This window comes from Galendromus occidentalis, unplaced genomic scaffold (genome assembly GCF_000255335.2).
Source record: "Galendromus occidentalis unplaced genomic scaffold, Mocc_1.1 scf7180000077442, whole genome shotgun sequence".
NCBI lineage: Eukaryota > Metazoa > Arthropoda > Arachnida > Mesostigmata > Phytoseiidae > Galendromus > Galendromus occidentalis.
Window position 1 is genome coordinate 534876 of NW_003805430.1, and position 107842 is coordinate 642717.

Here is a 107842-nt window from a genome sequence, read left to right on the forward strand (position 1 = left end):
TTAATTACTCGGATCCTATGTTACCACCACCACTGGCGACGGCGGCGGCGGCAGCAGCAGCGACGACGACGACGACGGCAGTGGTAGGAGCAGAAGTAGCAGCAGCATTCCGTCCCCATTCGCCCCTCCTTCGTAGGCTGGTGGGTTGGCTCGTTCGTTCGTCCGTCCGTATCCCCTCCGCACGAAACCTTTGAAAGGCTCCCGGCCGACTCCCTTGATTCCACCCCGTGAGGGAAGAGATGGTCTGCCAGCCGGCTTGCTCGCTTGCCGTCAGACAGCCAGCCGCTCGGTCGGTGGGCCTGCTTGCTTGGTTGCCCGCCAACTATCCGAGCTTTGCAGCGGTCCCTTGGCCCCTCGGCTAACCCGGGGGTAAAGTTCTTATTCGGTGCGCGAATCCCTTACCCAATTTGGCGGGCGGGCGGGCAGGCTGGAGACCGACGGCAGGGGCCCCCTTAAGGGACCATATTGATGGAGGGCATTCATCGCCATAGAAACCGCCCCTTCGCGAAGAAGGGACCTGACCCGCAGCGGGGGACCGAGGGCTTCGGAAAGGGTGCAGCGACCGTTCCGACGTGGGGACCTTATGCTCGACTCTCATCGGGTGTGGCTGTTGCCGGACGGGTGCTCGCTCGGCTTCCCTCGGCTCTCTAGCCTTGCTCGGTCGGCTGGTTTGTCCATCGCTCGTTTGGCTCGTTGGCGAGCTGACGTCGACGCAGCGACCATTTCGAAAAACTTGCAGAAACTCGGAACGCGAATCACGGGATTCCGTCTGCTCGCGCTAGTATGTAGCGTCAAGGCTGGCGCTACCTTCGCCGCAGGCGGAGGAAATACATATGTTTACGAAAAAAAAACGCTAGCAGTGTCGCTCAAAGACAAATATAAGCCGTCGAGTCGTTCGTTCCAAGCAGGCGTCCGCTGGTCAGCGAGCAAACGGACCCTTCCATTGGCGTTGCTGGCCGGACGACGACGCTTTGCGACGGTGTTGGCGGCAGCCGCGACGGCAAACTATTTGCTGGCCAGTTCGTCTGTCCGTCCTCTTGTCCATCCGCAGGCTCGGTTGCTCGTCGTTCGTGTTTGTTTGCTCGACTGGCTGCTTGGCTGACTGGCGGTTGGCGCATTGTGGGTCAACACAGCTGAATACGTTGCCGCTGCTGAATCCGCTGCCGCACTCTTCGATCTCCCTCGCGGAATCGATGTCACCGATCGACGGAAACAGCACCTATTATGATTACCGACACCAACACCTCCATCGCCGCGGCGACTATCGATGGTTTTTTCTGCTTTTGCAACGGCGGCTGTCAATGTCGTTTCTGCTGCTGCTGCTGCCGCCGTCGTTGTTGTTGCTGACGGCATTGTCGTTGGCCTAAAGTGAGTTCTTTGTCGTAACCTCGCATCTTTTTGTACCGAACAGTCCGGCGACTCGTCCGTCGGACGGAACGTCTAGTAAACTCGATGAACGAGGAAGTGTCCGTACAAGGATGTTTGCGTGCAGGACGCTCTCCGATATGGAGCATGCTCTGTCAGAAGTGGCATGAATGCTCTCAGTCAGAGCGATCGAACTCGGAGAACTCTTTGCCTTAGCCTCTGCATTATCAGACTCGGGTCGCTCCAGCTCCGTCGACCTCGGCGATGGGCTCAGCTAAGCAACAGAAGCAGCGACAGCCATGGAAGAAGAGAGAATCAGAGTATGCACTTCAATCACATGTGTGGAAGGATTTCTTTCAGGGCCCAATGATTAGATGAGAGCTCTCTTGACGTCGATGATATGGCGAGGTATCGACCGCGGCCTCTCAACTCCCTCTCACTAAATATATTCGATTCTGAAATCGGACCGCTTGATATTATAGGGTAAAATTAGGGATATAGTCATAGAATTTAACATTGTCTTCTTCCGTGTCACAAAAGTGGTCGTAGGGCGCCACCCTCCATCGACCCTCCAGTAAACGTCCCATGGGTGGTCAACATTTTTCCGTGGCCCACAATGAAAATTTCTCCACGTGTCCCAGAACTGGCACTCTAATATCGAGGACTGCAAGCCAAGGGGCGATATTCAACCCGACGACAGATCAGAAATTCTGGAGCTCGACCGGAGGCAAAAAAAAATGGTGCCTACAAGAAAGAATGAGGCCTGATCGGAAATCCGTAGCACATGGATGAGGTACTTAAACGTTCCAACATACGTAAGAATCTGCAAGGTACCTAAACCTTTCTTTTCTTTCCGGAAGTCTCGATACAGAGCAACGTGGCGAACGGAATTGGCGGTTTTTCCCTCCATCCTTGGAAAGCTCCCTCGCAGGGATGTCCCTCGATGCGAGCTACCGAGTTCATTGGATCCGGGTCAAAACACTCATTTTCGCTTGCAAGTTTCCATTTGAATGGAGGGGGCGAGATAAAAACCGTCCAGAGATAGTCAACGACAGTAGACCACCGCCGGCACACTCTTGGGGCTGTCATATCCATGATGCTCAAGCTTTGAACGGAACCATTGGAGCCGGCGAGAGCTCTGATGATTGAACTCTACGAGTGTCACGGCCACTTGCCACAAAGTCGAATAGGGTAAAAAATCTCGACTTGCGCATGCTTCGTCCTTCCCTCCGAATCGCCGGCACAAAAGATCACCCGCGGGCATCCCCGATTCCCCCCTCCTCCCGATTCCTTTCCCGGTTGTCCGATCGGGGGCTCCGATACGTCGCCCAGCAGGACGAGCCCGATGTGATTCGCACTTTCCTTGACCATCGACTCGAATGGAGCCGATGACCGGATCGTTCCGGATGGACCGAATTTCCAGGGCCCTCCTACTCTTGCGGATGCTCATGAGAGTCGTACTTCCACCTCTCGACCGAGCGGCCGGCGTACCTCACAAGAAGGTATCTGAGCTGCGGAAGTACTAGGAGAAATCTCCTCGGCCTCTATTCCGTAAGCGTCGGGAGCTTCGGCAACGCGCAGGGGCTCAGCGTTTCGGAAAACAAGAGCCTTGTTCGGAGGTGTGGATGCGTGAGAGCCTTCCGTGAGCAGAAAAGCGAACGATGCGTGTTCATAGAGCTCGCAAGAAATATACGAAGCTGCAGTGGCCACGCTGACGGCAAGAGCAGTCTTGAGGAATTTTTAATTTTTCGCGCCTTCGCCCACCAGGAATTTAATATATTTTAATGCTCTTAATAAAGATGCCAAGCTGCGGTTAGAGCGCACGACCCTGCGGATGTGCGCGTGCGCGTCTGTTTTCGTCGTGTGGATGAGCGGGAGCGGGCCTTGGCAATAGACCGAGGCACATATTCTAATGTCAATTGTGGGGTCGGAGGCTCTCATTCTGAGTCGAGGAAAATAGCGGTTCATGGAGGTGAGAAGAGAGGAAAGAAAAACTCTTCTTCGGAATTCGCACATCGCAGTACAATTATTATTCGAGCCCGACTTGTACCTTTCCTCCATCTCGATGCGCTATCACATGATCCCCTGGGAGGAAGGAGCATACGGCGGACTCATTGACTTATTATAGAGCTGAGGATTCGTCGGAGTCGATGGGTCGGATACTATTCCGAGAATCGAATCGCTGAATGGCGCGGAAAATCTTCGGCTGACCGATGAGGACGTTCCGACCGTAGAATCTTCTTACACTCAGTGAGAGCCTAGCGTACGCTTTTCTAGTAAGCGGAAGTGTCTCAGGAGTCAATGTAGCCATTAGCTCGAGGAATTTATGCATTTCTGAAGAATTCGATTTTCTGAAGGAGACAACTGAAGGAAGACTCAGAGGGAGAGTGCGAGACGAACGACTGCATGCCCCTACTAGAGAAGATCTTTATGGCCGAGATGGCAACGAGCCACAATGGACGATGACACACGCGCGCACACTCGCAGCACATCCACACATCATATGTCAACGAACATCTCCGCTTCATATACTACTGCAACAACAGCACAGTGGACACCGAACGACAAGACTATATCCTTTCCCAGAAGTCATAAGGTTGGCTCACTCGTCTGTTTGTCCCGTCTTCTCTCGACCGACCGCTACCTGAACCGCCGGCAGTTTGCTCCGAATTGGCGTACCGCGCGCTGGTCGAGAATGGCCTAGTATGTTTACGACGGAACTCCACTCCGACTTTGACTCCGACGGCTGCTGCGGAACACGTGTACTTCAAGGAACCGGATCCGAGCTCGCCTGTTGAGCTGACGAAAAAATGCATTCGTCCAAGCTCGAGGAGGATATTCAGAGCGGTCCGAGATCGAGGTGTGGCTTCCAGCTGCGCCGAGAATGCGCACTTCAACGTTAGCCGCCTTTCTATGCGTTTCTCGAGTCCGGGCTCTGAGTCCTGACGTTGAGGTCAATTTTATGCTCTCGATCCGCAATCAGATGTCGATGAATTTGAATCGAGCTGAGCGGAGAAACTCAGCAGAATCACTTCACACCCAGCTATTGGAGGCGTTTCCACTCAAGTGTAGTGGCATTATCACGGGAACAAATTGTTCCATCGACTGTTTGCGGAGCTTTCTCTTTTGAAATCCCGTGTGTTGTTCGGCTGCTGCGGTGTGTGATCGAGTCACGATTCACTTGAAGTTCGGAACGGTATGAAATTCCACACTGATCTTTCCGCGATGGAGTATGCAGCTCCGCATACTGCCAGAACCTTGTCCATCGGACCGCATTCGGCTGTGTTGCGAGGCAGAGACTCCATATCCCCGTTTATACTGATAAAGCTCCGGAGTCTTATGGCGTACGACAAAAAAGAACTCGGCTCCGCCGACCGTGTCACGATAAGAAACTTGGGCCAAGCCAGGTATGATATGCGCCATACCAGAATGTTTCGAACCCACGGCATTTCGCGAGACCCAAGATGTCAATTTTCCATCTCCCTTAGGAAGTCGAAACAGAATCAAGCAGAATCTATGCCCGAACTGGTGAGAGAGATCGCGTGCTTGGAAAAAAAATCGAATATTTACCCATTTCCAAGCAGCAAGGCTATGTGACTTTCGAGGGCAATACAGAGACATCGAGCTAAACACGCTCGGAAATGATTGGCAGGAGTCGCGCTGTAGCCTGTTTGGCAGCGACTTTACGTGGGAGTAGTTTTAGTCGATGTCGTTGTCGCCGGTGTCCGGCCTCGACGTCCAATTGTGAACTGGAACCTGCGTGATTGTGGAGGAAGTTCGCTTGGCTGATCGCGCGCACCACAAACACAATCGGGACTACTGGTCATCTATGCGGTCTATCGCTCGCTCGCTTGTCTGTCCGCTCGCCGACCATCGGTCTCGTTCCATGACTATGCCCTAGTCAGTCACATGACTCTCTTCGGCCGTCTGAGATCGATTCGCGGAATCACAGACCCAGTCTAGGGATCATCCTCGCAAATCACGGAATCGGTGATTTTTTCGCGCCGAGGGGACGTTTCTCGGTTGGATGATTCGGGAGGAGCAGTCGGACACTCCTTTCTGGATGTCCGTCCGAAGCTCGCTTGGATGGCTTCCAACCACTCTTTATAAGTTATTCGGGACGTCAGTGCAAGAAGGATCTCCGCGAGGCAAGATAAGCATCCATAACGATAAGCCGAGCGAAGAGTCGTTGGCGGCGAGCATGATTAACGTTCAACGCTCGGCCCAAACGGTCGGCTCCGGTCGTCGTGATTCGTCGGAGTGTCATCAAGGTTCTGACTGCTCCACCATTAGTGGATAAGAGCGACGGCGAGCCTACGCCCTAACAATTCGGGAAAGGTGGAGACATTCACGCCAAACGTGTACTCGCCCGGCCATAATTCACCTTCACCCGGTCAGGTACATACATACGAACGAACATATATGCACCATGGGTCGCAAGAAACCGACGGCATGTTCGAGTACGGCGTTTGATCCTTCTGGCGAAGCGTGACGTGACGATGTCTCGTTCTGAAAAGGATATGCTGCAACTATCGTTCCCTAAATGACTCTTCATTTCTCTTAACGATCGACTGCCGGAGTGACCCCCTCCCTGTGTCGTCCCTCTCGCTGACGTTTGCGATGTCGTCTCCGTGATCCGATGTCTTAACATTCAGGCAAAGGCGTAGAGACATTGCTCGACCACAAACGAACGGATGGACGAACGGTGACGACCGGTCAACACAGATAAACAGATAGACCTCCGGATCGACCGAAGCCAGACAGAAATCACAAAAACTCCGGATTCTGCAACGAAGTGTCGTTATGACCGTCGACCGTAAAACTTTAGCCTGGCTTGCGGGTAGTCGTAGTAGTGGGAGGAAAAGGGGACATTTGGGCAAAATTGTTTTTCTTTTTTTTTGTTCGTCTTTTATGATTATTCTTTTCTTCTCGTCGACGAAAAACTTTGCGGTCCAAAGTAAAGAGAAAGAAAATGACGTTTTCCGTGCCGTCTTCTTGTGTGGGGTTGACTGGCGTCCTGGCTGGTCGGGGTTTCTGCTTATTTGCCTGTTCGTCCGCCCGGCCGCTCTATCGCTCGTCCGCTTGTTCGTTCGTTCGTTCGTCCGTCGCTGCCGCCGCGGCCGCTGGCTAGAAAAATTGTGACCGAAGACCTCTCAGTAAGTCGTGGAATGGACCGAAGTTCTCGAGAGGATTCCGTTCATTCGAACTCTTCTCCGACTCGTTCGAATCTTCAGACAATGTTTATGATTCTTGCGATGCATGCAACGATCATCTGTAACCGTCGATTGAGAAAAACATTCCTGCCCCCCCCCCGCGCTTGCGGAGCTGGCGACGCGCTCCACGTGAACGACAGGCATTATTATTCTCTTAAAAGCAGAATCTCGTCGATCATTGAGAAACATTACCAGATCTCACGAATACGGCGCAAGCGGCACGCTAGGGGTCGACTCGAGTGGTGTCACGCTCGCATCGGCAGAAAAACTCTGAGGAAATCCGAGAGCGGACGCTTAGCCTGGTGGAGTTCCTCCGCTCCACGACGGAGGAGACAGAACCTTCCCAATGGCCGTGGCCGATCTTCAACGGCCATTCCAGGGCTCGGGAATCTCTATCGAATATCCATCGAATCTCAGGTCGCATTTGACCGCTCATCAGGTCCCGACGGTCGTGTGAATAAAATAAATTGCCGAGAGTAGATCCACGAGGCCATGGGGTATTCCAAGAATGTAATCTGGTTGGGGGAAGTATACACGTTCATGCTGTCGAACTTTGGATACTCGCGCATCGCGGAAGCAATACTCCGAGTCGCATCGTGCATTCTCCCGAGCCTTCTACAAAAGAATCCGACGTCAAAAACGAGATCTGGTCCCAATTCCCGTCTGGGGAATAAGCCTCTCTGGAAAAGACATCATGATACAGAGTATTAATCCGTCTAGATTCGGGAAACGCGACACAAAACTTGAACCCGATTCCCACGCGTCTCCACCCTCTAGCGTGAAACACGCTCGAGTGGAGCGGTGTCGTCACCCACCATCCCAGAACCCCTTTCGCGATTCGAATACGTGCGTATGAATCTCTCCCGAATATTCCTAGATAAGTGCATTGTGTGCGCAGATTGGTATATGTGTAACATTCGGTAGTGGGCGGCAGCGTCGGGGGCGATGGTCGGCTTGAACTTGTTCACGGTCCAGCGCAACTTATAATTGTGTGTCCACTGTCCTTTGTCCCTTTGTCCCCGTGCTGTTCCTCGGCTCCACCTGTGCTGCTGTGGTAATTGGTAGCTAGCTAGCTCGCTCTCCGTCCGTCGGCCCAGTCACTCACTCACTAACCGTCCGTCCGTCCGAGCGACCGACCGACCAACCAGCCGTCCAGGCACTCAAGGCACGGCGCCGGCTAGCGCTTCTCTGGATGCAGGAGGATAGCGAGCAACAACAACATGTTGGTCATCACCGGAATTCACCGCACGCTGTTCCGTCGTGACCAAAACGGTCAGATGACTTCGTTATCATCATCGTCGTCGACCCCGTAGCGGCTGTTGCCGTCGTCGGTGCCATCCGGCGACACAAGCGACGCTCGCTCGCTATCCTGGGGTTGCATTCCAGTGTTGAGAAACGTCATCCATAGTATTCTCTATCCTGTTCCCGTATCCGCCGGCCGACTCGCTTAGTTAGCCATGTTGCCGCCCCATCGAATCACGGACTTGACAGCTCCTCGGTTTCTGGTTGCGATGCGTTTCCAGGCGGCCGGCGCTCACGGCAGCCCACGGTTGCGGCAACACCATAGGAATCAACAAACAAGTCAGCGGCTAACGATCTCTTGTTCAAGGAACTCGCCGAGCATCTCGAGTTGGCGGCACGCAAACACGCGTGTCCAAGTCGCGTGGCACGCGCATTTTTAATAGAAGAACAGAAAGCAGGGAACGGATGACCGGATAAGTCGACGGTCGGACGGACAAACGGTCGGAAAGACGCCCGTCCGACCGCCCGCCCGCACTCGATGGAAATACTCGTGGTGCTCATTTGGGCGTTCGGTTCTTCGATCCCTGTTTTCTGGGCAGATATTCCTCCATTTCGCCGAAGTTTCTCATGATGGTTGGTGGCTGTGATGATGATGATGGCGACTACGACGGCTGATGGCTCTGACTGGCCGCTCGGTGTCGGTGGAATGGCTGACCGTGACCGGAGCACGGAGCGGCATCGATGACCATCAGTCCGTCATTCCGTCAGCTTTCTAGATATCCGTCAGTCGGGCACCGAGAGAGTCGATGTCCATGTCGGTCCGGTACGGACGCCGATCTAGGCACGCCGCCGTCACCGCCACCTAGTCCAGGGCCGGATTCCGAAGCTTCTTTCAAGTAGTGACCCCAAGAAACAGAACGCCATCGGTGGAGAAGCTGACGCCGCCGCCGTTGTCATTACAAATCTGTCTGACGTCAAACGCTGTTCAGCTTGCGCCCGCCTTCGGTAACTGCCAGCTTATTCAGCTCGAACAACGTTGGCGATGCAACTTGCCACTCTTGTCAAATATGTAGTTCCTGAATGGTGTTCCCTTCAAACTCCTAGTTCCTCTGTCATTCAAAGTTAGTGTATCATCCCCGTTCAGAATCTTCAGATCACCTCAGACACCGATCGAGCTAGGAAATTCCGCTCACGTCGAATTAAAGGTACGAGCGGATTTTTCCGTGCTGTTCGTGAAAACTCTGGCCCATCTGTCCGTCCGAGCGATGAATTGAGTCCGATCGTAGTGGACGATGCAGAGAGGGTCTTCGGGCGAAACGGCCAACTAGATTGTGAGGCCGCCTAATACCTTCCGGAGCAATACGCCCACGCCACGGTCGCGTGCCGCACACGTCTTCTGAATTTATCTGAAACGGCTCGAATGTTTTCTGGGCAGAGATCTGAAAGAAGTGAAGCGACGCCAATGATGGCTCACTGATATATCTTCTGTGACTATTGGCTCGGGCACGGCGGACACGCGGCCGGCACGCTCCGTTGATATCTTGGCGTGGCTGCGAGAACTCACTCGCCAGGTAGCTGCTTGCTTGCTCGCCTGCCTGCCCGGCTGGCTCGAATCGGAACTCGAATGCGGCGGCTTTAGCGACTACGGCGAATCCTGCGGAACGTAAGTCGTGTGCCGTCGCTGGTGCCGTTCTAACAGTGTTGGGTGTGGTCCGCGCGCTATAATTTGCGGATCGTCGGTCCGCTACGGCTTCGGTAACTCTCGGTTGGTTTGCTCGCCGAGATGCTTGTCGGCTAGCGAACTGACCCCCGGATTTGCCAGGGAACAACGAGGCACGACCAGAACGCGCAACAAAATCCACTCACAGAGCGGCGGAGCAACTTTTCTGAGCATGGACGAGGAGAGGATCAGGCGTTGAAAAAATGAGATCGATGGCTAGGTTTGATATCGGGATTCCAAAAGTAGTCGGGGGAGTCGCTTCGAGTTTCGAAGTCGCTCTGGGAAGACCTTCGTGATTGTTATACGGCAAAGTTTCGTTCGTTACCAATTATTGATTTTTTTCCGCGTTCGTCCCGCCCGGAATCCCCAAATTATCACTAAAAGTTCTTCCTGGGTTCCGCGACGAAGATCGCCGCCGAAAAAGATTTTTGAGCGGAGGGGTCAAGTTGTAGCTCTCGCCACTTTCAAAATTCGACTACGCGGGGTCTGTCCGCGATCGGGAGTGCATTGACTGGTCCTGAAGCGAGTTGACGAGTCGATCCGGAGACGAGAATTCGGTAATCGCCCGCTTCCCTACTCAACATGTGGTAGCCAGCGAGTGACTTTTTTATTCGCTGTAGGTTCTTTTTTGTCTACAAGAACTCCTTCGACGTGCCTTGCTAAATGTTCTCGTGACCGTCGACCAGATGGCTCCTTGCAGCAGATGAGAGTCCACTCTTTTTCTCCGGTATCGATGCCGCGAGGAAGGACGCAATGGAAGGGTCGAGTTCCGCAAAGACTTCCGTCAGAACTCCGCGATCCCCGCTACTTGCCGTCTTCAGAGCGGGGAAGCTCACCATCGGGTCGAATAGCCTCATCGTCCGCGGTCACTAGGAGCCGCAAACGTACCGAGTCGTTTCACGTTTGTCGTCGAAGTTGTTCTAAGTTGGACGGCCCTCACTCAGCCAGTGACCGGGCAGCAAACCAAGTGGCCGTTTGAAGGGGGTTAATCGAGGATGGACGTCCATTTCCTCCGGAATTGTTATCCTCCCCATCATACAGGAATAAATTATTCTCTTTTTCCTTTCTCGGTCTTCTGCAGCACTCAATCCGGTCAGGCTCGCTGCCGTCAACGTCTTGTCGCTGTCATTAAAGCAGTGGAGTTTCGATCGTCGCCAGCGCTGCCCATACGACGAACAACACAAAAAAAAGAACGAAACGCAGAAGCGACTGCGATCGCGTAAAGTTCTCATCTCACTTAAATAGTTGCATCAACTCCACCCTTCCATTCTTCCTGTTGCTGTGGACCCGATTCGGAAAATCGATTTGAACTCCGTCATCGAGGTCACGGCGGCGGAATACGACACTGCCGTTTTCCACGTGCCACGATCTTAGCTCGGTGAAGTATATCAAGCTACTCCATCAGATTAGGGAAACTCGTCTACATACGCATTCAAGCTAACAATACGAATTCTGTGTTTCGAAGGGGAAAATCCCACAGAATGTCGAGCTCCTGTCGAATCGAGTCAGTGGTTCCGGTTCTACGGTCGGTACAGAGTCAAAGAGAAAGAGAGAAAGATGCTCCGCTGAAAGTCTACGACGACGACGAACAGCGAAGAGGCGTTTCTAAGACAAAGACAAGCTCCTCCCCGAATGTGAAGGGACATCATCACAAGAAGTTTTCATTTCATTCCGTTTTGTTTGCTTTTTTTTTCCTTCATGGACTTCGTTCTCCGCTCCATTTCTTTCAATGAGCTCTCGATAATTGAGAAAACTTGATGCATATCAACCAAGCAATCGGAACGGAGAAATAGCAATGAACGCCGCGCCGCTCGGAGACACCGCTCTTGCGTTACAGGTCATCTGTCGCGATTCGAGCTTACTCCGACGAAGCTCCGATATCAGTGGATGTACTCGCGAGCAGGCTCGCCCCGTACATACGACGGCTCCGAGGTTAGGCTTCCGCGCGAATCCTTGAATTTCTGGGCTATACTTTTTTTATCCCTTGTCAGTGGAGGGTGGCGGCAGCACCGACCTCACCAACAAGTGCTTCACCGGAAACGACGGGAACTATTTAATTGCGACAAAATGCCGCTGGAATCTTCACTGGAGCGTGCCGATAGAATTTTGAAAGGCCGCACTGACGACGCCACCAACTTGGCTGATTTCAAGGTAGCATTGTAGGCTGGACATGAATGACGACGCTCAGTGGTGAAGCTCGACGAATCTGTGATGTCCGCTCGCGTTCACCTGCGCTTCTGACGGCTTTCCCACGGATCCGTCGCCCCCGCTCCTGGAAGCCGCCCTGGACCGGACACCTGCCTCGAACGCACTGAAACGTCATGCACCGATCGCTTTCGAGGGTCGTCCACCGACTATTGCCTATCACCGGCGACAAACGGAGCGGGTGAGCACGTCCGCATCGAGACAACGGTCATGGGAACAGGGACGATTATCCTCCATTCAGCTGACCTCGGAGTTTTATGTATGTGATCCAGATCGGGACAAGTTTGCTACTTTTTTCTGGGCCTCCGATGACTTCACAGTCATGGAAAACATTTCCTCGGCTTCAAATTCGTTATAGCAACGTTCATGACGTTATGTGCCGAACAGGACAATACCAGCGACGACGACGACGTCGTCGCCGCCACCGTAGTACTGATGCCGTGGGGGAGCGCCAATTAATGGTGGTCTTTGATGCGTTGAATTCGGGACATTCTCATGTAGATTGTTCAACACAGAGGGGACGGGAGCGTTGAGCATTGGCTACGAGGACTGCGCATTTTCTTACCACTTGCTTCAGCCACTGCAATCTATTCTCTGGTGCCTCGTTAGAGTTGGCCAGCTGAACTGATCGCGTATTCTGAATAAATTGAATTGATCCGATGTTGTTTTTCTCTCCACGAGGACGTCGTGAGCGACCGGGGGTGTCTTGCTGTCACCACCCAGAATCGACGGCTCGGTGTCCGATGTGTAAGGGCCGAGTAGATAGTGAGACCATTCCGATTCATAAGAGGTGCCCGAAAAGTTGCATGCACGGAATTATCGATCATTTCGGCGCACCGACGCCGACGTCCAGGAGTTCTCTGCTCGTTCGAATGAGGTGAGTCAGGCTCTTTGTTTCTCCTGAATCGCTCTCGCCACTCCAGTGATGGTCGTGAATGAACTCATGCTGAACTTCCACCGATGAGATAAAGATCTTTTTCAGCTTCCCAAAAAAGTCTCCCTCTCTTTCTTTCACATGTTTCTCTCGCTCGTGGACGAAGTTAGTTTGAGGGGAAGCTATTGGTCAGTCAGGCTAATCACCTCTGAAGCGATATCCATCGTCGCTTCGTTATCAGTGTTTATCGGAGTGGCTCCATTGAATTCGTACGGATCGGGCAAGAGAAAGGCTTTCAGGATTGCGATTAGTCTCTTGTCGGCTCTCCGCTGCTTCATAAAAATCATCAAGGGATTCAATGAATGGAAGAGGGGTTCGAAGTGCTCCCCCGGAGCACGATGATGCTAGGAAAGAAGGACGGCGACGACGACTCGCTTCCGAGAGTGAGCTACCAGAGGACCGCCGCCGACTCGGAGCACAACGACCGCCATCAGCAGCACGCGAGGAAAAGCCGCGAGAGGAGCACGAGGGGTCGATCGAGGGACGGGAAAGTGATAGTGAGTAATTTGTACCATTTAACATCCATCCAGAAGAATTCGTGGGGGCTTCGGCATAGAAACCGCCATTATCGAACAAAGGACTCAAGGGAAGTGAAATGGGGTGGCGACATCTCTCAAAAGCTTGCCTCTACCGCAACCATCCACCCAGCAGCAGTGTCAATGGGAGAGCTCCATTCAGAACCATTCAGTGGTTTAAGCAGCGGCCGCAAGCGCCAATGAGTTTCGACTGCAGGAAAATGCCTTTCCAAAAAAAGTGTGAAATTGCATACCCTTTCATTCCGCTGTCTTCCTCGTATCTGCGCAGCAGGATTTGAATTCATCCTCGTAGAGATCGCCGAGATAATTGCCGCTCCCTGGGACCTCGAGCGCATGCGATCTCGCCCCAGCCCGACTGCCTGCGACAACTCTGGATTCGGGAGAAACGTCTCCACGCGAGGAATAAAATCATTTTGATGTCACAGGGTCTCCGAGACGCCCAAGAGGGGCCAACGGAGCGCCAGACCAAGTTCTCGATCTTCTATCATTAATGAGCCGCAGTTTCTGCTTTCGGAATCGTCGTCGACGTCAAGGAATCAGCCATCCATGACGTAGATACGGGGGTCGAATCAGTCGCTGTGGCATGGCATCGGCCGGGAACCGAGGACCTCGGTATTCGTTCCCGATCGCCTCTCGAGAGATCGTCGAAATCGGAATCAAGTTTGGCGTCGGCGGAATTATTCCCGGCTAGGCGTCGGTGAATGGCATAATTGTGATCTATTTCCATCGGTAGCTTTTTCACGTCGATTCTTATCAGCTTCTGAAATGTTGCAGCGTCACCGCCTCCCGACGGACGCGTCCTGCACTTTTTCCAGATTTAACGATTTTCTTCTTCGGGCCAAATTCCAACGGAGCACAATGAGGGAAACCGCGCGCTCTTGTGAGCGTTATCTGGGAGAGCGTCGCTGGAAGTTGGTGCATTGCCGGTGCGAGTTCGCAAAACATTAAACTCGAATGGCCGAAAGGGATCTACCGCTACCCCCGAAAATGCTCCGGCAATTGGGCATTGTCTTTGTGAATGCGGGAGCACAGTCGAGCTCGTGAGCGGCGATAGAAACGCTTTCAAAAGCGGATCGATGTTGCCGTCGCGCTGGCCGACGACGGAAAAAAAAGTCCGACTCCACGTGACCTCAGCATTGTTTTCGCTGGTTGACGCTAAATGTACGCGGTCCTTCGTGCTCCGAAGGAGGGGGTAGGAGGAGGAACCACAGGAAGAGGAAACAGGATCGATGCCACGGTGCGAATAAGAATGGTTTAGACGACGACAGTGGGACCGACAGCGGTCCCCGCTTCCCGCCGCTGTCCAAGCTCGGTCCCGATCCCCTCGTCGTCCGACCCCGGCGCTTGTTAGAAAGCTGGATTCCATGCGAGATCCTTCCGGGACGCTACGAGGCTAATCCAATAATATTTTTCGCGTCATTTCGCAACTACAATTCCAGCGCGCAGGAATCGGCTGGCTTAACCACAAAAGAAAAGTTGGGAAGCGTCCCGACATCTCCCATTCTTCAGAGCCGGCCTAATGGCGCTGAGAATCACCCATGACATCGCAGAGAATGCCACGCCATCAGAGTCGACGGCCAGCGCAAGAAACGGAGCACGCATTTCTGGATGCGCGTTCTTTAGTCGGATCGTCGGATAAAACAGCTGATCACCGTATCCGGCTCTATCACGGCGCGCGTCTCTCCGAAAGCGAGCTTGAGCCACTCACACGAGCCGTATCGTTAGAGAGTCTTGAGATCCTTCCTCGGATCCGACATAAGCCTCTGTTAAGAGACCTCGCTCTCCCCAAGACCTTCGAGTGAGACGATTCAATGGCGAACAAAGACCTAGAAATTCCTTCCTGGGTTCTAGGCCGAGGCGCGTTTCCTCATGCTCCGGTCGCATCGTCGGGATTTCCTGAAGATTGGATCCATTTCCTGCTGACTTGTGCAATGGTCGTCAACAATTACGTGCAGGAATTGAAAGCACATTCGTGGACATAACTTTGCATTGTAGAAACATCATAACAGCCATAACACGCGTTCGTAAGCCGAACTGCCAACAAAGGCTCTAGTTGCCCGCTCGTCTCCAGGCTCGCGTTCTGGTTCACTTACTCAAGACTAGAGCAGGCGACAGGTAACCCCGCTCAGACGATTACCTTGCATCAGAGTTGAATTGTTATCTTTATTTGAGCGTCTTACCGCACCCCAACCATCATACTGATTGAGCCGAAGACCACGTAATCTCTGCGTATAATTGTCTGTCCTTCCTTCTGTGCCCCGGATCCTCCGTTCAACTATGGGTGTAAATTATCGTTTCGAGGAAAGTCTCGCTCCTTGTCGCTGTCACCTCTATCAGTTTGGCTAGAGGATTGGAGCTGCATATGGCCGAGGAGCGGACTGACATAACGAGCGACCGAGCGAGCGCGCTGGCGACCCACCGATGTTGTCTGTTCGTCATCATATCGTTTTCTTTGGAAATGCTCTTCCCGTGTTTTTGGATTTCGGTTTTAGTGTCTGTGAGGAAAGCTAGTAAACGATTGCGCCACGAATTTTGGTGTGTCATCACAGCAAGGGTTGGCTCGCGCGGTTACAGCCCAGAGGGAGAACAGAAGAGGGTCGCTGGTTCCACAAGCTTGTTAGAACTAATTGGAATCAGTGACTGACTGAGTTGTAAAAAAAAGCAGGTCGCTGAAGTTGCTCGCATTCGTCTTTGAAACGCTCTCCGGCCAGCTGGATGATGACCTCGGAGCCGAAGGGATCGGACAATATCACTCGTCGGAATACGAGAAAACGCGGACATTTGTCTTCGAGCTCTTGAGAAGTCACACGGGCTCAGCCGCGACTGCTCCTCGGAGACGGAATCCTCAAGAGTCGTCGTCGGGATGCAAAAGCTATTCCAGTAGGTACTTGCGAACTGCGCATCCACAGTAGTCGCTGAGGTGGTGGACCGGTGCAGGGGAGGAAGAAGTCTCAGCAGCTTCGGGGAACTCTGCATTCGCACGACGACGACGCTTTCGCTCCACTGACAGGGGACCGGAAAGTAAGGGCAAAGATGAGGTCTTTCAAATTCAAATGCATCTCTTTGTTCAGAACACCCCCCACAGAATCTCTCTTGGAGCTAGAGGTTGCTGTCGCTCGGTCGGCGAGGCTGCTCGCCTGTTTTCCCGCTTGCCTCCCTCCTTGCCATTTTATGTATATCCAGGCCAGTCTGTCCGACTGGATCCATCCACGCGCCGATGGAGGCACCGCAGATTGATTCCGAATACATTGGGGATGGGACGGGAATCAGATTGTATGGCTCGATGGAGCTTTTCGCGGAAAATATCGAGGTGTTACGGCATCCTCCTAATTGCACACCTCACAATAATTGTGTCGATAGGTTGGATACCTTAGGGAAGGCGTAAGCAGAGTATATTCCAGACTCTCAGACCGCAAGAGGTCTGGATATGAGGTGGGCTCTCGCTGATTACGGAATACTTTGGATGCTGATGAGATGTTACGAAAGGAAAATACGCCGCCAGCAACAAAGCTCGCAAGAGAGAAAACAAGTCTTACATGGGATTCCGCGATAGGGTTAGAAGCTCAGGTTCCGCGCAGTAGACCTCGCAGAAGTTATGGAGGAACTGGGAGACCTAAAATCGAAAACCCTGTGCGTCCCCAAGACAATGGCAGCGGAATTATTCTTCTTCCCGAGCGAGTCACTCATCGAGAATATGGGTAGATGGGTTGTATTATAGTTTTCTGGATGGCGGACCGATGTTCGCGCAGCATTCCGATTCTTCAGCTCGAGCCGCGTCCTGTCAAGCTAACGCGAAAGTACGCGATGACTGAACCGCTTGTGATCTTCTAAGTTTCGAGCTCGAACGAACAAACGCCTGAATTGTACGTGAGCGATATCTCAGCCTATCGCAGCAGCCGTCAACGACAAACAGCTAAGATTCAGAACTGTGATTCATTCTCGGCTTTTACGGCGACCAGCGAACAGCCGTCCACTGCTCGTTTGACATCCGACGGGCTGTTCTGCAATGTTTGCTCGTCTACGGTTTGCTTGTCACTTGTTCAGTCGCTGGACCGCGTGAACGTCAGCAGTCAGCTCGACCGCCCACTACTAGGTCATTGTGAATTTCGTCCCCGTGTGGACTTGTTGAAATTCAACGACTGTTTTTGCAACGACTATTCGCTTCTCAGCGATTCGTTCGCGGGAGAAACGATCGACACTCGCTCCAGGGATACCAAACTTGCCTTGATACCTCGTCCGGAGGTACTACGTATTCGAATTCGCTCCTCTCGACCTCTGTATTTCGAGATAGGTCCAGAGGGCGTCCACCCCACTCGAGCCGGGAGCGGCGTTTCTACGGTGTGCAATCGGCATCCGGAGCAAAAATCTCCCGATATTTCCTTCTACGGTCTCTAATCACCCGTTTATCGAAGTCCCCGAAATACCCTCGATGTACGAATCGATGTACGACGGTGGACGTTCGACTATTGGAAGAATGGGGAATAGGAACCCGAAGGATCTGCCGCGTGAGATATTGTTTCAGAAACCCGGCCTTAGGTCCATGTATGGCAGTACAGCCCATGTAAAATTTAATAGGTATATACGATTACCAAAGCTCATCGGAGAAATGGCACGTGAGTTTGAGACCCTTTGTGGGGATACCCGACTCACGTGCCCCTCTGAGGTCCTCGACTGTACTCGAAACGCAGTCAGGGTGTCATTCGATGAGTATCGATCAGTGGCCTCGCCAGACAGGAAATATTTTCCATTTGACCATTGAACAAGCTTCCTCAGCGACGCAAGAGATTCTGACGTCTTAGGGTTGGTCGATATTCTCGCAAACGGAGTCGAGTATGTTTTTCCGAAGGAATATGACATGAGCCATTATCACCGACCGTCGGGGCCCTCGAGGAGGCCAGCCGGGACCTCGTTTCGGGATCCCCGGGTCCACAAGTTTGTTCGCCAGATAAGCTGCGTTTCGAGTCATGGTAATTATCGCTCTCGTGAGGTGAGCTCCCGGTGTCGCTTTGACCAATAGCTGCGTCCGGTTGGAAAAAGTTTAATGGACACTTTGTATTACGGTCGACTCCATTAAAGGAGACATTATGCTCGCTAAGTAAGGCGTGTTGCGTCCAGACCTTATCAAACCACGCTACGTCAATGATGGTCGCCCGTGATCCGTCGGGTAATTTGCTCAAAGTAGCTCCTAGCCCTCAACAATAAGTGGCAGATGAAAGAAGAGCGTCAACATGAATAGCGGCTGGATTTTTGTCTTAATCGTATCTACGAATGACGTCTCGGTAACCCCCTTGCATTGTCGCCGAGATTACGCTCACCTCGATGTGCGCTGAAGCGGTTCTTCGCGAAGCCGGTGCGCGCGGTAGTCTCTGACCACCGAGGGGCTGCTTCCGGGCCAGACGTCTGTCCCCGAAAATGTTTCGCAGTCCCCTCTGCGTAACTGCGTTCGAGTCTCGTTCGAACGGGGGCACGCAAAGATCACGGGAACCTTTCTCTCCTCGACGCAGACAAGCCCGAAGGTTTTTCGCACGGAGAGTGGTATTAAGAACCGAAATCCTGCACTCTGCTCCGGACATCAGGCCCGATTCCGCATCTTTGCAGGTTGAGCAAGCCGCTCCTGCGGGAGCTGGCACCGGGAATTCCTCTGCTAGCACTTCATGCTGAATATGCGCACGTGCCGCCCAACTCCGCGGCGAGGGAAGCCCATGCTCTCGGAGTTCGAACTCGGAGAACTCTCTTTTCGTGATTTACGTCTCTGGCACCTGCCCTGTTCTGGGCCATCTTTGTTCCCTCGGCGACAAAGCCACTTCCGGGCCATTGTGCTTCCCATAATGGACTGTGAGTCTACGAGACGCTTCTTCGTCAAAGCATACTGACAGCCTGCCTGCCGTCGGTTTCTGCGTCCGTCCGTCGGTCGCTCGGCAAACGGAGAGCGAACATTCTTACCTGCTCATGGTGAAGGTTACCTCCGTAAAAGCCCAGTTTCTCATTTCTGAAAACCTGTGGGAACCTCCGGCGGGATTGGCAAACTCGCTCATTACTGTCTCAATGAGTTCAACGCTCGGCGATATTAAACAGCGATACCCCGACGCTCGACGGAAGGATTCGGGAGTCGCCAACAGATCACAACTAACATACTGTTGATCGATTAGGCGACGCCGAGAAGCAGATTGCTCATCTCGACTTTGCAATCTCGAAATTCGGGGGAAATCCTCCGCTTCGGTTTGCGGTGCGGGAGCTCGGGTGCCGAGTATTCAACCGTGATACATTCCTACTAGAAGCATATCATGCCAGCGGACCCAAAAGCGCAAACTGTGCCAAAGGACCATTGGCGTATCCAGGGTTGGCGTTCCACGCTTAAGTCCCCTGCGAGGGACATTTCTGGCTATCGATCCGCTCCTCGCGATACGAGCGAGCGATTTATACCATCGAACGAGCCGCCCTGCACATCCCGGAACGGGCCGGGCAACAATCGTGGAAGCTACGTTCTGACAGGTTCCGCAGGCAGGGGTTTCGGATGGTCCAAGATCCTGCGCGAAGTTTTCTTGCACATCGTCTCGGGGAATCCCACGCGTTGTCGGGTAGCGACGTAGCGACTTGGCGTATTGATATAATTCACCAAATCGCAACCTCTTTCAAGCGTAGGAATATCCCCTGATCGGGGCCCAGCCACGGACGGAGAGATCTTGGCCATCCCTCTTCGATTCCCAGGGGCAAGCTTCAGAGATTCTTCCCAGAGCGTCATCCAGCATCGCAACGCCGGAAATCCGGATTAGGCAAGCCTAGTTCCCGCTTGGCAGGTTAGCCCAATCGTTTTCCCAGACCTGGGCAAGCCGGCTCCCGGTGAAAGGGCGAGCACGACCTATCCTCCGAGGAGGGGAAAGAAGAAAATGAGTGCGTGGTGTTCCCTCAATGGTTGGGCCGGCTAGCTGGATAGCTAGCTAGCTGGTTGGCCGATGGTTGGCTGGCGGGCCGGCCGCGCGTTTGGTTGGACAGCCGCCAGGGCGCGATAGCATCGTCGTGCGCCGTCGCCGGCTCGACCAATAGCGTTCGTGAGAGAGCTAGGACGACGTCGGGATTGGCGCACAGCGAGCGAGTGTCAGCCCTTCGTTGGGTCTTCGGCCGCTGTGAAAGGCTGGCAGCCGCGCCTTTTCAAAAGACCTATTCAGATTCTCGCTATTCATCGGTATGAATGGTTCGCGCCGCTAAGGGGAGCGCCTAAGTGTTTTCCAACGAAGATAACGGTTTTCCCTAGGCTCCTCCGGCCACAGGAAACTGTTTGCCGATTTCTGCATCGGCTCTGTTACAACTCATCGACAAACTCAACCTGGAAGCAGCAGAAACAAACACGCACGTGCAGGAGCACGAATCCCCCGACAGAAATCAGAGGAAACTAGACTACAATCCCTCGAATAGCGCCGGATCCAGCAGTGAGCGCCAACGGAGACGAAGAAAACAAGCCCGTGACATCGGCGGCAGCAGCAGCAGCACAAGGACGCGTTAGAGTGCCAGTCGAAGGGAAATCAGAGTTTCGTTGCGACGATCGCCGAGCTTGACGTCTTGGTCATCGCCCCCGTTGACGTCGTGTTATCTGGCGAGAGATCTCGGCTGTGTTCGTGTTGAAACTTCCAGCGGTGGTGGTAAACAGTTCGAACATCTCGTGTGATTGTGACTGTGCAGTGATTTCGCCTTGAGTCGATCGGTATTTTTGTTCCGCGCCCCTTGTGTTCGGAAGTGACCCGGACAGAAAGAATCGGCATACGTTGCGATAGCAGCTGTAGGAAGTGGATTTCGGACGACCGGTGATCTCGAAGAAATTCCCGGTGGGAGGGACTATAGAGAAGAAGAAAAACTCCGGCATCAGCAAGAGCAGCTACAATCGTTGAAGTGCTTCACGACAGTGTCATCACGACCAATCTTCCTAGCTTCGGATAAACTTCGTCGGAGATCGGAAACAAAAAGGAAAATTATCATCAGACTCCTAGTCAGTCAGTCAGTCAGCCAGGCAATCCGTCAATCATTCAATCAATCGACCGATCAAGGAATCGATCAGTCAGTCAATCATCCCACCCGCCAGCGTAAAGACGAAGAAATACAACTTGAACGTGTGTGTGTGCCTTCGAAGCCTTCTGCAGAATCCCAGAGCGGGGTTCCGGCTCGGTGTTGTTGAAAGCAACGTTACGTGGAGCCTGTGCGAGCGAATCCGGAAATCTCTCGCAAGAGGAAAAGATCGAGCTATCAATCGACCGCAACACCACATCATCAGATAAGCTTAGAGCCACTCAAAGTTGGCGGCCGCCGCCTCTCTGTCTGCTCGGTTGGATTAACTCGACTGAAGTTGGAGGACGAACGCTTAATCTCTGAGCTAGCTGCTCAACTCGGCCCACCCAGCCGGTAACTGGTAGTTGTTGTACTGCTGCTGATGGTGGTGGAGGTAGTGGTGGTGAGCAGCATCGGCAGCAGCAGCAGCCGCCGCCGCCGCCGCAGTAGTTCCCAACAGTCTATTGGCTCCACTCGACGCCGAACTACAAAAAATCCACGATTCTCTCCGACCGAGAGAAATAGAGAGACATCGAGCGGGAGCAGAAAGACCGGTGTCGACAGTTGAGTACTCTACTGGTCTTCGTCGCCAGCTCGAGGAAACTCGGGAATCAATTTAGCCGATACCCGGAGCCCAAACCCCAGTAGTGGCCGCAGCAGCAGCAGCAGTAGCCGAACCGGAGGAGCGAGAAGAAGCCAGCAGTATTTACCCCAACCTTCACAAAAATTCGCGACATACACACACACACATACTCGAACAGAGTGAGAGGGTGAGTGAGTGATGGTGATAGAAGGAGATCAGTTGAGCGAGCAAGAGAACGAGCTGCTGAAGTACTGCTCCGCCTGATCGTCATCGAACATTGAATGTTCATCGTGCTGCCAGCAGATTTTCGAAAGTCAAATCCGTATATACTGCCCGCTGAAGACGACGACGGTGCTCATCGCGAAACATCGCCGTCGACGCAGAATTCTTCCCTCCTACTCTGAGTGAGCTCTCTCCGTTCGAAAGCCTTCGGAAGAGCGAAGTGCTTTGTCGTTTTGTGAGCAAGCAGCTTCAAGTTCCCGAACAAAACACACCTCTGTGACCGGCGACTCCTCAGACGACGACAACGACGACGACGAACAGAACGCTCTCGGCTCCACGGTGCTCACCAGAAGCTCTGTTGAATACAAGTCAAGCAGCAAGCATAAAGCGAGCTCGTGCGCTCAAGAGTTTGCCCGATGGACACTGTGTGATCCGCGGTAATTCGACTCGCGCCAACCATCCTTCGGTCGTCGTGACGAGCTAGCAGAAGCGAGTGCAGAGAAAATTCGGAGAATCATGGCATCGACATCGAGTCCACCTGCATGGCAACAGTCCTGGCCCGCAGCGCACGACGCCAGCGGGCCGTGCCACTGTCAGTACTGCGCCAGTGGAGGATCGTGCGAATCGTCGCATCGAGATCATTACTACAACGATCGAGCGACCCGTTCGCCGCCGCGGGGCGCCGGCGACAACACTCAGGACATGCACGGCGATGATATGCGCAACACTCCTGAGCACCGCGGCTCCAGTCTACAGTTGAGCTTGAGTCAACCGATCGACAGGCTGGGCCTGATGGGGGCCGAGCGGCTTCCGGGCGACTCGCGGGCTGGATCTCTGGAGCAATCCCGACAACAGTTGTTCGAACGACAGTTCTTCGGAATAACGGAGTCCACAGCGGAGGCGCTAAAACAGATTGGGCAGCCTTCTCCAAGTTCACCGAGTCAAACACACCTGGGTCAGGATTTCATGTCCAGAAGTACTTACCAGCCCGGGCAAGTGGCTCAGCGGGCGAGCACCAAAAAAGACGCCGATAGGGTTCGTAGGCCTATGAACGCGTTCATGGTGTGGTCACGTGGGCAAAGGAGGAAGATGGCACAGGAGAATCCGAAAATGCACAATTCCGAGATATCGCGAAGGCTGGGTGCCGAGTGGAAGCTGCTGTCCGAGGCAGAGAAGAGACCCTTCATTGACGAAGCGAAGAGACTTCGAGCCGTGCACATGAAGGAACATCCGGATTATAAATACCGACCAAGGAGAAAGACAAAGACGTTGATGAAAAAGGAGAAGTATGCCGCTCCTACAGCGCCTTCGGTAGGGGGTCAGGGTGGCCCCACGGACTCCGTACTGCAGCGCAATCCGATACAGGCCGCCAATCGGCTCCCAGGGATCCAGAACAATATTATGCCTCTCGCAGACTCGACGTGCGATTTCTACTCCCCTGTGGGTACCTATACGCCTCAAGGCTACTCTCTGACGGGCGACTTCTACAACCAAATGTATCAACAGTCGCAAATGAACCCTCTGTACCAGCGCTACGACCAGTACCCTTGCCCAGGCTACGGATTCGGCTACTCTACGCAACCCGGCACGCCGGGTCAGCAGAGTGTTCGGAGCGACGACAGCGGAGCCGCTACTCCAAACGGCTCCCCAGGCTCTACTCCAGGTTCAGTCAACCTCTCCGGAAGCTCCTCGGGAGTCCTATCCGGGATTCCGGCCGCTTCTGGATCCTTGTCCGGTAATATAAACTCGAACCTTGGTCTCAATCTCGGCTCTAACTTGGCTTCGAATCTGCCTGGTCTTGCTGGTGCTGGAGTGGCTTTGAACGGTGGTGGTAACGGTGGATCCGGTGGTGCGGGAGGTGGAGGTGGTGGAGGAGGAGGTGGAAGATCGGCTCATACTCCAACGCTAGGGCTTTCAGGCCAACCGCCCTCCCCGGGAACCTCGATGGCCAGTTCCGTCGGACTCGACCTCAGTGGGGCCATGTCGGCAGCTGCCGGAAACCTGGCCAACGTGGCTCGAAGATATCCGAATGGGACCGACTTCAGAGATATGATGTCCGCCTATCTGCCTCCCGGTCATCAAGGAACAGCTGAGGCTGGTGCTCAGTCCTAGGAGACAAAGCGTCATTTGAAAGACTTTCGTTTTCGGGCTTTCGACTCATCGAGACAACATTGAAACAGCGAACGATCCCGAGTGCGTCTACCCTTAGCTATGACTGTTCTGCCTTCGTTTCCCTCGCTCCCCCATCCCCGTCCCTCCTGGGTCCTCGTTTTGTCCAATCTTCGACGGATCTCCGATTCCCCTCAAAGCTTCCCCCTTGATCTAATTAGTCTTCCTCTTCCCTCTTCTTCGAAAGATTCTTCCGTTGAAAACTTTCCTAGAATAGCACCACGAACGAAGCATTTTCCTCTCGAAACCAACACTTCAAGCAACAACAACAACAACATCAACAAATCCAACCACCACCGCAAGCTGTACAGTTCGATGAAGGTAGCGGATCTTATCCACGCAAATGAATCGAAAGCAAAGAACAACAACGGTGACAGCAACTTGAGAATCAACGCAATTCGGATTTTTTCTGCAAGTCGTTGTACCTTCATATACAATAGCATAAATACGAGCAACATCCATGAATATATATATACTAGATAGATAGATAGATAATTATAATAATGGTGTCATTGTTCGACTGCGAACGGTCGGACCGATCAGAAGATCGACGGGATTTATTAGCGGAAATCTTAGCGTCAGTACAGCTCTTAGGTAACCCCGAGTAGAAACTAGTATCAGTAGCTAGAATCTATTCAAGACTGTTTAGGTAGGGCAACAAAGATGACCTACAGGCACTGGGAAGACATTTTGTGGTGGATACGCCTCCCTTCGGGAGACATAGACAGGCAGGCTGTTCGACTTTTCGTAGGTAGCACAGTCTGTCCGTAAGTCGTCCGGGAGGCTAGCAATCATACAGCTGCAATAAAAAATAAATCTTCATCTGCGCATGCATCCAAGACGAGTTCTTCAATATTGGCCTTGTCCGAGGCGGATTCCCATCGGTCGCACCGAGCCACCGACCATGGGACCGATCGACCGACCGTTCAAGCTCTCATTTCATCTCCGTCCATCCGGCGCGGCGGTCCCGTTACGGGAAAGGTTACATTTGTGTATCGTAATTACGGCGACTGTGTGACGAGTGCAAGGAGTGTATTAAACGCTGTCTTTGATTAAGCTTCGATAGTATTAGGGGCCTGGAAGGCATCGGACCGGAAAGGATGTTTTACGGAATCAAACTGCGTTCTGCGGTTAGCCAGAACGGACTCTGAAGACAGAAAAGGTGCAGGTGGAGAAGACCAAAGTGGGAGCGACGGTATAAATATTGAGAGACGAACGAAGGAAGGTGGAAGGCCGATGATTATTGATATTAATAAAAATAATATTATCATCATGGCTGTAATGAAAACATGATACAAACGAGGAGAGAAAGAGTTTAATAACCACCGAAAGGAGACAACGATAATGAGGAAAGGAATAAATGAAAATACTAATGTCAATACGAACATCCTCGTTCTAATTTTCGTTCGGAAACGGAAGTTCACTGTTTGAAACTTCCGGCTGGATAAGAGAGACATATAGATAATATAGATTATAAGATCATGAGACTGCCGCGTTTGATTGGTATGCGAGCAGACAGGAGATACATACCGCGCGACAATCCACAGGCTCCGGGTACTTTTGGTTAGCTTTTTCTCCTCATAAGTAAAAAAAAAAATTTTCGCCTCCTCTGTTTGTTTCCGCAGCGATCGATCAGCGATTTGTACTTCCTCGGTGTCGAATGCCTCGAGCGCATGATTCTTTTATTGCTGCTAGTGATTTATGATCCAGAAAGGTGTTGACTCCGAACAACACTGCTAGACGGATATTCGCCGCGTCACTTCTTGCACGGGCAGCCCTGAAAGATCTGGGTGTGTGGTCCTACCGGTTTTGCCGAACATCCAACCTTAATCCTCTACAAGATGCGGGTCATTCCTCCATTCCATTAGTTTATGCGCTTATCCAAGCATGAGTTGTGTGGCTTCGCGCTTTACTCTCCTGCCGGGGAGTCCGGTACGTCATGACGGGGGATGGAGTCCACGATCGTCTCCTCCTCAAAGCGAATCTGGAAAGGTTAGCGGGAAACAATCTGCCTTATGAAGAAACCGAGTCTCGCCAGCCAGCCAGCCTCCCTACCTCCACAGATGCTTGCTAATGTTGATAATTCTCCATCCACCAGGAAATGCCGGCGAATTCTACATGTGAGAGCGCAAAGGAAGCAGCATTCTGTCTTTTTGTTTTAGGTATCGCAGAAAACAATCCTAAGGACCCCAGAACTACGCAACCGGCCAGCCACAAGACAAGTCCACTGAACGGTCGGCCCGCCTTCCGCCGCAGTACTTGCGTCAGTCAGACTTCCTATCCGCACTGGATTGCCGAAAGCTTTTCTACAAGCGTGCAGTCATTCCCATAAATTCTTCGCTGACATAACAACGGAGCGAGAAGCAAAGGAAATCGCTCGGCTCGGTTTGTAGAGACTACTAGCGCCATCTTACAAGGGGACTCCAAATAACAGCGGAAAGAATGATTGATGCCGCAGGCTTCTCCGATCCGCGAAATCTCTCGATACCGCATAAGCCGACGTCAAGGATCTAGATTTGGACGGTGACTCGGAAACTCAAGAACCTCGGCATTTTTCGCTTCGGCCTCGACTGGGATGGAGAAAAATTTATCGGTGCCCCCGGATATTCCATTGAGGGGATGATGATGCTACGATAAATACGAATGCTTACCAGAGACGCTGAATGGCTGGACATTTTTGTCGCCAAAACCGAACAGTGTTCGGACGGACAATATTGGGAGGGGTGGACATCAGAACCGGACAATTTTACCCTGGTTTCATATCCTTTTTTTTGGGTCCAGCCTCCTCGATGTGCCTGATTAGCTCATTACTGGCGCACAAGGACTCGAAAACGTCGCTATCTTTCGATAGCAATCGAGGCGGGGGTCGAGTTCGAGAAAAAACTTCCAGCTCCTCTGGTGAGCGGCATCGGTCGCCGTCTCGCCGAGCTGACAGCTCGATCTGGACTCCGTCGCTCGATGGACTCTATTCCGCTCGCATGTCGATTTGAACCTCTGAAACCGGACAATCGCTCCGAAAAGGCGGGCATCTTCCCCGTCACGGCCCGTAATCGGACATTTTCCTTTTTTGACAGAAAACTGGACAGTCCGGCTGGACGAGGACCTATCCGGTCATATAGCGTCTCCAATACCTACTGATCGGAAATCAGCGACCGGCACTGATGCATATACGCGTTGAATCTCAGTAGATGATTATACCACATTTGGGATCTCGGCGGCTGAAAGTGTATTTCGCGCTGTAGATAATAGCTAATGCATCCACGAATCACTCGGAGGGTTGACAGCTTCATTGTCATGCGGATCCCCGTGTTTGAATGCTTATTATCGCAGTAGGCATTTGCTCGCAGTCTTACTCTCAGAGAATCAGACTCGACCGCACTCCCACTCCCTGAGAATCAAACTTGGGGACACAGGTTCGTTAACGAGGCGCTATAACACGATGTCTCTTGTGATGCCTCATTCACTTCGACATGATGCTCCTCATCCACTCTAACGTGATGCTTGTACTACGGATTTCAAGGCGGCTATGGTAAGTTCAGGTTTTGTGTCGACCGACGTTAGAAGGATGGAAGGATATCTTGGTGCAGGAGACCTCCATTGCGGAACTCGGACTCTCGATGAAACTCATCCAATCATCTGAAGATGTTCTAAGGCACGTTCGTCGGTCAAATAATCCGGAGTCGGAGACCTCTACATTCCAACTGCGGTACTTTCGACTGGATCGTCCTTCTTTGGGCAGCCCTTGTGCTCGAATCCGGAGTCCGCGGAGATTAGCCGCAATACAAGATCTCCAATATTCGGCGAAGCGGAATCGATCTCTCGATTCGTGAGGATCACCGATTCCATCTAGATTCGGGGAAACGGGAGATCACCAGCCATCGAAGAGTAGGGTCAGCAATGAGCATCATGCCGACTCGCTTGATTGCGAGCGAGGAATCAGAACAACACGCTGCATAGTCGCTTTCTGCGGCGTTCTCATGATTCTCTGCTGTAACTCATGCTCGATTGTCGATTACGAAAGCCAGAGTCTTGCCGCGTCAGAGATCTAAGGCCCGTCTTCCGATCCTCTCGCCATTCGGGGGATAAGTATCCAATGGTCGCTTTGATCGCTCGTCACTGGTGCGAGTGGCGCCATCAGGTGGCTGCTCCGGGTACTTCGAGCGTGGCGATAAATTTCAGTTGATCTGCGGCTCTGCATCGTTTAGGACCTCCTCCGCGGCAATTTTCCTCATTATCGCGAGCTGCTGTTCTTCGGAAGCGAAAATTCATTAGAAGCTCATGCAATAACGAATGTGCAGTTAAAGATTCGAGACTCACTCGTACAAGAACCGAATTTTCAAGGAGGACTATTACACAGCCCGACAGCCAAAAATCTATCAGAAAAGTGGATACTCATTTTAGGGTTAATCGGGGTCGCTGATCACGAATCCGGCGTCAAAAATTCGAAAAGGCTCTAGATTTCGAGTTTCAACGGATATAACCGAAAAAAAAAATTGGACTCAACAGAAAAGCTGATACCTATTTCGGGTGAATCGAAGTCGCTGATTCCAAATCCAGCGGCAGAATGTTCGGAAAGGCTCTGGTTTTCGCGAGTTACATTTTTTTTACAATTTTTTTTTCGGTTACATCCGTTGAAACTCGAAAACTGGAGCCTTTTCGAATTTTCTGACGCCGGATTCGTGATCAGCGACCCGATCTCTTAGATTTTGGCTGTCGGGCTGTGTTATCAGCTCTTACAGATGGAAGGATTTAAGTAGCCGTGATGGAGGCTCGAAAACTCCGGCTAGGTCCGAGCAAGATGAAGCTTCCGATTGCTGGAATCGATCCCCCGAAACCACCGCTATGATAGAGATCACTCAGTCAGCCTCATATGTGTCGAAGTCTGGCTCGACTTAAGTCTCGCTACGTGATCGGCGGTTTTGTCCGGCAGCCCTCCATGCACTGTGTATCAGTGTCCTGGGTCCATGGAATGCAACGAGATCCGTACTGAGGGAATGCGGAAGCTTGGTCTCCCTCTCCGGAGCGACCATCGAAGGTACCCAATCGCAGAGCCTATTTCTCCAATAACGAGTATCTTCCACGGAGAGCGGTGACGACGAAGCCTGCCAACTCAAGCTCTCAAGAAATGGTCCCAACTCCCAACATTCCGCTGACTTACGTCGGCGTCGCCTCCAAGCAGGTGGCACGAGTCGATGTGGGCAAGCCGCTCGCGGACGATCTCTGAGTTTCCCATGGTATTCCTCGGCCGGGTCCTTCTCCCATATGTCCTCCGTATAGTCGCATCCTCATTCTGAGGTTCAGAGCATCCTGATGGGATCCCCCCCCTTCAATTTTCGAGTTCCGGAAGTTGGGGATTGACTGCAATCGGAGGGCTGCCGACAGGAGATCGGGTGCTTAGGCTCGGGACGCCCACCTATATCCTATCGAGAGGCGCATATTTCTTCGCAGACCCTGCAAGCCTTCCATAGGGCACGTCAAGGGCGCCGGCGTACCGTGTCAGAATGCCGCCCGGCTCGCTTATCCGGGTTTCTCAGTCTCCGTCCACAGTCTCAATCCCCGGGAAACCTGTTTCCCTGGATGCAGAAAGGCCGAATGCTGCCTCTTGAGCACTCGCGGATCCTCCCCAGAGCTGGATTGGGTTCTAGTTCCATCCAAGGCACTGTGTCGTATTGCATACAGATTACAGATATTCCATTCCTCCATTCCTCCTAGAGAATTTCCGGGTACGCCCCTGCCACTGAGCTCCTCAGACCCCAGGAGAAGCGCCACCCGAGGTGTGATCCACGGTACGCCTCTGACGTAAGTCTGCAGCTCCGCATCGGCGCTCCGCCAGCAGTGACAAGTCAGCATCCGAGCGGGTTTACCGACACGATGAGGCAGTGCGAAGGTCATCCAGATCCACATGCTCATCTGCCTACATCGATATCAGGTCGACGGTGCAAATCATAACCCCTCTCAGCGACAATGCTTCGTTCGACCCAACAAGGAGCACTGTCGGCCCCGAGCGGCACCCTTCCAACGAAGACCTACCGAGCAGAAAAATCAGCAATATCGATTCAGAGGAGGCGAACCTAAAGAAACTGAGCTCCCAGGCAAGCGCTCCGAAGCGAAGAAGTTCTCCGCTCCCTCCGTGAGCCCCGTGCTTCGTGAGCGCATCACTCGAGAGAAAATTGCCCCCTTGAGCTTCGGTCCCCGTCAGAATGTGGTGTAGCCTCCTCCCCATGGACGGGTCCTGCGTACGCGTCCGAGCTGGCCTGTCATGCTACCTGGCTAAGAGCACTCGATTGACGAGGAGAGTATTTCCTGAACAAATAAAGGATGAGAGCCCCAGGAAAAGAAGGAGGACGACCCCATACTTCAAGCACCCTCAGCGATGGAGCTGTCTATTATTCTGGAATTTCGGCCTCATCTCGTTCCCTGCATTCTCTGATGGATACTAGTTGGAAGATCTGATCACTAATCACCAATCACTACCTACTCATTCAGTTATTAGTGAGTAGATTACTCAGTGTCTTGAACCTTTCGGTGCCGAAAACACCAGCTTTGACAGACGTGTCGGACACCCGGATGGGGATTCTCAGTGGGACCCGGATGGGAACTCTAGGGCTGAGCCTAACGTAAAACCTAGCGACGAAACCATCACCCGCTAGGCGATGTGTTCCACGGAATGAGTATCCCCGGATCGGCTCTACGAAGATGGAACCCTCATTGAAAAACTCATCCCCCCTGGGAGTAAGGCGAAAAGCAGACTCTGGACTCCTCAGGTCGAGACGCCTTTGCAGTCCCGTCATTCGAACTGATTCATATCAGCAGGGATACAGGACGATTTCTCAGCTACCCCTAACGATTTCCGATACATCCCGAGCTGCTCCGCTGTGCAAATGTGCGTCGCGTCGGCTCGGAAGTTCCACCGTAGAAACCAGGCATTAGTGGAGGTTCCCGCGGGAACTCTCGTCCTCCATCCACCTACCTCGGAGCTCATTGTATGCTCTTCTCTGGGCTCGCGCAAGTAGGATCACTGGGATCTGCCTCGTTCACCGCTTCTCCGAATAGAATTCCTAGTTTGGGACTAGAGGAACGTTCCGTCACCACCATCGCCACACGGACTGTAATCGAAATGAGAAGGGTTGTGAGCGTTGTGGTTCGTGAGGATAAAATCTATATCCGGAAACCTGGGGATGAAAACAAGCCAGGAACCGGCTCGAGCGATTAGCGCCGCTGTTCGAGCGAAGGCGCTGAAGTGGGGTAGACGAGAAGAAATGACAGGTGACGACGCCAACCGTCTCGAATGCATCGGAGACCCGCCGATTCCGCGCTGGAAGGGCGTGACCTGGCAAGAAGGCGCCCGGGGCGGATCTCGGGGATGGCGCTTCTTCTCAGGAATTCCGTCCCCGAATTCCACTCCGTACGCGAAATTCTCCTGGAAACATGCGGTTTCCAGCTCGCCACCACCGGGGATTCCGCTCTCCGCCAATTATTTCAACCTCGAGTTCTATTTATCAAGCGGAATCTTTTGGGTATCTCCCCTTTTTTTAAGTTACCACTCAATTGCGACTTCAAAACCGGTCGGGGAAATGGCGCCCGGAGCGATCCGCCCCCCGCCCTACCCTCGGTTACGCCACTGAACGGGTCGGACTGCCCCACCAAGAAGGTCGGTCGGCGAAAGGCGCTGACAGCACTTCGGCGCTGACAGCACTTCGGCGCTGACGGCACTTCGGCGCTGACAGCACTTCGGCGCTGTTTTTGAAATTCCGGAGAGCATCGGAATATTTTGCAATGAAGCGTGAACTCCGAGAACCCTCGGGGCGAAAATCCCGAAGTTTACGGTGTCTTGTCCCCAGAGCCCTTACGAGGACCAACTCCATGAATGCGCGGAATTAGGAACCCGAAACTCGTGGGAGTACTATTCACAGAGACAGGGATCCCATACGAGCCCCCACCGGGAATTCTCGGGATGAGGAACCCGACAGACAGCGAGAGACGATGTGCTTGAAAGAGCTCGCGTTAACGTTTCTTCCCGTCCGTGTATCGGTGGTCTGAATTACCTTACAATTGCCCGACATTGTACCACAGACTACACACCACCTCGTTCTCGCGTACACGTTTTCAATGCGAGAAGAGAATGGGTAATACGCCGACGAGGAGTTCCCAGACCATCGGCCGCATGAACCGAGTATCGCTGAGAGATCCCGGGAAATATGCTCTTAATATGATTTGACATCAGCATATTTGGGCTCACACTTCCTACGGCTTGCTCTCATGAATGCTGCGGAGACTGCCGGATTCATCGGTGATGAATCACTAGAGCTGCGGAGTTCGGGTATTTCAAAACCACGGGAGAGGCAGCCAAAAAAGCACCCGATTGGGACGGAGAAGGCACTGGAAACAGCTCGAGAAGCGCACCTGACGGCCCGGTTCTTTATACTCAGAATCGCCGCTATAGCTGCAGATTGCAAGTACCTACATCGTATTTCGCCTTCTTCTGGTTCAAGGGGCATCTGTGGTCGGGCAGAAGTGACTCATATCTCGAGAAAGAACATCCAAAATGTAAGCTCACAACGGGAGCATATCTGAAGCGAGCGATCACCCCAAGCGTGAGTCTACCTCGAGAGAGCGATCGCTTCCGATTCGGAGAATTGACAATATCTTCCGGAAAGCATCCTCTCCTGGGTTCTGTGCCTAGACTCTGTCCATTATTTCCTCTTTGATCGGGAGAAGTAGAGGCTCGATAGCGTCATTGACGCGAACCTTGACGTCGACTACACTGCGGAGTGCGCTTTCGGATGGCTGCGTCGTGCACTCAAGCTTTTTGGTACAACGAGGAATCTGACGGACCAATGAGATGATGAAGAGCGGCGGAGATTTCAGATCCGAATCGAGGAATAGGTCTTGACTCCTCCGTATTGCTACCGCATCTTCAGGATTCAGAGCTTGGATTTTGTCTTCGGTTTCTTTGAAGTTATCGGCGTGATAGGAAGCGGCCTTCGACCAGGTGCCCCACCGGGTCAAGAAAGGTTTCGGTGGGAGCGCTGCATGTGGAACAAGACTTCTGGACGTTCGGATATTCGAACCGTGGCAGGGATCTCGAAAACTTGATTTCCTACATTCACGAGGGAGCATCAACCGACGGTACGAGTCTTCGAATCTCCTCGCAGACGCGGTGAACACCCTGTGCAACACAGAGGATGTGAAGCATTTTGTGGATCAGAATACGTGGACTTCCGGCGGTTACTTTCGTGTACCGAATCTATGACGAAAAGGAGAACTCTATCGTGCTGAGTTCTGCCCGGCCATAAGAGATTCAGGGAGTCAGTAAACGTATGAGCAATATTCGCATGATTGGTGCCTTCCGCGACACCGGAAGCCGAAAAGTTGTGTAGATTCTCATTCGGGAATCGAACGGGCTGTATGGCCGGCAGCCTCCACCAAGGCGAAAGTCTTGCGGTTGATCACTGGGCTTACAGTGGACAGCTGTTTTTTATCCTGGCTCAACTTTGTCGACACTCGCGTCGTCGTCGGATAGACCCTTACTCTCGAGCGCAATACCGCAGAGCGGCGGATACAGCGGGTGCTATTGCTTCGAAAATGTAACAGATAGACCGTACTCGGCTCAGTCACTTCCAGGAAACCTATGATCCACCAGCCATCGGCGCGGCCTCAGGCCTCGGCTACTTTCGCATGCATCGCTGGGGGTACCGATTGTTGCTTTCATGGCTTCTTTGAAACACAGGATATTACCCTAAAATCCCGACCATAAGGAACCGGAAAAATGCGGAAATGGGCACCGTATAGGGAACTTCCCGTATAAGGAACCCTACTCATAGGGAACTTTCCGTATAGGGAACCTCGCCCATAGGGAACTTCCCGTATAGGGAACCTCGCCTATAGGGAACTTCCCGTATAAGGAACCCCATCCTTAGGGACTCTCTGTATGAGAAACTTTGCCAAAAAGGAATTCCCCCAGGTTCCTTATACGGAAAGTCCCCTATACGTGGGGTTCCTTATACGGGAGGTTCCCTATAGGCGGGGTTCCTTATACGGGAAGTTCCCTATAGGCCGGGTTCCTTATACGGAGAGTTCCCTATACGAGGCGTTCCCTACGTGGGGTTCCTTATACGGGAAGCTCCCTATACGAGGCGTTCCTTATGGTCGGGATTTTAGGGTACTTCTGAAACCAGTGAAGTGAGGAGTCGTCACTATTGGAATGAACCCTTAGAGAACGCTTGGAATGCGACGGATTCTTAGTCTCATGACGGATGAGAGCCACGCAGGAAGAAGACAAATCCATATGTCATTGATCAAGTTTAATAGGAGAGAACTGTCTCGAGAGCTACTCCCATCGACGTTTCCTAGTCCTGCTCGTCGCACCGCGTTCCGCACGTGATCAAAAACCCAGTGTATGTACGAGACTGGTTTCTCATGGGGAGGTACAGCCTATGCATATCGACTGACAGCGGCTCGGAAGCGTCGTATCTCTAATCGACGTGATAGAGCTGGGAGTGTTTTGCGTACAGCGGCGTCGCCCCGTATCCTTCATGAGCGCAGGAGGTTCTCCAGAAGGCAAACGTCGAAATCGGATTTGTAAAACAGCTCGATTGACGCGACCGAAATGGAGCGGCGGAAATCACGCGGAGCGACGCGAGTCGCAAACACCGCCGCGAAAATGACGCAGACCCGTTTCAATGATTTTTGACGTGAAACGTCTCCAAATTTACTCTGAGGGGTATTTCCAACTAAACCGCGTCTTCGTGTAACGAAATCTTGTCCGCTTTTGACATCTAATAACTCTGCGAATGCGACACCAATTATGATGAGGTTTTCGCTGGTAGAATGGAAATTTACGGGAGAACAGCTGTGTATATCCCTCACGATATTCTGGAGTATGTGTTCTGCAAGATGAGCTCGAATCTGACCCCCCATGAAGAGGTGTAGAAAACCGCATAAATAACTGATTTATTCAGTACAGGCTCTCCTTGTCAGTGCGGCAAGACTCTCGTAGGCGAATCAATGTAGGTCTCACCAATTACCGCCGGAATTTCCGCAGTAGACTCTCGAGAACCGATCGAAATAGTTGAATCGAACGTTGAGGGAATCGGGTATCAGGTCAATGGGAAAACGAAGCGCATTTTATTCCTCCCGACATCGATCACGAGACGGGGAAGCGGGAAGTCAGAGTCACCTCTTCCCCTTTGTGAACGGCTTGCTCTGTGAGTCCGTCGCGCTGGAATTTATTGCGGCGACCAGAAGCGAGTGTGCTATAGACATGAAACCTCGGTTGCAGAGAATTGTTAACGACTCTGGAGGACTAGATAATAACGTTGTTTTCAAACATGGGCAGAGCGGCACTCAGCGGCAGAGCAGAAGGCGAGTAGGCATATCATACGCAAAACAGGAAGGAAAGCTCGAGATATTCGGGAGGAGAATTTGCCCGGCGAGAAGAGGAGGATCACGGACGACCGTGCTTCGCGATGGCGCCTACGAACGGGCAGCCCCAGTCGGCCGCAGGTCGGTTGGTTCCTCGTAGCTTTTAGTAAACCCACTCCTTACACAAGCGACATCTGGTCTTCGTAGATCTCTTCTAGGAGCGTCTGCCTCAAACCCGAGAGACCGATCAGCGCGCATCTTCATTTGTGCGACGGTGATGATATATCTCGAGGCCTCTCGAAGACTCCGCCAAATCAGCGGCCGAGAAAGTCGGGCAATCGAGAATCGGGCAATCGGGGGATTACCCATCGGACTCCACCATCTTCGGCACCGTTTCGAGATTCGGAATGGCTTTCGAGGCGTCGGGAGGTGTGCTCTCGAGCATGGACATCGAGAGCCTCAATGACTGATTACTGATTAGAGCAGCGTTTCTCAAACTGAAGGGACGCGTCTCCCGAATTAAAGGAAAAAAGTTCACCAGGGCTTGATTTACACAATCGAGCACTGTCCGCCCCTCGATCATGGGAATCCCGTCCAGCTTCCATGGAGAATCAGGAGGACACCGATTGAATAGAGAAAACTTCACATCGGACGGAACCGAATCATGTGTACCTCGATGATTCTGGTGATATACGAATCTAGACCTAAGGATCCTTTGGGGCAATCGAGAATGCGTTTCACGTCCAAACTTACGATAGTGTCTCTGACACTACCTGCCAGGGGCTTTTTCAATTGATTTTGGCTCTCCGAATGAGGCGTGGAAATCGGATAGATTCCCCGGCCTTCAGTTTGCCCGTGGAGATGATGTTTGAGGTCCCGGGGAGGTAATTCTGATTCATCTTCATTCTGCCGAAAATAAGTAGGCACATCATAATATAATTTTATGCTTATTTGTTTAGCTGGTCGTTCCAACACATCCCTCACCGTCCGAGAACTCTTGCGATCGACCGCTGAGTGCAAGGAATGGTGTGTTGCATGTAAAAGATGTTTCGTGTCATGCTGAAGCAAGACCAAACGCAAAGGTCGGACCCTACGCTTTTTCGACTTATCTGGCAACTCCATAAGATGCTTCGCCGGCCTTCCGGGCCCTCGTGACGATGTCGAGGCCTGTCCTCGATCTCTCTTTTTAATGTCGATTCGGAGGGGGTCCGTGTCAGACCAATCAGCATTGTCGCGGAAGAAAACTTCTTCCTTCCGTCGACTTCTCTCAAACCCCTTCAAATACTTTGGCGGTCTCTCGGCTGAGCTTGTGCTTCAAATCTTTTTTCGACGCTCCATCGATGCAAATTTCGAGATGGACGCAGGAAGTCGACCATGCCAACCTATCTCGTCCGTACTCTGGCTCCGAAGCATTCCTCAACGAGTTTTCTCCCGGTTATGGAAATAGTCTTGATTCTTGATCACCTCCTCCATTGCCACCACTTCGTCCTCCTCAAAGTCTTAATGCATCGTGGAACTCTGTCCGAAAGCGAATCACGAAGAGCGATTCCTATGCTCGTGGATTCCTGTTTGACTTCCAACTTCCTATAGGAGTGGAGACCGCACGAGCTTGCCTGTGAGGTAGACTCGGCTTGGGGCAAGCCGGAGCGTAAGTCCCAAACGAGCGATCCAGGTTTTCGCCGAATGTCGGCCACGGATGAATTTTCCCTCGGCCGTATCGATCCGAATCGCAACTTTCCGGGTCGGCGCGTCCTTCTTACAGGTCGTCCAGTACTTATTTTCAAGGTTTCCGGTAGATTAAAATTTTCAATTTTGAGAAGTGGGCGAAAAGCGACTGAATCATTTTGTGAACCTATAAATCGATTTTTGACCACTGTGCACCGCGACGAGAATGACGCCGACTCACAATGACAGGAAGCAGCGCAATCTGCACTTTTCTTTCAACTCACAGTTCATTGACTTTTCCGCAACAGTCGCAATCGATCGAGAGAGTTTATGAATTTTAATCAAGCCTTAGCTTGCCTGATCGTATGATATCCCACGAAAAAATTCAAGGATGGATCTGGACCGGGCGCGTCCGCAGAGAGGGGGCTAGGAGGCTATAGGGCCCTCCACGATTGAGAGTTCGTAATACTAAGGTATCGGAGCGGGTCGCCATGTTGGAAATCAGCCCCATGCGAGGACCTGATCTAGCCCCCCCCCCCCAGAGAAGAATCCTGTGGACTCCACTGATTCGGACGGAGAAAATTCTCGAACGATTGCCGGAATCCGAGCATCGGCTTCTGCATATTTCCGATGCTGCCTGGGGGCGCCATGGCAGGCAACAAGGCATGCGTCTTCTGCCTCGACGGTCACCAGTCAGGATTTCGCGGATGGGTGGGAGCTCTATACATATGAAAGCATTTCTGAATGGTGTTGGCGTTTGTGTTTATCAGTCGAGAGCTTCTCCGAATACCATGTTCTTGATGAGTTTCTCTGAAGCGGGGAAGAATAATCCTGCTCGACTTCTCGCTCTCGAATATTGAGTTGCCCGTGTGTGGACACCGATTCCTCGTGGTAGATTCCGACGCGTGGAAACGACTGACCCTGACATGAGACTTGTTTATGGGCACGCAGAAGCTGAGTCGGACGGAAAATGGCCAGCGGCGGATTCTGAATGGTGAAGTTCGATGTGAACAAAGCCATCGATCGGGTGGAGAGCCTTGGGATGTTCCGATGGCGAATTCACGACAGATCTTTTTTTGTTCCCCATGCAGCGAATCGTATCTTCCAGATCCTTGACGTCGATGATAGTCGTGGTCTTTTGCTAGAATGACGTCCTCGAATCCCGGAATATCAAACGGCAAGCGTACTCGATGATTTCTTCCATGCTCAGTGAGTTTGCGCGCGATTTATTGATGAGCTCCATTTATCCTGCGACCTGCAGGGTCATTCCAGCGTGAAGGAAACCTTCCATGAGGGCATGCTCGAGTTCGTGCCGAACATGTAGAGAAACCGGCGGTCAGCGAAAACGATCAGAGTCATGAAAAGGCTACGAAACTGCGCTGGCATGTGGAATGAAGAAGCTCCGCGAATCCTGGCCTGGAGAAGAACGGAACGGCCGTCCCCGTGACGACGATAGCCCGGGAAGCCATTGACGGCGAGTTTGGTTTCGCTCCGGAAGTTCCGGAAAGGGTTCCGCACCAGAACCCTTTCGGGAAACCTCTAGGACAGTGGACAGTGTGACTATTCATGTTCTCGGCGGCAAGTCGCTCGTCACTTCTGTCCTTGAATTCGAGGTTTTCCAATGCCGAAGAAACACGAGCACCCCGGTGAGTTCTTGACGGGACAGTGTGGCATCGGGAACGCTCCCGTTCCCGATCCGACGACGCAGAGCAGTGAGGCATTGACGAGGCAGCGGTGGTCGGAGAAGATCGTCATTCGACTGTAAATGTGCATCATACGGACCCGATCGTATGTTCGGCAATTCGAAAATCACGGCGCTTGGGCTGATCGGTGTGGATGATAGAGCTACCGGAGGGTTTTTTCGACATGTCCTAACCTCGCGGCTCGGTACTGTCGGCCTGTCGACGAGGGATCTCTTCGCCGCTGCTAGTGACGTGGCGGAAAATGTTCTGAGGAGCGTCGGGCTCAGTCAGCGAAGATGCTTTGCCCATGGACTCAAACGGGTGGTGAGAAAAACATCTATGGGAGAGACTCAATCGCCGTCCTCTCGCGTCCAGACGACGTCGGACTCGGAATATGAGAGGATTCGGACGATGAAGTACTGACGTGAGAGAGATCGCAGTCGAGACGATCGCAGAGTCAGAGCGGATCCCGGAAGCTCTCAGTGTCTCCGTTGGCGAGGTCATAGAGCGTTTGCCACGGCTGGCCAGTGGTTTCGAGAAAAAAAAACGCGCAGGCCATCGACAGAGCCTCGAACCCAGTCGGGCAATGGGCGCAGAACTACGCTTTCCTAAATTTTATGCCCAGTTTCTTCGAGAATGTTATATCAATATATTAGCAACTCCGACAAAATAATTTTCTTTTCCACAAATATAATAAGATTTACGGTCATAAAACAAGTTTAGTTAAATGATCCTCCATACAGAAAAATACTTGACAGAAGCCACATGACCGAAGCCATATGACCGAATCCATTTGACCGAATCCACTTGACCGAATAGGAGTACCCCCAGTCCATGGGGAGCGCGACGGTTCCGCTATTTTGCTGTCTGGTTCCTTCGTGCATGAGCTGATTGTCTGAGACCGATTCTCGAGCCTTGTTCAACAATCAATCAATCAATCATTCTTACTTCTTGATGAAACTACTCTCAAATTGTCCTCTTAATAAACTCTGATACTATCGCTGTGAGCTCTTCGGCGCCGAAGATCTGATAACATTGCGCTCCTATCTGCATATGAATGAATTCTTCTTCTTGAAGCCTCACGAAGATTCTGACTTCGTAGAATCTATGAGGCCTCGGCTCACTTACGAGGACGCTCAGCTGGATCTCAGATGGAAGTCTCGTCTGGGTTACAATACAGCATGAGCTCGACTACGTCACGCTCGCCTTTATCACTCTCAAGTTTTCGAACTCGATTACGTTACTCCCGCGTAATGCGAGCTGCGGGAACACATGAATTCAGTCCAACGGCTTCGGTCAATGAGTGGCTTCGGTCAAGTGGTTTCGGTCGAGTGGCTTCGGTCATTTGAATTCGGTCAAATGAACGGTAACCCGCCCGATTCTCCCGCGGGGTTTCCCCGAGTCGAGCCACAGCTTCCGGTTGGTCGACTCGGGGAAACTCCGCGGGAGAATCGGGCGAGTTCTTCCGAGAATAGCCCCGCCTAGTCGGAACGGCGTCTATCCTAGGGGGAAAAAGCTTCCGAGAAGTTTGAGTTCGAACTATGAAATCGTCGGGCATTCTTCAGTACCAGTGATTTGAGGAATGACAGATAATATGTGAAGCGGAATCAGGAGAAGGATAGGCAACTCGGGCTCTATAGAGACTCTTTAGGCAGAAATGAGCATTTCGGACAGAATGAATGCATCTCAGGGATCGAGGCCTTTCTAGGCAAATTGGGCATTCTGCCTTGATGTCCTACCTCTAATGATCATAAACCGCCGATTCTTCATAGGAGATGCCGGGAAACCCCAGAGGGGGCGATTAGATTCTCAGAACGAGAAGGCTCCGCGTATTCTGATCACAGATCTGTACTGCGATATTGTATCATTCAAGTTTGTCTTCTTGGTAAACGAAGAAAGTGAGCCGGCTATAGCTCTTCCCCGATTCCCCGATTCATGGAGTTCGACCTGTTTTTAAATTATTGATGGCTGGGACGGGAATCAAATCAATCCAGTGAGTTCCGCATACTGAGACTTCTGGACGGTATTTATCTAAGGAATGCTACTCATAATCATCCAACACGGATGAGCACTTCAACATCAATGCAGATTTCGTTCTCCCCGTCTCCATCATGTAATTTTTCTGAGTGTCACGTTTTCGACGGCGCCGGCGTTACGGCTCACGCAGATCGGGGTACTTCGGTATGGTATGGTAATGGTCCTTGAAGTCATTGTGATCGAGGAGGGTTCGTCAAATCTGGAGAGAGATTGTGGCCTCCTCTCCACGACATCGGCGTCTCTGTCGTTCGAAACGACTCTGCGATCGCTGTCGCGTCAAGCTCAAGCGAGAGTCATCGAAGCGGTCTAACGCGAACGTGAAGCGAAGTTCAACCGCCATGTATCAGTATCTTCTGTTTGTTATCCTAGTTTTGGTTCTGACAATCCTCTACAAGATACATCGAGCCACAACGTTCTGGAGAAACGCAGGAATACCTTATGAGCCCTATCTACAGTATCTCCACAGTTACTTCGTTCGATACAAGCAGGAAGATGTGTACACGATTCTTGAAGAGTACAACAGGAAATACGGACTCGTTTACGGGACCTATCAAGGGCTGACACCAGCGCTCCGCGTCAGCACACTCGAAGGTTGTAAGGATCTCTTGACATCAAACTTCATGAACGCTCACAAGAGATCGATCGAGGTGAAAACTGGCGCTAAACTATGGGACAACAGTCTTTTTTCACTAGATTATAAGACCTGGAAGACGGTGCGAAAACTCACCACGCCAGGCTTCACGCCTGCAAAACTCAGATTCATGGTGCCGAAAATGCAACGCAACTCGGAACGAATGAGTCAGAAACTGTCGAAAATCGCCGCGTCCGAAAACAACATCATCAATCCAGTAAAATACGCTCAAGGTTTCGCCATAGACGAGATCGCCGCCTTGGCGTACGGCCTCGAACTTGACGCGATGGAAGACCCGAAAAATCCATTTGTGGTCAGCGGTCAGGGCGTCTTCGCGCCCTGTTTGGGACTCACTCTTCTGTTGTCCGTTCCTTGGCTTCTCAAATACGTGCCGGTTCATTATCCTCAGAAACACGTGATGAAGTTCCTCACGGAATTTTCGACGTCGGTAATAAAAAGTCGAAGGCAAAGACAATTCCCATCGAACGAGATCGACATCCTCGGGCTGTGGCTGGAAGAGCAGAAAACGAATCCCGAATTCACGGACGACCTCGTCGCGGCGCAAACGTTCACGTTTTTCACCGCTGGTTTCGAAACCACGGCCATGACTCTGTCTTTCACGCTCTACATGTTGGCGCTACATCCGGAGGCTCAGGATCGGGCGTACAGGAATATTTTGGAGAACGTCTCCGACATCGACAACATCACCTACGACGATTACAGCAGAATGAAGTTTGTTGAAGCTTGCTTCACCGAGACCCTCCGCTTGTACCCGACTGATTATATCGTGGACAGAATAACGCAAGCTCCTTGCACCATCGCCGATGTGAAAGTCGAGGCTGGTATGGCGGTCCAGATCCCTATTCCTGCCATGCATCGAGACAGCCGATACTTCCCCGAGCCTCTGAAATATCGTCCGGAGCGCTTCCTCAACGAAGACTGTCAGGCTTTCATGACCTTTGGAGATGGACCCAAAGGTTGCATCGGGCGACGGCTCGCCCTCCTCCAACTGACCGTTCTGCTTACCGCGGTTCTGACGAAAGTGCGGTTGGAGCCGCGACCCGATGACAAGAACGCAGATATCAAAGAGCTACCGATTAAGCTGAATCCAGGCATGCCTTATCTGGCGACCTCCAAAGACTCCATCGATATTTGTGTGTTGCCGAGAGGGAAATGAAAATTTATATTCCCCGACATACATGGACTCATCTATATCCATGGATTGTAAAATGAATCGACGAATAAAGATCAATTTGCTCATCGCCTATCGCGCAACGATCAAAGAAAATGTTGACATGAGATATGAACGAAGATTCCGGTCCGATGACCGCTTTAATCACGATCTTGACACAAGCGCTATATAAATGACAGCCAGAAGCTCGGTTTCACTTTCATCAGACTTTTATTCCTCTGCATCAACGACATATATTCATGTGATTAGAACTTCGTTGATTGCTTCGCTTGTGGTTCGATATAAGAGAATAGGTTCTTTTCTTCACAGTGGTATCGAATAGCTACAGTATCGATCATGAAAGAAACGTCCTCCTGGCGTGCAGTCGTTCCTGCAACACACAGTCAGATCTTGTTTCAGAGGACTCTCTCCTCCAACTCGGTTCAATTGTCTCAGTGTCCATATCACAAAATACTCGCCAGTCCCTCCCGGGCTGGAACCGTTGCACGCATTTGGCTATCTACCGTGTACGTTACGACGTTCACTGCTGCGTTGTCACCGTCGCCGTGAATATATTGGTTTTCAATGCGTCTAATGATTTATTCTCGCTCCTGCTGCTCCAAGGGACAGAGGGAAGAACTTGAGTAAGTCCCAACGTCTGCTTGTGCAGACGACATTGACTTCCCAGAAAGTAGGGTAAGTGTCGAGACTCGAGGGCGCCATAAGCGCCATACGATGGTGCGGCTAAATGATTCACTCGGTAATTTCAGGCGATTGGAAGTAGGTTTCGGCGTGCCGGCGTCGACTTTGGCCCCGGATAGCGTTGAGGAGAAATTTTCAGCGCTATCGAGAATGAAATGAGGAGGAAGGGAACTGCTATGGAGCGGTAGTCTCGCGAAACTCAAACAATCAATCGTTTTTGGTGCAGATATCGACGAGAGCCGAGACCGATGTGGCAACTGATCGAGCCCGTAGTTCTCGCGGTAGGAGAGAAACATCCCCAGCGAGATGCGAGGATCCGCCGGATGGATGAATATTCTGATAATCTTTGTGGGTTCATAATCGACAATATCCGCTCCTCGGAATCGCTATACTCTCGGCTGCGGTCCTCGGGTGTCGTTCATTCCACCTAGAAGGGAACAACATTTTGGTGAGCAACCGGTCGGCGACAATACGATTTGTGCCGGAACAAAATTCAGGCTCCACATCGACGATCACAACGAACGATTCCCGTTCAGAGAGCGAATACTCTCCGAGACCGAGTCGAACGTACCTTTTGTTCTTGGGCGAAGAAATTGACGGCGTCTTTGGCAACTCTGCAAACGTCTTCATCTAGGTCGTCGAGGAGAATCGCGAACGCAGCTGGGAGTTCCGTGAGTCCCAACGTTGCGAGCAGCTCACATCGCTTCCGACCGTTCTCTTGGCTAGAATCACTGTCCGAACTCCTCTCTTGATTGGGTTTTTCGTCTTCTTCTGTCGGTCCGGGTTTCTCTTCAGGCTGAATATTCGTCTCGTTTTCGGTTGATGATTTCTCTCCATCGGTCGAGGGGGTGGTCGAGACAGATTCTTCGATCTCAACGGCAGCGGCTATGGTGGTCTCCTTCTTCGGCGTCGAGGCCTCGGTGTCGGTTTCCCAGTCTTCATCGAAACTACAGAGTTTTAGTGGAGGTTGCGTGGTCCTCCTCCGACGATGAGTCCGCCTCGGCGGTCTCAAATGAGCGACTGTTTGAGCGGCTTCGGAGAGCTTTGTCCGACACGGCTCGCAGCTCTGTTTGTGCATCGAGACGATTTTGGCGCATCGAGTTGTCATCTTCGATAGGAGTTTCGCTCCTTCGAGACGTACGTTGGGAACTCGGTTCTCCAACAGGGAGAAGAGTTCTTTCCTGATGAGCTTGTTTACGATGGCCATGTTTCGCAAGCCTACGCATTGAGGACAGATGCTCCCGATATCCTCGGTGGCGCGTTGAACTTTTGTCTCGTCGGCTCCCTCGAGCAAATCAGATTCGTACGGAACTCCTTCTACGATAGAGGACAGCAACCGTGCGAACGTTTGTCGATGCTGCCACTTCACCCATTTGTTGTCGACGTACAGCAGACGAAGGAGCTGGAGGGTGATGTCGAGAGCTTCGAATAGACTCGAGATCCCGCGATACTTAGTGTTCGGGGGAGGGACCGTATTTTCTTTCCCGGCTTCTTCCGCGTCGCTCTTCTTGTCGCTGCTCGTGTCGTGGACATTCGAGCTCCAGATGAGCGGGCCGAAGCACGCGGCGGCAGAAGACCGGACTTGAGCAACTTTGTCTTGCAGAAGTTTCACCAAAATGGGCAACAAGCAACGAAGGCGTTCCTCCCATCGGTAGTAACCGGCGATCAAGCATATCTGATTGGCGAGCTCATCCCGAAGTCTCCACATGCGATCGTTCTCACTGCGAGTGAACTCCGACAGCGATTGCAGCAGAAGCAATCTGGACTTCGGTTCGAGATGAGCGCAGATTTGGTTGAGGTTGCGTAATAACGGCAGTCTGACCTCGTCGACGTCGCGGCAGAACGCGTTGAACATGGGAATCAGGTACTTGACCGAATCTCGATCTCCGACGATGATGACAAGACTGTGGAGACTCGACGCCACCGAATGACGTACCTTCCATTGAACGTTGCTGCTGAGCTTGAGCAATAAGTCTCGGAGATGCTCCTCCCAGTGCTCCGGTCCAAGGGCAAGTGCCACGGCAGGCAACGAGTAGGCGCAATTGCGAGGCAGATCGAGACAGTCTACAGTCCGGGATAGCGTTGGCTCGAGCATCTGTTTGAAATGCTCCAAAAGAAGCGTAGGAATCCCGCATTCGGACACATCGGTGTCCGACACGATTCGTGAGCTCGACTCGCTCTCCATCGATGAGAATAATTCTTCGATATCTATCTTGAACAAAGCCGATTCGGTCGGCTGATCGTTTGAGTACTTGCTCAGCCGTCTCTCTATCGACGGGTTCAATTCGTAGAGATTGCTGTAGCGTCTTCCGGCGTTATTACGTAAGTCTCGCTCGTTTTCGTCGGTGAGCTTGTTCCCAGCGAGCGTGAGCTCTTCGACTTCGGGCAGAGGTGATCGCCAAAACATAAAGCTGTTGAAGTTGATGTCGGTTTCCGTGTTGTTATTATTATTGTTGTTGCTGCTGCTACTACTACTACTACTGCTACTGTTGAGCGTCTTATTGTTATTGTTGTTCAAGAGGTGGTTCTTCGTTATTCGGTCGTTCGACGAGCCGTTGTTGTTCGTGTCGTCGTCGCCGCCGCCCGGGTCTAGGGCGGCCGTCACGATGGAGGAGAAAGCACTTTCGGAAATCGAGAGATCTCGGATGTCTTCGCTGAGTATGTTGATGTCTTTGTCGTGAATCGGCGCCGCGTAATCGGACGTCCTGCGGACGGCCGCCTCCTGCGCCACCCCGTCGGGCCTGAGCAGCTCGAGCCCGGTTCGTTTCGGGTCTGCGAACGTCGAGATAAAGGGACCGAGGTTCTGATAAGCCGCTGCCACGACCCATTTGGCAGAATCTCGGAGCAAACAAAGGAAACGAGGCGCGAGCGCCTCCAACCGTAGTTTTGGATCCACCACACAAGATATGGCCATGAACGACTCGGTGCAAGCCTTACGCACGGACCACGCGTCATCGTCGCATAGCGACAGGAACGTCGTTAACTGCAAGCGAAAGTTTCGTGAGCCACGATGCTCTCCCGCCTACTGATAGGAGCTGGCTCGAATCCTGATCGAGTTGTGTATCGTGTCTTCGATAATAACTTACAAGACTCTCCTGTATGCACTGTGCGTCAAGTACTTGGCACAGGTCGACCATGGCAACAGCGCAAGCTCGACGAACGTTGAACGATGGGTCGTTGCAGAGCTTCAGGAACGGGGGAAGCAAATGTTTTTGGGCCGGATTCTTATCGACGAACTGGATCAGTTTGGCCAAAATCTACAGGAAAAAACGGAAGGAAAGGCGTTAATTCCAATCAAGTCTACGAGGCACGAACGGGTCGGCCATTGGGACTTATCACCGCCGTTGCTTGGAAGCACAGACAAGGGCTCCCCACTGACTCAATGGAGGAGAAAAAATTCGCCGAGTTCTCTAACATGCAAAGGGAAAAGGCTAGAACGCTGTGTGTGCATTGACCGCCAGCACCGTCAAAGACAGGCTAGTGAGACGAGGCTCGAATCCGACATCTCACTACCCTTGTCTTTCACGCTGATAACGGGTTCACGAGAAATCCAATTTGATGATCGATTCGCCAGGGGGATCCTTCGGCAGATGATCAGTCGTTCGAGAAAAAACATCCGTATGTGGGATGGTTGATGACGGCGCGCTCCGTCGTGCCACCTCATCAAAGCTGGCTGTGATACGGAATGGGAATTAAAACGTCGTCACAACCACTTTGACGGGACGGTCACGGCGGAAGACTCAATGGTGCAGATCTCTTCCCTGGAATTGCTCCCTCAGATGAATCGATGACGCGACCGCCTCCTAAGTCATCAATGATGGCTGTGATATGAACGGTATCAGGCACAGACCACAGCCAACTCGATGAATAGGCGACGGTCGGGGATTGCTTGGAAGCCGCTCCAACAGGCACGGGTAGTCCTTGCTACCGCCTGAGGTTGAGAACTATATAGAGAGCCCGAGGGGGCCGACGGCGCCCCCGTATTCCCGTCTCTCTCGAGGACGACTTCGATGACGAGGAGAGCTCATCAAAGGTGGCTGTGATACGATCGTTTCTGAGATACGTAGTCACAGCCATTTGATGGCGCCCTAATCACCGTTGGCGTGCGAAGACACTCGATGGGAAAGCTCCGGGGAGGTTGAAGAATGGACTACAGCCATCGTCAAAGACAAGGTAGTGAGACGATTCCGTGCGTCTTCAATGCGGAGAGAGAAGGCGCGACTTCATCCTTTTTAGGACATCTCACTACCCATGTCTTTCACGACGCCGGGTCAACTTCCCCCCCACCTGGGACGCCGGAGGTCATGAGCACAGCATGCAGGGACCTATTTTCCGTGCTGCTCGGGCGGAATCCAAAGTCGAATACACGAATATCGGCGAAGAACTCACCGTCGCGGCTTCCTGACGCTGATCTTGGAATTCTCCGTTGACCGAGTGGTCGACACCAGAAATCCTCGCCAGTTGCAGAACTGTGGGCAGGATCTCCTTACAGATTCCAGGTGGAGCGAGCAGTCGGCATTCGAGCATTCTGAAGAGCACCAAGTGCGATGTTTTCCGTACTTGGATCACCCGGTCCAACATGAGAACCGTCAAAGACGGGATGATGCATCGACGGTGCAGACGGACAAGCAGAGGTTTCGGGGGCATCGGGAACCTTCTGTTTGCGTCGCCAAACGCTCTCATGTGATCTTGTCTGTTCAAGCATATTCCCGAAAGCAGGCTGAGGTGTTCCAATAATTCAAGACGGACTCCAGGTTCGCTGTCCTGCGTCAGCTGCTCGATCATTTTCCACAGCATGAGCATCTGCTGCTCCGTGCAGTTCTGACCGAGGTCGAACAAGCATTGCGCCAACGAGCGAGCGGCTTGTTGTCTGGAAGAAAAACGAGCATCTTAGAGTCTACGTTCCGCTCCGGCGAGCTCGTTCTCAGTTTCGATAAGTTTAACCATCGGGAATCGTAACTTCGACTCCCGGTTATTTGAATTCCTAAATTCTGACGATCTATCCGCTCTCCTCGTTCTTTTTTCCTTATCAGAAGATTTAAGGCGCGGGTGGCCCTCTCATACCGCTCGTCTAGGTACGCTCTCGGTCGTTTCGCGCCGCGACGCAGCAGTGGACCCAGACGCCGATTCCGGGCGTTCTACCGGATGACGATGATGATTTGTTGGACGGCGGCTGCAGCGCCAACGAAACGAACAATCCATCAACCGTTTCTGAAGACATCGACCCTCGCAGAAAATCCGTTGTCGTATGAGAGGAAACGACGAACAGAGCGAATTTTGTTTCGCGCCCAACGTCGCGGTCGGAATTCTTCGACGGGAGCCGTACGAGCACCACGTTTGCGACCGCTTCTGAGAGTTTTCCCCTCGAATACAATTTTCTGAGAGTTTCTCGTAGCGGAGACCGGGTCGCGGCGAATCCATGTAAATCATCCCTAATAATTTTTCGTGGCCATCGACTCAGGTCCTGTTCCCGCCCATAGGGCGAAAACCTGACCGCCACCCCGCAGAACTTCTGCTCTCAACTAAACCACCGAGAGAGACATACATGAGAAACATGGGATGACGACGGAGCGGCCGTCGTCGCCGCCGCCACAGCCGAGGCCCGACTGCCAATAAGCCGCCCGCGAGCGACAAATCGAGTTATGCGACGTTCGGAGGCGCGCTGCATTCACCCAGCGAAAGTTTCTCACAGTGTCACGTCGTGTCATCGAACGTAGTCCTCACCTCAATCACAAGCCGTTTACACGAAACTCCGCGGCGGTTCTCGTCCGTCGGTCGAATCGGGCATGCCGGAAACGCCGGACCCGCTCGCCGACCAATCACCAAGTTCACATGGAGAGATCTTAGACTCCAATTTAGAGAGTTCACTTCCACAACTCCCATCTTCCAAGCCGGGAAGCGGAGCGTTTCTCAGCAAGAGCCGGACAGAAGCGTCCGCATGCACGCGTCTCCACGAAGGCGACCACAGATTTTGGCGGGAACGCAGCCGCTTTCATGGTGAACTTGTCCTTCTTCTTCTTCGAGTAACTCCGATGGGAGAGAAGTTCTTTTGTGTTCTTGCCCGCTCGTTGTTGGATAGGCGTCGTAGAAAGAGGAACCAAGATCACCCCAGAAGGAGCCAGTCGACTAGCGCCAGGCTTCGCAACGAACCCCACTTCGTCAACGGAATGCCCCCGAAGCGACAACACAGCTCCGTATTCGCCCCATCGCGAGAGCAAAATTGAACGCTGGCACGAACATACAGGAGCACAAGCCGACTTATGCGCGCCACCAATATGCTATAGTGTTTGCCCTCGAATGGTTCGGTCGAACGCTCGCATTCTGGCGCCAAACACCCACAAACTCCCAAGGAGCGAATTCCTCTCGGCGGCGGTGATTTGGTCCTCAAGCGGGATGAAGCGCAATCGCGGCTGCTTTTGTGACAAGCAAATGACTGCGCTGTTCAATTCGAGAGCACTTCGCGGGCAAGAGGCGAGCTCCTCTCAGCTCGGAAAGAAGCGAAAAATGTCGATGGATCCATTGTGACAGCGATAAGAGTGGATCAATTCAACTCGACGAGCGGATCTTCGCAGAAGGAGGAATGGCATGATTCCAATTGAAACTGTCCGGAAAATGCTTACGAAACGCTTTTCATCACGCGAAATCTCCTTCTCGCGCGGACACTCCGATTCGTGGGTAACCGATCGATCGACCGCTTTGCGACGAGCACCGTATTCGCACGCGAAGTTCGATCTCGCATCGCTGCGGATCCTTTCAGAACCTCGCAGTTTTTGCTGCATACCGGCGAAGGGAGGGAACTCCCGCTTATTGTGGTCTCATCGACAGCAGGAATAAACTACGCGACGCCGTAAGCCTTGCTCTCCATTATCATAGTGAACTTGAGCACAAGAGAAAGGAGACAAGCAGCAGGCCCTCTTCAATTTCAGGCGTCAGCGCTTATCTTATCGATCGCGTTCGGTTGAATCTTCAGAAAACAAATAACCAACAACAACGGGGATGCTCTAAAGAGTATTCCGTCTCTAGTCGTAAGCTCCGCTTGTGGGGAAAAATTCGAAATATCTCGAGATTCCCACGATGGATTGATCAAATCCGCTCCCTCCTAGTGAATCGATATGGGACGGATCAAGACCCGGAGTGAAATCGCAGAGGAATCACCTGTCGAGTGCTTTTGGAACTCGGTCGAACTCATTCATTGTTGGGCCAGGACCTGAATCGGCGGTGTTCCGATTCCAGAGGGCAGCCCACGAGGCATCGCAGACGCTTGGGTCCGCTCGGGAACGACGGAGGGAGCCGGAGCTCGAGCGGCACATCGTGGAAACTGTCGGCTGGGTCTGGATGCAGCGGCTGCTGACTCCGTCCGCTTCGTCGAGCACGAGAGAGACGAACCGAGCTGCTCTCGGCTCGACAACTCGGGTCGGGTTGCTCTCCGGGCGCTACCGACAGCATTGACGAAAGCTTCTGCGGAAGTATTCGCGAACGCATTTGTGAGAGCATCCGCGCACGCATTTGCGGACGCATTCTGGATAGCGCTTGCGGTGGAGCCTGCGGCAGCGATGGCGGTGACGTTTGCGCTAGCAAGTTCAAGTCGACAAGAGCCTGGCTGAGCCGTTTCTTGGCTGGAATCCAGTGATCATTGTCGCCGCCACGACCGCTTTCGACCACGGTGGTTCGGAGGTTCGCAGCCGACACAGAGCACCCGGACAACTGGCTAACTGAAAGCGCCAACGAGCGAACGCCGTTCGTCCGGCCAACAGATTCAGCTGAGCAGCGGTTCGGGAGGCGCCGCCGTTCACTCAGAACTCGGTTAGCATCTGTAGTTTTTTTTGCCGCTCCTCTGCTCCCCACATACCGATTCACATCGCCACCACAACGGCATTCACAACAACTATTCATACGAGTCCGGCGACAAGTGCAGTATCCCTCGCCCGGCGAAAAATCCACGATTCCTGTGGACTTCGAAAGTCGCTGCGAATCATACAGCATGTGGACCTTCCAACACCGCAAATATTTCGATCGGATCAGCTCACAAATGAGACACTCGAAGTTTCCCCTGATCGCGTATAGAGAGCGATACATTAGCATAGGTCAGCGAAATGCGCAGTAATATTCGCCTCGAAACCGAGGTGGGGTGGGAGCAGCAGACAGAAAGCAATCTGCGGCTTCAAGTTAGTCGGTCGTTTCGTTGGCCGAGAAACAGGAGGCCCCCCTAACCGGCCAGACTAAGTCAGACACCATGGAAGAGATAGAAGCGACGAAGAGTCAGAGCAGGAGATTTTCTCCGGAAACGTGAGAGTGCTTGTCGGCTCTTCCTCCGACAACACTTTCTGCACCGAGATAGACAGCGACCGAATCCTCGAGAGAGCGCGGACTTCCATAGAATGCTGAAGCAGCCAGCGTCGGCTCTTCCGTGCAAATGGAGAGAAACGCAATCGAGCGAAGGTCGGCAAAGGCAGAGCCTCAACAGGACCGTCTAAGTCCCGACGGTCTCTCGCACGTTGGTCAACCGTTGTTGTCTCAAGATGTCGGAGTTCCGCTTCTGAGCCAGTTTAACGTTGACGCCCTCAGCCGACTGTGCGCCGAGGAGCTATAGCAGGTTATTACTCGCTCGTATCGTCTGTGTGTGATCAGAGGGTTCAGGATCGTGAATGCGTTGAGCGATACGAGATAGGCCAAAAAGCACCGGATGAGAGCGAGAGAGACAATCGGAGCTCGGAGAGAACACAAACACGACGCATTGTCCCGAAAATATCGCAGAGAAACGGCAAGAGGGAGGACGACCGACGAATGGCGCCTCAAGTGATCATTTCATCACTTTTCCTATTGGCCATCGTACGATGGCTCAGAGCACGTCGACGTCGTCGTCGCCGTCAGCGAGGAGATCGCTGCCACGCAAGTCACGTGCTCCTCGCACCCGCCATAGAAGCATACGAATTCAAGCATGTATGGATCGAACGAGCTGTAAAACATGCGGTGGCCGGCAATACCGAGTCTCCAAGCGAGCTGAGAGGATAAATGCCATGCCATAAGCATCATCGTTGCCGCCGCCGCCTCCGCCGTCTTCAACATCGCTCTCGCCCATCCCCGACATCCGTCGGTAGTGAGATGTTGTCGGTCGTGACAGACCGCTAACGGCATTTTCCTTTCCGTTGTTGGAACTCTGTATCCAAGGCTACAATAACGGCTGGAGCTTCTGCCACCACCGCCGCGCCACTGCTGACATCACCGTCAGCCCTATAATTTCATCACAAATCATTCCAAACAGTGAGCCTCCGACGAAGCGAAAGTAATGCTCCCTCTGCGTGGGGATTCCCATGACTCATTCGTTACTCGGAGCTATCTCTCCGGCTGCACGATTCTCGGTTCGAGTCAGCTGATAGGGGGACGACGACGGCTGATCGAGCGGAATCTTCGAATCATACGAAACCCAATGTCTCGGATGCTGGTCATGGTTCAGCGGAAGCGGCTACGCGCATGCGAGTCAAGTCCAATGATCTCATGGATGCTTTGGGTTAGGACGTTAGGAGGAGGAGACGGCGCCGATGGTGGCTAGTTGATCCATCCAAGCTCAGACCCACGAACGAGGCTCGTGTCGCCTTCGGTATTCGATCTCGATCGGAGGTGCAATCAGAGGGATCGCGGAAAGACCGGAATACCAGTCGAACCGCCGGCCTACTAAATCGGTGAACAGGCTGGCAACCCCACCCTGTGTTCCAATGGTGGCTCTGGAGCCGAGTGGGGAATCCAAGATGGCGACGACTCGACAACCTCTCTCAGTCCGTACAAGGGGCGGCGGCTGCTGCTGCCTCACCGTCCACGGCGGCGGCGGCGGTTCAGCTACGCACACGAGCCGGATCGACAGACAGACGATTCTACCGACGGACCTAGAACAGCCAAAAAGAGGTCCAGGGGTTGCTGAACTCTTGACGGAGGGACGAGTCTTCGGTCGGACAGACGCGCGGACGGACAGACCTGGCCGGACCCCGGGGGGCGTCTGTTATCGGAAGTGCGCTGCCAGAAGGACGCCGAGTATTTCCATGACAAACCGTATTCCGACAATCCAATATTCCTGCTCGTATTGCGAAGTACAACTGGATTGGGTCCTTGAGTAAAACATGGGAAAAACAATGCTTCGAGCTTTCGTCTCGAGACTTCTCGGTCGCCGTCCCGGGGACCGCCGCCCTCATCGCAGCCAGACCCATGCCCAATCGCTTCGCGCACCAAGCTCCCCAGTAGACTCGGAGTCCTCACCCGGGACCCTTGCTCTTCTACTGCTCCAAAGGAAATAATTTTCCCGATGATGTATCCTCCCTAATGAGAATTTGTCGATTGCGACCAATCAATCACCGAGCCTCCACCAAATATCTCAAGGATGAAATATCCAGAGCGACGAGCGGAAGACGATGGAAACCCAACAAGGCTGTCAGAATGTCGCGCCTGCCTCTCGACGCGATAGCCCGAAACGCGCGCTCCGGTCTTCGTCGCAGAAGAGCGGACTCAGTCCGATTCGGATGAATCGTCTCCGAAAGTTCGGAATCAGCAGAAAATTCCACTAATCATCATTTCGGTAATTCGCAGTAATCGAAATTCTCCCCTGGCACCAGGAACAAGGTAGTGAGGAGCGAGAGGATCTCCTGAGCGACCGTTGAATGAATGCATGCTGAGGGCACCGAGGTTCCACCGGAATACCCTCGTCCTCAGTTGGAAAAATGTAAAATATTCGAATGCTCCGTAGCCCCATCTCTGCTCCGATTCGACGTATGTATATGTGTCGAGAGACTCTGTGTCGAGTTCTTTCTGTCCGTACAGCACACTGGGATCCACTGCGTGAGGCACTGCCCGCTCATGGCGAAGCGACCGCCGCCGCTGCTACTAGAAGATGGCGTCCTCTCCTTTCAGTGCTGCTTGCTGATCGTTAGCTTCCCTTGCTGACTGACTGACTGTCTGACTGACCGACCGCTTGCCTAACTGCTCGCGACACCTCCTTGAGGTTTTCCCAATTAACTTCTCCTTAAAATCAGGGGGGACGCATCGAACGCAGACCGATCCGATGGCGAGAGGGGAGCTCTTCGTTATCACGCTGGGGTTTGTTGATGATGATGCTCGACAACGAAGCACGCTTGCATCAACATTCCTACGGCGTGCACCAAACACGCGTTCAGATTCTCGACGTCGTCCCTCGCTATCACAACGATGTCAATCCGCATTCAAAAGTGCAATATCTAATTTCGGTGGGGGCACGCTCTCGGGAGCCTCCCGAGGCACAGTCGTCGACGAGGGTGTCCGCTCTCGACCGCAAAATGGAGCTGCGCGTTTTGGTTGGAGTTCCCGGACCACGCGGCCGGATTTCCCAACGCGACTCGAATCGAGAATCTATCCTGATGAACTCTGATTTTGAAGCTATTCTCGGCCCCTGATCGGTCGCCTAGAGATCCTTTCCGAGGTACTTGATACGTCGAGTCACCGAGAGGGGGAGTGAATCGCGGGATTCGACTGCTCAGCGTCGTGCGCCCAGACTTCATGACAATCTAGTATTGACGGACGGAATCCACTTACCTCCGAACTGATTGGCGCCGCGTGAACGGCGATGCATTCTTGGCGGCGGGATTTTACGTGCGCCACCGTTAAAACGACAGCGACCGCAGCCGAGATCGATTCGATCCGACTTTGATGCTTCGGATCGCGAGAAAACATCACACACTGCAAATCCATCCATCGCGAGTACGACTCCCACAGCCATCGCACAACGATGCGCGCTGGAATCCTCGTGAAATCTCCGTTTGCAAGAGGGCTCGGATTCGTTGCCGCCGCCAACAGTGGACGCCGTGAAGTGAAAGGCGGTTCGCCACTGACCGAGCGAGTTGCTAGACCGACTGCCTGCTCGGCCGACCGCCTGCGGTGATGATCAACTCTGACTGTGATGCTAGCCAGTCGACCAGCCAGCTAACAGTCAAGAAGCAGCCGCGCCGCCGCCAGACGAGCAAGCAACCCGCGACGCAAACACACACACACGGAACACGCACACCACGGGGCGAGTGAGAGAGCCGCCGATGACGACGGTGCCGGTGGTGGCGGCGGCGCCAGCAGCGGCGGCAAACGTCGGAATTCCCTCGCCGCCAGCGAGCAGCGGCGACGGTGGCGGCGGCCATGGAATGGCTTCCTCTCATCTCGAGGGAGGAAGCTGCGCGGGAGCATCATGTCAGAGCGCCCCCTGGTGCTCGAAATCGACAATGTTATCCGGGAGGGGAGGATTTCAGCGCCAACTTTCGAAAAGCGCATCCGAAGCCCCACGGTCGCTGAGCTTCCCGTCGCGGGACTATCAAGAGCGCGCGCAGACCGCCCTCGCTGAGAGGCAGGCGAGCGATCGCGGAGAGCTTGCTGCAGACCGTATATCGAATGGATCAGTGGAAAGATCGACCATATCGACTAGCTTGAACTCCAATAGTCCAAAGAATGTTGACATTGCCTTCTGTTCGACGTGTTGTACGCAAGCGGACACCTACCCCCACCCCATGAGTGTCGGGGGTCTCCGACAAGCTCCAGGCTCTTTCCTCGTGACTCCGAACCGCGCCTTGATCAGATTAGTCGAGCTTTGCAATGAAACCGCCCACGTTGAAGTTCTCATAGAGGTCAGCGGCCCTGGTAGAGGACGGATGACTAAGAGCTTCTGAATATTCTTTGTGTCTGAGCCAAATAAATATCGGAGTAATCTCATTGAACGTACAACCGACAGCTCTCTCTTGAACGAGTGACGTCATCCGTACAAAGTAGGAATAGATTACTGATGAGTAAGCTCGAACGTCTACAGCTCTCGGATGACACATGCACCCGAAACAAAAGACGTCCCTCTTCAAAAAAGGTACCAATCGAACAAAAATCTACCGCGACACCGATTGCTGCGCAGGCTATTTCCGTTCCTGCGTCACGGGCTATACGACATTCAAGCGAGAATTCCCACCGGGATTCCCGCACCGGAAGGGCCATTTGCTCATCATTGTTCAAGGGAAGCCCTTCTCGCTGACCCGCGTCAGGATCTCATTCGCGACCTGATCAAAGGCAGATGCTGAGTCACTCTCGCCATGAGTTCCCTGATTTTCTGTCCGAGCTCATCGTCCTCATCGCGTGTCAGGGTCCCAATGAGTCAGGGGGATCCCCATATTCCATAGATTCGCAAAATGGTTTCCAAAAGCCCGTCGTTCGCATACATCGAATAACGCATCGGATGTGAATAGAGCTATGACAAAGCGTACACACCATATCTCTGGATAATCATTCGGGAGTTCTCGCTCGAATCAGATATGGCAAAGAATTTCGGACCTCCGACGCGACCGGAAGAGTCGCTCCGATCACTCCATGAGAGAAACTCGTGACATCGAAGTGCTTCGTCGGTCTCTTGCGAACACTGATGAATGGGTCGATCACAACAACGCTAGCAAAACTATCAGCGTTCGCGTATATCTCGATCGAGAGGCCGCGTATGTTTATCGGTCGCAGAGACTTCGATGATCCGCAACCATAAATATGTACTGACCTCGCACTACTTTCTTTCGAGGAGGCGAGCCGGATGCATCTGAGCAATTCATCCTCGAGTTCCGGGTCTTGACCGAAGTCCAAGAGAGATGGATCGATCACGTCTGGTAGGTCCTCCGGTGAGAACTGGAATTCAAGCGTTACTGAGCGGGGAATCTTTGAGAACTTGGGCGCTACTACATGGTTACAACTTGGACGGAACTAAGATATTAGCAGCGTATTCATCACATGTGTCGGATTTACGACCAAGTTGTTCCTCAGGGATCGAGAGTTTCCCCGAATGCGACCGCAAGACAGGGGGAAATTCGAGGACCGAATTTCGAAAATAGATATCCTGGCTCGGAGGAAGCTGGAGAGTGGATTTCTCACGGCCGAGAGAGGAAAATTGAGGATAATATTTACCAGATTCCCCTGATCCGCCTCTGACTCTTCGTCTTCAAGATTCAATCGTTGATCGGCTTCCTCGCTTCTGGCTACATCTTGATTCGACTCGTCTCTGGGCGAATTTTCGGTTTCCTCGAGGGCATCTGAAGCTTCTTCGAAGTTTGAGCATTCGTCCGAAGTTGGCGATGAGCCTATGTCGGGTGACCTGCAATTCGAGTTCTTCTATCAACATCCCCAGCCCCTTAACGTCAGGATATGCCTGTGTCCTCAAATCATCCGAATCGATTCCGAATAATTGTAAAGACTACAAGCGATGGTACGGACTCGTCACAGCGCAGATTCATGTCTCCCAAATGGATGTCAGTGAATTAGGGATTCAGCGGTTCTCTAGGAGAAGTTGAGCGCTCTGCCCAGCTTCATCCCGTGAAACGTATTGAAGGAAATCTCGCGCTGAGCAAGTTTACCTAGAATTCGCCGTAACTAGGAATACGTCATCGGAATCGGCGTACTGCGCAGTGAATCTTCTTTCTGCGCAGAGTGGTGGATTGAACCTCACAGTGGCACTTTCTCTCAATGAATACGATCGAGAATGCCACGATAACGACGCATGAGACATTGAACATTCAATGACACTGGTGTCCTGCTCGAGAAAGTGAGAGTTCCCCATGAATGGACTCACGAGTGAAATCTCAACGACAAGAGGAATGGGATTAGTTAACAGAACAGAGTCTTCCCAGACGGAGTGACGCTGATCAAAACATGGCCTGCTCTAACAGACAGAGTCGGTACCGTTGCGTGAGTTCACCATAAACGAAGTAACAGCTTTTGTAGATATACTCACGCGGAAGATTCCTCGTTCCCGGGCATGACCGGGGGCTCGAGCATTTGTGGTGGTGGCTCCGGTAAGGGCTCGGTACTCATATTGCTTCTGTAAATAATGAAGCCTATCTCAGTCAGATTGATCCAGTATCACATGGACGACTCATCCAGTACAGCTTCCACGCCAAGGCAATATTCGGCCATACTAGACGATGAGAGTTCTCCAGGAACAGAATCATAAGATCATAGGTTCGATTGACTTTTCAAATGATGACGAGAGCGTCGGAAAGGGACTTGGAAGTCAATCGTCCATTTATGACGGAACCAGTCATCTATCGCAACATGGTCTGCGGAATATCGCTGAACCTACTTCTGTATCGTTTACGCCCCACGATTGCTGACTGCTTCGAACTTTTACTCCCGAGATATGATCACTCCGAAACTTCTCACTTGGTAAGTTGAGGAGGGAACGCTTCTCAATGAGCTCTTCTTGACATCACCACACAGAGCCTTCTCTCAGACGGCAGCCATGTTGACACCAATGGAATGATGGCCATGATTATTGACTGGCTATGATTCTAGCGAGGCGACTCGTCGAGATCGTCAATACCCCTTGACGCAGGACCTCTCAAACTGCGGGGCCACGCCCCCGCGGGCCGGGGAGACTCTTCCGGTGGGGTGCGGGCAGGTATCTGGAGATTGTGAAGAAACGGTGCTCTACGCACACGCCCTTCTCTCCAAACTCCCATCTCTCCGCGAACTGGCATTCACCATACGAGGTCTGGCCTCATCCTTCGCCAATCACGTCGCGTCGGTAGTTTCCGATTGTATGTCTTGATAGACATCGAGGGCAAAAGTCGTCTGTGTTCCGTCGGGAGACAGGATCTCCGGATCGAGGGGACCTCCTGAAACAGCGGTGCGAATGACGACTCGAGGCTCACTCTGATTCGGCTCGCGGTCGCGATCCTGGGTCGAAGATCAGCCACCGATCATTCACGGATTTTTCCCTACTCGAGGCCGGATACCTCGTCTGAGTACTCAGGTAGGCGGCGCGAGAACACGGACTCACGCTGACGCGTGTCTCGGACTCCTGATATTCCGGGGAATATGTAGTGGCGCCTAATTGATGCTCTCAAGTAGAAGAATCTTTCCGCGCCGATCCATCCAAGGAGCTGACTGGGGGAATCAGGGCTCCTCGAAATAATACGGATTAAATACGGATCCGAGCCCACTGAGCCCGGCAGAATAATTAATATTCGCTACCGGATCTCGGATTGGACAACAGGTCCCGGAGGACGAATCGGTCTTCTTGGTATCAGCGATCTATATGCCATCTTCAATATCCCTCTCGTGCATGCTCCATTCCCCACATTCCTTCCGTCGTTCACTCCCTGAAGTTCTGAGACCTCGTGACCTCTATTTTTCGGGAGTCATACACTCATTGCCGGCGGGTGTTCCTGGAATCGAGAACGACTCGAGGGCGATCGAGGGATCTTCAATGAAAGCCTTTGATGCCACGAATCCGCGGTCGAGCTTCGGACGATTTCAAGGGAGTAATTCCCCTATCTAGAGTCTAGACTCTAGAGTCTAGAGTCTAGACCCTGTCTCTTCGCAAGGCTGCGGGCTTGACTTGTCGAGCAGTTCGCAGGTGGGTATCCAAGAGTCTATGCCAAACGACGTACAATCTTGAGATGTGACCCTCAGGAGGAAGGATCTCCGCGCGTCAAGAGCACTTTTTCGGCAGCTGGAGACAAAATAGGTTCCGAGGTTCCGTGATTCCTGAAGATCTGGCGCTTCCTTCGACTGACGCATACGGCGATTGTACAGAATCAGCTTCGTCAAGGCACATCGTTAGATGCATCTTTCGCTGGCAGTCGCGATTTAACCCGATCGGGTGACATCTACGCATCCATGACGGAGTTTTCTCGCGCCGGTTCGGCGGAAATCCATGTTTTCCTCGGACGCGCAATCGCCCTCATGTAAAGGTCATTTGAAAATGGCGCCGTCAGGAGAACGGGGCAGACAGTCGATTGCTCTCGCCTCATGCTTATACCCTGATATTATTGTTGGTGTTGCGATGGAGGACTCTCACTAGGAGTTCCCATCTGTGAGTTTCCAAGTATGCAACTTTGGGTCGGAAACTATTCGTGCAGACAAAGCTTTCGAGAGCAAACGGGATGATTCTGCCGTCGTCAATGGCTCCCAGAGAATCCCACTGAAGCTCGAGTAAAAAGGTGGGTGAGCTTTCCTTGATCACTTGATCACGAGAGAGAATCTCTGTGGCTCCGAGAGAGAGACATTCGTTTCTTCGATTTAATTCGGTCGACTCGGGGATGTGTCGTTAGGTTAAAGAGCCCTCCGAGTTCTGCTCTGCGTGCCAGTGCTCAGAGACTCGACTGGCATCGGTGCGCACTTCGACTTCTGCGTGATGGGCAGAGTTCCAGAACAGCGTGCAAGGCTCCGCTGCTCTCGGCTCGGCTTCGCTCGCTGTCTAAGTGAGAAGACGCTCAGATTCGAGCCCCTATAACTTCATCCGATTCGCGACCGAATACGTTGAGGAGCTGTCCGGAGAGCCCTCTACCGTCAGCTGTCGCGCCGTTTCCGCACGACGCTGGCGACGAGAAATGATCTCCGACTTGGAGCTGAATGTCGAAATCGTCTTTAAGTTTCTACGCCGTCACAGATGACCACGACAGAGGGGAACCTAAATTGCTGTGACTCTCGCCAAGGTAGAATTCTTCGGAGTTATACTTCCCAAGTGTTATGAAAACCTACTGCTTGGAAAGTACCGTGTTACGCTTCGCGTTCCGTCCTCACGGAACGGGAAGTCGATTGCTTTCCTGCGCGAATCTCCGTTGGAGATATGACAGAACCTACGACTTATCGATGACGATTCCTGCGCGACTCCGACGGCTCGAGCATGTTCTCACTGGGAACCGTTGCAACCGGAATCCCGATTCGGGCTGTACGGGGATACGTAACACCGCAGCCTGCTGCCGATCCATCGACGAACAGGTCGATGAGTCATGGGATGGATTCGACCCCATCGCCGCGTCATGGTTTTCGCGGTTGTCAGCGGCTATGCCCGGTAGAATCCGTCGTATTGTTCGTCGATGGTCTGTATGCGAATGAGGCTCATCTCACGGATATGCTGTTTGTTTCAGATCGTCGCCCTCGTCGGAGTCGAATAGCTTTAGCTGTATATAGTAAATTACCTGACGGTGATTGCGTCTTGCGACGAGACCCGGATCGACCGTTCGGAGTTAGAGAACAAAATGGCCAGCACGCGGATTCCCGAGCAGAAAGTGAGTACCTGAGGTCTGAGACTTTCTGATTCCCGAGAGGATCGTGAGGGAGTGTCGTCCCGGAGACTTGCAACGTCTCTCTGTTTTTAGGTGATTCTTTGCGGAGAATACGGCGTGGGGAAGAGCTCGCTGTTCAGGAGGTTCGCTCAGAACACCTTTGTGGCCTCTTCGGATAGAGCCTCAACTCTTGGACTAGATCACTACGATAAAGTCTACAAAGTCATAGGTAGAGAAATAAAGGTAGGTTCGGATCTCGCCTTGCAAGGTTGAGCTTCCGCCTCGGGCCATGTCGCATCCAAGAATCGGTTGCCTCGTGAACTTCATCTCAACCCTTACAGCTGCAACTTTGGGACACCGGTGGAATGGAGCGAGTTGCATCCATAACATCTTCGTACTACAAGTTCGCTGAAGCCGCGATCCTGGTGTTCTCCTTTGATTCACCGGATTCTTTCAACATTCTGTCCCAGCATCTGCTCGATATAGTGAGCTATGCCGAAAACGCGAAAATTTTCCTGTGTGGTAACAAGATCGACACCAGCACCCAGGTACGAAACCGCGAGTGCGATTCATTGCTGCGGAATGACGTCGTTTGGAGACGCAATCCCCGGTCCAAACGATCAAGTAAAAGACATGCTACATACTTTTTCCAGCTCGTGTCGGAAGCAGATATCGAAGCCTTCTGTGAGCAGTGCCACAACATGGTGTCCGGTGTTTATCGCACTTCGTGCAAGACCGGTGAAGGGGTAGAGGAGATGTTCGAAGATATCGCCAAACATCTTGTCCATACAGTACGGGTTCGTGATCTCGATGAGGCTCTCTACAGGGACGCTTTCAAGGTGAGACTATTTCTCGCCTTTGCCAGACATCTGTCCCTCGATCATATAGTTCCCGAACAGGTTGGGGCGGCGCCGACGTGGAATGGGTGCGCTCGAATAATGCCCGCATAATCGCAAGGAAAACGGAAGGGTTTCAAAATTATTGTCCGACGATTCCCAGGTGACTCGTGAGGCAAATGCGGCGGACGATGACGTGTGTTTGTGCTGAGAAACGCGGATAAGCATCGATACTTGACGAGAAACCGCGCTCGGAAACAGCTCAAGGAAGTCGGCAGATCTCCGAACTGCGCTGGTGCAGGACGCCCGAATCTCCCAATCACCTTTCTCTCCATCCCAGATAGGCTCGGAAACAGGTCGAATCGCCAAGAAAGCATGGTGACTGTGATCCCTCGGTCGGGATATTCTCGAAGGATTCGAGAATGGATCGTCCTCCCTCAATCTGTGCCACTGAGTAGGGCGCCGAGCTCCGAGATGCTTTTCGAGCTGAATTCATAAGCATAATCCATAGTCTGGAAGATCAAAGCGTGGAACGAAACCTCGGGGAGTTGACTCTGGGAACACGAGATTCACGAGGCTTGTAAAAAAGTAGATCCGAAATATCTTGAACGACTCCAGTTCACGCTGCATTAACCGTGTAACATACGAAGAATGATCAAATAAAAAAACATTTACTCTATCATTCGTGGAATAATTCTGCCACGTCTGGAGCCACATGTACAGCCTGTGAAGCGTCGCAGCTCGGTTCCTGATCATCGCATGATTTCTGCGTGGAACAGCACAATCCGAGCAAGGCTCTGCTGGGAGTTTCAAGAACAGACTCGTCAAATCAGCACAGCACGTTCATCGTGGTTCGTGATCGGGGCAGGAAAAATGCGAACAACTGGTCCCGGTAATCCCTCGTTGAAATAAAGTTCTCGGGTAGAAATACGGATGTCTATCTACATAGAGTAGGAAGACGTAGGATTCACTTGGAATCTTGCTCGCCCTCCGTCCTGCAGGAAATCAACCCGGACTGTCCTCTCTCGGACTAGCAAGCTGATCTCCAGGATTGATGATAATTCGTCGTGGCGGGAGAATCTTCCTCCGATCATGATTCGGAGGCAGCAGGAAACAGCGGTCTACCGTCTTCGGCCTGCGACGACTTCCGAAACGAAACCAAGAGTCGGTAGTGTTCCATGCCGAACTTGGGGCATGTCGAAACTTCTGAATTGGTTATGGAGCCTAGGATCCTGGGTAGCTTAGCTTCTTGCCGGGGCGAGAACATTCAGAAAGGTGGAGCGGAGCGTCCGGACTCCACCGTCACTCGCGATCTCGAGATTCATTATCAGCGAAAGCGCTATTTTCCGTGGGATCTTACTTTTACGTGTTCCACGAGCGGAACGTCTCATCAAAAGATCTCAAAGAGAACATTGATGATGCCTTTACATCGACATGATGTGTCTGGGATACCCATCCTGAGAGTCGGTAGCGATCAGGGCCAATAAATCCCTTCCGTAGGTTTCGCACCCGTAGATACGGGAATCACTGCTGGGAGCCACCCAGTACCGCTGAGTGGGCCCAAGGAGACCGTCACGGACCAGCTCCGGTGGTAGAATGGAATGAAATTCAGATACCGAGTGCGGCTCGCGGGATCAACGCATTCAAGAATATAGATCCGTCGGGAAGTTTCGAAGTTCGTGATTGAGAACAAATTTTGAGGTAAAGTGGCCCTATATTGACAGTCTTACTCCTAGGAGTCGCGTATTGCGAAAGTCCCTATATACTCATATTATATCTAAGTACGGTTCCCTATCCGTACAGCGGAACATGGAGACAGACACAATATTCCTCGTCCATCATTTTTTTATATAGCATTTGAGTGTGTATGTATTTATTTCTTGTTTTCTGTTGAATGTAGTAATCGTATTCCTAATAGTCGTATCTAAGCATAGTAACATTTGATCTTGATCACCACCAGCAGACAAAATGGATTTCGCGCTAGAGGAACAAACCTCCAGTCCATGTTGATGTTCGGTACGAATCAATAACACAGAGTAATTTCGATGAAGAGAGAACATGTACAGCCAACCGAACCAATGACACAGAACTGATAAGGCTCAAGTGCACTCGCGATCTCAACTACCGAAACGCTAACATTCACAGAAGTCATACCGAGTCGCTGGTTGCTTCCACCGAATCCGTGGACGACGTTGTTGCTGTTGCAAGGAGCCTGACGTAGGTACATACTTTGGCGAAGTTCTGTGGTGTGCTCAACCTTGAGTCGGTGCGACCTACACGAGGAACGCTGCGACATTCGCCGTGCTGGGTATCTAGAGTCCGACGGTGAGGAGACGTACGTCGAAATCTTTCCTGTATATCATTGCTCCGCAAGACAAACGCTCCATCATGCGCTCTCCACAATCCTATCGGCCTTTGGTTGTACGTTTTGAGCGACTTGGCGCTCTCCGGATTCGGAAATGTTTCGCTCGTTCCTCGATCCTTCACTCGCCTGCTCGGGCTTTGGAGTGTGAACCCCGATTGAAAACTCACCGTTGGAAAATTGTGTATAACTTAGACTGTGTGGATTTATTTTCGCCTCGTTTACTTCCTTCCGCATCTGTCCTCCCTGTTCATGTGGTTCGTAGGTGTTTCGATGTTGCTGCTGCTCTTGATGTTATTTGATGTTTTTTTTCTTTTCAAGTAATGCTTGGTACTACACTCGCTGTTACTGTAGTTGTCTCCTCATTTTCTCAACACCTTCCGGACTCATTCCACATCCCCGAATCATCATCATCTTCTTCTTAATAAAACCCCGGTCGCCACTCCCGCTGGGTGCCTGCTTGCTCTCTTCTATGCTCGTCCGTTCCTGCACTCGGTGCCGACCGCGGAAAACTCCAGTGCCAGTCCAGAGAAACTCCCCAAAATAGTAATTATCTCCATGCCGATTCCCGAGTGAGTTTAGCAGCAGCCGCTGCCTTTGTTGGGTTCGACGGGCCTGGACGGGTTGATTTTTCCTTCTCCTTGGGATTTGATCTGCTCTCCTCCAGCAGGGCCCATACGCGCCATGATGTCTTCGGCCATTTTCTTGAAAGCCTGTTCGACGTTCGTCGAGTCCTTGGCTGAAGTCTCTAAGAAAGGAATGTCGAGCTGTTTCGCAAACTCAGCAGCGGTCGAATGATCTACAACCTGGAATGTACAAAATCCAGCCATCGATGAGTTGTCCCCTGGCATGTTCTCCTCGGGCTTGGGCTCGAATGCGCATGTTCTCTGCTTGACTCAAATCGGGGGAGGAACGGTTCTGACAATGTATTCCAAAGACTGGTGAGTGAGGAAAATGGATTCCCAAAAATACGCAGCTCGGAGCTGAGTGCGTGGCTTCTACCCGGCATGATGACTCTCTGATCTTGAAGATACGCAGCACCCCTATGGGGTTAAGAGGCGCGACGCCCAAAGCGTCTTAGTTGTCAGCTAGTGCCACCGTGTCGGTTCCATAATCCCTCTTCGTGATGGATTTGCTCGAGCGGTGGTACTGTCATACATAGAAGCCAGTCACCGTACTGATCGAGACGATGTCTGATCTAAATCTCCGACAGGATGAGCCAGAATCGATCCTGTCAGAGAGGAGCGGATATGTCCCGCTGGTCTCCGGAAAAACAGAGTCCCCCTCCGCGATTTCGAGGTCGGCAAGCTAAACTGGAATCGAATGCAACACAAACCTTTTTGGTGGTCAGATCGCATTTGTTTCCAACCAGGAGTTTGTTTACGTTCTCACACGCGTAACGATCTATTTCTTGAAGCCACTGCTTGACATTGTTAAACGACTCCTGGTCCGTCACGTCGTAGGCAACGATGATCCCATGTGCTCCTCTATAGTACGAAGAGGTGATCGTCCTGAAGCGTTCTTGGCCAGCAGTGTCCCATATCTGCAGCTTTACCACTTTGCCGTCGAGTTCGATTGTTCGAATTTTCTGGAAACAGAGACTTGATGATCAGACATATGTCGCCGTTCTCAGTAGGAAGGGCTTGCGGGTTTCGAGCGGGAAAATAAGAGTTGATATGTTTACAGACATCCAGCGTCACCTTGACACTGCATGCGAACTGATGAACGAGCTCCGCCGAGCAGCACCTCGATAATAATTTCTCATAGGGAGAGAATCCGTGTCGCAACTTACAAAGTCAACTCCAATGGTGGATATGTAGGACTCGGTGTACGTATCGTCTGCGAAACGCAACAGCAGGCATGATTTCCCGACTCCGGAATCTCCTATGAGGAGCAATTTGAAGAGGTAATCGCTGGAAAGGGAGAATACGATCGTCAGACTTCGTCTTGCACATCGAGGTGAGCCCTCAGCCTGAAGAACCAGAGAGAATACTAGAATGGAGTGGCGACAGCTCAAGACGACGTAAAGAACGACTTTCAGCGAGATCACGTGATACAGTCGATTAAGCCCAGTCTTGAGCATTTGTTCGTACTGGGCGTAGATGAGGCACGATTTTCACGCGAAAGGGATCAAGTTCTTGACGTCCGGTCAATTCTTCGAACTGCTGACACCCATCTCCGGGATTAGCCGACTCTCCGAGAGCAGCGAGATCATAAGACTTTGAAGGAATGAACTTTCTCCATTCCGAAGGTTTCGATGCGTTTTCGCCACGGGAGATACTTGATTCTCCTTGATGCTCGGAAGCGCCGGCCGGAGTTTCTAATCAAGCGACTCCGCCTGTAAATTCTGTGTCGAGAGGAGCCCAAGCGCAAATTAAAACAACGGCCGCGTCGAATTCCCGTCCGTAGTACTTCCTTTATGGTATCAGACCGGAGGAATTGAGGCGAAGCTGTTCGCTGCTGTGTTAGTGATTGGCTCGCTAAACAAATGTTCTATCAACTTGAGCGACCAAAGATCGAATCGACGCCAAGCTTGAATCGGGGCTAGCCGAAAGAGCTCACCCCTTTCATCAGCGTTCAGGATTCCACGAAGGATCTGAGAACGGTTTTCATACAAAATAATGCTTTCCGGGGTTCAGCGAACGAATGACCCCCATTCGGAGATCGAGCTCTCGGAGTGATGGACCCGGATGGTTTCGAGCACACTTTCTAATCAAAAAATGAACCTCTCCTCGTAAAAGGGGGTTCCCGTTTCTGAAGTTTTGGGAATCGTCCGAGAAAAACGTTATCCAAGCGGAAACTCCAGACTCTCGCTGATGATGCATCGAGAACTCGACAAGAGCGATCTCAATCCGAGATGTCGCGGAGTATTGTACAGCATCAGATTGTTCAACGGCGTTATCCTGCGGCCCAGGACAGAACGATTGTCAAAGGAGAACTGAAATCACAGGGTCCGACCTTATCGACGCCCCGTAATTTTCCTCTTCTGGAAAAACACAGAGAGCTGATAAGGACTGTGGACTGGATCAGCGACGGAAAATATGGAAGCGATGACTACTCGAGCGCCTGACGGAGATTTTCTCGACCATCAGCTCCTCACACCACTGACAGTGAGTCCGTCCCTTAACTCAACAAGTAGACGGACGAAGCAAGGCTGAAGACGCATCGCAAATATTTCTCTCTCTAGCCCGCTGCCAGTGAGCGGTCCAGCCATTCAATTAGTCGAAGAACCGCCAGCAAACCAGAGACAGCAGATGATATACGTTGTTGATAGAATTCCGGGTCGAATGCGTACCACCTAGGTGGAGCTGCTCAGTACATTAGGCAACAACATCAACCCGAGAGCCGTCACGTACGAAACGTAGCTCCAGATTGAGCGCTAGCTGAGAATTGCAGCGAAATTTGCGAACTCTTGGTTGGCAACTGTGACACGACGTCATCATCTGAAGCAGCTTCTGACTAAGCCCGTTCGCTGCTGCTACGGCGACACACACACAAGTTGGCCGAAATCGTTTCGCACCGTCAATTCGTGAAGGAACTCTGCACACTTACTATTCGGGATTCATGGTGGCCATTGTTGAACTACTTTAAACCAATGTGATCGAATCGGAAAGATTCAAACGTTCGTCTCTTGCTGGTCGATGGCTCTTTACTGCTGCTGAGGGGAGTTCTCTTTGCTGCTGATGCTGCTGTGTGATCCCTGACTAATGATGATTCTTCCTGCCAACTGAGCGCTGATGATTTTGATGGTTTCGCCCTCTCCGGGCCACGCTACGTTTCACTTCGTTCTCGAGGCGCGCTTATTCGAATCTCATTCTAACACACTCATTCTGTATATGGAGCTTCGACAGCAGCAGAGAATAATATAAAGCCGACGAAGTTGATTGTCAGTCCCTCACTTTCAGACGCTCCGATCGTCAGTGGTTCCAGAGTTCCGCAGCGAGGGACTGAGACGCTCCTAGTCGTGAACCCTCGCGGAACTCCTATCGGGGGGTCTCCGTGCCTGAGATACCATGTCGTCTGCTTGGTTTCCGGCATCGATTTAAATCTTGTTTGCCGGAAAACACTCACGCAGCATATATACTCAGAGCTTGATTTTGACTTCCCACGAGAACTTTGGTCGAAGAGCGATTAAATTGAAACATCAATGGAGAACAGGGGTCCAGGTGAGTCGTTCCGTCGAGGAGACGAGTTTCAAAGTGCGAGATCGAGCTCGAGCGAGCTCGAAAGAGTCGTTAGGAATTTTTTGTGTTCGACTCCGAACGTTTCACTGACGTGCTCGTTGCGGAGATCATATCATGAAATTAAGACAGTAATGCGCGTCAAATGGACGCCGGCGCTCAAATCTGGGCACTCACAGCTCGAGTCATGTATGAGCTATTGTTGCAAAATCCTATAGAGGGCTGAGTTCCGCTTGATTCGGAACGATGTGTACGGTGTCATCGCTGAGACCTTGCGATCTTTTCCATCGTTGGTCTTCTTATTCATTAGTTTGCTCTTCATTTATTCCCCGCCCCAGTATGCTTCATTCCTTTCATCGCGGAAGGAATTCGCAGAGCGTATTAAATCATGTAGGTCCTTCAACGTCAGACAGAGCGTTGGGTCAGACAGATCGTTCTGCGGGAATTCAGATACCCTTATGGCTCGAAATGAACTATGCATCGGAATATCAAGGGTTTGAAATTCTCGCAGAGGTCTGAGCTCGGAGAGGGATGGACCGCGAGTTTTCCACCGTCGCATCCCACAGGAGCATCGACCGGGTCTCCCCCGATGAAGCCTGGACGAGGAAACCGCTCGACAGTTTTTCCCCCAAGCTCCGAAGAGCAAATGGCCAGTGAGGAATCCTTACGAGCCTGACCCCAGAGTTCTCCGTCGGGCCGGAACTTTTTGAGCCTCCGTCGAGTCATACGCTCTCTGATGGAGAAATTCTGTCGAGAACGTAATCGATGTAGTACAAGATGATCGATCTTGCGGAAATCACCGAATTTCCCGTCGAAAGTCCTTGAATCTTAACAATTTTCAGGTCCGACGAATTCCGCGCGGTCTGAAAATTCCTCCGCTGTCGCTAACATCATGACGAAAGATGAAAAAGCGAGCAAATCATCAGGGTAAGCGACCACCGCTTTCAGGTGTCCTCTGTGGCCCTCTGCGGATACGGGCAGGAATAAGCTCCCGACTTTTCTGTTGTCCCGCCTCCGGACTAGATGATCTTCCAAGTATTCGTTTCCAGTAAAATGAAGTGGCAACTCGCTGATTTCGACATCGGACGAGCTCTCGGCAAGGGGAAATTCGGGTCAGTTTATGTTGCTCGAGAGAGGAAATCGAAATTCATCGTTGCGTTGAAAGTTCTTTTCAAAGAACAACTCCAGGCGGCTGAGGTACATTTCCCTGTCTTTTATTTCGAATTATTGTGTCAATTAAAGATAAACATCCTGGTATTCAGATCTCTCCTATTCACTCCCCATGATGAATCCTTTCAGGTCGTTCACCAAGTTAGGCGCGAGATTGAAATTCAATCCCACCTACGGCACAAAAATATCCTCCGGCTATTCGGGTACTTCCACGATGAGAAGCGAGTCTACTTGATCTTGGAGTACGCTCCAGGAGGTGAACTTTTCAAGGTGCGAGTTGAGAGCCTGGTTGTCCTCATCGAACACCCCTTCGGGACTCTCTGAGGCTCGGGAACAAGTAACGGTATTTTCTTCACCGAGGTTTTCATTGATTCCAGAAACTCAAAAGCGCTGGTCGTTTCGACGATGCCACGGCAGCGCGATATATGCGACAGATTGCTAGCGCTCTGCAATACCTTCATTCGAAAGGCGTCATTCATAGGTATGCGCGAGCGATACGAACCGATATTGCTCTTACCTACAGGGGAGGGTTCCCATGCAGTAGTGTTCCTAGGAGGGGACTCCCCCCCTCCTGGGAAAGAATCTTGGTACGCCCCTGTCCCCATGGGGTTGCTTCTCAATCTTAACGGAGTTCTTTGTTCACTGAGCTCGACCGCGTTGTCTCCTCAGGGACATCAAACCAGAAAATCTCCTGCTATCTGTCGACGGGGATCAAATAAAAATAGCGGATTTCGGTTGGAGCGTTCACGCACCGTCGTCAGCGAGAACGACACTTTGCGGTAAGTTCAGTAAAATCTATGCGGAATGAATCGATATTTCCCTCCCTAATGATTGAGCCATCCAAATCCGGAACGATCCTGTGAAGCTGTCCTCGGGACTTGCAGGTACTGTCGACTATCTCCCCCCGGAAATGATCGCGAATGCGAAATACGATAACAGGGTTGATCTGTGGTGTCTCGGAGTTTTGCTCTTCGAGCTCTTGACTGGCGCCCCCCTTTCAAGCAAAGTACTGACAAACTCACCTTCCAAGCAATAACCAGAGGAACATTGAACTTCCCTGCCTACGTGAATTCCGATGCCAGAGATCTCATCCGTCAGGTTAGCTTTGCGGGAGGGTCCCGTAGGCGCTCATTCGACCAACTGGATGCGCCAGCACGAGTCGGGAATCACAAAGCGTCTCCCCGCCGAGATCGGCGATCCAGCCGCGCTTTTCACGCAAATCTTAAAAGAGCTTCCTTGCAGCTGTGCTCCGTGGATCCTGCGATGCGACCGACTCTCGATCAAATGTCGCACCATCCTTGGCTGGAACGCCACGCTCCGGAAGAAAATAGCTCGAACTCTGACCTGGGATCTTCGATTTGAAGCTCATCTGCCATACCGCGAAGCCTGTGATCTTGGCATTTTAGAACAATTTCTGAGTATATGTGGGACGCGTCTAAGAACGAGATATCGCTACAGGTTTCATAGAATCTGATCGGAGGATGGTCGAGGTTCCCGAAGAAATCGGGTCCCATTCCTAGAGCTCCACTTGAAAATATGATTCTGAGAGAGACATCCTTCCTGAAATAATTCTTCCATCTTCCGTGACCCGTGGGATACCATCTGCCGTAGTATTTCACCGATGTTCGTCGTCCAAACAATTCCCACCGCACGGTGAATCATCCCATTCGAAGCCTTGTGGAGATATTCCCGCTCCGATGAAAGGATATAGAGTGCGTCATTTCTTCTGTCTTGGTGTACAGACAGTCGAAGGACTATTCCGCATGACGGAGCCTTCTTTTGTGGAAGCTTCTTTGTTAGTTCGAGCCTAGTATTGCTGTATTATAGATGAGTTGCGAATGCTGGATCTCCCCGCATTCGATTGATGAACATGAACCGCATCTCCCGTGAACTTGAGATGAATTTCCCTTTCGACCGAGCGCCTTGAATGGAGGAAGTCATCTCCAATCGCCGCAACCAACTTCGATAAAGGTCTCCATCTGGAGATGGAACCCGCTGTCGGATTCGGGCTTTTTTTCTCGCTTGGTCCTTGTGTCAGCAGAGATCGTCAGTCCCCAGTCGAATAAAAAGTTCATATTCGGAAGAACTCATACAGCGAACGTTTCATTCCGTCTCCCGCAAACCGTGAGCGTGCAATTCCGAGAATTGGCCCAAAACCGGCGAATGTCAGGAGCGATCCGTGGACCGGAGCAGTCTTCTCTGTTTGCACTTGAATCAGCTGTTGGAGGAAGTGCTGAACAATGATACGGCACTTCGATTCTCGACCCTACCGACCCGATATTTTACCCTAGCGATCCCCCACGTCAAACAATCAATTGATCTGTTCCATGTACCGGGATAAGTCTTCCTGCTTTATCAAGACGCTCCTCGCCGTCTGCTCCTCTGTTCCTAATTCCCGCGAGACTTCAAGGCTTATGGCAATCGATGGTTAATCAGTGCCGTTCATCCGTTCATCAGATCATACTGATGGACGGATGCTAGAAAATATAATTCCTGGGCTCCTCGAATGAGCTCCGTGCAAACTCCTCGATGTCGTGTATTATCTCGGGGGTTCCGGTTATCGGTGAGAATAGGTCAAGTTGTGATCCTATGCAAGAATACATTCGATATAGCTTGCAAGAAAATTTACCAGAAAAACCGCGTCGGACTTTCCCTCCATACTGAAAGGGCTTGTGCAATGAAATGCAAGGAGAGGGATCATTGTCTTGCCAAGCCAACTACTGGTCCTCTCGGAATGACATCGCAAGGAGTCCCGAGCACAGTCGAGGATTTCGGAGGAGGTCCCGTGCTAGAAAGGATCGGGAGCCGCTGTCCTACACCATTCGAGGCTCTCATCATCTTGGGCTGTTGGTAGTCTCAGCCTAGACCCATTCATGCATACTTGGGGAGCAGGCCTTGGTCGTTACATTCATTGAAAGGGACATGAAAAGCTGGAGACTCCTTCGATCACAGCCTTGAATCTTGATCCTTGGATCATGGACTGCCGCATGGCCCAACGGCTTCGGTCGATGGAGCATCTTCTTTCCGTAAAGAGTGAGGTCTCCTTCATAAATGACCGACGGGTGGAGGGCGGCCCTACGCCTCCCGCACTCTAGGTGCAAAACGTGCGATCAACTCCGTGAAAGGTTTTTAAGAATCCGAAACTCTTGGAATGAATTCTATGTTGTCTTCATTCAATCCATGAATAGACGCTGCGACGGCGGAGGGGAGCGCGGGTTCGACTCCTGTCGCCGCCACATTGTCAGGACCTGGTCAGGCATTCCGGATGCGTCCGCGAAAGTAATGTCCTCGAAAATGGATTGTCGATTGCGCGGCTCAAGTGCTGGAAACGCGCAAGCTCTTCGACCGGCGGGAATGAGAGAAATCCGAGGAAGTTGCGAGAGGTTCCTCGTACATTCCGCGGCTCACTTTGAGCTCGATAGTCGCCCCAGAGATCAACAAGTCCGAGCTCCTCTCCCCTGGTGCGGCTTCCGCGATATGAGGATGCTCCTATGTGAGCCCATCTGTTGAAGCCTGAGGCTGACCTCCACGATCATCCAAAGACTTGACTCCTGATGCCAACAATCAACATCCACCTGACGACACGTATTCCGTAAGGGAATAAGGGCCCTCAAGAGACGCCTTGCTCCTGCAAGAGGAGGCTCAGGGTCATCTAGAGTCCTCAATCTCAACCTCTACTGTCGTCTGACAGAAATCGCGCGGTTCCTCCCGGGAACCGATGCGTTGCCGTTCTCACAGAACCCATTCCTACGCCTCAAATATCATGAGCTCGAGTTTCCAGGGTATGCCGGGTCAGATTATCAGCGGCAGATTAAGATCTCTTGCAAGCTGAGCTCGGGAGCCTTTCAACGACCCAGGTTTCTCGTCGGCAGCGGGGGGCTCTCCACGGGGATGGCACCCTCCTGCTATGCGGAGAGCACAGAGTTCAGAATCTCCAGGGCGTTGTGATATTCTTCGACGAAATAACCGTCTCATAATTCAAGAAAGTCAATCGAATCTGGCTGTGATGCGGTCCGGAATTATCGCCATGATAGCTCTAGGACAACATGATCCGACGTCATCGAGACGGACCCCGTTCTCGCTACCGAGGGCAGTGAACATTGCTGGGCCGTGTGAGACAAAGTCCGAGCGATCCCCACCCGCTCGAAGAGCACGATCAGGGATCCCAATCCGGATCCGCGGGGACGACTGATCCGTCAAAAGTGTGGTCTCGCCTCTGTCCATAGGGACAGTCACGGCGAGGAGGGAGTCGATTGATTTCGGGGAGTCTTCGAAAACACGAGCAGAAAACTCCCGAGGATCCGGAATGAATCTCATCAAATGTCGATGCCGGCGTCGAGTCCGCCGATATCAATTCCTGAAAGTGGTCCTCGAGCAGCATCATGCGGGGTTCGCCTGTTTGCTCGGTCGGATTTCTTGCGGGTTCTCGTTTGGTGGGTTTCTTGTTAGGTCGGTAGGGATGGTTCGGTCAGGCTGTTTGCTGCGTGGTTCAGACATGGAGGAGAGGGTAGCCAGATGTGTGCCAGAGCGATGTGTGTGAGAGCCGAACAAGAAGAAAAATCCACTCCACCATAAACAGGCTGTCTCGGCGGCACAGCTCGAATCAGCAGCGGCTGCGGAGAAGCATCATCTACCAAAGATCCATTCCTGAATTCACGGGGGAGCTCGGCTCCGGACCGCCTGCTCGACCGACCGCCCGCCCGCCCGCTGCCATAGTCTGAGTGTCATAGTTCGTCGACGGCCGTCCGAAACGATAGAAAGAGAGAAAGAAGAGCTGAGCATGCCGAGGGGAAGGATCTCAGGCATATGACGAATAGCTCGGACCGAGCGCTTCGAGGAATCCTCCATAGAGCAGCACCATCATCAGCACCACCATCGGCAGCATCACCGTAGCCACCTCCACCGAGACCGGCATCAAGGGTTGCGTACAAAACTCACAGCGACGAACATCCTGCATAGGGGATGGCCCGCTCACTCTTTCGCTGAATGAGATGATCCACAAGCAGAACTCGCTCCGAGGTCGGAGTGATTGTGTTTTGCAGAGCGTCCGCGCACTAAGCAATCGGGACAGACAATTCCCGATCCGCTCCTCGAGCAGAAGAGTCAGCGGACCCCACTTGGAGCAGCTCACGATCGCCATCAGCCCTCGAGGACTTCGACGGGGCTCCTCTGACGAATAGCTCGCGGATCCTACGATGCAACGATGGATGAACATCCGAAGGAATGAGCGGCTAGAGATGTTGCTTTCCGGATCGAGTCTCCAGAATCGGGAATGAATTTTCCTGGTATCCGTATCGATTCCCAGGAATCAGACAGTGCTCCCCCGTCCGAGCTGGACGCCGACACTCTGAGTTCGGCAGAGCGAGTGGGTCCTGATGTAATAGATTTAGAGTTTTCGACGGAGATATCACGGCAGTCAAGGGTTTACACCCAAATCCATCATTGCGTCGTCCGCGGAGGCAAGATCATCATCTCTCGTTGCGATCCCTGCAACTGCGTTGCGACTTTGAACCCACGATCGAGGGGAAATACCGAGCTGACGAAGCTCCTCTCTCTGAATGATGATTTTTCCGGGGAGAAGTAGAAGTTGTGGAACGAGGTCTCTCCCTCTCTCTATCATACGCGATCAGCTGGGTTAGCTCAAGTTCAGACAGTTGTCAAGTCCGCGACCGAGATACCCTCGGCAGTACCGATCTCCTTGACCTGGACATCTCCGATCGTCCTTCAGCTGGACGTAGCGCCGCCTCTCCCGAACGGCGAGCTTCACGTACCAGACCGAAGGGCTCTGAAGGACATGCGGGGAAGAATGACGCTTGGTTTGTATCAGTCGCTCACTTGGTTTGTATCAGTCGCCCGCGTCTTGAGACGACATCAATCGAACCTATCAGCAAGGCATTCAGGACTCGCTCGAGGTTCGTTCGCTCATGTCGAATTCCATACTCCCCGATGTGGTCTTTGTCAGCATGAATTGCTGTAAGATGTAAGCTTTCAAATGTCCACGATAAGGGATATCCGAGGGAATTCACGCAGGATTCGACCGTTCGGACATTCATGCCATTGACGGCGATCGAACCGCTTCGTCCGGGAGCTGAACAGTTGAACTTTCGATCCCCGGACGGTCGGAGATCATGCTCCCCCAACAGCGAAGCTCGATTTCCCGCATCTCGAGCGTAAACCTACCAGAGGTAAATCGGATCGCTTGCTTGCTGGATCGAGGTCGGGTTCTACATGCTCGGAGTTCCAGGTCTCCTCGGGGTTCCCAAACTAGGGGCTCTCTGGAGTCCAGTTCAGCTGCAAGTATCTGAGAGATTGAATCCGAGCCGCTGTGTCGGAGGCTGGCATCTCGTGGCCATTCAGTAGATCGACAATCGGCCACCTCCCGTAATCCCATGGTGGATGCCCTCCGTAGGGTGTCCCGTTTTCCTCCCTCGTTGTTTCTCTTCGGGATGGTTATGCAGATTCGATTTTCCCCTCGGCGCCCAGAGATATTAGAGCGGAGGCGTGGCGCGGCTTTTTCTGGCGGAGGTGATTAATGCGGGAATTGTCGCTCAATATCCAAACCCCGATCTCCCGGTCGCATATCTCGACGGTCTACGAAGGAGCCGAAGTTTGTCAAGAGGCAAGAGCATACCGATGATGAGGATCTGTGAGCCGCCGGGAGACCGGAGACGTTTCATTGCACCGACTTCTGATTCAAGTTCCCCATCATCATGGCGTGCCCATATATGTAGACTCCATATTCCCATTCGTTCCGTGAGGTCTGATCGACTCAAAACCTCCGAGTCGCCCTCGCTCCCTCCTCTGACCATTCAACTCCTGACGTTCCATTTCGGTATAAGAGACCGTACATCCGTTCCGGATGGCGAAGTTCCTCTGGCACCCGTAAAGTGGGACCCGTAAACGTGGCCACGACTAGGCCTCTGGCTCAGTGGCAGTGGCGCCTCTGGCATGAGGTGCAATAAACAGAAGTAGGCACCACTCTCGCTATTCCTACTGCTCAGCAAACAATCATCATCTCTCGATAGTGGGAGTAGTGTAGCTTCCGAGTACCATCCTAGAATTTGCTTCTCCGTCCTGAAAGCGTTTCCCTCTTGCGCCCAGCGAGGCCACTGATTGACAAGTCTCATGCCGAGCCGGTCTTCTTGAGAATGCATGGGGATTCGGGGGCGGAGCTCCACGAAGCTCACTAAGCCCGGGAACTTCAGCGCGACCACAGGATGAGGGCACCGGGGACTGTTCCGAGTGCATTGTAGCCCGTCGGAGACCGAGACATACGCAAGCCCGAGAGACAGGGTCCAGCTTGAGGAAGGATTTCAACATGGTCCACCGACGTCAATGTTTCTCGAAGTTCTTCACCGGGGAGCCTGAGCAACTCCCAAGGTCAACGATATCTTCCACATCAGTCGTACGCCCTCAACATCTTCCCTTTACACGTGTGATGGCTGACCACATTCAATATTATCGCGAATAGGAAGAGAGAATGCAGAGGGCTTAGAACGGGCAGTTGATCAAGAATGGCGGGGCTCCCATACGGGGAGATTTCGATCAACCGGTCGGATTCGATCAATGGTAAGTTGCGGTACCGAATGCTCTCGCAGTGTCCCAATGAGGGCTTGAGGGATCCCGGTGAAACTGACTCCCGAGACAGCTGTGCTTCAAAACACATGAATGGGAGATGGAAGAAATCAGGGAGCGCCTGATCGCGCTCGAACCCTCAGCAAAGATCATAACATCATCTTCATCGCTCTCCCATTATGAGATCCACTTCCGCAAAATATCACCTCTCATACTCCTTTTCGAAAGGCATCCCATAGACTTGACACAGGGTTCGACCGGACGGTATGCTGACCAGAGAGGTACGATCGTACAGAATTTACGACGTGCGGCCCTGAAAGCGTACGAATCGAGCATCAGGTCCAGTCGATGGGCCGCTTGACTGCTCGCTCGCACGTTCGGTCGGTCGTTCGTTCGTTCTTTCAACTCTCTGGCTCGCCGGGTCGCTGCTCGCTCGCTCGGCCGGCCGGCGGCGGCAGCTCTGGCAACAACATTGAGCTAAGCCAGTGCTGCCATTCTCTGACGACGACGCTCCGGATTCAATGCGGCTGCTGGAACGGCTCAGCGTATACAACAGCAGCGGCGGCAGAATGCCGATCGAGCGAGCAAGCAGCGACCCGCCGGTGAGCCAGCCAGCCAACCATCCATCCATCCCGAGTCAGCAGCCAGCGACCGAGCGAGCGACCGGGCGACCGAGCAAACGAACGAACGATCCACCAGCACTCCACCATCATCACCGCGCCGGCTGCAGCAGCGAGCACATAGAGAAAAAGCGGCTGCCATCGGCGCCGCAGCCTCTACTCGAAAGCCAGCCCAAAGTGGCGGCGGCCGCAGCAGCACCACCAACGAGAAAGCAAGCGGGTCGCTGCTGCCGGCAGCAGCAGGATAGCAGTCAGACCGGCCAGCAGAGCGAACGAGCGGAGGGAACGGCGGCGGCGGCGTCGACAACGATCGGTCGGTCGGTCGGTCCGTCCATCTGTCTGTCGGTCGGTCGTCGGCCGTCGGCCGCTCGTTCGTTCGCCGCTGTCGCTCGGTGGACTGCCGTCTACACAGACAGAGCAAGCAAGCAAGCAACCAACCAACCAGCCAGCAGCTTCGGCGCTCGTAGCAGCAGCCAGATGCCGGCCTCTCTCTCGTCGCTACCCGGGAGCAGATAGCAGAACGCTCGAAAGCGGTTATTTCATATCAACCTATCTTGGGAGACCGAACGGTTACCTCGGCTGCGAGACCAATTCCGCTGATATTTCGCATGCGACGTACTCGAAGTCGTGAATTTTTTTCTATGAACAGAGCTGGATGCAAGCACTAGGTGACTGGCCGATTGCAAGCTTAAAACACCGAAGGAGTCACGTCTTGAATAAAAAAAAATCCCTTCGAACGACGCTGGCCGGACCGACAGCCGCAGAAGCAGCGGCTCGGCGCTGTGTAGTTGCTGCTGCATTCGTTGACCTTAGTCTGTCGACAGAGCTCGAAAGTGCGTATGTGACACTAGAAGAGAATCCCGCGAATTTTCCCGCAGGACGCCGATTGTTTCCCGCGCTAAACACCGACACGAGTCAGGAAACCGCCAGGAGTGATCCGGAGTGTCCTTTCGCGCTGTCTTTTCAAACAGAAATCACCCTTCACACGGGATGCTCAACACTAGCCTACGGCGCTGCTTCTACGGTCGTTCAAAACAGCCACCTTATCCGCATAAGCGGCGAACATCGATGCCGGAAAGGATTCGCGCCGTTTTTCTCATATTTCATCGGATCTGGGCTCCGCCGACAGATTTGGAGTGCGTACGAGTACGTTAAGTCGGAGAGTCCGTGAAAAACATCCGAATATGCAATTAAGCAAACCTTTAAACGTATGAGTTCGCCAAAAGGGGAGGTCTCCGGGAGAGGGATACCGCAGCGCCCTCGTCGGCTCCGAATCGAAACTGTGGCTAGCCGGCTGAATAGTACTTTGGCTTCGTTCCGGCGCTATTGCTGGTGCTGCTGTGCTGTGGGACTCTAGCGATCCTCTGCTGTCTGTCTATATAGAGACCGACGAGCGCAAGTTCATTTGTTTTCGAACGACCACTCAGTCCGGCTTGACAGTGTGAACTTCGGCCTTACAACAACGATGGCCAGCAGTAACGATTCGACGATCCAGTTTTTCAAGAAGGCGTCCCCCGACCAATGGACATATCTCCTCGCTTGCTACAAAGATGCTGTCGGAGCCAAAGCCCAACAGAGAACCAAAAAAGGGGGTCCGGAACAGTATCTCAAGCTCGACACATGGTAAGTTTAATTTCTGTGTCAGATGACACGAGCATTGCCGAGCAGCTTCACGTCGTATTTGAGCGCTGTTCAAGCTGGCCTCCATAGTTGACTGACTGAGCTGCCTGCTTGCTTGTGCTGGTAGCAGGCTCGCTGCTGCTGTCTCGCTGGCGAGCGGCGTCTCTTGTCGGTTTCGTGGAAAACTCGCTGTTTTCCCCCGAGTTTTTCCAGGCTTGTCCCTCGACAAGAACGAGGACTCGATACACGTTTTTTCGTGCTGTTCCCGTTGATTCCGAATGCAAGCCGTGAGCGAGGCTCGCTCGGCCGTTCGCTGGCTCGCTGGCTTGCTTCCCGGAAGCCGAGCTGCGTCAGCCCAGTCGAATCCTATAGTGTGACTTTTTTTTGAAATTCTCGTGTGAAATTGTCATTATTGTCATCGAGGGGACGAACGACCTCACGATTCGTGGTCCGTGTTCGGAACGTTTGCCTCTCTATTCGAGGAGCGACTCGGAACCTAAACGCTCCTAATCTCAATTCAACTAATGAGCGTATTCGGGCAAAAGTTTACGCGCATAAATCGAACATGTCATCGCGCGCCGGCTCTCCGAGCTGTCTTGAGGTGTTTGTTGCTCGCGGCACGCCGTTCTTGGGCTTCATTTGTTTACCCCAGAACATGGTCTGTCACCCCTCCCCTCGGCCCTGGATCCCTCAGCTCTCCTAAACCCCTCGTCGGCGTTTGCCCATCGCTATAAAACGGTGCTCTCTGGCCACGGAGTTCGCAGTCGCAAGTAGGCGGCCGAGTGAGGTGCAGCTCCTTGGAGTCTCATGCATCTATGGGAGCGGATCGGTGCTCTTTGAGATGGCTCGTATTGAATCCGATTTATTCGGAGGGGGATGCTGTCCTGAAATCAATGAAGTATGAAGGGCCGGGGAGTTGGCGGAGAGGTTTTCTTAATATCGTTCTACGAATCGGAATATTTCATCGAATCTGTAGGGTCGTCTTCACGTGGCTTATAACGATGAAATAAAGCTACGGAAAGGGAGTGCTTTCTAGAAATTTCTATTGATTGCGTATCGTTGCGAAGAATAGGCTCCTCCTCGAGTTTCTGTCATAATTGAAAGTCGATCACCTTCGCTCGGCACTCAGTGAGGATCGTAGAGATTCTCAACTCGTACGAGCGATGAGAGGAGCTGGAAATTCAGGGTGAATAACCTCAAGGCCACGGTCGGAGCCACGAGGTTAGGACATCCCCACGGAGGAGTTGGCGCGCTCATCTCCCTCTATACGTGGAATCTCCGGACGGCTCTCGCTTGCGAGAGACGACCGCAATCGAGGATGATTGTTGTGATAATTGAGTCGCCGTAGAGTGATAATTTCGTCTTTCTCCCCTCAGGTATCAGGAGGAATTGCCGAATTTGATCCGTAGTCGCAAGGATCCCCACCTGGAATATGGCGAGCTCGTCGATTTGATGAAATGGAAGTTGATGAGGACTAAGTACAAGCCTGCGTCTCTCGATCTCGTGAAAACCAACACTGAGAAAAACGTGAAGACGACCACCCAACGCGCTTTCAAGCGTATGCCTAAACTCGAAGCCGCACTTCAAGCTCTGACCGGTGAGTTCCTCTGCTGACCCTGTCGCATTCGAAACCGTCGAAGATTCGTCTCTCTCGATCGCACCGAGATGAAACTGACGCTCCTCTCGGAGCGTTCGACCTCCGCAATACTCGGAGTTCTCTGTCGACCGTCGCGACGTCGACTGTGAGTCCCGCCGCAGGCGGCGAAATGCCGTTGCGAGACCACCTCGCTATTTTAGGAGGTCTCTCTTACCTTCGGCGATTGAAATCACGGTCAACTTGAGATCGATCGTCGACTGCCTGTTTTCATAATGGAGCTTATGCAAGCCGATGTTCCGAGACAATCGTGCTTTACGTAAGCGAGTAACGACTTGTTCGCTCTAATGCTCCCTCCGTAATGATTCGTGATTATGATGATCTGGAGCCTAACTCTCGGTTTCCGCCTCGATCCCTCAGCTGGCTTGAAGGGTATCGGAATCGCGACGGCCTCTGCCATCCTGGCGGCTGCCTACCCAGATTATGCTCCATATATGGCCGAAGAATGCATGGTGAGCACTCCGGACGTGGAAGCCGAGGACTATACACAGGCCGAGTACCTAAAGTACGCCGACCACTACCAGAAATTCGCGAAGAAATTGGTAGAGAAGGATCCCGCGGGTGCATGGACGCCCCATAAGGTGAGTAATCGCGACATCTCGATTTGGTGGGGTCTCGGCGAATGATGAATATCAACGTCCGGACTCAGTCAGAGACATCCAATAAAATCGTCTGAATGTCTTTCCTCTCGCGACCATGAGTCGTGAGTCTTCGCTCGAGTTCCCTCTAATCGGTGAATTTCCGACACAGGTCGAGCTCGCCATTTGGACGCATTACATCTTACGTCTATTGAAACCCGAATTGCTCGAAAGGATGCCCGATCAAGTGGAGAGCAATGGATGTGATGAGGAGTCGAACCAAGGTCCTATTGAGGGACAAACCAACGGAGTGTCTTCATCGTGTGACGAAGATTCGCAGCAAAGTAATGGTACCATCGGCCAAGAAGACAGTAACAGCCTTCCACACATGTCGAACGGTAACGGAAACGGGAAGACGGCTTCCGAGAAGAACGGTCACCACGAAAGCAACACCGATAACGATACGAGGTCGAGTTTACTAGAGGAATCCTCACAACCATCAGATCTCGAAGCGTCGCAAGATAGCACCATCGCTGCGAGCGCGGTCAAGAGGACCGCGGCCGAAGACGAAGAGGAGAACGGTGTCGATGCCAGTAGCGAACACTCAGAATGTAAGAAACAGAAGCTCACGCCCTCAGAGACACCGAATGAACAGCCGGTCGCGGTAGAAACTCAGTAAGGCGACGAGGGAGGCGGCGAAAGTGGCGCCGACGGCAACAAGTTCTTTTGAGTAGACATGGTCACTATACAGAACACGATGGGTATGATGACTGAAAACATAAACATGGTGGCGATCGTGTGATCATGGACCGGGAGCTGACACTTCACACCAACAAGGAACAACACGACAAATTCGAGGAGACCATAAATCACAACGCGCATTCATTGTAATTATAACGATTATTATTATCATTATTATTCGAAGTTCCGATGTCCTACATAACGCTTATGAGCGTAACTATCTCAATGCGGGTGGAGCTGGCGTTGGTTCTGATCATTCGGGCCAATAAGGTGGGAAATTTTGTGGAGCCCGCTGCGACAGACCACGGCCAATCGGCGGGAGGACGGGTCTCGACACTGGCCAGTATCGATCGCCAGTCTCTTAGTCCTGGAGCGAGCTGGCGTTAAAACCCCCTTCAGCGAATAAACTTGGCGAAGACAAAAAAGAAATTCCCCCGATGAGGGCACTGAATCTCTAGGGGGAAGATTGTCTGCGCTCCGGTTGGTCTGTCGAGTCGTGAGCTTGGAGTTGTCCGAATGAGCTTGAGAACGTCATACCTATCGCTTGTGTCGAAGCTCATGAGCGGACGGATTTGTCGTCCTGCGAAGGCAGTCAGCCCCGCGTAACGGGCGTAATCTCGTTCGGTCGGGCGCCGTGGTCCTGCGGCCCGGGGTGAGCCCGAGAGATCTGATCCGACGGACAATCGTCTAGCCGAGCTCGAAGCGGAGTGTGTTCGGTCTCTGTGAAGTTATTCCGGCGAGAGAGAGAGTTCCAATGGCGGGCCAGCGCTGCTCGGCGATCACGGACAAAAAATTCTATCGTTCCGACTGACTAGAGGTCTTCCCTGAAGAACCACCGGAAGAAACGTGAGGCACACCGGTAAAAGTGATCCGTGAAGCTACCAAGACAGACACAAACACTTACAGACAAACACATTCGAATGGCGTAATGGAGAGCTACTTGAGAATAAAGCCGAAATTTCCTTTTTGAAAATCGCGGAAACTGAGGTGAGATGGTAAAGATGCACGAGATGGAGACTAGCATTGTTTTAAAGAACATTCGCATATTGTAAATGAAATTAACAGCCGTTGGTGTTCAGTACTATTGAAGGCAGAAAGCAAGGGGAGACGATGGCGAAGCTTTGCAGCGAAACGGAGACAAGTACATGGATATAATATTATTAATAATGGTGATGATGATAATGAGCATTACGAGAATGATGTTCATTGAGCAGATGGCGCTGGAAACAATAAAAACATTGCAGCACCACGAGACGAGCATAATGATAATGATGACGATCATGGTAGAAATCAATTGTCTCCATCATTATTATTATTGATGATTGATACTACATCGGATTGAACTTTGTGTATGCTCAGGAGATGACAGACGGAATCAGAAGGGGATCGATGATCCTGATGATGACCAGAAAGATTGTATAAAGTCGTCGTTTTTTGTTCTCGAAGGCAGACGTTCCCGTCGGTCCCTGATAGAGGGAGGGCTAAGACATAGGAAGACAAAGGAATCTGACGAATGCTGCCGGGAAGAACGTCCTTGTACATCCAACTCCTTCTCCCCATCGTATAGACGAAACTTACATACCGACAGACGGATAAAGTGACGGACAAACGAACGGGCAAACAACAGAGAAACTATCGAACACACACTCGGATATTGAACACAACTGGGAAAGCCACCGGTGCAGAGAAAGAAAACACCCCCTCTGCATCAGAGCCGATTTCGAGCCTAACATCGGCAAGAATCGATCCCCCGGGAGAAGAAATGAGCATCCGAGAGGAATCAAGTTGCCCACTTGGTTAAACCATTCCGACGGACTCGTCGGACATGTCAAAAAATTGAATATTTGTCGATTATAACCTGGTGGTGAAACATTATCTACTATATCAATAAACCTATTGTATCTCCTTAAATCGATCCAATCATTCACCTCGATTATGTGGCAATTAAAAGTACGTATTGCCCACGGAGTTGTGTGCGCAAGGGTTCCGAATCGGGTGATAAGAGGTCGACTTTCGGGCGCAAGCCTCTCTGGCTCCAATGGGGAATCAAGAAGCGATCACGAGGCTCATCCGAGAGTATCGACAACGTCAAGAACTATTTATTGATCTCAAGTCCGATTCACACTCAAGATTCATAGTATTTTATATATTCGGGGTCAGTGGGTCTGAGAACAATTTTGTCTCTGAGGTTCACTAGCCAACCTGGCCTGAGACCATCAAAGACTTGCCGGGGATCTTTACGGTACGTCAGCATAGCGAAATCCGGATCCTTCGAGATGTCTGGGAGCTCGTATCCGTATTTTTGGGAAAGTTTCAGCCTGAAAATAGTAGGAGCAGCACTGAGGTTCGTTGTTCACGAGCGTCGAGGGTCGGGAGCGACCAATGGCTCGATTAAGCGGCCGACATGGAAGAATCGTCGACGATCGATACCTCGGTCCTAATTCCACGCGAGCTCACCTCTCTTCGGCGATGATTTTCGGATCAGCTAAATAGCCTCTGTTCTTGGCGTCACTGTAGTACTCGAAGGCGTCTTCGGGAGGTAATTCTCTTCGAGGGATCGGCAAGCCCCTTTTGAGGAACTTTTCGGCATCCACTTTAGCCTCGACGCACAAGATGTTGTAGAAGGCAGTGGTTATGACTCCACCGAGACGTTCGATCGCGGCGATAACAGGCTCCTTGGCGTACTGAACCTCAATGTTCAATTTCGCTCGGAACTTGTCTATACCTGTAAGGGAATCGGGTAACATGCTGATTAATTCCGACGTCTAAGAGGACTCAATATAGAAGGCAAGAAGTTCCAGATGGCTCACTCTCACCTTCAGCTGTCAAGTGCACGCCGAAATGCCGATCCTTCGGCTCACAGTTGAAGAGGCAGGTATTGCAGATTGTACCGAGATCGATCGGTTTACTCACGTCAATGCGACCCGTGTCGATCATCAGCTGCAGAGTTCCCAAAGACAGCGGGGGATAATGCCGCCGGAGTTGGTGACCCTGTTCGATAAAACGCTCATTTCAATGGTGGGTCGATTCCCGAAGGTATCAGATACCACGCAAGGGAAGATTCACGGGGGTCGCTCGAAAAACTGTCAAGTCCCAATATCGACGAAACGAAGCGAACCTCGTTGTAGGGTTCCTTGGGAACTTCTAGATAGAACCGATTGCTCCCACCGGCGAATCCGAGTCGCGCATACTGCTGACGCTGCTTTTGTCCTTTCTGTGGCCAATTGACTTCACGTCTGGGGATGAATCAAGCTATGAGTTTAAATCGTGAGGTCGCCGGGCCAGTAACGAACACGGGACTCATTGAGGACTCCTTCGATCGAACATAGGGGAAAACGAAACTGGATGGAGTTTCTAATGGATATATAGGAGACAATGAAGACCCGGTGCGATCACCAGAGTCTAGTGAGAGAAAGTCGCCGGAAGCTTCAAGAATGCGGTTGGGAATTCTCACCTGGAACCCAGAATCCTTTTCGCTTTCCTCCAGCTCGAGTGCGGGACATCTTTAAGATTGTTGAGGGCGACACGGGGGAGGTGCCGCAAGACTTCAAGGGATTTTATACGTAGATTCACCATTGTTGTTTCCTGAGTCGCGCGATCTGCCGACCCCGGCAGAGAACAGCGCACGCCTCTGATGTTGACGGTTCGCGAGATCGACACGTCCCCGATGACTGAGCGCGTGTGTGGGCTGCTCCCTTCCTTTCCCAAGTCGCGCCCTGGCAATGCGGTGCGGAAACTCTCGTCCCCCTCCGAGCGAACTCGCGGAAAATCATCTGGATCCAGGAAATTTCACGCAGTTCTGCTTCGGGCGCGGGATGGGCCCTATAATTTGGGAGCAGCATCACGCTGTCACCTTGCGCTCTGATTGGGCTAAAGGTCTCAATCCTGACCTGGAGGGGTGAACATTAGGACAGATCAATGACCCCGTTGAAACCGATGTTTTTCGTTGCCTATGCCGACCTGATATTCGGGATTGACAGGAGAAGCGCTGGCACGGGAACTCTGGAGTGAGCTGTGAACTTCCCTCATTGAGACCACCGGATAGTAGGACCCCCCGCTCAATTGTACCGGAATCCGGATCCCCGAAAATGGTTCCGCAGTCAAAACCACTCCGGTCAGTCGGACCAACCGCGCAAACCGGTATGGCTCCGTCCCGATGTGGTCTCATTGAACGGAGTCCACTGCGGATGGCCTGAAGAGTAGCGTGTTTCAATGCAAACCTTGCACAAGCGTACCTATGGACCCGTTCGAAACGGCGATTCCGGGGACGGACGGTTGAAGGGCTCGCCTTCCCCTCATCTCCGGGCTGCTATCGCAGAGCTAGAGCGTTCGGTGATCGGCCCACCGTTGAAAGACAACCTTATGGTAAGCGAATCTTCAATCCTCGAGTAGAGGCCGACTCGGCCTCAGGCAAAAAGACAACTTTATTCCGGGGATTCAAAATGTGAAATGATAATCATATCGGTAGGAGATTGGAACTGACGACAGTTGTATAGTTTGGTCATCGAGTGCTCGTACTCTTCATTCCCTCTCAGACAACCTGGTCTGTACCTCTCGGGGTCTGCGCGAATAGTATCTATCGAATCGGGCCTCAACTCGAATAATAAAGTCTGGCTATTCAGCATATCTCCCTCTCCGATTTCTTCTACCACGAGCGCTGTGATCGGTGGAACACCGCCGCTCTATCTCTACAGAATTCGCGAATACAATATTCGCGCGATGGATGGAGATGATGAGTTTTCGATGATGGATCAGTCTCCTTTTTACACTACTTGACATCTCCTCTCTCCAGCGCAAATGAGATTAGTACAAATATTTTCTCATCCGTTTTCTCCTCGCCAGAGCAGCCAACCGCTTCAATATCTCCCCCCTGAGCAAAACGGAGCAATCCGCTTATTCTGCAATAAGTGGAGAAGCCCCCTGTGTGTGACGCAGTCCCTGAACCCACGACCAGAGAGACTGTAGGGAAGGAGGCTGCCATTATGTCCATCTCACACGACTCTGCGACCGCGTACATTGTCATCCACAAATCAGCGCAGACGATTAAATCTGGCTGCTCCGATTCGAGGGACCCCATGCTCCAGAATGTCAACATGTTCGAAAGCCCCGAAGTTGACGAACACATGTCGGATGCGATCCGATGCATAGTAGATCCAAACTTTCTCAGTCACTCCATCGTCTATCACATCATCAAGCTCAGAGCGCGGCACTGAAAGCTTTGCAACACATTTTACGGCCCGGGAAAAACCGGGACATATAAGCTGGTGCCTGCTCGGCCAGCCTGCGTGGACTCGGAAATGCACACAGGATCTACCACAGGATAAGAACCAGCTGTCCGTTGGTTGCTGAGATAAATTCCGATAGTTATTGCCTAATTTGAATTCAGATTGTCGGCATGTACATCAGCTCAGCGTGCACCCGGGAAGTTTGCATTTTCGTTATTGAATTCATGAAGTCGTCGAGTGATATCGGAGGGAGCGCATCGTGGAAGATTTCATCATCGCTGCCATTCGAATCGGAGTTCCTGGAAAGACGTCGAATTATAATATTACGCGAAAACACCGAGTCATCCATGTTCAGGGTTCCCCTGAAGTTGATCCACATTGATCACTTCAACCGATTTCGTGCTCGGCGATCCGCTTATCGCGCGCTGCACTTACTTGGAGTCGCTTGAACCGGCCAGGTATCTGAACCGATTGACGGCAGCACCTCGGCACAACTCCTTGAGATCGGATCCGGAGAAGCCGTCCGTCAGCTTGGCCAGAGATTCGATGTCGACCTCATCAGCGAGCTGCAATTCGCGAAAAAATTGTATCCCCTATCGACGCGACGGGGTATGCGAAGCCTCAGGTTATCTACGTACGCTCGGTTTCGCTACTAACCAACTCATCATGCAAAAGAAGATCCAGAATCCCAACACGTTGCTTGACGTTGGGGAGACCTATATGGAACATAGCGGGCATCCGACGCAAGATAGCGCGATCCAAATCCCTCGGACGATTCGTTGCGCCCATAATGAGCACGTAATTTCTGTAAGGTACGATTCTGACTGCGTGGACTCTTTCCTAGGCGGGGTCAACGGATTGCTCGGGTCACTTTCCGACCAATTTACCTGTTGTCTGTCGCCAGGCCGTCCCAGAGTGACATGAATTGTGCTTTCATCATTGCAGTAGCCTCGTGGTCGGTTGAGTCTCTGACCCGCAGAAACGAATCGACTTCGTCGATGAATATGATACAGGGCTGAATTTTAGTCGCCAGAGAGAAAACAGCAGCGGCCAGCTTCTGAGATTCACCGTACCACTTGTCGGTGAGCATCGATATATCGAGATTAATGAAACGCGCTCCAGCTTCCTTCGCAGTCGCTTTGGCGATCATCGTCTTGCCGCAGCCCGGAGGTCCATGAAGAAGTACTCCTGCAATGTTTCTTTCGTCCGTGAATGAATTCTGGGTATGGGCTTTCCAGGGAAGCTCAGGAGGGCCAACCGATTGCATATTCGGAGATAAAAGGTACATGAATGCTCCGCTCGAACGCTCCCACCTTTAGGGGGCTCAATCAGACTGTTGCCGACGAACAAGTGTCTCTTCTGGATGGGGAGAATAACGGTCTCCTTGATTTCCTGGACAACGTCGTCGAGGCCAGCGATTGAGTCCCAACTAATGGGAATATTTTTCGGATCGACGAGCTGCGCAGCGACTGCCATCTCGTGCTCGCTGAGATGTATGTTCTTCAGGCCGATTTGCGACAGAATTTTCTGAGCCTGCAAAAGAAAACACGCCGCCTCAGCAAGATTCGTCGACTGGCTAGAATGAAACTTGACTGCATGCGGGATATTATCTGACAACGACAAGTGACCCTCATCGCCTGCATGATTGGAGCAAGAAGGGGGAGAACAAGGTGACGCTTTGGGAGAACCACGGGTGGAACGTTGAGATCCGAGAAAAGAGCGCATTCGATACCGACGAGTTCATACACCTCGCTCCGCGAGCGAAGTCACTTGCCAAGATTCTGTGGACCTCGGGAATATCGACGTGATAGCTCGACCCGAGCTCCATGCGTCAAGCGTTCCCCGTGACTCTCGAGAGCCGAACAGCTTGCGCAATGCCCGTTTCGACGCCTCTTCTCGCTTCCCCGTCCCCAGAACTCGTTTTCCCTCAAAACACTATCGCTCGTTCGCGGAAGATATCAATCGCGGGAGTTGGCCAGGCTCGAGTCTCTTTCCCCGATCCCCATGACGGGTCTGGTTCGTTGTCACGTCACAGGGAGTCGATTCCTGTCGAAATTCGTTAGTGGTGCTTCCATTCAAGGATATGAGCTGCTCTCAATCGGTCAAGTCATCGGTCTTATGTTTTTCTGCGCACGTCACGAGAAGAGACGCATATGAGATAGAAGCGCGCGCTCACTGTAAGGGTTCAGTCGGGATGTCTGCGCCGAATTGCTCATAACCTTGACGGTCACGACGACTACTCGAGACTTACGCGTTTGAGTGCATCCTCCCTCTGCTTGACGGTCGGATCGAGGAAATCCAGAATCCATTTACCGCCGAAAAACGCAAGTGCTCCAAACAAAGTCACGGAAATCACCCAACGGGACACATCATTGCTTGACAACCTTTCTGATCCCATCGCAGCGTCCTTAGAAGAATTTTGCGCACTGCCCGCAGTCTCGGGATCCTCTCAGAACCACATAAGGAGACGGCACCGCGTACTGCAATAGGAGCTTTCCCGTTAAATGCTTCGGTCTGAAGTTTATCCTCTGGCGATTCTCTCCTTTAGACCGACACCAACCACGAGTGCGATGATGAGATGATTTCTGACTGCGTCTGACCAAAATAGATTAGCGACGACGGCATTCGCCGGTGATTGTTCTTGGCGAACCCTCGGCCGGCTCTTCTAGACACGCTGCATCGTCAGCAGGCGATCGAAAACAGCAATCGAACGACGATACCCGACCTGGATCAGAACATTCGGTAGATGGGTCTCGCAGAGAATTCCGGGCTAACGATTATCGCGCAAAGGACTCATACGAGAGCCGGCTCGAATTGTTATCATTCGAGCGATTAAAAGCGGCTCTCGACTGCACTGACGATCGACAAGCATCATAGTATTGGAGAGATAGCGTACGACGTTCGAGAAGTCCCCCGACGTATGGCGCGTCCCTTTCAGGGGGGGGTCAGCATCTTCCCTCCCCCATCTGGCGCGACTCCCACGGGGCCGAGTGAACGGCTCTCGGGGCTTCACGAGGGTCTTGACCTCGGAGCCTATTGCCCTAGAGGCCCGTGTACGTAGATAAACGAGATATGAAGCCAGGAACATCAGACCGACTCCGCGGTGTACCTCAGATTCACCCGTCAGGCGAATTCATCGGCACGATTGCTGCTTATCGGAGAGAGTCTCGATTCGGGACTACTGCCACGCTCATTGTCCCAGTCTGAGGAGGAAATGAGCTCATCGATGCCTTGATCTCAAAAGGAATCCAGATTATCCTCTTCAGTGAGTGGCAGTTCGTTATCCGTAGTCAAGACCGTGTACGCGGTCGAGTCTGCCGGCGGCGTAGGCACACTCGTGGTGCCAATCTTCCTAAATCGGAGCTAGCTACCTACTTAGCCTGGCACTATTCCCCAGTCTGGTCCTTCCGCAAGGGGAGTCCGCTTCGCTAGATGCCTCTGATCTGTCGGTCGAAAGACGAGGCTGGGCTCCTGAAGAAGATCTCATGCCGCGCGGAGTAGAGTTCTTCGGAGTAGCTACTCCGAAGAGCAGCTCGCTGTCGAATTCTCCGTTTCCATATCGAGCTGAAAGGGAGGCGCCAGACCTCTTGTCATCGTGGTCCGGAGTTTGCTCCTGATTGGGAGAAATAAGTTTCCAGGATCTTCTCTGGTTCCTGGGCTATCGCTTCAGGAACCCTCACAGCTCCCTCCTCCGGGGTTAGGTGATTGACTACAGAAGAGAAGTCTCTAAGAAGCCGGACGCATAGCACTTCCCAATGAGTGTTCTTCTCCGCGACCGGTGATCTCAACATTTCACAAGGCTGGAATATGCAAAGAGACTCTCTCTCTCTCTCCGAGGGAGGAGAGGAATGGAAATCGCTTCGAAAGCGAAAGCACCCGCTCAATGATCTCTGAGCGCTCCCTGAGCTGGATTCGATTGGAGGTTGTACGATGATTTATATCCATTCTCCGCAATAATCTAGAATTCCGCAGTCGGGGGCGAAATCCTCGATAGCGGCGACAGAACAGTCCTTGCTCTCAGAGCAGGTGGATCGAAGTCCACCATTATCAAGCTCTCCCTCTCGACCCGGACTAAGTGTCTCACTCACAATTATTGGTATTATTCGAGTACAGCGAGACTTCTCGAGAACGTCGATATTCTCCGGCTCAACTTGAAGACTCTGGTCCTCTGTGTTCCCGATGGACATTCACGCATCTGCTCCCGCAGTCCCCGGGGTCTCGGCATTCGAATTTCGGCGCCACCGAACGACCCCGAGCTGAGCTTCTTTGGGTATTTGTTTCGCTACGTCTTTTGGCTGGATGCTCATATTATGAAATTTTGATTCCCTCATGATTAGGACTCGACTTTCGTCGCGGCTTTTAGCCGCAAATTCGCGGCAACTTCAGGCTCCCGTAGAAATTCTATGGGGAAACGCCCCGCATAGCAAGGAAAAATCGCGGTCACGGTCGCGAACCGCGACGGAAAACGAGCCCTTCCTTCTGCCTCCATACGGGCATGCAATCATACGAATGACCCAGCCAAGTCGGGAGCGAGCGAGCCAGCTAGATCCGCGAGACAGACGGCCATAGCTGGAGAAAGACTCCGCTCTCGGAAGACTATCAAAGTCGCTTTTTCACACAGATCCCTGAGACGATTCAAGCATACTGAGAGCGTCTCACATTGAGGTTGTACCACCGTTCGGCAGCGTCGGAGCGGCTTGTTTCTGCGATTCGAGCTCATCGTGGCGGGACGGGCTCGACACTACATAATACGAACGTTTTCCCAGCCGTCCGTTGGAGGGAGGAACGAATCTCCTCGTCTTCCGAGGAATAAGTCACCGTGCTCGACCTCAAAGGCGATGCTGCGGAAGTTTAGGGAGAATTGACGATCGGAGTCGACCGCGAGAAGTTCGCGTTGCTCGACTTCATGCAAACGCGACGAATGTCTTGCGGTTTGTCCATCGGAACCAAAGTAATCCTCGATGTTGGCTGAATATCCTTGGTCGCGGTCGGTATAGATGATCCTGGCTCCATCTTTTCGTCGATGTCAAACTCCTTCATTCTGAAAATCACGTAGAAATAGGGTAACCTTGGTGTTGAGAATAAGTAGATATGTCGGGTACATGGGCGCCATGGATAGAGGAGCTGACCACGAAGTCTACCACCGCGATGTTTGCACGGCCATATGGGCGCGAGGAAATACTGCTTCGAGCGAACTCCTCGTCGACTCCAGGAAGCTCGTAGCCACTCTCGGTCGGCCGAGGAAATGTATCGGCGGACAGAATAGATTCATGCAATAGGACAACGACTAGGCCCTAGAGCATAGGTTCCCGAATGAGGGTCCCGGGACACCCAAGGGTTCCCAGCTGCTGCTCTCGGGGGTCCCGGAGGTCGGCTAAAATGGTTCATGTCGCGTTCCTTGGGAAAATATATTCGACATGGCTTGTAAGAATATCGACCAGTGACGGCGCGTCAGAATCTCTCACCATACTGGGGGCATCTCTTCAACGAAAGAGTAGAAAATATTATCGTCTGGCGAAACCACCGACTACTACTCTCGGAATGACATCACGGGGGTCCCGAGCACAGTCGAGGACTTCGGAGGGGGTCCCACGCTGCGAATAAATCGGGAAGCGCTGCCCTGGAAACATCAACTCAGTCAGATCGAGTCGCTCGTTGCGTTGAACAGACTGAGACGAGAGAAAGTTTCAAATTCGTCACGAATCTGATATAAAACTCAGGACGTCGGAGGGTCGCCGACAATGTGGCTGCACGTGCCGATTTTTTGTTGTTTTCCTTGTCGAAATGTTAAAGGACCAAGTTTTTTACGTCGCGAAACGCGACCCTCAAGAAAGAGTCGGGGTCGAGTCGGCGCGTGCACTTTTTACGAACGCGCCGAAGCTTCGACCCCGACTCTTTCCTGTGGCTTTAGTTGGACCACAGTTTGGTCTGGGCATTCATCGCGGGCTACTCCCATGAGATTCACGGCCTAATCGCGGGACTTCCTCGGAACATCCGTGTTTCCCGACGTGAAAGAACTTAGTTTCTTTACCTTTCAAGGTGGTCGTGGAAAATTATCCAGGATAGGGGAGCACTACTTCTGCTGACGGAAAACGAGCCGGGACTGCGTAGGCTAGCGACAGCGATCAATCAGAATGATCATCTTCTCTCCGGAGCGGAGCAGAGTTTTCGACTGCCAGGACGGAGATCTCCGGAAGGGTAGCTCCTTCAGCGGCTGTCGAGAGGAATCATCGACGGTTGGTATCATCGGAACCTCGGATCTTACCGGCAAATTGGACGATGCGACGAAACCAGCGAAAGACGGAGCAGTTTTTGTGAGAGGCATCCTGACGACGGACGACTCCTGGGTATCTTGGTAGTTGTGTTATATGCCCAACTCGGGAGTCCTGCCTGTAGAGTCTGATATCTTCTGAAATCAACCCGCGATAATGATGGGAATAATGATTTATCGCGTCGCCTACTTTCGCGGCACCCCATTCTATTTTATTGTGTGACCGAAATTCCCTATGAAATAGCCTCACGTCTGGTGTATTGAAGGTATACTGATGTGTCGCGCATGTGGCAGACCACTCTCGGCGCTAGACACGCGGATCAGAAGGCTTGGCTCTGGCATGTGCGGATGAAGGCATTTTCAAGGGATGCGTTCGCCTCCTCTTCAGCAGTTGGATGGCGGCTCCTAGGCATGAGCATTTCGCATGCTGTTCGCAGTACGCTGATCTTACGTCACTTCCGAGCCGAGCACGCTGATTGTTCGCTTATTTCGAGCCAAGTACGCAGACTGTACGCCATTTGTGAGCCGAGTGTGCTAATTGTACACCTTCGTGAGCCAACTACGCCGATGATACCTTGATTTCAGGGATTTTCCGGGTTCGATTTCACTTGCGGATCAGCCCGAAGAATCCTCATGTCTCTTGGACACAACTTCCAAACAGCTCTCCGCACTTCAACGGCGTGTAGTCTTGGAATCGGTTCACCGACGGGCGGACGAGAGGCTAGCGCGTCTGAAGACTGACAATACAGTAGAATGAGCATGGCCAGGACGATACTGCCCGAAAGAAGGCCGGGGGTGGGTGCTTCAACCTCTGTAGCAGTAACTTATGCAGTTTCTCGAGAAGGATCCATCTAAGTTCTTATGATTTATTCGAAATGTATGTAAGGATGTCAGCGAGTATATACATATAGTGATTGAATGGAGTCAGCCGACTCCATCCAGTCTGTCCCCGGTCGGCAGCGATCCGCTAACCTCTGCGCCGTTTCCCCTTTGGACCTCGATGGAAACCATTTGAATCAAGAGCTCAGTTGCCCGCCTATCCCCAGTTGCCACCTCGATGCGTCTCCCCAAGTCGCGCAGGAGGAACTCCGTAGACCGGCAGTCTATCCACCGAGTGAAAACAGAGTGGAATCGAGAAGGAATGTCGTTTGCGGTCCCTGGCTCTCGACGGACAATCCATAATACTGATCGTGGTTTCGATTTGGAGAATCGACCTTGTATATCGCCCAAAGTCGTCGTCGGCCCACCGGTCGAAAGGGACACAAGACCGCAGTCCGGGATCCTGGAAGCGGAGGATTGCGGTCTCTCGAGTTAAGAAGCTCTCTTAGGCGCATCACCGCGATTCGAGAGATACCTTGGATGGAGAGGGAATTCGGATTCCTTCAAGATGTCTTATGAGCAAAGCATACATAGCTGTTCGGCCCGTGGCATTTTTCTGAGTCGCGCCAGTTTTCTTCCCTCACCTCCAGCAGGTCTCTGACTCCTTTCTCCCTCTTCCGCACACGTACAAGACACGCAATCCTGCTGAAGAGTTATTCCAATTATGCGCAGAGAAGATTGCTATCTACGTCTTGCCCTGCGGTCATTCTGCACATATCGAGTCAGCGTTCGACGATGGCGGGAACTGACCCGATACGCGTACTACAAATCAGGCGGTCGCGTAGAGGGACTGACGCGGAAAGTGGCGTAAGCTAGACCGAGAGAGACATATTCGAGCGGTAGTTTCGCTTCGCAAAAAGCTCAAGTCGAGGATAACGAGCCGCCACTCGAGAGGCACTCGAGTCCTCCTCGGAGCATTCTTCGTGAAGAAGCCGCGATCTACTTTTAGACCAGACTCAACAACGGAGACCTCTGATCGAGCCACCGGCGATTTCACATCGATTCGAAATACGCTTCATATTTTGCAGTCGGCATCGAACCCGTCCTGTTCCACGGTGTCACAAATCACAACGTCGGAGGACTTGGCGAACTTCTCTCTGCAGGTAATTTTGTCTACTTCATCTCGGGACGTCGGAAGGCTTGTCGGAGCTATGGAGGGACCTCCGGAGGCTGAATCGCAAGACAGGTAAAGGTGGTCCACACCGGACTTCAATGCAGCTTATCAGATTTCCAAGTTCACATCTCAGAACTCATCCGCATAAAGTATCCTAACATATGAAGAACTTTCCAGAAGCCGAAGTGGTGACTTCGCCCGCTGTGCTTTGCTTGACTCTGACGTATCAAGCGGGCCAGTTCCCGAGGATATCCTTCTCCAACGAAGCGTTTGCTCCGAAGCACGGGAAACTGCGTCCCACCGAATGGCGTCTCCCTCACAGAGGGAATCTGCGTCAAAGAAAAAAGAGCAATATACTCTCGAGTTACGGACGAGAAGTATGACGATGAGTTTTTCAGAGTTCGACTTGTGAATTCCTGCAGAGTCTCACATGGAAAGTGCCACCAAGAGTGAGTGTCCCTCCTTACTTTCCCTGGTCTCCACGACTCGAGATGAGACCCCATGCAGATCTGAATGCAGGTGTCTGTACTCCGTCGGCATTATTCCCGGAACCTCGCAGCGGCCTGCTCAGAGAGAGGTGGGGACGATGCTTGGGACAGCCGGGACATCGACATACGTCCGAAAGGATCTGTTGTGAATGAACAAACTAACTAACTAACTAACTAACTAATGACCATGGAAACGGCGGAGCAGAAATCAGGAAACGTGCTCGGGAACCCACGGACTGCCCTTGTACCATCGTGAAACGGAGCGTTGTATTGAAAGAGCAGCTAGTGACCATTTTCGCCAATGTTCTACGTGTTCCTTTCGAAGCCTTCACCCATGAGTCCTTCCGCCTGATATTCTGGGTGAGCGATCTAGGTTCCATCGAGGCGAAACTTGTGCGCGAGATAACCGATCGGGCTCTCATGATAGAGTGGGCGATATCTTGGTCGCGGATATCGCGCGCCTCAGAAGCAGAAGCGCAAATCTCATTCCGAGAGCCCACGGGTGGACTTGATACGGGAAACGCTTCGTCGGTGTCGTCGTCGTGTATTCCGACGTCATGCCGAGTCTAAGTTCGAAGTCGATTAGAATTTGTATACCATTCCGAGAGTCTGCGACAGCCCAAACGCTCGAGGCGATGAGAGGAGCTCTCCAGGCTTTCGGGCTTAATATCCGAGACATCCAAGGTATTACAATAGACGCGTCGATGACAAGGCGAGCGAAAGTATTGGAAGATGAATGCAAGCCGAATCCCTTCTATGTATCACCGCACGGCATTCACCTTGCCGTGCTGGATACGCTGCGGGGCGAGGGACATCATCGGGAAGAAAAACTGCTGTCGATCCAATAGAAACTGTCCTCCTGGACAGCGGAGCTTACGACGAAGAGATTAGTGGGCACGATGATGTTGCCGCACTCTACTCCGATTCCGACGCGACGGCAGGCTCGGCTCGCGTCCGTGAAGACGTTCATGAGAGAGAATTCGCTGCCTCTCATCCGAGAAATTCGGTCGGTGTCGAACGAGCTCACGACAGGAAAGAAAGCTAATGAGCTGGAGTTGATATGCCTGCGGCTCTATCCGGATTCGAAGATACGCGAGATTTTCCAGATATATCAATCGGGTGGGTGGTGCCGACGAGGAGAAATCTCAGAAGCTCGACGAGTGTCTTTGGTAGGGCTGCCAAGAACCGGTCATGGGTGCCCCAGAACCGAAAGGATGAAATCGCGGCTGGGCGTCTAGTGACGGGCCGATTACCTGAGAAATGGTTGTGTATCTCAATCTGGGTTTCGCGGAATTCTCAAGTCTTCGGGACCATTTCTCACGGGTTCCGCGATCGAATTCCGTCGCGATCCTCAACGGGAGAGGTTTGGGAAACATTGGTATCAAATATCATCTGACGAGAGCGCTTCGAAGCTCTCTGAATTCATATTCGTCAAAAGCTCGTGAACTCTATAGTTGTAAGTCTGACCCTTCAGCATCGGCGTCGTGTTCCCTCGTCTCGGACTCTCGGCGCGTATCCCCCGCACTCATTCATCGTCACTCTCATGATTAATGGCCCAGTCCTCCCGTATAACATAGGTGGAGCAGTTTTCTGCGAATGTTGGAGCGCTTTGCAGAGCTGAAAGATATAGTCGAAGTTCACCATGGAGAGCGAGGGGTCTCCCAAAAAGGGTGCCTGAGACTATTCTAGGAATGATCCCAGCTCTAATGCGTCCGTGATGCCTCTGTAAGACTGTCCGAGGAGAGCATGATCCCAAGCCGATATGATACTTGAGGTACCTAATTTATTTCTGGTCAAACTCCAAATGGACATCTCCTCCCCGATATTGGTGACGTGACACAAGATTCGAGAAGTTTTCTGGTGTCGCGCCAAAACCTACTCTCTCCGACAGTTCATGTTCCTGATGATCCGGCATCCTGATAATACGCAACCTGATCCGGGATCGAGAGTTGCGGTGCCTTGAGGAGTTTCGCACCAGGATCCGTGATCCTGGAAAAAAGGTCGCGGTCTCGTCTCCAGAGGATCTCTCATAGAGAAAGCACTACCATGGATGGAGGATTGCGCCATCCTATGTCAGGTGGATCCCGGATCTTTGTGCTCCTCTCTCGCGAGAGTCCCGGATCGTGGTGCTCTGTTGTCGAAAAGGGTTCCGTCAAGGGACCGCGATACCTCTTCTTCAGGACGATCCCGGATCGTGGTTCACAACGAGAGTGTAAAAAGGCCACGATGCTTCTCTCTGAGGAGGATCCCGGATCGTGGTGGGAGAGTTCCATCTGAAGAACCGCAATCCTCTTTCTTCAGGAGAATCTCGGATCGTGTTTGTACTTGAATATGTGTGAAGAGGCCGTAAACCTCTGTTCTCTGGAGGATCCCGGACCGCCGATAAAAATCCTTGGCAAATCCTCTAGGATCCCGGATCGAGGAGCTCCATGAGTTTTGTCCAACCGTTATCTTTTTTCTTCAATCAAGAGTCCGCAATCCCCGGCAATCCCCTCAGGATCTTGGATCGTGCTGCTTGATATGCGCTGGCGGCGGCGCCGTGGTCGCCCGCTGATGTAGCGGGCAGACGAGTCGTCCGCCATTTTGCCTCGCGGTCATCGCGTGCGGCACAGCAGCAGTAAGCATTCACAGCAGTGTGTTGTCGGCATTGCATTCGGCAGATTAGTTGAAATCTACGACTCTAACGAAGTAACTCGACGGTTCAAAATGTCGGAAGGTTAGTAATCTAGGGAGCTTCACTCGAGTTCCGTGAGGCGCCACCGCCTACAGAAACGGCATGTTGTTGAGTTCGAGCCCGGCCCGAGGCTTGTTTCGGCGCCTAAAGTACCTGAGGCGGGCGAGGGTGGCAATCGATGCCGATTCCCATTCGGTATTAGAGAGAATTGATTATTACATCTCGAGACCACGAAACTGATTATCCGTCGAATCTTTATGAGTTCTGAGCGGGGTCATTTGGTTTGACGGAGCCAGGAGAGCTGTCGTTGCCGACAAAGACGCTGCAGGTCGATACGGCTCATGAACGTCGAAGAGTTGGTCCAGCTAATATTCGTGACGATCTGACAGCGGCTTCGAACTTGGCTCGGACTTCCCGTGACTGTCGATCAGCAATGCGTGATGAATATCAGGAGCGGTTTCTCAATTCCGAACGTTTTCTACGTTCATCAATGCGTTGTCTGGTCGTGTTCCGTCTCCCAGAAATGTTCAAGATGCTGGACCTAACAAACTCCGTGAAGGCGACATTCGGGTCCCTCCTGTCCGTGTTGACATCGCAGAATCAGGCAGACTGTAGACCCATACGTGCTCGTTGTGCGCTGAGGCTCCACGGAAACCGCTCGTGAAAGCCCGGCGCCCCGATAGCTCGAAGACTTCTACTCACTACCAGTCCTTTCAGTCACGGAAATGCAAGTGGACCAAGTTGTTGCTGAGCCGAAGACCGACGAAACTCCGAAAGAAGAGACCCCCAAAGAAGCTGCGAAGGAAGAAGCGACTGCGACGTCTACAACCGCAGCCCCTTCTGCGGAAGAACCCACTGAAGAACCCGCAGCCACGACCCCTGCAGCTGCTGCAGCTGGAGCAGTGAGTACATCAACCGCTACATCGAAAATATCGTTCCTCCAACTCGGCTCCAGAGTTTCTGAGGGATTCGAGATTTCGAGCTGCCGAAACTGTAATTGAATCTGATGTGATTTTCCGCAGGGGGATGCTGCGAAGACAGATTCCAGCAAAGATTCCGCACCCGCCGGAGCGAAGCGGATGAAGAACGACGTCGAAATGGCGAGCTTATCGACACGTCAGTACCTAGACACCACAGTTGTACCGATTCTCCTGCAGGCGTTGTCAGCTCTTGCCAAGGAACGACCGACGTCGCCAATCGAGTTCGTGGCTAATTTCCTCCTGAAGCATAAGTCTAATTACGAGGGAGGCCAGACAGCTCCCGCAGCTGAGAAGTAGTCTGTCAAGCAATGAAATCTGGTGTGATCACTTCATGTACATTTAGGAGGCTTTTCGGCGTTAGACCCTAACCCGAAAAATGGCAAGGCATTTGTAAAATAGGTGCGCGTTCTCGTCGACGTCCATCCATAATCTGAATAACATGCGAACGAAATAAAAAGCCTTGACGCTGCATCATCGATTCCGGGAACCTTAATGAACACCCCTTGAGGTATGCAACGAATCGTGTAACTCTCACTCGGAGTCTCTCGAGCGTCTATCTCTCGTGGGACTCGAAACTAAGCGATTCTTATCGATCGATCCAATTACCTCAATTGATTGACTCGATGTCGTATTAATCATAATCGAGATGGTTACGGCGTTATTACTGACTCATCCGCGGGGGAAAATGGTAAAATGCGGGAGGATTAATATGTACATCGTGCTCGAATGATCTCGATGGACCACGGGTGCGTCATTCTGGGAGTTCGAAATGAATAAAAGAGAGAAGTCGATGTTTCAGAGATGTTCCTCATTAGGGCGGGTTTTGATGTGACAGCACGCGGACAACATTTAAGAGAGACATGGAGATAGAGCTGCTCGCGAGCCTAATGCTTGGAAAATCCCCGGTACACGTTCGACACGTAGACTCCGGTCTCTCGTTCATGGTTTCCCCGATTTAGGAGTTGTGGCACGGAAGCTGAAACGTTCACTGCGAAAGAGTTGCTGCAGCCCGCATTCTGCGCTATCTTACGAGAGCAGTGAAGCCTGTACGTCACGCACAACGACTTTTCAGCATTCCTCAACGTGTTCCCTGGGCGCTCGTCGCAGAGATTGTATGAGTGATCCAACGGACCGATTAGCGGCGCATACCGTAACCGTCGCCAGATTGCGTGGCACTGAAAGGTCAGTCCGCTCGGACGAAGGCTCTCTCGATCACCCATACGAGAGCAAGACCCGGCCATTCGCTTCGAAGCAAGCCAGCATTGTAGCAGAACATTGGTGCTAATATGGGACCCTGCTTGATGAAGCGATGCTGAAGGACAGCAATCGACCGGTGGATCACGTAGAATCAATGGATGGTCGGGACATTCAGCCACACGAGCTAGACCCCATAGCAGCTGGCTGCTTGTTGGCACGTGAACCGAATCGAAATGAGTGCGAGCTCGACGTGCTGTATCCATTCAGGTCTAGGACGCTTCTCCGGTAACGAAAACCCCCCTCTTTCGAGGACGATAGAGTGATTCGACTCGACGATTTGCATTCCCAATCACGTGATGATGTCAGATGCTCATGAGGAAAAACGCGGAATCATATTTCTCCCCCTGCTATCAGATCACATGTGATTAGCACTGCTCGAGATTCCGGGATGCAGGGTGAGACAGTCGAACGGGCTGTTTTGGGACGGCGTCGACGCATCGATATTTGATGCGCATAATTCGAGGAATCTGACGCCGATCAAGGAGTCGTCGGTCGCAGGCCCATGATAGTAGCGTTCGAGCGCGTGGAGCATCGGAAACTGGAAGAGGGACGCTCCGGACGGTCCTCCAGAGGGAGCCATCGCGCGTTCTTGATTATGAGAACCTATCTTCAGAACATTCGCAAGAACCACGGTCGTATCAGCTCACAGGGGGAGGGGACGCTCGACTACTAGCCTCGGACGGCTATCTCCTTTGTATGGCTATCTCCCTTTGCGGTGTATGGTCGAAGTCGTGTTTTCATCGATCAACCGGGGAGCGCGGTCCACGTATCCCATTTACGTATTCTATGTCTATTGAATCACCCCCGTCCAAGCAAGCTCAAGCAGCAGACTCTTGTCTCGCGACGCAGATCGTTGAGGCGATGAGACACATAAGTCTCATAAGGGTGACTGACGCGAGAGTAATCAAGCTCCGTCATCAGCTGCGAATGTTCCGTGCACTCGGCATAAGTCTCATGATCTCAAGGCTCCCCACAGAGAAATCGATATCTTCGTGCGAGCTTCCTCTCTCTGAGTGAGTGGGGTGCACATGACGATGATACCCAATCCCCAGGCAGTACCTACAGCCCACAATATGACGTTGAATATATCGTATTTGGGTACATCAACATCAATTTTTCCAAGCTCGAGTGTATCACCCTCGACTACTACTTCAAACTCCATTAGGTCGTCCTCGCTATTTCAACATTCTAGACATTGGAAAACTCGACTATATAAGTCCAACATGAGTTTTCAAACTCGAGAATGGCTTGAAGCTATCCTCTATGCAGCCGCTCTTCTCACCACTTTCATGCGATTCGAAGAGCCTCGATCTGGGATAGAGAGCGATTCCTTGAAGGCTTAGCATTGATATTGATCATGCTTTCAGGTGGAAGGGAATAGGGACATCAGAGTCGTCCCAGTCCCAAGACGCAGTAGCTTTCCAACGATTTGTTTTGGGGGGGGGGAATAGGTTTTCGAGGGGCCAGAGGTCCAAAATGATGACGCACCCTCAAAAGGGCGAGAGGGTGACGAAAGTTGATACAATCGGGTTTCCGTGACTTTCACGGGGTTAGGAATCCGAAGGCTTGTACATATAATCGAATCGGAAAGTAGTATCTCCATTGAAGTCTAGTGGAACTCGATTGAATCACCGTCTCGATTATATCACCGACTCCGAACACGAACCAGGGGATATATTCAAGTTTATAATGGTTTTCTGTGAGGGGAACATCTCCGCCATCGAGACCCGATCATACTTCTGACCTCAGACTGGGAATCGGGGGGAGGCGAATGAGCCCCGACGAAACCCATGGGAGGTGACGCATGAATTGACGTCAAGAATGAGCGTGGTTTAAGATTTGGGCGGGGCACAGCGAAAAATCTTGAAGGATGCCCGGCGTAGGCCCCGAGCGGACCCGGTGCTTGCGATACGTTATGCCTATCATCGAATTACAGTCGCGACCGTCCCGTTCTATCTCGGCGTGGGATCTTCCAGTTCCGGAACCCTTGTTCGGGTCACACACGAATCTCCTATGTCGGGTAGTGAAGCCAACAAGGAGCCCGATCGAAGGCTCGTTTAGAGCACGTGACCACAATCGACCTTGTTCTGCGTATCGGAACGACGCCGGGAGCCGATGCTGTGAAGGTGTACGAATCACTACCGCCGTAGCCAGCGCTGAGGGATTCCTAGCGTTTTGAGGGACTCCGGCTTCACCAGCGCGCGTGCAATAAATAGCCGTCGCAGGCAAAATCTCGCATGGAGGACCCCTCTCCATCCCATCTCCTGCGAGGGAAAGCTTGGTCGGTGCCTCGACTGCTGCCGAGCTGGAGTGGGATTTAGGACATATTTTTTGGGGATTGAACTTGAGTGGAGCGTTGGCAAATACGTCGCGGATGTGAGCTGCGGCTCATCGAGCGAGAGCATCCCAGCTATGCTGGTAGCACTCGGGGATTACTCGTTCACAATCGTAAGCGAATCTGATGTCCGCATGTCGCGTCATCGAAACGATTCCCCGATACTCGAAGGGCTGGGATAGAGGATCGAAGTCACGGGAGTGGGAAAAACCGACTAGTTGAGCCGATGTGAATAGAGGCTGCTATCGCAGATCTGACTGAACTCTGGCTCGAATACGAGTGATTCTTGCCCTGACAATCGTACACGCTGCCTGAATGCTTTGAAATTCTTCCTGGCCTCCTCATTTCCCGCTTTTTCGGTGTGTAAACCCGATTTCCCCTCTTCCTCACATGGATAGATATCGCCGATGCGATCTCTACTGAGTTTCTCGAGTTCGGGAGGAGCCTTCGAAGAAACTTCCAGTGCTACATGGTCGAAACCTCAACGACTGCATGTGATAGGAAGTCGCGATGAAGCAATCAGCTGCATGAATCTCTCGAGGTCAATGACTCCTCCGAGCCGGCTCGTCACGAGGTGACTCTCCACGATGCGAGTCCTGCAGAGACCTGGAAGGAGGAGTATTTTAGAAATGGGTCTCCTCATTTCAGAGGCGATGAAAGACCCCTGGAGCCCCCGAATTGGAAGTCCGCAGGTGGCCGAGCGGCTCCTCAAATGATCCTGGATGGACGGACTCCTCCGTGGCATATCATGCTCCATTCCATGCGCAAAATCCGGGAATCGGATCTAGAGCACGAGAAGCAGATGCCTGATCCAGTTGAGAGGTACGACGAAGAGACAGGAAGCTGTCGCGTGGAAGATGCTGCGACTGTTCATATTCCTGTGGTAATCGATCCAGTCAAGATATCGAATCGAGTCCTCTAGCCAGATCCGTAGTCTGCTCTAAAGTTCGAGCGATTGTGAGCGATAAGCGGAATCTCCCCGGAGTAGCATTTCATCATTGACGAGTTAGGAGTCGAATCGTGTGGAGAAGATTCTTACAGAACAGGCGTCCCGAGAAAGTCAATGCCCAATGAGTTAGAATCTTCCTGGGCTATCGTTGCAGGTGAGAGAGAGGTGCCCCGATTTCACGCAGAATAGAGTTTTATCATGTCGCAGTGATTGCTCCGGAGGAATCCGATGCTCCAGTTTGACTCGAATCGCCCCCTCCCTCCCCCAAAAATTCTGTGCGCTCCCCTGTGGGAGCCCAGTCTTCTTCATTCACGCCGGAGAATGTGACCACGAATTCGAGTTGAGGCTCATCTCATCGGAGTCAGAACTTGAGTCATCGGAGAGAAACTTCACTCATCGGAGAAGGAGCTTACTCTCACGAATTTTGGTGAAATGGTGGAGCATGCTCGGTCTTACTTGCGTTTCGCTCCTTGTTGGACGAGTTGAGTACTTCGAAAATACGCCAGGGCTGTGCTTCGCGATTGGAGCGCTCACTCGAAGATTAGGGCTCGGAGGGCACGAAGCATCGGCGCGTCATCAGGCGGCGCTGGACTCGTTGCCGCACTCCTTTCTGACGCGATGTGAAAAACATTCGCGCAACCCCTTGTTTGAAGACCTCGAGAGCTTCGTCAGAGTTCTGCTCCCGACCAGGTCTCGGGCTGAAAATTATTGCTGAGCTCTCTAGAAGTTCGGATGCCTCTCGGTAAAAAAAACGTCCAAGAGGCGTAGATACACAGACTTGCGGAGTCTTGCCCGTCTCTCTCTCTATTTCTATCTCGATCAAGCCCAATGATCAGCCTGCGCAGAGATGAGCGGAAGAGGCGGGTCTCTGCGGGCCGAAGCAAAACACAAATCGTGCCACGCCTCCAGTGTGATCCTCTCGCAGAGCAGGCGAATCTGGAACCCTGCTGAAAGATGAGGGTCGAAACCCCCTCCATGCGGGTTGACGTCGAGTTCCATGGACAACCTTCCATCAGATCCGATGGATGAACAAGACCAATGTTGGGAGAGAGGAGAACATCCCCGACTCCAAAGGACGTAGACTTGATGAAAGACAGTTTCATGCCATCAGAAACGATGAGCTCGACTAACTACAACCGGTTCTCGGAATCGCGGAGCAGCGGAAGGGAGGAACCTAACACATGAGCATCGCCATGAGGCTGGTAAGGAGAAGTTGAGAAAAGTTGGCCCTAGAAAAGGATCGGTGCCCGAATCCCATCATCTCCATGTCAGTCAAAATGTCAAGCACGGCTCGGAGACTGGGGGGTTCCGCCACAGCCCCACCGAGTCCGGCCGCTCTTGTCTTTGTGGTGACGGGGGGAATATCCCCCCGAAATTTTTTCATGAAATGGATGTTACTCATGTAGGAACACCGAAATCGGGGTATGAAAGCACTCCGACTCTTCGATTCAATCTATCATCATAGGAAGAGTGAAGAAGCTCGAAATCCGCGGAAAATTATTACTGGAGCAGAGAATTCAGTAAGCCAAGGGGCAGCGAGAGGAATTGATGCCAGCAGGCTCCTGAGAATTGATATCGATCCGCGCGTGGGGGAAGAGCTAAGGATCGCTCAGGAAGACAGAATATGTAGAGTACCTCATGAGGTGTCCGAGATGTCAGAGAGCGGAACGACTCTGGTCCGAAAGAAGAAAGTGCTCGAACCAATTACTAACAAAAGGGCGAGGTTGCTGGTGGTTCCTCGAGTTGGTTTTACAACTATTTGAGCGAGGATCGTCGAGACGGATGTCTTCGGGGAACCACGTCGGCCGCCAAGAACAGAGCACGGTACCTCCGGTAGAAACATGCTCGATGCGTCCCTGGTTTCTTTCTTCGATGTCTCGGAGGCAATCTCTATGACACCCATTCGGTCTTTGGAGATCCGAGATCTTTCCTGCGATGCTTCACGTCCCTCTTGAACGAGCTTTTGAGAATCTGGTAGGCCTATCTGGGCTTCTTGAGGGAACCTCGACCTATCGTAAAGGGAACCGCCGATTACGCGGTTGCCGGATCGACGAAAGCCTCTCCGGTCCTCTCCAATCGGAGGTCCCGGCTCCTCGTGAGCGAGCTTGCGTCTTCCCGCGAGCTCCTCGTGAACCCGGGGAAGGGGCTCGTGAACCGAACATACTCTGGCTCTCTTCCGTGACGTCGGAGCCTCGTTCCCCGGATGGCTGGCGGAGAGGCGAAAGCTCGACCGAGATAGCGAGGAGATTCGATATTCTGAATCCGATACCGAAGAGTTCGATGTACGACCGAGACATGTCAAGCTTAAGGACTTCAGCGAGCCAGATGGACAAGAGAGCTTGATGAAATACGAAGCGGGCCAGGAGATCGCCCGTGGGTAGGAACAAGAAGACGCGCGAGTGGATGGAATCGCGAAACTTGGAAAACCGGAAACCCTCCTCAGATAGCCGGGGTCAACGCGGGGCTGCACAGCAGGTCTCTCTGTCATGTCTTATAGTCAGGCGTGCACGGGCCTCAGGAATCTGATGCTCTGGGATCTGTCGAAAGCTTTCGCGAGTCTACGAGGGAGGTTTCGGGGCCTTCAAGACAATGATACATGTAGAAGCATTCCAAACGGCAATTCCTGAAGCGGCGAGCTGCCGGAGACCTAAGGGCCGATCTTCGACCTAACGGACGGGAACCATCCTCCATCTACCATGGATGTGCGAGAGAAGAACGAGGTGGGCTTATCCACTGACAGAGATACAGGACTCTGGTGAGCCGACCCATGAGTCGGAGGCATCTGAATCGGGCCATTTGCGAGAAGACGCGCGGTGCAAAGTC

General features: G+C 52.3%; 10 protein-coding genes across 10 annotated transcripts; 6 read left to right on the forward strand and 4 right to left on the reverse strand.

The window, feature by feature from the left end:
* The first annotated feature begins 22573 nt into the window (after window positions 1-22573).
* LOC114828223 (transcription factor SOX-1-like) lies at window positions 22574-24355 on the forward strand. The gene has a single exon (XM_029111462.1). The coding sequence runs from the start codon at window positions 22574-22576 to the stop codon at window positions 24167-24169; it is 1596 nt and encodes a 531-aa protein (XP_028967295.1). The 3' UTR covers window positions 24170-24355.
* Window positions 24356-41245: 16890 nt separating this feature from the next.
* Window positions 41246-42782, forward strand: LOC100898697 (probable cytochrome P450 6d5). Its single transcript, XM_003743338.2, has one exon. The coding sequence runs from the start codon at window positions 41313-41315 to the stop codon at window positions 42780-42782; it is 1470 nt and encodes a 489-aa protein (XP_003743386.2). The 5' UTR covers window positions 41246-41312.
* Window positions 42783-43046: 264 nt separating this feature from the next.
* LOC100898841 (serine/threonine-protein phosphatase 4 regulatory subunit 1) lies at window positions 43047-58310 on the reverse strand. Its single transcript, XM_029111475.1, has 7 exons — window positions 58231-58310; window positions 57408-57594; window positions 57017-57131; window positions 47868-48367; window positions 46565-46735; window positions 44050-46461; window positions 43047-43905 (listed from the first exon to the last, which is right to left on the reverse strand). Exons 1-7 carry the CDS (start codon window positions 58308-58310, stop codon window positions 43897-43899), a joined length of 3474 nt encoding a protein of 1157 aa, XP_028967308.1. The 3' UTR covers window positions 43047-43896.
* A 1948-nt stretch (window positions 58311-60258) lies between these two features.
* On the forward strand, window positions 60259-63022 carry RabX6 (RAS oncogene family member RabX6). Its single transcript, XM_003743271.1, has 6 exons — window positions 60259-60442; window positions 61373-61513; window positions 61604-61753; window positions 61852-62058; window positions 62164-62349; window positions 62510-63022. Exons 2-6 carry the CDS (start codon window positions 61484-61486, stop codon window positions 62555-62557), a joined length of 621 nt encoding a protein of 206 aa, XP_003743319.1. The 5' UTR covers window positions 60259-60442; window positions 61373-61483; the 3' UTR covers window positions 62558-63022.
* Window positions 63023-64187: 1165 nt separating this feature from the next.
* Rab1 (RAS oncogene family member Rab1) lies at window positions 64188-68447 on the reverse strand. Its single transcript, XM_003743272.2, has 4 exons — window positions 68261-68447; window positions 66501-66621; window positions 66045-66296; window positions 64188-65514 (listed from the first exon to the last, which is right to left on the reverse strand). The coding sequence occupies exons 1-4, from the start codon at window positions 68281-68283 to the stop codon at window positions 65287-65289; spliced, it is 624 nt and encodes a 207-aa protein (XP_003743320.1). The 5' UTR covers window positions 68284-68447; the 3' UTR covers window positions 64188-65286.
* Window positions 68448-68747: 300 nt separating this feature from the next.
* LOC100900307 (aurora kinase A-A) lies at window positions 68748-72141 on the forward strand. Its single transcript, XM_003743270.2, is given in 9 exon segments — window positions 68748-68874; window positions 69732-69816; window positions 69939-70086; window positions 70189-70329; window positions 70437-70540; window positions 70729-70838; window positions 70944-71045; window positions 71048-71157; window positions 71302-72141. Coding segments are annotated over 9 exon segments (939 nt in total). The 5' UTR covers window positions 68748-68855; the 3' UTR covers window positions 71422-72141.
* Window positions 72142-79579: 7438 nt separating this feature from the next.
* Window positions 79580-84762, forward strand: Amun (protein amun). The gene is made up of 4 exons (XM_003743340.2): window positions 79580-79877; window positions 81251-81471; window positions 81889-82109; window positions 82279-84762. The coding sequence occupies exons 1-4, from the start codon at window positions 79720-79722 to the stop codon at window positions 82783-82785; spliced, it is 1107 nt and encodes a 368-aa protein (XP_003743388.1). The 5' UTR covers window positions 79580-79719; the 3' UTR covers window positions 82786-84762.
* Window positions 84763-84922: 160 nt separating this feature from the next.
* On the reverse strand, window positions 84923-86474 carry mRpL15 (mitochondrial ribosomal protein L15). The gene is made up of 5 exons (XM_003743274.1): window positions 86302-86474; window positions 85966-86083; window positions 85664-85838; window positions 85305-85572; window positions 84923-85165 (listed from the first exon to the last, which is right to left on the reverse strand). Exons 1-5 carry the CDS (start codon window positions 86421-86423, stop codon window positions 84973-84975), a joined length of 876 nt encoding a protein of 291 aa, XP_003743322.1. The 5' UTR covers window positions 86424-86474; the 3' UTR covers window positions 84923-84972.
* A 760-nt stretch (window positions 86475-87234) lies between these two features.
* On the reverse strand, window positions 87235-90618 carry LOC100901026 (ATPase family AAA domain-containing protein 1). The gene is made up of 6 exons (XM_003743275.2): window positions 90324-90618; window positions 89386-89605; window positions 88960-89260; window positions 88730-88877; window positions 88508-88638; window positions 87235-88371 (listed from the first exon to the last, which is right to left on the reverse strand). Exons 1-6 carry the CDS (start codon window positions 90468-90470, stop codon window positions 88230-88232), a joined length of 1089 nt encoding a protein of 362 aa, XP_003743323.1. The 5' UTR covers window positions 90471-90618; the 3' UTR covers window positions 87235-88229.
* An 8797-nt stretch (window positions 90619-99415) lies between these two features.
* Window positions 99416-101274, forward strand: LOC100901165 (dosage compensation protein dpy-30). Its single transcript, XM_003743276.1, has 3 exons — window positions 99416-99540; window positions 100216-100400; window positions 100521-101274. The coding sequence occupies exons 1-3, from the start codon at window positions 99531-99533 to the stop codon at window positions 100773-100775; spliced, it is 450 nt and encodes a 149-aa protein (XP_003743324.1). The 5' UTR covers window positions 99416-99530; the 3' UTR covers window positions 100776-101274.
* Window positions 101275-107842: the final 6568 nt, after the last annotated feature.

Coding starts and splice junctions, on each gene's coding strand:
- LOC114828223 (XM_029111462.1), top strand. CDS start 22,574: ATGGCATCGACATCGAGTCCACCTGCATGGCAACAGTCCTGGCCCGCA.
- LOC100898697 (XM_003743338.2), top strand. CDS start 41,313: ATGTATCAGTATCTTCTGTTTGTTATCCTAGTTTTGGTTCTGACAATC.
- LOC100898841 (XM_029111475.1), bottom strand. CDS start 58,310: ATGAGTACCGAGCCCTTACCGGAGCCACCACCACAAATGCTCGAGCCC. Junction 57,132..57,407: donor AGGCGGATCAGGGGAATCTG/GTAAATATTATC, acceptor CTTGAATTCCAG/TTCTCACCGGAGGACCTACC. Junction 48,368..57,016: donor GCTCGCCTCCTCGAAAGAAA/GTAGTGCGAGGT, acceptor GTAGACTCTAAG/ATGCTCGTTTTTCTTCCAGA.
- RabX6 (XM_003743271.1), top strand. CDS start 61,484: ATGGCCAGCACGCGGATTCCCGAGCAGAAA. Junction 62,059..62,163: donor AGATCGACACCAGCACCCAG/GTACGAAACCGC, acceptor TACTTTTTCCAG/CTCGTGTCGGAAGCAGATAT. Junction 62,350..62,509: donor TCTACAGGGACGCTTTCAAG/GTGAGACTATTT, acceptor GACGATTCCCAG/GTGACTCGTGAGGCAAATGC.
- Rab1 (XM_003743272.2), bottom strand. CDS start 68,283: ATGGCCACCATGAATCCCGAATA. Junction 66,297..66,500: donor CCACCATTGGAGTTGACTTT/GTAAGTTGCGAC, acceptor CTCTGTTTCCAG/AAAATTCGAACAATCGAACT. Junction 65,515..66,044: donor GCGATCTGACCACCAAAAAG/GTTTGTGTTGCA, acceptor TGTACATTCCAG/GTTGTAGATCATTCGACCGC.
- Amun (XM_003743340.2), top strand. CDS start 79,720: ATGGCCAGCAGTAACGATTCGACGATCCAGTTTTTCAAGAAGGCGTCC. Junction 79,878..81,250: donor TATCTCAAGCTCGACACATG/GTAAGTTTAATT, acceptor TTCTCCCCTCAG/GTATCAGGAGGAATTGCCGA. Junction 82,110..82,278: donor GTGCATGGACGCCCCATAAG/GTGAGTAATCGC, acceptor TTTCCGACACAG/GTCGAGCTCGCCATTTGGAC.
- mRpL15 (XM_003743274.1), bottom strand. CDS start 86,423: ATGGTGAATCTACGTATAAAATCCCTTGAAGTCTTGCGGCACCTCCCC. Junction 86,084..86,301: donor AAAAGGATTCTGGGTTCCAG/GTGAGAATTCCC, acceptor ATTCATCCCCAG/ACGTGAAGTCAATTGGCCAC. Junction 85,573..85,663: donor CGTGCACTTGACAGCTGAAG/GTGAGAGTGAGC, acceptor ATTCCCTTACAG/GTATAGACAAGTTCCGAGCG.
- LOC100901026 (XM_003743275.2), bottom strand. CDS start 90,470: ATGGGATCAGAAAGGTTGTCAAGCAATGATGTGTCCCGTTGGGTGATT. Junction 89,261..89,385: donor TCTGATTGAGCCCCCTAAAG/GTGGGAGCGTTC, acceptor GAAACATTGCAG/GAGTACTTCTTCATGGACCT. Junction 88,878..88,959: donor GGCCTGGCGACAGACAACAG/GTAAATTGGTCG, acceptor CGTACCTTACAG/AAATTACGTGCTCATTATGG.
- LOC100901165 (XM_003743276.1), top strand. Junction 100,401..100,520: donor CAGCTGCTGCAGCTGGAGCA/GTGAGTACATCA, acceptor GATTTTCCGCAG/GGGGATGCTGCGAAGACAGA.